This window comes from Schistocerca gregaria, chromosome 4, assembly GCF_023897955.1.
Source record: "Schistocerca gregaria isolate iqSchGreg1 chromosome 4, iqSchGreg1.2, whole genome shotgun sequence".
In the NCBI taxonomy this organism is placed as follows: Eukaryota; Metazoa; Arthropoda; class Insecta; order Orthoptera; family Acrididae; genus Schistocerca; species Schistocerca gregaria.
The window spans coordinates 105,683,413-105,827,591 of NC_064923.1; the positions used below are offsets into that span (position 1 = coordinate 105,683,413).

At 42.3% G+C, this 144,179-nt stretch overlaps 1 protein-coding gene across 1 annotated transcript; it reads left to right on the plus strand.

The window, feature by feature from the left end:
* Nucleotides 1-23,577: 23,577 nt before the first annotated feature.
* LOC126267623 (translation initiation factor IF-2-like) lies at nt 23,578-79,671 on the plus strand. Its single transcript, XM_049972922.1, has 3 exons — nt 23,578-23,901; nt 23,952-24,004; nt 79,254-79,671. Exons 1-3 carry the CDS (start codon nt 23,578-23,580, stop codon nt 79,669-79,671), a joined length of 795 nt encoding a protein of 264 aa, XP_049828879.1.
* The last annotated feature ends 64,508 nt before the right edge of the window (nt 79,672-144,179 follow it).

A 144,179-nucleotide genomic window follows, 5' to 3' on the forward strand; every position in this document is an offset into this window, starting at 1 on the left:
TAATTTGCCATCGAATATTCTTCAGGAACTTTCTCTTTTATACTTTTTTATTTTCCCTTCTTAAGAATCCTTCAATGCATGCATCAGATATACTGCAGACCACTTCCGATATTGCCTCTCAGTTATCTTAATGGAAATCTGTAAAGAAGAAGGGAAAAATACATTATACCCCTTATGAAACGTCGACCTTTACGATTACCGCTGAAATTATATTTATTTGCTTTGAAATATTAGGCACCTTACGCGTATTAAAAATTTAGCCTAAATCCCATTCTTTACTAAAATTCTTAAATCGTTCCAGTAGAGAGTCAAACATTGCATTGGTACTGTTTAGGCAACTTAAGGCAAGTCATCAGTGCTGCAGTTTCAATAACCATGCCATTTTGTGAGTCACATGCCGTAAATTAATGATCATATGACATTTATAGGGATGTCAAATAGCACCTGAATATATCCTAATTTTATGAGCCTGATATTAGTGTGATTATATTGCCTTCCGCAGTATCAACACCTCACGAAAATTACACAGATAATATATGGAATCCGTTACTTTTCTTGGAAATAAAATACAACGCAAAGCACCGCAGCCACTGAAACCAAATGATTGTTGCACCACGGGAGTGTTCCCTAGTTCACGCCACTCCCGCTAACTGGTGCGTATGTACGAGCGGTTAATTTAAAACGTGGTCGTGTGATATGAGAGCCATTGCGATGTGAGCCACTTCCCCCCCCCCCCCCCCCCCCCACAAGATTAAAGTGCGACTATATGAAGAGCGTTTATTCAAGCGATAGGAGGCAAGAAGGCATGACAGCTGATATCGAAGGATTTCAGAGACCCGCATATTGTAACTGGTTAATGGACATAATGCGAAAGCTGAACGTAGATGATCGAGGAAAGGAGACGTTTTCCTCACAAAAATCCTGTTGAATAAATGCGGAGAATCGGTTCGATGATGAGCTTGAGGTGATTCTGGTAGTAACAACGTATACATCTCATAGGAAATCACGAGAATATGTGTGATTAGACCTCATGCCGAGAAATATGGACTGAGGTTTATTCCTCTTGCAACACATGAATTCAATCGGAGGGTCGGAAGAAAGATTTATTTATCATTTATAACAATAATAATAATAATTTACAACCATAATTTATATTTTTAATTTTTTATTCTCTTTTAATCTTTAATATTGATGGAAGTTCTCTAACCACACACTGTTAGGTATACACATAGACGCAGAGTTAGATGAAGATCTAAGTATGACATTCAGTTTAATCACAATGTTTTACTATAATTTTAAATATAAATGGTGTAACTGAAGAAGTGTAAAGAATGTTGCTTAATTATACGAACAGTGGAAAACGTGAGGAAATATTAATCCCTGTGCGTTCCGTCCTAGAATATTGTTCAAGGCTGTGGGACCCACAGGTATAACAGAGTATACCAGAAATATGTAAAGATGGTTGGCGCGAATGATAAGAGGTTTTTTTGTTTCACGAGAGAGTGGAACGCAACTGTTTAAAATTCTGAATTAGTAAACCGTTGAAGACAGATACAAATTATCCAGCGAATGACTATTTACAAAATGTCACGAGCCGGTGTTAAGTGGAGAATCTGGAGATGTTCCTCGTCCCCCTCACGTATCACTCCTGTAGCGTCCGTGAAAGCGAAACTACATTAATTGAAGCACGAACAGAGATATGTAAGCAAACATTTTCCCGCCCACCATCCGCGACTGAAAAGGAAAAAATCTTAACATGCGATTTCGCACTAAGTACCCTCTTCCACGCACTTCCCAGTGTTTTACGGTATATGTATGTAGGTCTCACGTAACCTATGTGTAAGTCTCACTCACACGTGGCGTAAGGGTAGCGGTTTTTTTTTTTTTTAGTGATCAAAACGTCCTAGATCACGGTTTTATATTTCGCCATTGCTCAGATTTAAAATATGAAAATCAGCCATGGCAGTCGAAGACTTCTTGAATAAGAATTCAACCTCGTTTTGCCAACAGCCTTGACGCAGAGCTTCAGAGCACTCTCTTGTTCTTGGAGTGGGAAACTGCCCCTAAGAGTTGGAAGAATCAGCGATCGCCAACGGCATGAGAATTCAGAAGGCAATGGAAACAGCTGCATTAAAGACATAAAGCGTACATCCACGGTATATGTTACCTGTAACTGAAAAAGTGTCACTATGATTTCTCTATTGGCAAAAGACACCGGACTAGTACCCATTCAGATCCCCAGGAGACACTGCCAGTAGGAGGTGACCATGAGAAGAAATTGAACAACAAACGAAAGCGTAACATTCTACGAATCGGAGCGTGGACTGTCAGACGTTTGAGTGCGTAAGGAAGCTAGAAAATTTGAAAAGGAGAATGCTAAGAACAAGTTATAGGAAGAGATGGGTAATGCACAACATATTCAAGAACCAAGACGAAATAGTAAGACAAGAAGACCAAGAACGAAGTGCTCGGATTTAAAATGGTGTAAGACACAGACGTGGTCTTTCGCTTTACCATTCAACCTGTATATAGAAGAAGCGATGACGAAAATAAATTAGAGTTTCAATAATGGGATTGATGTTCAAAGTGAAAAGATGTCAATGATAAGATTCGCTGACGACATTTCTATCCTCAGTGAGAGTGAAGAAGATTTATTGGAGCTGTTGAATGGAATGAGCCGTCTGATGAGTACAGTATATGGACTGAGAGTAAATTGAAGAATGACGAAAGTTATGAAAAGTGGCAAAAATCAGAACAGCAAGAAACTTAAAATCAGATTTAATTCTGCTACTAGGCAGCAGAACAACCCTTGATGAAGGAAGCAAGAAGGACATAAAACGCAGACTAACACTGGCCAAAATAGTATTCCTGGCCAAGAGAAGTCTACTAGTATCGAGCATATGCCTTATTTTGAGTAAGAAATTTCTGAGAATGTAGGTTTGGAGCAAAACATTTTACGGTAGTGAGAGATGGAGTGTGAGAAAACCGGAACAGAAAAGAATCGAAGCATTTGAGATGTGGTCCTACAGACGAATTTTAAGAACTTGGTGGACTGATAAGGTAAGAAATGAACAGGCTTTCCTCAGAATCGGCGACGAAATTAAATATTAGAAAACATTGACAAGGAAAAGGGACAGGATGGGCGGATACCTGTTAACACATCTGTTAAGAGATCAGGGAATAATTTCAGTGGTACTAGAGAGAGCTGTAGAGTGTAAAACTACAGAGATTTTAACATAAGCAGCTATTAACTGATGACGTAGGTTGCAATTGCTGTTCTGCGATGAAAAGTTCAGAACAGCAGAAGAATCCATGGCGCTCTGCGTCAGACCAGTCAGAATACGGATGACTAAAAAATATTGTTCGCACAGATGTAGAATTCCTGAGAGAAAAATAGCGATAGGAGTGGTACAGTAAATAGCATATCGCAACAAAATTCCAGAGGAGTGGCAATCAAACCAGCTTCCAGAGGTTCTAATTTAGGTTGTCCTGATTACCTTTAAGTAGGACGATTCACAGGATAGTCTCATGGCCCCTTTTGAAATCATATAAGATTTATTTCATTATTCTAGCCGATGATACTAAACGTCTCAAATAGCTTAGTTGTCGGAGCCAGAGAATCCTAAACTTCCTGTCTTGTATGTTGCGTAACATAAAAATAGCATCCTAGATTAATGTGGACGGCGCCAAAATACATTCCGAAAAGAATGCTGTACTGATTGGGTCGGAATGTCAGCTACTGATAACAAGGTGGACGATATATTGGGATACGGAGTTTCTTGGTGTATTTCATTGACGAAAATTTCTCGGATTATCAGTCGAGTCGTTGTGTCGTGTTGTCGCAACGTTTCGACGAATTTCCCTCTCTTCATCTTCAGGCAAGGATTTCACCTGATGATGACGAGTAGAAGAGTTGCGACAACACGACACAACGACTCGAGTTAAACAGAAGTAACTTCATCGATGTGTATGACATATCGACCCTTTGTAATTGTTGTGCCGTCTCATTGACTCTGTAGGGCTCTGCCGTGGGAAGCAGAGGATGTTGGTTGGTGGCCGGTATCCTCTTTCTGTAAGACAAACTGCATGCATATATTAAATGAGTTCTTTATTAATAAGAAGAGAAAATTACTTAAGATAGTCCAGGTGTTGTGATACAAACCATCCTCAACCCTTTCAGACCCTCTGGCTAAAATTGTGTACATTAACTTTTACAGTCTGTTAGCTGCAACAAAAGTATTTCTTCCCTAGGCGAACCTGAGCTACACACTCGTAAATGTTCAACCTTTTCATCACGCGCAAGTGCTTCCAACCGTTGGGCATCACTATAAAATATCAGCAAGTCAATGTAGCAGTGCGCAGCAACTCGTGACCACCAGAATACATGGTTCCCTATATTCCAGTGTATAATTGAATGCTGTTGTTGTTATTTTAAATGGAAATTATTGAATTATCATTATACTATTTATTACAATAGAGAATATTTCATAATTAGTTATATCAGTCCTTAAAGTGAAGCCAAGTGAACAAAGTACGTTTTGGAAAGGGGTGCATATTTTTGTATAATCTTGCTCCTAAAATCATTAAAAAGTCACCTAAGACCACTACCACATGAAGATAAATTTTTCTTCCTCCAGAAAAATTTCGGGTCTGAAAGGGTTAATAGACCACGTTAGCCTCACTGCTGGTGAAGTACAAGTCCGCTATGTAAACTACTCCGGTGGCGTTGGCGACACGTTTCTTGCAATTCTTGCAAGCCTGTCGTTATCCTCTGTCGATCTTCTCGCTATCTCTTTTCCCAATGGTGTGCTGGCACCAGATTATACCAGCGCAGTAATGACAAGATGTCTACTTATACATCTTTCCTTTGGTGCAAATTAAAGTCAAAGTTTCGTTAACTCAGTATTCAATTACCTTCGCACTTACAGTAATGATATTTTTGCTGTGATTCCAATCAGTACCAGTCACAATGAGATGTATAGAATGTTTACAAACACATTTCAATAATCGTGTGATATAACTGCATTAACCTTCCCCATGCCGTATTCTTTGCGTATTTGCTGCTGCCAACAACCTCTAAAAACTAGAAGAAATTGGTATCTGATCATGTTATTCAAATGTCTACGTATTGGCACTTACGTTTATATTTGTTTCTTCAGTTAATTTGTAAGAGCAAAGTCCGCTTTCCTTTTTTTTTCTGAAATCAACAATTTATATGATAAATACTTTCTTTGTTTAAATCCTAATGTTTGTTAAGATGACAAGAAATGATTAATGAAAATTAATAACTATACAAATATTCAACTTACCGTTAGTTAAAATACAAATAATTCAATAATGAAAAAATAGTTCTATTTAAATTTCAGTTAGTGATGTCAGTCCTGTTTCAGTTTCGTTTATTATATTTTCGAGCCACGGAAAGGCGTGTACTTGAGCATGTCACTGACATCTTTTATTTAAACTTTCTTTAGCAATGATTTGATATTATTCAATTTTTTTACTTTAATTTTCCAGTCAATTTTGAACATGCATGATCTTCAGAAGTTAAAGCTGTCTCCTATCATCATGTCTCTTCTCAGCGAAATTTAAAGTTGACGTCTTCCACAACGTTTTGTTGAACCACAGAATAATAGACTGTAGTTTTATCACATGAAGAGTTTGGCTCAGGAAATTCAGAACATTACAGGAAATAAAGGATTTCCAGTTCTCCAGAACGCAAAATCGCTCCATGCCTCAGCTCGATAAAATCATGTTCACCGTTTACCTTGTCTAGAATACATTTCAAAGCAGTAGAAAGGTAATTCCCTGATCTGCCAGGTCTTCTTCGAACAAAGAACAATATAGTTTTACTGTTTGAAAATGAGCTGTTAAATTATATAAACTTAGTTCTCTTTTTAAAATAGCTGTTCTAACTTCTGCTAATGGACATGAGATGACATTCTGCATGTCTGAGAAAAACTTAGGAATGGACATCTTTTTCTGTGCTCATCTCTGAGTTTCTTGTTTGTTTCTTTTCTGTAATAAGTGTGCAGTAACATTTTTCCAAATTTTCAACGAGGCTGTTGTACGTGAGCCGTGTGCGGCTGGCGTTGGTGCCGTTGGTAGGTTGGCATCGTGGCGTCTCGTTTTCTTCTTGTGTTTACTGGCGCCACTACGTTTGCTAGCGTTGTCTGTCCGTGAGTGGCAGCAGCAGAATTTGTCGGTATCTAATACCGTGGTACTATCTTTGGAAGGACGTCAAGTGTTTTCCAGGCTGGGTGTGTCGGTAGTTTGGTTGGGACGGAGCAACAGTGAGGTCCGACAGCGCGCGGACACGGTGGGACCGCTCAAGGAACGCAGGCACTGCCAGGTTGAGGGGCTGTAGTTGCGAGGGCCACAACCTCGTTGTCCACCGGACCCAGGATGTTTGAGTTGAGTGAACGTTAACCCAGTAGTGAAACCTCCACTATTTTGACAACACGCTAATTATTCGCGCACTGCTGCTCACGGGGTCCCCCGAGGTGAAGAGCAACGAGTGGAGTGTTTAGGGTTGGCGAAATTATTTACCCGTCCTGCGCTTCTTATTATTAATCATTGATTCCCTTGTGTTTATTGGTGAAGTTCAAGCAGCGGTAATTTTCTGTCAAGTGGCCGCTAACGCAGGATAGCGTATTTTCGCGGCAGTGTACCTTTCCTCGCGTTGCCGCTGCTGTCTGGTAAGGCGTGTAGTTGGCAGCCTCCTTGATTGTGGCTCGGATATTTTGTTCTTTTGGACTAGCTCGGTCGTAGAGGTTCCTTCTGTTTCTGGATATTATAAACACCGGATTCTGAAGACGCAGAGCTGTCTGCCAGAACCGTCTTGCCTGAGTTATTCTATCGTTGTGTTGGTTATCAGACGTTAGGTAGATTTTGCAAGAGTGTTGGCCTGTGTTTACACTGTCACTAGTTTGAGTTGCCATCCGCTTAAGTGAATGCAGCTTTTGGTCGCCTGTCTCATCGTTTACGAAGTTGAATGACGGTCCCAGGTCGATACTTGGAGCACTGTCTACAGCCCACTTCTCCCTTGATTTCGTCTCATTGCTACCACTGGCAATGAGGCATTCGGCCATGAATGGAATTTGTCTTAAGAATTTTTAATTAGATATGTTCTCTTACTATGATTGTTCTTTTTTATAATATTTTAGTAAGAATTTGCTGTCTAGGCCTTCAGACGTCAAATTGTTTTTTAGTTATTACTGCTGGGGCCTTGATCCGACAAATAATTTGAATTTCATGTCAATAAGGCCTTCAGATGTGAATGGAATTTCTCTTAAGAATTTTTAATTAGATATAGTCTCTTAACGTGATTGTCCTTTATTTATATTTTAGTAAGAATTTGGTATCTGGGCCTTCAGCCATGAAATTGTTTTTGAGCTATTACTATTGGGGCCTTGAACCGAAAAATAATTTGGATTTCTTGTCAATAAGGCCTTCTGACGTGAACGCTATTCGTCGTAAGAATTTTTAATTATATATGTTCTCTTACTATGATTTTGTTTTTCTTATATTATTTTAGTAAGAATTTACTATCTAGGCCCTCAGACGTCAAATTGTTTATCAGTTATTACTGTTGGGGGCTTCAGCCGAGATATAATTTGAATTTATTGTCAATAAGGCCTTCAGCTGTGAATGCTATTTCTCCTAAGAATTTTTTATCAGATATTGCCTCTTAATATGATTGTCCCCTTTTTCATAATATGTTAGTAAGTATTTGCTACCTAGGCCTTCAGCCGTTAAATTGTTTTTTAGTTATTACTATTGGGACCTTAAGCCGACAAATAACTTGAATTGCAGGTCAATAAGGCCTTCAGCCGTGAGTGCAACGTGTTTAAGAATTTTTTTTTACACGTTGTGTCTTAACAGTCAAATTTTATAGTTGTTCCTTATTGTCACCCTCATTGGCATTTGGTTTCAAATAAAGCGTACGTGTTTTAAAAAGAAACTGAGCAATCAACGATACCTGAGTAAGGCCCCGTCCACACTGAAATCTGCCTTTCCGTAAGAACCGCGTCCAGTGGTAGCAGAGCATGGTTACGATTGTAATATTGCGATTATGGTTACCGTTGGTTCCAATTTTAACTCTGTCAGTTTTACACGATATTTGTCTTTGCTGTTTGGTTTTTTTAGGTGACCAGATCTAATAGCGGTCAGGCAGTGCACAGGGATTGGCCTGTGGAGGAAGGACCACCTCATTTATGAGAAGGCACCAGCCTATTGACGATAGTATCCGAGACTTAGCTGCCAGTATGCCTGCTACCGTTCCTGAGCCGGTTGATGTCACACCGGATGTTTTGGGTGTGACAGAAGCAGCCACAGAGTTTCTGAGTTTTTGTTTAAGGCTGTTGGGGGTCTTGAGGACACCATCGGCTTTGTGGAGGGCACTGAACCTATTGGCAGTCAGTTAGACAAGGGGGGCGGGTACAGTTGATACATTTAACCAACCGAATATTTGACTTATGGGCATTAAAGCTACAAGGTTGGATAAGGTCAATCGTTGAATTGGGGTCCCTGGTTAAGGAATTACAGTTTAAGGTCAAATGTCTAGATCTTGATGGGAAGAGGACAGGGGGGCAGGATCTGTTATCTTTCGGGTGGTGAGCTAGCGAGCCCGAGAAGGGTTAGCCGGGGTGTTTGCTAAATTGCTTAATCCTCTGGTCCATCTGTTTCGAGACGCCACAGAATTAGCTATAGACCGACCCGAGCAAACTGAATTGGCGTTACGGGTGCTGGTTCGCTTTGAGCAACACGCTGATGCGTTTGGTGATTCGCATCAGGTGATTTTGTTTATATTACATTCGTCAACCAGAGGCGAATTGTGGACTATGGTGTCCAGGGCCAGTGCAGAAGGGTTGTCCTTGCAGCAATTGAGGGAACTTGTGATTAGCGGAAGACTGACAACGGGAGCTCGTAAACGGCTCAAATGTCGCTATGTTTGGCAGATGTAGCAAGAGAGGGAGGACTTGCATCAACATGTGGAAAGAGTTAAGGCGGCCTGTTAGGAGACTTAGGGAAACGCGAGGTAGTTTCGATTGTCCTGAGGGGAATGCGAGCGGCGGGAAAGTCACATTTTGTTTTTCGTGATCGTCCATCCACTTGGGAAGAACTTCGTACCGCCATTGTAGCAATATCCTCATTGCCGCTTTCGGATGATAGACATCGCGAAGTTAAGGTTCAGCCAGAGGGCGACACCGAGCGGACTCCGGGTTACCAACACCAACTGAATCTGCTTAAGAGGAATCGCGGCGTTGTTTTACGTGTGGTCGAACTGGCCATTTAGCTCGTACTAGCGTATAGCCACGGACACACAGAGTCCATAAATCTGCTAAACGGAAATCGCGGCTTTGTTTCAGCTGCGGTCGAACAGGGCATTTAGTTCGTACTTGGGTTCAGCCGCCGACAACTAGAGTTAATAAATCACTCCCGGCTGGGTAGCGACCCCGGGATCGAGCCTTTAAAACCTGGTGTGTCTGTGTCGCTGCTCCATCATCACCCCCACTGCCCTGTATTTGTTCTCGAGTAGATGGCGAACACATTTGCGCCCTTTTGGATTCTGGTCGCTCCTTTTCATTGTTGAGCTTCGATGGGTTTCTTGATTTTGGTCATCTTCCGAGGTTTAAGCCGGTCCCTTCTTCGGCGCAGAGATGTCAGGTTGCCAACGGGCAGGTGTTGCGTGCCTCTGCATGGTTAGGTCCGAGGGAGTATCTCGTGGTCTAAGGCGCTGCAGTCGTGTGCTGTGCGGCTGGTCCCGGCAAAGGTTCGAGCCCTCCCTCGGGCATGGGTGTGTGTTTGTCCGTAGGATAATTTAGGGTAATTAGTGTGTAAGCTTACGGACTGATGACCTTCGCAGTTACGTCCTATAAGATTCCACAGAAATTTTAACATTAGAACAATCTAGGTTGGGGTTTTCTCCTGGCCCTTGTCTTTGGCCTTGGTTAAGAAGCTGCCGGTTGATTTTAGTTTGGGATGTGATTTTATCAGTAAAACTGGTCTTGTCTTGGATTTTTCCGGGCATACCTTCTTCTTTAAGTTCGCTTATGATCAGAAGTTTGGGTGTTCTAAGCGTAAGGTGCGTCGAAATGTCGGCATGCTGGATGTTGCTAAGTTAATGAGTATGGTCTCACCCGTCTGTATTCACAGTTTTGGATTTGTTGCAGAGGTTCCCCGAGCTTCTTTGTGATAGACTGGGGGTTACTAATGTTCTTGACTACCACATTCGTCTATCTGACGATACTCCAATCAGGCAGTCCCCATTTAGGATCAGGGGTGGAATTTTCTACCTATTGTTGACTACCGGCGCCTGAACACCAAGGTTGTCCACGAATCAGTTCCTTTACCTGATCTTCATAACTCTTTTACTTGGTTTGCCGCCGCTAACCGGTCACTGTGCCCGATCTGAATCAATCCTATTATCGTATTCCCTTAGCCGAAAAATGTAAACCAGTTGCAGCATTTTGTACTGATTGAGATCTGTATAACAGGGCTGTTTTCCCTTTATCTACTGGTGCAGCCGTTCTTACTCGTTTGCTGTAAATTATTTTTGGAAACCTAAAATTAGTCTGTGTTTATAGTTACTTAACGACTTGGTGATTTGTAGCCGTTCGTTTCAGGAGCATCTGGAACATATCCAGCAACTTTTTGCTAGGTTGCAGGGGCCGGTTTGACTTTGAAACCTAGTAAGGTGACATTAGCGAGGCAGCAGGTATCTTTCTTAGGTCACCTTGTTTCAGGCGAGAATATTCGCATTGACCAGGAGCGGACTAAGGCATAGAGAGCTCTCCCGCCGCCTACTGATAAACGTGGGATTGCCAGGTTTACAGGCATGGCGAATTATTTTAGGCCTTTTGTCCCTAATTTTGCTCATTTGGAGGCTCCTTTAAATGAACTGCGTCGAAAAGGGGTGCGCTTTGAGTGGGGACATGTCCAACAGGCCGCGTTTGAACACAGTAAAGCAGCTGTAGCCATCCCTCCGGTTCTCGGAGTGCCTGACTTTAATAAAAAAAATTATTGTACAAACTGACTAATCTAATGCGGGAATTTCGGCCATCCTCCTACAGGAGTTTGAGGGTCAAAGGCAGCCATTAGCGTACGCGTCGGTTAACCAGTGCCGAACCAGTGCCGAACTTAAACGTTACGAATGTCAGGCATTTTGATCGCGCTGGAGAAGTATTGCTTTTATCTCGAGCATAGAGTGTTTCAGCTAGAAACCGACAATCAACCATTAATGTGGGTGGTAGCCAGGCCGCGTAAAACTGGCCGTATCGCCAGGCGGTCAGTACGCATTTCAGCGTTCCTATTTGGGGTTAGACATATTAAGTGGACGGAGAATGTGGTCGCGGACGTCCTCAGCCGTATGTTCACTGACAATCCATCTAGTGAGCGCCCAAGAAACGGAGGAAGGCAGCCTCAGTTGCGTCGTGTTAGGCGGTATTCCTCATTTGTTTAGTGACGTTGCAGAACAGCAGGATGAGGACTCCACTTGGGGATCGGTTAAGGAACGACTATCGGTGGGGGAAGCTTTGGATGAATACGTCATCTTGAAAGGCATTTTGTGTAAAAGGGTGGGGCGTGCCAAGGAGTTGAAGATCTGTGTACCAGCCGCCCTGGTACGCCCCGTTTTCCAATACTTTCACAACCCGTTGATTGGCGGGCATTTAGAAACCTATAAGACATTGTAGAAAATTAAGGAAAATTAGATTTGGCAGTCTATGGACCGAGACGTTAGAGAGATGTTTTCTTGGTGTCGGTTGTGTCGTGTGTCCGTGCCTAAAGAATGCTTTTCAACATGTTTTCTTGAGTTCTGAGCGCGAATCCTGCCCCATGGACAAACTCTATACCGATTATGTCTGGCCCTTACCTCGCACCAAAAGAGGCCATCGGTGCGTATTGGTTATTATTGACGCGTTTTCGAGGTTTACCTGGCTTCTTCCGAGTCGTAACGTGACTGCTGTTACTACCATTGCGCATTTAACTAACGTATTTAGTGGTTTTGGCAAATCGTTAGTCATAATGCGCCGGCCTTTCTTTCGGCTCCTCTCACGGCTTTCTGTTTTCAAAGCGGTGTGTAGCACGTGATTAACTCTCCGTATTACCCGCAGGGCTCTTTCGTGGAGAGGGTCAATCGTAATCTCAAATCAGCACTGATTATCTTCCATCAGGAGACGTCCAGTAAGTGGGATTCTAGCCTCCCTTGGCTTAGTTTTGCCTTCAATACCGCCAGCCATGAAGCTTTGAAAGCTACTCCAGTTTCCTTGATCTCTGCTTATCCTGTTAATCCCCCTTTTGAACTTATGTGGAATTTAATATCTAATCCCTTCGGATATCGTGAAGGAAAACTGGAATCGTGCCAGGCACAATATTCTCAGGGCCCACAAAAAGCAAGCTGACCGTTACAAGTCCTTAGGGGTAAATAAGGAGACCAGGTGTATGTTCGTAATTTTCCAGGGAGGGAGGTGCGTCTTGGGAACCTTGGTAAGTTCACTCCCCGTTTCCTGGGTACCAGTACTATTATGCCTATTTTAAGCCCTCTTCTGGTTAATGATAACCGCACCGGTAAGCAATACCAGATCCATCTTAATCAAATTAAGTTTGGTTAAGTCACTTGTTGGATTACACCCACGTTGATGTTTGAAGGGTGAGGCTGGCCCCGTGCAGCTCGCGTTAGTGCCGTTGGGAGGTTGGCATCGTGTAATAGGGATAGTGGCGTCTCGTTTTCTTCTTGTGTTTACTGGCACCACTACGTTTGCTAGCGTTGTCTGTCGTGAGTGGCAGCAGCAGCTTTTATCGGTATCTCGTACCGTGGTACTGTCTTTGGAAGGACGTCAAGTGTTTTCCGGTTCGGGTGTGTCGGTAGTTTGGTTGGGACGGAGCAGCAGTGAGGTCCGACAGCGCAAGCACATGCCGGAACCGCTGGCAGCACACAGTCGCTGCCGGATCGAGGGGCTGTGGTTGCGAGGGCCATAACCTCGTTGTCCACCGGACCCAGGACGTTAGAGTTGAGTAACATTAACCCAGTACTGAAACATCCACTATTTTAAGATCACGCCGTTTATTCGCGCGTTGGTGCCCGCACGGTCGCTGAGACGAAGAGCAACGAGTGGAGTGTTTGGAGTTAGCGAAATTAATTAGCCGTCCTCCGCTTCTTATTATTAATCATTGAATCCCTTGTGTTTATTGATGAAGTTCAACCAGCGGTACTTTTCTGCCTAGCGGCCGCTAACGCAGATTAGCGTATTTTCGCGGCAGTGTACCTTTCCTCGCCTTGCCGCTACTGTCCGTTAAGCCTTCTTGATATTGGCTCGAATATTTTGTTCTTTTCGACTATTTTGAAGACCCAGAGCTGTCTGCCAGTTCTGTCATACCTTGGTTATTCCAGCGTTGTGTTGGTTATCCAATGTTAGGTAGATTTAGCAAGAGTGTTGGTCTGCGTTGACACTGTCACTACTTTGAATTGCCATCCGAAAAGGGCCTGTTTGATCGTGTACAAAGTTGAGTGACTTTCCCTGGTCGATCCTTGGAGCACTGCCTGAGGCCCACTTCTCTCTTGATTTGGTCAGATTGTGATAATTGTCAATAAGGCCTTCAGCCATGAACGCAATTTATCTTAAGAATTTTTAATTAGTTATGGTCTCTTAATATGATTGTCCTGTTTTTATAATATTTTAGTAAGAATTTGCGATCTGGGCCTTCAACCGTCAAATTGTTTTTAGGTTATTACTGCTGGCCGCTGTGGCAGCGCTGTTCTAGGCGCTTCAGTCCGGAACTTAGCTGATGCTGCTGTCACAGTTTCGAATCCTGCAGCGGGCATGGATGTGTGTGATGTCCTTAGGTTAGTTAGGTTTAAGTACCTCTAAGTCTAGGGGACTGATGACCTCAGATGTTAATTCCTACAGCACTTAGAACCATTTGTACCATTGTGAGTTTTTGCTATTGGGGCCTTGAGCCGACAAATAATTTCGATTTCTTGTCAAAAAGGCCTTCATCCGTGAATGCAATTTGTCTTAAGAACTTTTTTAATGAGATATTTTCACTTAATATGATTGTCCCTTTTTTCAAAATATTTTAGTAAGTGTTTGGTATCTAGGCCGTCAGCCGTTAAATTGTTTTTTGAGTTATTATTATTGGGGCCTTCAGCCGACAATTAACTTGAATTTCTAGTCCATAAGGCCTTCAGCCTTGAGTCCAACCTGTTTAAGTATTTTTTATTACACATTGTGTCTTAACAGTCAAATTTACTAATTGTTGCTTATTGTCTACTTCATTTGCAATAGGTTTCAAATAAAGTGTACGTGGTTTAAAACAAACTGAGCACCCACCTTTAACTGAGTATGGCCCCATCCACACCCAAATCTGCTTTTCCCTAAGTACCACGTCTCAGTAAGTTTTTGACACTTTATATTCTTCGTAGAAGCCGCGCCGATCAGAGTTTCTCTAGTTGAATCCGAAATTGAGTTCTGTGACAAAGTATGCCTGTCAGTGTTAACAGCTGACATGTGTTTTCTTTTGGACACTTGCCTTGATTACTCACTAGAGCACATTCACCTATAACAAGGATAAAACTAAGTACTTGGGACTCGGTCATTCATAACTGAAATTCATTTACAGAAACACACAGTCCCATCTGTCAAATAAAATCTTGTCGTCCCAACGAATCAAAGATAGTGATATCAGTTGTAACTAGGGCCTTCCAGTGACTCGGTCATTTCTCCATAGGGTGTAACAAGAGTAGCAGAAGACATAGAAATTTGTTACACTAACAGCTCTTTTTCACAATGTAGGAAAAGACAGATTAGTGCTTACCATAAATAAGACACGTCAGATTGCTGACAGTCACAAGTAAAAGACACTCATACATAGTTTTTAGACACAGCCATCGTCAGTAAATGACGCACACACACACACATACACACACACACACACACACACACACACACACACACACACACACACACACAGACAAAAGCAAGCACACCGCACACTCGTCCAAACAGCTTTTGCCTTTCCACCCGCTCGTACACTATTATCCCTTCCCCTTTCCACCCCCTCCACACTGCTGGTTGCATCCTACATGATGTTGCATTGTGGCTCGAGATGCTGGAGTAGACGATCGACTGTGCGTGAGGTGAGGTGTACTTGCTTATCTCTCTCTCTCTCTCTCTGTGTGTGTGTGTGTGTGTGTGTCGTTTACTGACGTTCGCTGTGGCCGAAAGCTATATGTTAGCGCCTTTTAATTGTGCTTGTCTGCAACTTGGCGTGTCATCTTCGTGGTAAGTGCAATCTACCTTTTCCTATATGGTGTAAGACATTGCTTACAAATTCCACCCTCACAATCATATTCCGCTCATCAAGACGCTTCATTCGAGCCGAAACTCGATAAGATAAAGTCAATGTTGTATGAATTCATGTAAAAGATATGCAAATAATACGTAAACATACCAGGGTTGAAATACTCGAGGCTCGCGTACACACATACATTGCAGACGCGACGGTCACAGGAATTTTTAGTTCAGGAGATAAACCGCACAACGGGACTCCAATCCCTTCAGAGGACGACCGAGCCTATCAATGTCGGCCGGTGAGCACCCGTGGAGCGGACAGCATGTCCCCGAGGGAAAGGAGGAACGACCCCATGTTCGGCTTAAAAGCAAATTCCGTACCATTGTGTGGGAGCGGCCAGCCTATGCATTCTTTACACATAGCACGCAGTTTCATAAATTTTCACAAGGAGACAGGAAACGCCAAACGCCAATGCTACGGATTTCGGGATTGGTCGCCTTAAACGAAACGTCATTCTCCCGTCTTAGAAGACAATGCTGATTGGCAGACGATATTTCTGACACATTGAACTGAAGGAGTAATGGAAGAGACTGAAAGAAATAACCCTTCATGTCTTGCGTGGAGAGGGGCCGTTCCATTGTCGCTCTTGGAGTGAGAACACGTAACGAGAGCGTGCACACTAGTACGTGTACTCAAAGAGCGAGGAACAAGTCTCTCCTCAGTACTTCACTGGGGGAGCACCTCTGTCGAGAGCGAATCGAAGTGCGACTCTATATTGAGTCCTTTTCGATTAGGCATTGTTCACTATGTTAGCCGACACACTTATAGTGCAGTGTGAACGGACAGATTTATAGTTAAACGCCTGCTAGCGAAGTTTTGAGTGGCATCACGGTGGACTGGTAATCTGACCGGTGTACCACGCCAATAGTTAGACTAGGGGCGAATAGGAGTCCTTGACGTCATCAAGGCGTGGGGAGAATTTGATTGGCGAAGGTCAATCCAGATAGAACGACAGTTATCTTATTTGTCAGCAGCGAGCGGCGCAGACAGGAGTCATCGCAACTTATGGTATTGTGCGCTACAGCTATTGCGAGCCCCATATTTCCCCCACAACAGTTCCCTTCACTGCATTTCATACACGACAGCCTCGACCATACCTAGCAAGATTCTAACAGATAAATATTCAAGTTGCGTAGGTGCGGCTCTCAGCCATTCTGCCAAGTCAATAACAATCTTAAACTTTGTATAGAAATTCATAACTAAAAGTGCCATTGTCATTTCTCAGAATTTTTGCAAAATAAATGATAGTTTTCGTAGGTTTCATGTTTTTCTTACACTAACAAGCACTACTCCAGTACCCAAGTATCCCACTAGTTACGTAAGAACTTTTGTGAACTTTTGTGTCGTTTACTTGCAGCAGACGACTCCAGAAGATATTTATTGCTGAAAGTTTTTTCCGGCATTTCTCTTTAGAACGTTAGGAGCGTCTGTCTGACTTCTGTAGTAGTGTGGGGGTGGGAATTGCATCTTGCAGGAGCCACAGGGTAAAGGGAAAATCTCAGATGAATCCCACACGCTCACAGAAAATGGGAACCCTGCCAGGATAGGTAAAACTGGTAAGCTACCAGGATAAGAAAGTGAGGTATGGCAGGTTACAGCAGTAGCACTTTTAAGACCTTTCTTTTATGTATTAAATAGCTATTTGCAAAGATTGGGACCAGAATAGATACAGTTAGTAAAGAAAGTGGAATTGTAGGGAAAAGGGCGTGCGTTGAAAAATTTTGCATTTTTTTACGATTTTTGTGTAGCTGTTAGGGCATAGGGTTTTTAGGTGATAGGCACAGACGCAGAGTGACGCAGAGACGCAGTGTGACGCAGCACCATATAAGTTAGAACTAAGAAATAACATTTTTCTCCCTTTGCAAGCGCACAGGTGGAGAGTGGAGACTGTAGCAGAGCAGACAGAACATTAGCCGAGAAGTCACGACGTTGTTGTTGTTTTTGGTTCAACCAACTGGTATGTAGTCGTACAGTTTTATAGATAGGGTTGTGGTGTGTTGAAAGAATTTTCATGTTAACGAGAGCACAAGCCAAAGGTTACGTGAGATACAGCAAGTAGACAAGATGGGGGAGAATCAAACAGATAGACTGCAAGTAAACTAGCTTATTGAGAATAGGACACAAGATGAATCTGAGAATAGGACAGACGGTGAATCAGGGAACAGGACAGTCGGGAAGCTGCAGAATCAGCAGACTCAGACTGTGATGAAATAGAGACACATCAGACAGATGAGAGTCGAGGGGACGAGAACATTGAATTGCCATAATATGAAATTCCAGATAGGGCACATTCTGAGCCAGAAATAGACAGCCCACGTAGTAAATGGCAAAGATTTGAAGCGAAACGAGCACAGGAAACGAGTTTGTTTGCCGCACATTCAGGGACAGAATACGCGTCAATACAGTAAATGAACCGGCAGTTAGCTAAAGTTCAAAGAGAAGTAGAGAGCGAGGAAGAGGGGTAACATTTAGAATACGTCGAACCTATCGTACACATTCTACATATGCCCCAACAGCAGACACAGAATTTTGCGGAGTTACGAGCGCCACGAATAGGTTCCGTAACAGACGCAACTGTACCTGCAAACACAAGACATACACAACAGAGAGGGCAGAATGCGGAGTTGTTTGCGCCACGTAATGGTTCAATGACAAACGCAACTATCCTTCAACACAGACCTCACGGGTTATTGCAGTTATCAAACATAGAAACGTCATAGCATAGCCCAGTAAACGACGTAACTGACCTGTTACAGGACAGGACGCCATCATGGAGATGTTACAAAAAATGAACGCTAGTATGACGAAACAGAATACTCAGATAACAATACAGTATCAGGAATTGAAACAGGATAATCAGGAATTCAAACAGGACAATCAGGCTATTAAGACACAGATCCAATTGGTTAAAATCCAGATGGAAGAAGGGATCGCCAGAATTGATAGTCAGATCACTCAGATAAACAAAGACGCGAAAGAATCTAGAGAAAGAATTCAGATACTAACACAAGGTCAGCAGCAATTACACTCTGACTTGGACAAGATCCAGTTGGACATCAGAAACGTTGACAAAAAGGTGGAACGTTTTACAAAAAAAGCCACTCGAACGGGAATACAAATTTCGGAAGAACAAGCAATTCGAAGCAAGGTCGCAACAGTTGGACTGAAAAAATATGATCAGCGGATCAATAAAATAGAACTTAAAAACAAAGATCAGTTTGAGAAGCTTCGAAATGGGTTGATACAAACTATCGAAGAAAAGATCGAGACCGATTACACATGTAGCGAAACAACTGACACGTCAAGTATTAATTCTGCACACGAACACTCGCCGTCTAAGAAAGTTCAAGTAGGACCAAGGCTAGACGTAACACTCGCGCAGAAATCGAAACAGGAAACCCCAAGCCGGCCAGGGTGGTCGAGCGGTTCTAGGTGCTACAGTCTGGAACCGTGCGACCTCTACCGTCGCAGATTAGAAACCTGCCTCGGGCATGGCTGTGTGTGATGTCCTTAGGTTAGTTTGGTTTAAGTAGTTCTAAGTTCTAGGGGACTGATGACCTCAGAAGGTAAGTCCCATAGTGCTCAGAGCCATTTGAACCATTTGAAAGAAAAACCCGAGTAAAGTAATGCATAACATGCCACAGGACCAGGAACAGTATCTAGAAAAACGGAACACATACATTCAGACAATACCAATCGAATGACAGGCAACTGAACCAGTAAATCCAGTGACACAACATAATGGCAGCACACGTACTATACCGCGACGAGAGTAGAAACACACTAACAACACTTTTGTTCACCAATGATACGACATGGATATGAGTGAGGAAATTGAGAATCGGCAGACAGGCAGTTGATTACCAGAGAATAAACACGACGACACAAGCAGTGGCAGATTATTTGAGTCCATGAATCAGCCAAAAACCGGATTTACGAGTAGATATGATACAGACCACTTCCTTACAGTTAGAAAATTTGAACATTTCAAGGAAGAAGGAGGTAGCTTGCATGCACGCACATTCATCGATCAGTTTCAAGTAGGCTTACCAAACCACTGGAGAGTAGCACACAAACTTCGTTTGTGCACAGATGTCAGGGACAGTAGCAGAGGTGATGCAAAAGATCGCGGCTACCTGTACGTCTTACCTACAGTTCTGTACAGCATTTTTCGAAAGATATTGGTCTAAGGAGGCGCAAAACAAAATTAAATATGAGTTACATCAGATGACACCATATGAAAACTCAGGAGCGTAAAGCGTGGTAAAATTCTTTGACACAATGGACAAAAAGAATCAATGCCTAGACAAATCATACAGTAACGGAGAGCTGATACGTCTGTATAGAATGAAATTACCGGTAATGTATCAACAGGCGACAGTAGGAAAAAATGAAAATACCGAAGAATTCAAAGAGATTTTAAGGGAACTAGAATTAATGTCTAAAGAAGACCAGGTGAAAGAGAAAACAAAGGAAAGGAAACAGCAAAACGAGAGGACTAGCAACGAATATTCCAATAATAATTATTGTAATCCTAACACCAATAATTTCAGGCAATTTAAAAGGACAGTGGCACAGTGGAGACAATTGGCATAGAAACGATAACCATAATAATTGGTACCGAAGTACGAACGGTAATGGACACTCATACAGTGCCGGATATGGGCTTAGGAATCAAAATGCCAACGGTCAAGGGTAATTTTAAAGAGGTCAAGATGTTAGAAACAGCAGCTGGCGAGACCAGGGAGCGGTTAATTACCGATGAAATTATGGTCCACAAAGACAAGAACAACACAACAAAGAGAAACCAGATGTAGAAGTTAGGCCACCGAATACTTCAAAACATAAAGATTGAATTGAAAAATGCGGAAGAGGTTAGGCAAACTAACGTCCACTCTACCTTATATTAATTATTAAATAAAAATAAATAAAAATAACACATTAAATAAAAGAAAAAGATACACAATACACACTAACAATCTCTTGTAGTATCAAGTATCCTACAACATGCACACAAACAATGAATGATACACAACAATTAAAAGAATGAAGAACTGGTGGGACATAATTAGAATAATGAAAAGAAATCATATATATACAATAATTTTTGCCACTATAAGAAAATTTTAGCATTTTATAAAATCAGAGATATTTTGTAAATAACATGTATATGTAAAACAAAATTTGTAAATATTTCGATGCGTCAGAGGGACATCGCCACCAACACCAATCACCAGCTCCCTTAACACCTGCTGCTTCGAGATAGCGACGGAGAGGATACAGACATGTTGAGAAAGCACTTAGGGTAATAACAACAACATGAAGACTGACGCCATACTAGAAATGCTGGTTGCAACCAGGTTGAACTTCAGGAGGACTACACGCAGCACGGACATTTCATACGTCACGACACTGCCACACAACGGAAGAGCGTGGGGAGAATCATAATAGGACAAGACGACAATAAAGGTACAAAAATTACTAAAATATAGAAACTCATCAAGTAGCTCTATGTAATGAAAATTTTTTTTACTTCTAATGAAGGCTGCCTTAGAGCATTTGAAACCAAGGTAAAGTAAAAAAAATTTTACCTGTGCAACCGAAGAGCTGTATTTTCAAGTAATATTACAAATTTCGTCTACGGTTGCTGTATTGTCGGTCATGTTCAAAATTGTCATCAAGTAACATTTGGAAAGGTAGTCAGACACTACAAATCCTATATCACTCCTACACTAAAATTCACATATTCCTAGCCCAAGAAGAACACAAGAATGCAAGAAACAAGAGAAGAACAGAAGATGCAAGATGAAGAAGAGCAGAAGACAGATCCAGTCCTACGAAGCAAATTGCTACAAATGTCTTTCCATGAACTTTGAGGTATGGCAACTATTACAACCAACTCTCCAAAAATAAACCTTGAATCGTCAAACAAATACAAGTGAATGGCAAACGGAATATTAAGTAGTAGCAAACAACGTTATCTAGAAATAGATTCAGCAAAGTTAACGTTAGGAGCGTCCGTCTGACTTCTGTAGTATAGTGGGGGTAGAAATTGCATCTTGCAGGAGCCACGGGTAAAGGGAACATCTCAGATCAATCCCACACGCTCACAATGGTTGATACACTATGTAACAAAAATTATCCCGACACCTGGCTGAAAACAACTTACAAGTTCGTTGCGCCCACCGTCGGTACTGCTGGAATTTAACATGGTGTTGGCCCACCCTTAGCCTTCCAGTCTCGCAGGCATACGTTCAGTCATGTGCTGGAAAGTTTCTTGGGGAATTACAGACCATTCTTCACGGAGTGTTGCACTGAGGAGAGGTACTGACGTCGTTCGGTGAGGCCTGACACAAAGTCGCTGTTCCAAAAAATCCCAAAGGTGTTCTACTGGGCTCAGGTTGGGACTCTGTGCTGGCCAATCCACTACAGGGATGTTGTTGTGTAACCGCTCCGCCACAGGCCGTGCATTATGAGCAAGTGCTCGATTGTGTTGAAAGATGCAGTCGCCATCCTTCAATTGCTCTTTAACAGTGGGAAGCAAGAAGGTGCTTAAAAGACGAACGTAGGCCTGTTCTGTGATAGTGCCACGCAAAACAACATGGGATGCAAGCCCCCTGCATGAAAAACACGACCACACCATAACACCACCACCTCCGAATTTTACTGTTGGTACTACACGCGCTGGCGGATGACATTCACCGGGCATTCACCCATATCCTGTCATCGAATAACCATATTGTGTACCGTGATTCGTCACTCTAAACAACGTTTTCCCATTGTTCAATCGTCCAATGTTTACGCTTACCAAGCGAAGCGTAGTTGTGCATTTACCGGCGTTACGTGTGGCTTATGAGCAGCCGGTCGATCATGAAATGTAAGTTTTCTCAGCTCCCGCCTAATTGTCATAGTACTTGCAGTGGATCCTGATGCAGTTTTGAAATCCTGTGTGATGGCCTGGATAGATGTCTGCCTATTACACATTACGACCCTCTTCAACTGTCGGCGGTCTCTGTCAGTCAACACACGAGGTCGGTATGCACGATTTTGTGCTGTACGTGTCCCTTCACGTTTCCATTTCACTATCACATCGGAAACAGTGAACCTACGGATGTTTAGGAGTGTGAAAATCTCGCGTAGTGACGTATGACACAAGGGCACTGAATCACCTGACAACGTTCGAAGTCTGTGAGTTCCAGCCGGCCTGGTGGCCGAGCGGTTCTAGGCGCTACAGTATGGAAACGCGCGACCTCTACGATCGCAGGTTCGAATCCTGCCTCTGGCATGGATGTGTGTGATGTCTGTAGGTTAGTTAGGTTTAAGTAATTCTAAGTTCTAGGGGACTGATGACCTCAGAAGTTAAGTCCCATAGTGCTCAGAGCCATTTGAACCATTTTTTTTTTTTTTTGTGAGTTCCGTCGTGTACCCCATTCTGCTCTCTCACACTGTCTAATGACTACTGAGGTCACTGATATGGAATATCTGCCAGGAGGTGGCAGCGCCATGCACTTAATACGAAAAACGTATGTTTTGGGGGTCTCCGGACACTTTTTATCACATAATGTACGTCTACCTGGAGTTCTTTGTTTGATTTAACAACTCTTCTTCTTAGAGAATGAAATTTTCACTCCTCAACGGAGCGTGCGCTGATATGAAACTTCCTGGCAGATTAAAGTTTTGTCCCGGTCCGAGAATCGAACTAGGGACCTTTTACCTTTTGAGGGCAAGTGCTCTACCATCTGAACTACCCAAGCGCGACTCGCAATCCGTCCTCACAGCTTTAGTTCAGCCAGTACCTCGACTCCTACCTTCCAAACTTCAAAGAAGCTCTCTTGCAAACATTGCAGAACTAGCGCTCCTTAGACAGGATGCTGCGGAGAAATTGCTTATCCATTGACTAGGTGATGTTTCCTGAATGGAACCGGCGGAATTAAAGCTGTAATGACGGGTTGTGGATCGTGCTCGTGTAGCTCACATGGTAGAGCACTTGCCCGCGAAAGGCTAAGATCCCGGTCTGGCTTTTTCTCCGATTACGACAGATCCAACCTTCCTGCCATAAAGGATCGATATGAGAAACGGCGATAAATTCACATCCAGGAGAGATGCAAGAAATACCAGATTTGGAGTCAACAGCGGCGAAAATCTGGTCGGTGAGCGGGGCCGCGGTACAGGGGAGAAGAAGTCGCTAAGCCGGGCAGATCGCTTACGGCGGCTCGACAGCCGGTGATGTGGGGGCGGTCCGCCGACGCCGCCGTGTTGGTAGGCACGCAGGCGGCAGGCGGATGGCGGGCAAATCCGGCGGCTTTGCAGTTGGAGCTTAGGCTGGCCGGGCAGGCCGCGGAGGACCGGCAGAATTTAACCCGGCCAGATAAGTCGCAAAGCCGATTAAATATCCGAAGGGCGGTGGCAGCAGGAGCGGCGGCGTCGCGACGTGTGGGCGGCCGGCCGGGGGCCGCTCCTCCCGGCGCGCCACCACAGCCCCAGCCGGCGCCACCACCACCGGAACCACGCGAACAGGAACAGATGGCCGGCTCGGATCGCCGCGCTGCGGTCTGTCCTCACGGCTCTGCCCCTCATTAGCCTCGTTTTATTCCCTGCAGAGAGGACCCCACGCGCTGCACGAGCCACAGCTGGGTGCCAACGTTACTTCAAGGTGCATTCTGCACCATCGATCCCAACAGTCCTCTTCCGCCTGCTCGTGTCCGTCTTCTATTGCTTTTATTGCTAGTCGATACTGCCTGGGGATTATTAGTTCATGTAAGACTAAAAATATGGCATTTCAGTCTTTGATCGCTTTTTTTATTTTCAATGGCCGGTTTCGGGCTAGCTGCCCATCTTCAGATCATATATTGTATTTACGGACTAACTTGTCAGTACAGAACAATCGGTTGATCTGTACTGACAAGTTAGTCTGTAAATGCAATGTATGATCTGAAGATTGGCAGCTATCTCGAAACCGCTCATTGAAAATAAAAAATAGCGATCAAAGACTGAAATTCCATAGTTTTATTGAATGAACGATCGCGGAATTCCCACTAATACAATAATGTCTAGTTTTGATGAATTCACGTAAGAATTCAAAACTGAGCTCTTGTGTTTGCGTGTGTGTATGTGTGTAATTAGCTTATGACGCTCAAACTCGAGGTTATGACTGCCCAAACACTCATTAAGGCAAACGAATGTGGCTAAAATCTCGAAAAAATTTTCGCAACCACGCATTCGAAACGAGCACAGTAGTCACTCTGCCTCAAATGCTCTAAAACAAGGTAGAAAGGCTAAAACTAACTATAGATGAGATTAAAACGCAAGTAAAACGACAATGGAGGTAAAAGTGTGGCATAGGCAAATGTCACTGGTTGACTACTCAAAAAAAAAAGTACTGTTGCTGACCCAGTCACCCTGTTAACATATTACTACCATCTCCCATAGCCTTTTCAAAAATGTTGGACATTTCCAAAAAACCTGAAGACTCGACCACATTCGTTTGGACGTTCCTTAAAACAGATGGCAGATCCGTCGGAAAATACGCCTCAGCCCGCTGGTCGGAAAATACAACACAGTATAATAAAATGTGGCGCACAGTGATCTGTAGCCCCCAAGCACCATATATTGGAGGGTCCTCCAGCCGGAGTATGAAGCCAAGCGACATGGGGCTGTGGCCTTTGCGAAGACGAATAAGGAGCCCCTCGTCCCGTCGACGTGGCTGGAAAGAGGTACGCTACGGACGTCGTTATAGCTGGAGGAAGGCATCCTGGATATTGTGGACTACTTTATCTGCTGGGTACAAAAGTTGTAGAGAGTGAAAAGCACTCAGAGAATCGGAACAGACCAGAAATTTAGCACTGGAAGAACGCTTCATTTGCACCAATTCCCGCAATATCGCATATAATTCTGTCAGTGGGACCTTGATGACACGATCCGGAAAAACAATAGAGCGACCAACTGAGGACCCGTGTTTAGACCCCTGTATAAAGACACCGACATTGTTATTGTGCTCAAACAAAATGTCAGAAAACATTGCACGAAAGAATGAAACGGGAGTGCAACCCTCCTCTACTGCACCAAATTTAAAACTACCCTGGGCCTCTGCAGTAATGTGGGGTGGTACTTGTTACACACCGAGTGACTCCAGCACACGCTGTACTCGGATCTCAAATGGCAATGTGGTTCTTGGACGGTTGGACAGTGCTCCCTTCAACAGAAATAAATTAATCACCCTCCTACGGCTGTTAGATGAGACTAGAACAACTTTTACTTTGGCTCACTCTGCAAAAAAATAGCAATATTAATATAATAAGATGTTTGGTTCATTGAGTTTGGGGAGGGGAACCAATCAGCGAGTCACCAGTACCATCTGATTACGGAAGGATGACGGAAGAAGTCGGCCGTGCCCTTTCAAAGGAATTTGCCTGAAGCGATTTAAGGAAATTACGGAAAACCTAAATCATGCTGCTTGGATGCGGGCATGAGCAGTCGTCCTCCCGAATTCGAGTACAGTGTGCTAAAGCCTGTATCATCCAGCTCGGTAATACAATAACACCTTGGTACATATGAGAAAAGGGGTGGATGGAGTAAAGGATGTTAATAAATCACATAAGTGAATCAATTTCAGCTGTAAAGTGATTGTAGTGGTGTTAAATGAAAGGCAAATAGTTCTGAAAAGGGGAATAAGGGACGAACAGGGCGGGTTCCTATTACATTTGCCTGTGGCATCCGGTGGTGGACATAAAACTTGGTTTCCTGATTTTGTGCGAATAGTGCCTTCTGATAAAAATGTTCCTTCTCAGTCCACTCTCTTGGGTTCTAAAATGTATAACGAGGGAGGGCTTGCTCCACAGAAGATCCTTATCTGTGTCCATTGATGATGATTTGGATAACCCATCGTGGCAATAGAGGCTGTCCAGCCCATGGGCTTCTGTGAAACGTCTGGCCTAGTTTTACTCCCCTCGCAGTGTTTCTGCATTGTCCAGAACAAAAAAAATGGCTCTGAGCACTATGGGACTTAACATCTGAGGTCATCAGTCCCCTAGAATTTAGAACTGCTTAAACCTACCTGACCTAAGGACATCACACACATCCATGCCAGAGGCAGGATTCGAATCTGCCACCGTAGCGGTAGCGCGTTTCCAGACTGTAGCGCCCAGAAACGCTCGGCCACTCCAGTCGGCTGTCCAGAACAATTTCAGCATCCTCTCACTTGTATAAGGCAAGCAAAATCGAATCAAAAGTGAACGTAGAGTAAGGTTACATTAGTTAATAGTGTAAGTAGGCTGTTTAGGTTTTCTTATTGGTAACGCCACATAGCGCTCTGTATGAAAAATCACTGGCTGTGCTTTGCGCAGTCTGTGGCTAGTTTGCATTGTTGTCTGCCATTGTAGTGTCGGGCAGCGGCAGCTGGATGCTAACAGCGCGTAGCGTTGCGCAGTTGGAGGTGAGCCACCAGCGGTGGTGGATGTGGGGAGAGAGATGGCGGAGTTTTGAGATTTGTAAGAATTGGTGTCATAAACTGATATATATATATTACGACTATAAAGGTAAATACATTGTTTGTTCTCTATTAAAATCTTTCATTTGCTAACTGTGCCTATCAGTAGTTAGTGAGTTCCATAGTTTGAATCTTTTAGTTAGCTGGCAGTAGTGGCGCTCGCTGTATTGCAGTAGTTCGAGTAACGAAGATTTTTGTAAGGTAAGTGATTTGTGAAACATACAGGTTAATGTTAGTCAGGGCATTCTCTTGTAGGGATTATTGAAAGTCAGATTGCGTTGCGCTAAAGATTATTGTGTGTCAGTTTAAGCACAATCTTGTATAATTGTTCAAAGGGGACATTTCAAGGGAGACAGAATAACGTAAGACGCAACGGTCCAGTGCGCAGTTACGATTCAGGGAGAAATTCTCCACCACGTGACCGACAAGAAAGAAACTATGGAAACTACCGACAAAATGACAGACCTGAATTGCATCAGAACTGGCGGGATTCCTACAGGACATGGCCCTCTCGACAAGGTGAATTTGTAGAAGTTAGGTCTCCTAATCCCTATAACGACGCGCGCCAACAAAGAGACAGACAATGACTCGCACCGCAGGCAGCCGCGTTCGCCGGCTGGCTCAGAGAAAAATAACATAAGCTAACCTTGAGCAAAATTCCAGTATTCTTTACCGACGTTTACCGCATGATAATTGCGTTCAAGTTGAAACTTTGAGCACTGTGAAGAGCAAAAGATTGCACCCCATTTCACATGTAAAACCGTTTATTGAAATATAATCTGCTTTTTAACTTTGTCTTTGCCATAAAGCATTTCACTTCACATTTCTGGTATGCTTTGTCACACTGAGAAACTGTTAACATGCAACAATGTTTTGAAGTTAACTATCCAGTCTAGAACCCAGGGAACACTTTTAAACAGAAATTACGAATGCATTGTTATAGTGAACAGACAACACAGTGTTGTTATTTGTACATTCTTGCTTGTTAGTTGCACGATTACGTAACGACTATAAGGCTTACATACTTAGAATATATACTGTTAATGAGATTTTAATGCTACGTTTTGTTTTAGTTGAAAAGACATTCTTTATTTGAAGTACTTTCTGTGAGATTAAAGATAACTTAGTATTTGGTTTATTTGACAGCTACACGATTTTATCACGACGCTACTAATGAGAGCCAATTTACAATGTTGCTTTTGCGGTGTTTCTGTTTTATATCTGCACAGTTTTTCTGAATTCTTCTGGAAAGGATAACATGTTTTAGTAGTAACTTTTGTGGTATAGTTTCAATGAGACAGCCTTTTCCATAGCACAACAATGCGTTACATTATAGTACTTTCTTGATAACGATAAGGTACGTAATAACTACGATATCTATACGGAAAGAATTTCACTTTTGTTTATCATGAGGTAAGTACATTGACTTCTGTAGAACTTAGCTTTCGGAGGACGATAACTACGACACTTTCACAGAGATTATCTTACAACAAGACGCACAGTTTAGCGCTACAGTACACGTATTTGAGTGATTAATTTTGCACTTAAAACATTTATTTTTAAAGATATTTGAAATACAATGATACAAAGGTTTTCCGTGATACATTTCATTCCATTGCTGTAATCTGTAACATCTGAGGATATAATTACGTTAATCCTCAGGGCGGTACACGCTTACTTTGTGTACCATGTGTGTGGCAACCACAAGGAGCCCTAGCTAATATGGTATTTGTTTATACAACTTTACACGTCGGTACCATATTTCTCTAACACATAAATTACACAGCGATCTGATTATTTAACAGAAAAACACATTTTTTATTTACTACGTCAGTGACACATGTTTACGTAATTACACCATTGGATAACTTGACACTTACGCAATGGTATTTTATCTGTACTTTCTAAACTGTTCATATATTTTTCGGAAACATTGTGATACTATGAGAGCTTTGAATGATTTATTTGGTATGGGATCATGATTTTTAAAGTACGTTTGAGGCAGATGACACTTTTGACATGAGCAGAGGAGTTTTTTTAGGTTTTGAAATTATTGGGGGAAGCTACGACGATTTTGAGAGTTGACTGAGGTGTTACGATGTTATTATTACGATGACTATGTGTATTATGCTGTTGAGGTATGTTTATCATCAATAAGCTGGTGCTATATGAGGAATTTGATTATGCTACGTATTTATTATGATGAAATATTGAAGAAGTGTCTACGAATATGTATATGTGTAATAAAGCAAGGAATAATGAGTAGTGGTTAGGGACTCTGATTTGTGAAAAAGGATGTTGGAAACCGAGAATCGTACTTTAAGAGATGAAATGTATGTAGATGCGTGAATGTATTAGAATGGCGACGGAACTTTTTTGGACACTGTTATATCAATAGGATTTTCTTTCTACAGATGTGTAACGCTAATTATTGACCTGTGAAATTTTTTATATGAGACTACCACTGTAGCGGAAACTGGTGTCGTAAATATTTCGGTAAGACGGTTAAGTGACCACCTGCACGTAATGCGTCGTGGGCACCCAGCTGGGCGACAGCCACCTGGAAACAAGCCATTAGTGTGTGCCTTTCAGAGGCATAGGTGGTGAAAAAGAAAAGAGGCCATTATCCTCGCTATTGACATTCCTTTGTAGAAAGCATCGCAAATACGACACGCTCATTACTTGGAAACATTCTTACATCCGCACACCTGATTATGACAAGTGTCTTTCTACGAGAGTTGAGAGAACTTGTACTGACTTATGAAATGCCACATAGCTACTGAATGATGTTTTTATTCTTTGCTTTGCATAATTGCTTATTTCATTTGATATCTGTTTTCCAGCTGTGTTGCAGCATTGGTTTTCTAAAATAAAATTAAATGCATTTGCTAATGTGAAAACTTTCTGTCAACAGATCTGTTAAATAATAATTTTATGATCCACATTCTTCAAAAAAAGGAGCTCTTGTAAAGGAAAGATCAATAAGAAAGGACTAGTAACAGTAACTGCATATATAATTTTCTTTTCCAGTACTTGGTAATTTTTTTAGAATTAGTTTTTGTAGTGTGTCACTTTAATTACATAGACATTAAGATGTGATTATAACTTTCCCTTATCTGCATTGTTGTCTTTAGTATACTATTTTTTCTGCTTGTGCGTTTGTCATGTTTAGATATAAGTTATTACATATCCTGCTGCTTGCTTTGCCAATTTCCATTGTTTTTTTTTGTTATTGCTGTTTGTATTAATTGTTTTGTGCTGCTGCATTGCCTCCAACCCTTAGTTTAGCATCTGAACTCAGTAGCTTTAAGTTAGCTTAAGATGGGGTAGGTTATAAAAGAGAATGAGTTATGAGGAATTCGAAGAAATGCATTGAGAAGCTATAAGAAAATGATTTGGCCAAAAAAGTAGTGTACAGTGGAGGAAAACTATTTTTGAAAGAGAATGTGAACAAAATACTATAAGCGTGCTTGGATAGGATATTTTTGGTGGAAACAAATGTTGAGATAAGACGAAAGATCTACAGAATGACGTTTTGGATTGGACTGCAGTACCAAATGTTACACTGAAAACAAACCCTGTCCTTTCCCCTTCTGTTATCCCACTATGTGTTTGTGTACCCTTGTGTATTTATGTTCTATCGGTCTTTATATGTTTATCTGATAAGACGTATGTTGCAGAATTTTTCTAACACTAAGCTACATTCACTATGATGAGGAATACTGTTATCCTCAAATATAATTTGCATTAATAACATGTTATTTACTTAGTAAAGATGTTTACACATTATTTATTCTGTTTTGTTCTAATGTTCATGTGTGAAGTTGATGTTTGAAAAGTTATTCTGATCTTTGATGTATGTACTCATGTCATAATTCCTGTAACACTGATGTATTTGTTATTTCGATTGTTTTGTAAAGCCTGTATTACTGCAAATGTTATCTGTACTATTATGTTCTTTAATGATATATTTTGTACCTTTGTTATTGTACTCTCATGTTATAAAACTGTAATTGACAACAGTTCATCAAATTAAGTAACTTGTAAATTACATTTCACTGCACACGTTTCTGTTGGTCATAGTATATGGACAATATGTGAGAAGTAGTGACTGATAGTGTTTGCACGGGTGTTAATAATTCAGTAAGGGACTGGATAACAGCATTGCTGGTTCTAAGGATATTTCAAAAACAATTTTTGTGAGTTCACAAGTGGTGGTTATGGACTTGCTATATTATCTGCAAGACTCTTCAATGGTGATTGTGCGCCTGCACAGTCAAACAGATGGCTGCTGGCCATCTCTACAAGGACTGCAGTGGGTCTACACCTTTGATGACCCATCAATACCATTATTTCTACGAGGACTGCAGTGGGTCTGCACCTCTGGTGGCCCACCAATACCGTAATCTCTACCTGGACTACAATGGGTCTACTCTGTGTTGACCTACCTACCAATCTTCTTCAAATCTTCGACTGACTCTGCTCTGGGTTTCCTCTGTTGTGGCCTATTACCTGTCAGCATGTCAAGAGTCAGCACTGTCTTCCTGTTGGAAGGACAACACTACTTCTTCAAGACTGCTTAGAAATCCACTACTTCCAAGTGCAATTTCTTTTATTGCTCAGACTTTGAAAAAAACACTGCAATTTTACTGTGATAAACGATCAGGACTGTCTTTATGGACTGAGAGAAAATTTTAGCTTCTGACCAACATTGTATCAATAAGTGTGTGCATTTGATATCTTTGTTTTAGTAATTATGAAAAATTTTATCAAATCATTATTGGCCACTGCCCAAAACAATTTGTAGAAATTTTTTGTGGGCATCATGGGGGCTATGTAAGTAGGCTGTTTAGGTTTTCTTATTGGTAACGCCACATAGCGCTCTGTATGAAAAATCACTGACTGTGCTTTGCGCAGTCTGTGGCTAGTTTGCATTGTTGTCTGCCATTGTAGTGTCGGGCAGCGGCAGCTGGATGCTAACAGCGCGTAGCGTTGCGCAGTTGGAGGTGAGCCACCAGCGGTGGTGGATGTGGGGAGAGAGATGGCGGAGTTTTGAGATTTGTAAGAATTGGTGTCATAAACTGATATATATATATTACGACTATAAAGGTAAATACATTGTTTGTTCTCTATTAAAATCTTTCATTTGCTAACTGTGCCTATCAGTAGTTAGTGAGTTCCATAGTTTGAATCTTTTAGTTAGCTGGCAGTAGTGGCGCTCGCTGTATTGCAGTAGTTCGAGTAACGAAGATTTTTGTAAGGTAAGTGATTTGTGAAACATATAGGTTAATGTTAGTCAGGGCCATTCTCTTGTAGGGATTATTGAAAGTCAGATTGCGTTGCGCTAAAGATTATTGTGTGTCAGTTTAAGCATAATCTTGTATAATTGTTCCAAGGGGACATTTCAATAGCCGACAATCACTTGTAATATCGTTTATCATGTTCCTTGGTGGCGATTAAATATTCCAATCGAACTGGTATTTGATTATGAATACACAGGTTACTTCAGTGCTCCCACGAAAGTGGTCGCGTAATACTACACATATATAAATTAATGTTCCCTTCGTAGTTTCTGTCCGAAAGTTCGATTTAATTTCAGGAAGTACTCTAGGGATCTTGATAACATTATCGCTAACAGACATACTCACGAGGAACGTTTGTGAATGCAATCAGTAAGTATTTCAAGGAAACTGACTGTACTACGATGAACGTCACTCCCACTACTAGTCTTGCCATTGCCAATTAGCGGTGCATGGCAGGAGGCTTGTGTAAGCTACTGCCAACTTCCTGAAATAAGCTGTGAGAAAGGACATGTCGGAGGTGATAAACACAAATGTTTTGGAATACAGTTTACTGTCGCAATGCCAAGTGGGATGGGGGCTATTTTATGCCCATATTTCGAAAATGTAACAGTGCAATCCTTTCTGTTTACAAGCTGCATCATGTACACTCCTGGAAATTGAAATAAGACCACCGTGAATTCATTGTCCCAGGAAGGGGAAACTTTATTGACACATTCCTGGGGTCAGATACATCACATGATCACACTGACAGAACCACAGGCACATAGACACAGGCAACAGAGCATGCACAATGTCGGCACTAGTACAGTGTATATCCACCTTTCGCAGCAATGCACGCTGCTATTCTCCCATGGAGACGATCGTAGAGATGCTGGATGTAGTCCTGTGGAACGGCTTGCCATGCCATTTCCACCTGGCGCCTCAGTTGGACCAGCGTTCGTGCTGGACGTGCAGACCGCGTGAGACGACGCTTCATCCAGTCCCAAACATGCTCAATGGGGGACAGATCCGGAGATCTTGCTGGCCAGCGTAGTTGACTTACACCTTTTAGAGCACATTGGGTGGCACGGAATACATGCGGACGTGCATTGTCCTGTTGGAACAGCAAGTTCCCTTGCCGGTCTAGGAATGGTAGAACGATGGGTTCGATGACGGTTTGGATGTACCGTGCATTATTCAGTGTCCCCTCGACGATCACCAGAGGTGTACGGCCAGTGTAGGAGATCGCTCCCCACACCATGATGCCGGGTGTTGGCCCTGTGTGCCTCGGTCGTATGCGGTCCTGATTGTGGCGCTCACCTGCACTGAGCCAAACACGCATACGACCATCATTGGCACCAAGGCAGAAGTGACTCTCATCGCTGAAGACGACACGTCTCCATTCGTCCCTCCATTCACGCCTGTCGCGACACCACTGGAGGCGGGCTGCACGATGTTGGGGCGTGAGCGGAAGACGGCCTAACGGTGTGCGGGACCGTAGCCCAGCTTCATGGAGACGGTTGCGAATGGTCCTCACCGATACCCCAGGAGCAACAGTGTCCCTAATTTGCTGGGAAGTGGCGGTGCAGTCCCCTACGGCACTGCGTAGGATCCTACGGTCTTGGCGTGCATCCGTGCGTCGCTGCGGTCCGGTCCCAGGTCGACGGACACGTGCACCTTCCGCCGACTACTGGCGACAACATCGATGTACTGTGGAGACCTCACGCCCCACGTATTGAGCAATTCGGCGGTACGTCCACCCGGCCTCCCACATGCCCACTATACGCCCTCGCTCAAAGTCCGTCAACTGCACATACGGTTCACTTCCACGCTGTCGCGGCATGCTACCAGTGTTAAAGACTGCGATGGAGCTCCGTATGCCACGGCAAACTAGCTGACACTGACGGCGGCGGTGCACAAATGCTGCGCAGCTAGCGCCATTCGACAGCCAACACCGCGGTTCCTGGTGTGTCCGCTGTGCCGTGCGTGTGATCATTGCTTGTACAGCCCTCTCGCAGTGTCCGGAGCAAGTATGGTGGGTCTGACACACCGGTGTCAATGTGTTCTTTTTTCCATTTCCAGGAGTGTAAAATAAAAGACTCCAGCTCGTGATGTTAGTCTCTACTGTCATCATCAGGAATTAAAATCGCTCACTGCCTGGGTTTGCACAGCGTTGTGCTTATATAGAAGCAATTACAGCCTCTGGAACCTTCTAGAGAGGGGAAGAGTGACGCATGCAAGGAAGACAAGCTGGGCAACTTGCAATACTACACCGATCTTGTCGTTTGATTTGCAAGACCACAGGTGACTTTTAGTTTATGCCGTGAAAGTAACTTGTAAGCCATCCACTCGTCTACCTGTCCAAGCGTCTGCTAAATTACATCTGCCCTCTGACAGTAGCCACTACCGCTAGCCTCCATTGGAGGTTATCGCTCTTATCAGAGTCTTAAATAAAAATTGACTGAAGAACAAAATTAATACCAAGGTGGCCCTGTCATTATTCTACTCAGTTTGTGAAGGGGGATTAGCGTACCAACAAGGGTTTAAGATTTTATAAAAATAGCAAGAGTTCATTTACTCATAAAACAGGACAAACAAGTTATGCGAGATGACAAATAAATCATGAACTGTTGCCAGCACAAATAGAAGCAGCAAATAATTAGCACTCTACTGTATGGTGTTTAGTTGGCAAAGGCTAAGGTTTATCTGTGTCATCTATGTATACTGGTTCAAAACACGGGTAGCTCAAACTGAAATTATCTAGCGCTCAATGGACTTTGCTGGATTTATTCCACACAGAAGCTACACTACTTTGGTGCAGCTGATAACAAGTGCCAAGACTGTGACTCTCTCCTAACAACGCAGACCAGCAGTACTACTGCGTACCCCTTTTTCGATGCATGGGGCTGTCTCAGGTTACGGCCGCCGCGCAAACATCCGCAAAGAAGCGATTTGCAGCGCCTGCAATTCGTTAGATGTATTCACGAAATGTGCAAACTTACATGCTGGTGATCAGCCTGCCGGAGTGGCCGAGCGGTTCTAGGCGCTACAGTCTGGAACCGCGCAACCGCTACGGTCACAGGTTTGAGTCCTGCCTCGGGCATGGATGTGCGTGATGTCCTTAGGTTAGTTAGCTTAAAGTAGTTCGAAGTTCTAGGGGACTGATAACCTCAGACGTTGAGTCCCATAGTGCTCAGAGCCATTTGAACCATTTGCACGATGCTGGTGATCGCAGCCCTCTACTTCTGCTTGCTGGTCAGTCCAGTGACCAGTTTGACTCACTTCTACAACAATGGACACAAGAAGACCAAATGTCAAGGCGGCAGACCTGACACCAATAAGACTGTCATCGTCACAATGAATTGTCCAAGACGATTAAGGTACAAACTGTCAGTACAGAATAGCATGGCCTCCGGAGGAAAAAAAAAGAGTATAAGTTAAATCATTGATACACAACAACGGAAGCGCTATATGCGCTTTCAGAACAGTAATGTGTAGTATCTTTGTCATTCGGTACAAGAGGGATTAACGTTGCTTGTTTGATTGTCTTCTTGTTTCTGATATTCTAGCTGACGGACGCTTTTAGTTCACGGTCTGTATCTAATACAGTTATCTGTAGTAATATTAGTAATATTTTGAATATATATAAAATAATCAGTCAAAACTTTGTTTTTTTATGTATGTGAAATGAATATATTATTAAGATAAGAAAATTAATGCTTGTATATTTAATTTGTTTCATGTGTACGAGGATTATTATTTTCGATGTTAAAAGGAACTGAAGACCTTGAACGCATTACTGATTTGAATAAGAACAGAGTCGTCAATAAAAACGAAGGTATGTATTTATTATTATTATTATTGTGGTAATTACCGTATGAAAATAATTGTGAAAGAATAATGCCACTTTCAGAATCCATGGATTACGTAGTAAGACTAGGAGAGAGCTGATATGGAAGCAGATGCACGAGAGGATAGTGATAACGAATTAGAGGAAATCACCATGGGATCTACATCCAATAGAAAGATGCAAGAAAATGTTAGGGGTCATGTAGTAGAGACTGCACATCAGCGCGCAAAGATAGAGCGTGGCGTTAATAACAGTGTGTTGCCAACTGTTGCGGGTGAAACAGCTGCGTCCGCAACTAAGCAAATAGTTACGTGCATCGCGCAACGCTACCACGCCGTAGCTGCAATTCTAATGAAGCTAGACCAGTTCCAGAAACAGCAGTAGGAGCGAGAAAGAGAGAGAGAGAGAAAAGGGAAAAATAGAGAGAAAACAGAATATACGAACAGCTTAAAAGTTTTCAACTCATGAAAGCAGACATAGCCAGTATGAAACAAGTGTAGCAAGAATTGCCAAATTTGGTAGCTAGTTTAAGAACAGTCGTACAAAACCTGCAGATAGAGCAGAGTAGCATGAAGGAAGATATTTAGAATATAACTGAGAGGGTAGAAAATGTAGAGATAGGAAATGAGGAAATAATACAGAATTTCCTACCGGAACATACTAAAAAGGTCATAGGAAAAGTAGAAACATGGATGGATAACAAAGAGAAACAGATAGACGATAAAATACAGACAGAAGTGACACGCGCACTTTGTGCAGTTCATTCGGTTGGTCAGATTAATGAGGCAGAACAGGAAAGAATAAATAACATGAGAATGGAGGATGATTAAATACCTGCTTCTCATGTTTCAAACGAAAATCCGCCGTTCCTGCCACCTATAATACAATTTGTGGGGTACAGGCTAGAACGTGTAGTACTAATAGTTAAAAGTTGAGTAGTGAGGTTGCTGTGCCTACTGTGTCTTCAATAATGATGGAGGAGTGTTTAATTAAAAACCCCCAGTTTCAAACCATCTCCACCGACAAGAAAAATATACACCCGGTAGTATTCATAAGAGTTTACGAATCATATTGCCCAGAGACTGGACTGAGAAAAAAAAGATACAGTTTATTGTTTTGTACATAGTAGGAGATGCTGTTCTATGCGCGCCAGATACAGCTGAAACTAGCTACACACGTGAAGAAATTGAGAAAGCATTTTTAAATAAGTACTGGTCATCTTATACTCGGGAAAGACTTAGAAAAGAAGAATACAGTCCACAGACATATAGTCCTAAACAAGGGCGCCTAAGAAAGTATTTCGAAAAATATATTAACAAAACGCGATATTGGGACGCACCGATCTCAGATCGTGCTATTAAAAGCCAGACTTCGCCCAGTATTAGAGAGAAACTAATCCATGTACCAGACAATGATTTGGATACTTTTTTGACTGTCTGGGATTCAATAGACTTAATTCAGGAAGACTTGAAGTTCAAATCAGCAATGGGAATGGTTACAAGTATAGAGAAAAGAACAAAAATAGACAAAATGGTGGGAATAATTGTGGGAATTGTTCTAATCGACGAAACGACAATGGTTAACCTATGAACGGAAATCAGTCATTTAACAGTCATCCGAATGATGACAAAGATAATAATAACAGACAGGCTTGAGGAAACAGTTCACCCCAATACAGATGGAAACGATGATAGATTTGGCCCAGGAGGTGGCAATCAACAGCAGATGCGAGGCGTTGGGCCACAGGGGAACAACAGGTTTGCAGTACTCTGGTATCCGAGACAGAACAATCAGAATAACCCCGGAAGATACTCGAACAATAGTAATAGTAGGAAGGAACACCGTCAAGCCGGTACTTCAAGGCTTGCCAGAACCAGAATCAAAGTGTGAGAATAGTTGATCGTCCTACATCAACCGATTCGACAAACTAAAGACGACCGCAGCTATCACTCCGTTGTTGGCCTTGGGACGGCGGGAGAGCTCACAAGAGACTAAAGAGAAACAGGATGTAGTCAATATGTTAAGATATAACAGCGGTGTTGGAATGAAGGAGGGACTTTCATCTGAGAATAAGAAATGTATCCAAGTAGATAGGCAGTTGATATAGGCTGTGGTTTAGGCTACAGTTCTTAGTATACCGGTCAATATCATAATAGATACAGGAGCTACAATTATTGCGATGAGTTATTATTTCTATAGGAAATTGAGCCAATTGGATAAAGCGGAAGTGTTGTCAGTTCAGAATTGCAAAGTGCCGGGTGCCATTGGTGCCCAAGCACATTTAGTGAATAGCCAGGTACAGGTGGACGTATTTATAGGAAATGGAGCATTCCATCGCACGTTCCTAGTTGTAAAGGGATTGAGAGTCGCCTGTATTTTGAGTTAGGAGTTTTTGAGAAGAAGGAATTCCTATACGGACCTCTCTCAAGGTATCTGCAGTTTAGAAAATGGAGAAGTAAGAGTGAAACTGGAACTGCTGCGCACAAAAGCTATACATGACAAATATTGTCAGAAAGTCACATCTAATTTGCCAAAAATACTGCATACGCAGCAGTGTTTTGGTGGGAGAGATTATATCTATCACAGTTGAGAGAAAGTTAGTATCACAGAGTCCTGTCAATCAATAAAAGAGAAAGTAGAGGAATCCACATATCTGGCGCCAGAGCAGCAATTACAATTATCTCAGCTATTAAAGGAACATATAGAAGTATTCTCTTAGAGACCAGGGGTCATCAGAGTTTATACGTATAATATTGATGTGATACCACACAAGACTTTTGTAATACTACTTACTCCTTTCCATGGTCAAAAAAGGAGGCAGGGAAACTAGAGATACGTGAGATGCTAGAATGGGGAATAATTGAGCCGTTACTAGTAGTTACAATCATATAAGGACTTGAAATTTTTTTTATAAATAATATGTGAGTAAGTAGTAGATGTAAGTTTAGGCTTGATAAGTATTTTCGTTAATGAATTTTCTTTTTATTGGAAGTCAAGATGAAAGATTTTTTTGTAGTATGCAGTAAAAGTTTCATGTACGTTATCTCATAATAGAGTTTATTTGAAATATCTAATGACAAATTAAATGATAAATCTAGAACTTTGAAAGGGACTAAATAATTTATTGACTGGTCATGAGCGTAGTACACCTAATGGTACAAGCCATGAACGTTTTGACCGAACCGGACTGTCGAGCACAGTGATTCAAAGAAATATCGCTGAAGCAGATACATATTCAGGAGTCCTGTACATATATGTAACAAACTGAGTTATTGTATAAACTAGACCAGTGTCGAAAAGTCCAAAAAATGAGCTAATTGGCCAAGTGTAAGTAACAGGAAGAGACTCATGATACCAATACATAACGTACATTTTATTTAGTTATAATGTGCAATCGAACACGATGTGTGTGTATTTCTTCACGTAAATAAAATGTTACAGTTTTCATCTACAATTTAATGTACCGCAAGAGATTGTAAATAACAGTGACTGTGTGTGCATAGACCCAAATGAACGTTGTGTCAATAAACCGAATTCAGTGTGACCAAAAGGAACGTCATACACGGGAACTGTAGTGTAATGTACAGTGTTCATGAAACAATATAAGCGGTACAACGCCAGAGATATTGGTGTATAAACGTTAAATGTAATGAACAGCTTAAGACCGTGGCGAACTAAGAAGTGTGTTTCGGACAAGGTTATTTAACGTAGTCGGAGAACAGCTGATCTAAACGGACGTCAGCAAATCAGTATCTCACGGATGATCAAGGTGGAGTAAGTCAAAAATGGGAATCCGCCAGCGCAAGCGAACAGAACAGCTGATCTGTGCAAGTGTGTCAGGACATACCTGTTTGTTACGTTATATACAGTGTGGTGTGTGGCAGAAGTAGAGAGACTGTGTAAACATCCTACTGTGGGGCACAACAACTGTGTGAAGCTAAAGTTAACTTATGACAAACGGGGCATTTGAACAGCGTCATACAGCAGTACAGTGGACTTCGTATGTATTAACAAGTGAAAGATTAATTCATATGCAAATCCACATAAACTGGTGCTGGATGAAACAATAAAACAGGACGAATAATTATGTGTTTTCCCCATCCGCAGGAATGAACATCTGTTTACCTATAATGAACTGATGCTGCTGTTGTTCTTGCATTTCATGAAATTTTGCTGTAGAGCGGTGGCGGAGAAAACCTGCAAGGAGGGGAGAAGACGGCGCACCTCCGGTTCGCGGGCTGTGTGCGGGTCGCAGCTGTCACTTGTCAGCTGATCGCTCGCCTCGGTGACGTCACAAACTGCAGTACGCGCTGTCGGCGGCGCAATCCGGCGCCCACTCCCTCATCACTGCACCAGCTTACCGCAGAAGAAGATTAACAATGAACATTCTAAATTTTGTAATAAATACTGACGATGAACTGTATTGAACTCATTTATACCAGTATTTATGCCTTTAAATGTTGAATGAGAGTACAATCTTATAGCTCTGCTCGTTTTCCATCGGTTTCCCAGTGGCTTTTACCCAAATGGGTGAGCATAAACGAAATTATTACGAGGAACGATAGTAAAAAGACTGCACTCAACTTCAGAATAAAATCATCCACGTGCAGGAACTGCAAGGGAGTGCCTGTATTATCACAACGATTGAAATCACATGTGTCTGTAGTCACCTGTTTGGGCGTAGGCATACTTCAGACTTATTAATACAATGATCAATCTGTCGTCACCTGTTTGGTCGTAGGCAAACTTAAAATATATTAATACCGTACGTCTACCGTCACCTGTTTGGACGTAGGCATTATAAACGGAAATATGCTGTCGTGGAACGCCAATTACAAGACTCTATGCAAATGGCATTCCAGGGGCTTTTATAGCATAGCGTCCAGAGAAAAAAAGAGTATAAATTAAATTATCGGTACACAACAATGGAAGCTCTATATGCGCTCTCTGAATAGTAATGTGAAGTATCTTTGTCATTTGGCACAAAAGGGATGATCATTTTTTGTTTCATTGTCTTCTTGGTTCTGATGTTGTAGTTGACGGACGCTTATTGTTCATGGTCTGTAACTAATACAATTAGCTCTAGTAATACTAGTAATATTTTGAATATATATAAAAATAATGATTCGAAATTGTGTTTTTGTGAGTAGCAAGTACCTTTCCTACCCATGATTGAGTTACGTAATAATTAAATGTTGCCCTGTACAATTTCTATAGGCTCATTCTTGTAGCGGCGATATGTTCTATTTTAATAGTCATTTAATGCTAAAAGCGTTAAAAAATAATTTCAATAAATACGAAACGGCGTCTTGTAATATTGTCCAATTCATTTTTGGCTAGAGGTACAGTTTTATTAAGAGTAATTTCTATAAATATGTACGCTACCATTGCACATAGGCAGATATGCTGGAACATCAAGCCTCACAGAAAATCTAATTAAACATTGTCTTTAATTGTCTTATCGCATAATATTAAATAAAAACTTTTTTTAATCCATCGTGAGTGAGACGAACGTCTTCACGTTGGAATACATATGATATTTCTGGTGATAGCGCCCTGAGAAAATTTAGCCATCGCTTTTAACGAACATAAAAGAGGATTTTAAAGAAAACATTTCATCCAATGATCAGAATATTCTCTTTCATTCAAAAAAAGGAAAAAGTTACGCGGGAACAGCCAAGACTTCACCACAGGCTCCTCAGTTAAGACCAGTGCCAGTGTGAAGTCACGCTCAGGACGAATGTCCCTAGTGCAACACACTCATAACAACAGTGAAGTACAGAATTTCTTCTCCAGACCGGAGTCTGAATCATAAGACCATTTCTCCTGTCGTCACCTTTCCATCGTAGCTCTGTGAACTCCTAAAGCGCAACGGAACCGACCCCACACGGTTTCGTGCAAATCAGAAGACTGCACAAGCACCAGTCTCCCTCTAGCTCGTCTGCTCAACCTCGAGAGCACTTCTAACCAAAGTTAATAACATTCTTTTCCCCGCTGCAGAATCATCCAATATCCGAGTCGTCGGCTGCTACGGTCGCAGTTTCGAATCCTGCCTCGGACATGGATGTGTGTGATGTCCTTAGGTTAGTGAGGTTTAAGTAGTTCTAAGTGTAGGGGACTGATGACTTCAGATGTTAAGTCCCATAGTGCTTAGAGCCATTTGAACCATTTGAACCCGAGTCGTAAATTTTCGCACAGGGAGGAAAAGACGTTACATTCCCGAGTTGTGTTTCCGGTAGCCACTTTTGGCAGTGTGGTCTGACAGGACTAAAGTGGACAACAAATTTATCACAGAGATCATTATCTTGATAGCCGAATGTTATAGGGGCCTCAACTAAACTAAGTGCTTTTATGGTAGAACATAGACAGTGTCAGAGTAGCCATAAATTTCGTCAACCTCCCTAAAATACTTCAGAAGACCCGAGGCTTCCCAAAACAATCCGCAGGCAAAGTCACCAAACCAGCTGCGGGCTCTACGTATAGCTCCAGGTCCAAGATGGACATGGAAACTTGCGGAATTTCACGGATGCCAGCTCTGAACACAATGGGTGCTTACGAGACTGCCCAAAACACCTTGGCCAGGTGACCTGTTTTCTCTCCTGCGCCCCTGTCGTTACTGTGGCTAGAGATGCCTAACAGGTAGACCCAGGGAGGCTGTATTTCGCCTCAGCGGCCGAAAGCATTGTCTGCACATTGGTGCGAGAAATTCTAGGGAACAGCATTGTTTCTCTGGTAACTGCTTTGAGATGATCATTTCGCTAGCACCTGCACGTGGCGTGCAAGCCTCAAGTGTCCAGTGCAAGACATACTGATAAACAATCAAACCGCCTACTTGTACTCTACTCCATAAAATACTGTTCAAAGGAGAACTGCCATAAAATATCCCACATGCATTAACAAGTACATGGTCGATAAATTCCTGTCGTCTTATAGAAAATAATGTCTGGCTGTAATAACAACATTATCATTTAATATGAAAACAAGTAATACCACTCATATATAAATTAAAGTCTCCATTCTGGTTCCTGTCTGTATTTTAAGGTTAATCTCAGAAACTGCTCTACGGGTGTTTATAAGAGTTTTGCTAATAGATGTTTACGAGGAACACTAGTCTATGTAATTTATAAATATTTCATGCAAACTGACTGAATTATGGTCAATTTGATACCGCCCATCTATATGAAAACGATGTCATTGGCTTCTAGCATGCATTGCAGAACTCCTTGGAATCAAACGAGATAGGCATTAGGCCCACCTGACAGCAGCGCCAGGGTGTTGCGAACTACCCCTACCTGGAAGCCGATGGGACCTACTGCCAACTTCCAAAAATAACCTGTAATACAAGACTCTTGTTCACACAATGAGTCGTAGACGAGGTGAGCTGTACGAACAGAAGCTTTGTCATTATAGAGCACAACGTCTCCATTTGGGGAGGAGGGGGGGCAAAATAATGTTCAAATGTGTGTGAAATCTTATGGGACTTAACTGCTAAGGTCATCAGTTCCTAAGTTTACACACTACGTAACCTAAATTATCCTAAGGACAAACACACACACCCATGCCCGAGGGAGGACTCGAACCTCCGCCGGGACCAGCCGCACAGTGCATGACTGCAGCGCCCCAGACCGTTCGGCTAATCATGAGCGGCAGGGGCGGGGGGAGGGGTGGGGGGCAAAAGTTGCACCAAGGATAGGCCGATCAGCCTATATTGTCACATAATCCTTCGCTTCAACACATGGGTCACGTAGAATACCACGATATGGCTGCAAAAATCACCGCGTACCGCTTCTATGTTTCACTCTTGGGACGTAAACTTGGCCAGAAGTTAGGAACCGTATGAAACAATATTCATGCTACCAAATAACTTCCCCCATTGCTCCACAGTCGAGGCTTTATGGCTCGGCACCTCGTCTTCCTGTTTGGGCATTTGCATTGATGATACGTGTGCTTTTGGAAACACAGCCCATCCTGAAATTTCCATTTTATGGAACACGCTTACGGTTGTTTCTATGCTGGCGGGGCTCGCGACTGCGACATTCAGTTCAGCAGTTACTTTTCCAGCTGCCATGCTGTTACTTTTCGTTACAATCCTCTTAGTAATCGTCTGTCACTATCACTTAAAACACACTTTCGTTTGCGTTGTAACTTTTCGGATGATGTTTCAGAAATTTCTCTGTGTGTGCCATGTTTTATAAGGTGCCTCCTGAAACACCAAATGTTTCGGCTACTTTGGTTACGGGAACACCCGTAATACGAGCACTAACAATTTACCCACGTTCTAAGTAACTCAGCTCCCTCGTAATTCATTCACAACAGAACACTTTTCTAACCAGGACTGACTCTTGCATCTTGTTGATGGCTTTGCACCCGTTCTCAAATACACCAGCGGAACCTGCAGAATTCGCCAGCCTATGGATTTGCGTCCGAGCATGCATTTCTCCTGAAATTTGCATATTCTTCTCCATCTATTCTATGATTGTTGGAAACCACACAGCCTCGCGTAGTTTACTGAAAAAACGAGTAAACGCTTCGCGTTAGGAAATCGTCTACCGTAATCTGTGCAACCACCAGGAACGTTTTAATTACAAAGACGGTACTCGAGTACAGTATCGGCAAGCTAACAGAAGTGGTCAGCAAATCACAAATGAACAATACAAAATTCAGTGTAAACCCAAGCACAACATCACGACCAGAATTTGGAAATGAATATTGCAGTCGATAAATAAACCCATAGCAAGTGTGGTACGAAAGTGCTAAATGCAAACTCATTTTTGTAACAAACTATACCTCTGCATCCCATAAATACAGCAAACCAGCTAAATGGACGGCTTGATTCGTATTAGGCTAACTACCGTCTATTAAAATATTAACTGTTCCTTTAGAAATATGTGGTACATTCGAGAGTCATTTCTCATAAACGGCATCAACATCACATTTGTTTCTTGAAAAGGTCATCAACAGATGATTGTTTTTATAGAATGCAAAAAGGAATAGTAAAATATTAGCAAATTTGTGTACACACTGACATTCACTTGAATATAATCAGTTGCATACAAAAATTGACTGTCTATATCGCGCTTTATTTCTTCAAATATGTAACGCGTTTCGGCAACCTGCTACCATCAGATCGAAAGCCTGAAGAATTAGTACACCGTTTTGCAGCAAATAACACTGTCTTGAAAATCTCTTCGAGTTTTCTCTCACATCCAAAAATTTATTCAATATTTCTGCGATACAACTGTTTTCCATCTTCAGGAGAACGCTGCTTCCGCTGCTGAGTCCCGCTGAGAACTGATGCCAAGGCTGCAAATCGACGTCTTATATAGGCCCGCGTACGGTACACGGCGTATGCTCCGCCCACCACAGTTGCTGCCGTTCAACTCTTAACATGCAGATAGCAATCAGTCTGCATCCCAGCTTGCAGGACGCTTCCATTCCTGGACGTCACGGTTTACAAAATACCAGATGGTATTCTTGGACACAGTGCTCACCGAAAGCCGACGCAGACTCCATGCTGAGTCTCCATGCTGAGAGTTGTCATCCACCGTACCAGTGCAGAGGTGTCCTTAGGACTCTGGTACGCAGAGCATATGCCATTTCCGACGAGGACAGTTCAACCCAACGACTTGCACATTTGATGGCTGTTTGTAAGCAAAATGGATACTCTGAGAGGCAGTTTCGTCGGGCTATGGACTTCGGACCATACCCTGAGGTGCATGAAGAGGGGAATGGATAGGTGGCCTTTATTCATTGTGCTGGTGGCATATCGTTTAAGATTGGAAGCATTTTAAGGAGTCTAACATTAAGTGTGTGATCCGTTCACACTCCAAGATTAGGACACTCCTCGGCTCTGTGAAAGATGATTTGTGGCTTAGGAAGTCTGGAATATACGACATTCCGTATCAACGTGGGAAGGTTTACATCGGTCGTTCGATTCGCACAGTTCCTGACAGGTGCGTCGAACATCGCCGTCATACGAGGCTACAACAGCCGGAAAATTCGGCGGTTGCAGAACATTGCTTGAACGAGGGACACGGGATGATATCTGACGAAACTATGACAGCTGTCAACACTCCCGGATTTTGGAACAGTGTTTATGAAGAGGCAATTGAAAGTAGGTTGGCGGATAATTCGACTAATATAGACAATGGGTTTCCTATTAGCAGGAGGTGGAACCCTGTACAACCCCGCATCAAAACAGAACGTTCGTCGGTTCAGCCAGTCCGAATGTTCGAAAATAACCTCTGAGTGCGATACATCGTTGCCACCCGTGTTCTACTAAGGGCAGCGCCATCTACCCAGTCTTGGAGGGCAGCAACTGTGGTGGGTGGCTTAAGCGCCGTGTACGGTATTGAATCCTATATGGGACGTCGATTTGAAGCCTTGGTATCAGTTCTCAGTGGGGCTCAGCAGCAGCGTTCTGCTGAAGGTGGCGAACAGTTGGATCGCCGAAATGTTGAATCGATTTTACGATCAGGCAGCAAACTGTAAGAGACCCCTACAATGTCAGTACACGATTGTGCCTAGTATCTCGGTAGGGTACTTTTTTGTTTGACGTGTTACGTGATCCTTTAAGGTTTCCATCTGATCATGGTAGTCTGCCGATATGCATTATACACTAAATAAATAAAGTACGATCTGTATGGACAATTTCTGTATACAGGGGGTGTTAAAAAGGATGGCACAAACTTACATGGCTGAAAGTACAATAAAAGCACAAACGTCTAGTAAACAGGGGTTCGAAAATGTATACCTTAAGAGCATGAAATATTCTTGATTTTCAATGTTTTTGAAAAAAATCTCTTCTGCTGCAAGCTCTTGCTTTCCATGTTTTGGTAAGTGGTAGTGTGAACAAAAACAAGAAAAATGTCCAGTAAAGTTGTGCTCTAAAACGCATACCTTAACAGCTATGAGCACCTGTTCATCTTCGGTACTTCGGTACACAACTCTTCTAGTGAACAAGTGCTAATAACTTTTAAGGTATGCATTTTGGAACATACGTTTATTGAACTTTTTTTCTTGGTTTGGTCCATACTACCACTTAAAAATATGAAAATCAACGAGCTTGCAGTAGAAGAGATTTCTTTCACAATATTGAAAATGAAGAATTTTTCATAGATCTTCAGATATGCGTTTAAGAGTCCATGATTACTTGAGATTTGTGGTTCTATAATCGTGTACTTCCAGCCGTATAAGTTTGCGCCATTCTTTTTGATACACCCTGTGTATGTGTCATAGTCGCAGACCCTGTACGAACTTCTTGTCTTCCATTACTTTCTTCCGTCTTTTCAGTTTCGTTATCAGGGACTCTGTCGAATAAGTTTGAAGTTCCATATACATCGACGTTAGTTGAATTACCTTAAAATGTACTAGCGCACTGGACGTACGGTTTGCTTGGACGATAAGTGATGCTACTGTGATAATAACAAATGTCACATGTATGCAGTCGAGGATCCTATTTCTCTCGGTCTAACACTACGCTCAGAGGTTATTCACTGTTGTGCCATTGCTCCACTCACATTAGCCATTCGCCACACTGAATCAAGAACAATTCAAAAACATCTCTACTTTAGAAATATAGCTACCTACCAAGCTCCTCCTAACCCCCCACCCCCCCACCCCTCCCGCACCACTCCAGCTCCGGGAGAAACGTTTCTCCAGCTACAACTCTATGTTAAGCGACTTCTTTTTGCAACCGGAAATCATTTTTCGGTTGGAAACAAAGACAGAAAGGTGACAGAGACACCCATACTTAACACCACCTTGACAGGCTTTCTGTGAGGTCAGCAGCGAAGAACATTACGGAGTTTTGGTGCTGGCAAACGCCCCTGTTAGGTTAAAAAAAAATCTTATTTCTGATTGTTGGATGGCGCTAATGATGCGTGACTGTTTTAGACTATATGATATGATAACCTGAAGATACAAAAGTAAATAAAATAAAGGTTCTGAATAAAATACGAATTAACGACTTTTCTAATTTTTTCAGAATAAATGTTGCGTCCACGATTTATGTGACAGCAATAAAGACTGCCATAAAAATGGATTGTGTAGCAACTGGAATTATTTTCAAGGTTCTTTTGCGGACGTTCTAAAATGTCTTAATCAAACAATTCCTGTCTAATTACTTTTAGTCAGAAGATTTCTTGTCCGACGTGATCGAAGCTAATCATCATTCATATACGAGGTGTGTTCTACTTTTGTTTTCTTCTTCAAGACTGGGAGTAGACAGGAACGTGGGTTTGGCGTAAAATTACCTGGGTATCCGTGCGCTTGTGTGGCATAGATAGGAACATTCTACACTCCTGGAAATGGAAAAAAGAACACATTGACACCGGTGTGTCAGACCCACCATACTTGCTCCGGACACTGCGAGAGGGCTGTACAAGCAATGATCACACGCACGGAACAGTGGACACACCAGGAACCGCGGTGTTGGCCGTCGAATGGCGCTAGCTGCGCAGCATTTGTGTACCGCCGCCGTCAGTGTCAGCCAGTTTGCCGTGGCATACGGAGCTCCATCGCAGTCTTTAACACTGGTAGCATGCCGCGACAGCGTGGACGTGAACCGTATGTGCAGTTGACGGACTTTGAGCGACGGCGTATAGTGGGCATGCGGGAGGCCGGGTGGACGTACCGCCGAATTGCTCAACACGTGGGGCGTGAGGTCTCCACAGTACATCGATGTTGTCGCCAGTGGTCGGCGGAAAGTGCACGTGCCCGTCGACCTGGGACCGGACCGCAGCGACGCACGGATGCACGCCAAGACCGTAGGATCCTACGCAGTGCCATAGGGGACCGCACCGCCACTTCCCAGCAAATTAGGGACACTGTTGCTCCTGGGGTATCGGCGAGGACCATTCGCAACCGTCTCCATGAAGCTGGGCTACGGTCCCGCACACCGTTAGGCCGTCTTCCGCTCACGCCCCAACATCGTGCAGCCCGCCTCCAGTGGTGTCGCGACAGGCGTGAATGGAGGGACGAATGGAGACGTGTCGTCTTCATCGATGAGAGTCGCTTCTGCCTTGGTGCCAATGATGGTCGTATGCGTGTTTGGCGCCGTGCAGGTGAGCGCCACAATCAGGACTGCATACGACCGAGGCACACAGGACCAACATCCGGCATCATGGTGTGGGGAGCGATCTCCTACACTGGCCGTACACCTCTGGTGATCGTCGAGGGGACACTGAATAGTGCACGGTACATCGAAACCGTCATCGAACCCATCGTTCTACCATTCCTAGACCAGTTCCAACAGGACAATGCACGTCTGCATGTATCCCGTGCCAACCAACGTGCTCTAGAAGGTGTAAGTCAACTACCCTGGCCAGCAAGATCTCCGGATCTGTCCCCCATTGAGCATGTTTGAGACTGGATGAAGCGTCGTCTCACGCGGTCTGCACGTCTAGCACGAACGCTAGTCCAACTGAGGCGCCAGGTGGAAATGGCATGGCAAGCCGTTCCACAGGACTACATCCAGCATCTCTACGATCGTCTCCATGGGAGAATAGCAGCCTGCATTGCTGCGAAAGGTGGATATACACTGTACTAGTGCCGACATTGTGTATGCTCTGTTGCCTGTGTCTATGTGCCTGTGGTTCAGTCAGTGTGATCATGTGATGTATTTGACCCCAGGAATATGTCAATAAAGTTTCCCCTTCCTGGGACAATGAATTCACGGTGTTCTTATTGCAATTTCCAGGAGTGTACGTTACAGGAAAACCAAAGATCGGTTCCACCTTTCTGGCAGAACACATACACTAATGGCCATTAGAAATGCTGCACCAAGATGAAGTGCAGTTGATAAACGGCTATTCATTGCACAAATATATTATACTAGAACTGACATGTGATTACATTTTCACACAATCTGGGTGCATAGATCCTGAGAAATCAGTACCCAGAGCATCCACCTGTGGTCGTAATAACGGGCTTGATACGCCTGGGCATTGAGTCAAACAGAGCTTGGATGGCGTGTACAGGTACAGCTGCCCATGCAGCTTCAACACGATACCACAGTTCATCAAGAGTAGTGACCGGCGTCTTGTGACCTGCCGGTTGCTCGGCCACCATTCACCAGATTTTTTCAATTGGTGAGAGACGTAGATAATGTGCTGGCCAGGGCTTCAGTTGAACATTATCTGTATCCGGAAAGACCCGTACAGGAACTGCATTATCCTGCTGAAATGTAGGGTTTCTCAGGGATCGAATGAAGGGTAGAGTCCCGGGTCGTAACGTCCACTGTTCTAAGTGCCATCAATGCGAACAAGAGGTGACCGAGACGTGTAAACAATGGCACGCCGTACTATCACGCCGGGTGATACGCCATTATGGCGATAACGAATACACTCTTCCAATGTGCGTTCACCGCGATGTCGCCAAACACAGATGCGACTATCATGATGCTGTAAACAGAACCTGGATTCATCCGAAAACATGACGTTTTGCCATTCGTGCACCCAGGTTCGTCGTTGAGTACACTATCCCAGGCGCTTCTCTCTGTGATGCAGCGTCAACGGTAACCGCAGCCATGGTCTCAGAGCTGATAGTCCATGCTGCTGCAAACGTCGTCGAACTGTTCGTGCAGATGGTTGTTGTCTTGCAAACGTCCCCATCTGTTGACTCAGGGATCGAGAATTGGCTGCACGATCCGTTACAGCCATGCGAATAAGATGCCTGTCATCTCGAATGCTAGTGATGCAAAGCCGTTGGGATCCAGCACGGCGTTCCGTATTACCCTCCTGAACCCACCGATTCCATATTCTGCTAACAGTCATTGGATCTCGACCAACGCGAGCAGCAATGTCGCGATACGATAAACCGCAATCGCGATAGGCTACAATGCGACCTTTATGAAAGTCGGAAACGTGATGGAACGCATTTATCCTCCTTACACGAGGCAACACAACAACGCTTCACCAGCCAACTCCGGTCAACTGCTGTTTGTGTATGAGAAATCGGTCTGCAACTTTCCTCATGTCAGCAATTTGTAGGTGTCGCCACCGGCGCCAACCTTTGTGAATGCTCTGAAAAGCTAATGATTTTCATATCACAGCATCTTCTTCCCGTCGGTTAAATTTCGCGTCTGTAGCACGTCATCTTCGTGGAGTATCAGTCTCAATGGGCAGTACTGTAGTAAATGCAGCGTATTTGCTAATGACACTGTCTACACTACGCTTGTCAGATTTCTTCTGAAGTACGCTCCGCGGTGTGGATCCTTGCCAGGTATTATTGACGGTTCATATCGGGAAAATGAGGACACTAGTTATATGTTACTGTGAAATAGGGTACACACTCTCGGCGTATAGCAAGTGAGTTGCGGTACTGAGCAATAAAGAAAAGTTCTGTTCGTTGTCGACCTATATTTTTAAGAAATTTCAGTCGCCAACCTGGCCTCTGCATGCCAAATCTGCCTCCATAGAACGAAATGATCTTTGCAGTAAAATAAAAGAAATAACAGCTCGCACATAAAGATTTATGTGTTCATTTTTTGCACGTGTCATTCCACAGCTAACGATTTAGAAATATTCTGAAAGTGGATTTATGAACCCTCTGTCAAACACAATGATGTAGATGTACGCAGCCATAAACTGCGGCGAGAGTGATGACAGATTTAGATACTAGAAACGACCACTTTTCAATACAGGACCAGAGATAATTATTCGTTTAGCTACACATTTTTGGTGTGACAGCTGACGAAATTCATCGGTAGATGAATGTCACGATTGCTATCGGACTGTTCCATGGCTGCAAGCGTGCCATGTTCCCAGGAAATGTTTACAGCTGACGACGGTATAAATGACACTATCTTTTGAAATTATGCGCTAATAGAAGAGCCATGTATGGCGACACTGACTCCAGAAACAAAGCTCGATGCGAACGCAATTAATCCCAATCAATAAGCAAATTTATGCTAAGAGAGTTGAGAAAAATTATAGTGGACGTATTTATGATAGCGATAGCATAATGGTTATTTATTGCAATAAAAAGGGCTCAGCAGTGGGTACAAACTACTAAAGTGTTTTGAAGAACGTCACCCTGCATCCAGCGTTACGATTAGACGTACGGAAAGACTGTACTTGTTATCTTCCACCAAGACTGTACACAAGCACAGCGAGAGAAAGCGATGCAAGAGTTCCTTTCTTGAGAACGACAACTCCACTGAAGAAATACATACTCCGTTGTCACACATTCCCCGATAGTGACACGACGCTAATACAACGGTGATTTTCTAGTGGTGAAAACAGCCACCAAAAAGCGTTCGCAGCGACCATGAAATCATGGCGTCGAAGTTGCGGTAAGTGCACATGGCCGCGGGGAGATTACGTTAAGAAATGACCAGGTTTACATATTTTTTGGTGACTTTTTCCTCAATAGGGAATTGGAGACCTTATAACATGTAAAGCAACTAGGACTGTAAAAATAAATTTTTCGTTGTTCGTTCATTTGCATATGGATTTATCACGAAATGTTTGCAATTACACTTGATAATATTGAATATACCTGTGGTAAGCAGTACAGTTCCATTAAAACGTAATAAGAAAATTAAGTGAATTTATTACATAAAATGTCAGTCGATAAGTAGTAACCATACACGAAGAGAAAGGTATGAATGCCTACGAAAAGAGACAAATGAAGAGACGAAATTATTCATGGAAAACAAAGAAAAAATCGGGATAAATTATCAGAGAACAATTAGATAAATAAGCACGGAGAAGAAAAGAAAAAGAGATAGGAATCGTGTTGAGGAAGTCTAGAAGTGTAGTCAATATGTTATGGAGGTACCCATTCGTTCTGATTCGTTGTTGGGACCACCAACAAAGAAGCTGCTGCCTGGAGTCTGCTCTTGAACCATAAACAGGTAACTGGGCAGTTCGTTCCTCAGATGACTTGGAGATATATTTAGAGATGAGTGTACAATATATTATATGCATCAGATTTTGTGTTGCAGGTGTACAAGAATGATAGGTGATTGAGGAGCAAAGTGTGTTGAGTATTCACGTGTCTAATAAATTAATGAACAACACAGAGTGTGTGAAAATTGGACAATTATCTGTTCGTATCGACTCTCTCTAAGAAGGTAAAAAACAACGTGCAAATATCCGATACAATCGCTAGTGGCAAATTTTAAGCGAACCGCAAAGTTCATGTTCAAGTATCATACAGGCTGGCATTTTTTGTGCGCTTTTTATCTAGTGTAGGCAAACCAATCTGATAAAGTTTCTCCTTTTTAAATATTTATAGTTATTTTCATTTTTATATCAACCCAAACTACTACAGTCAAACAAAAGAAAGCACATCACTAATCCACAAAAGAAATGACACTAAACAATAATATGCCACCCTTTCAAGGTCATATAATATAAAAATTTACTTATATTTAATAGCACTTTGTACTTGAAAAAATGTACGATGATGTTGTAATAATATGACTCGCTTTTGTATATAACGTAAAATACTAGTCAACTAGTTGAACGGATTTCAATTTACAGTTGTAACAAACAAATTGTCTTCTGTCACAATTCGCTTCCTTGTGTATATAGTATGTAGAGAGCACAGTGGTACGACCTTGTTAATGTGGGGTAACTTTGTTTTCCAGTCATCAGTACGTATCTAACATCTGTACCTACTCTTTGTTGCAACGCGAGGTACAGCAATGTTTACAGATCCTTCTAACCTCTCCCGGTCTCAATAAGGGTATTGGTTGTTTCAGGTAACAAGTAAATACTACTAATTTCGAAACCATTTTGATACTTAGCTGCAGCGAATTCATTGATTTTGTATTGCTCTCTCACTCTAGAGATCATACTTAACAGCAATATTTCTACGAACCGTCTACGAGGCTAGTCACGTTACTTTGTACTCTAAAACCACTTACTTTTGTAACCGTCAGCTTCTTTAGCATCACTGAATATATAATTCGAAATATTCTAGACGTATAGAAGATTACGGGCCTAGAATTACATGAAACTTCAAATATTTGCTCTTTCGATATACAATCCGCGTAATTTGTTTCCAGCAAAGGTTATAACTACCTCTGCACAGTTGAATGACATAATTTCTGATATATAACATCCAATTTCCAAATTAAATGCAATGTCTCCTTGAAATCAAGCACTCACTTCATTGAACCTTTTGAAATGTTGTGAATAACGAATATTTCATTATCAGTTATCGTCTTGCTTGGTCTCCTATCACAAAACAGATAAACAAAGTGTTAGTGCTCACTTGCGTAAGTTTTAATCAACAAAAGGTAACTTTCACTTTTCCGTTAGTGTCAATATGAATCTCGTCTTTAATTATGTATCTTCTTAAAATGGCGTCACTCTTTCCAGTATCATTTCTTCAGATACTCTCTTCTCAACATTATCGAGGTAAATAAAAACACATATGTCTTCAAATTAATTTAACAGTTCACGAAAGTTTTTTTGCAACACTACGTACGTCTTTCCACATGATACGTTATAGCATTCAATGGATTGCGGCTGTTACATAAATTATACTTCAACTCTTGATATTGCAGGATCCAAAGACTGACTGAAAGCTCTACTCTACAAGTTGGATATTTTTTCTTAATTCATTTTAACGAACACCAGACGCTCTTGGCATCTCCCTCATCCCTCTGAGATCACACGTGATGGTGAATATGTCCGACGGTGTTAACTGCTCTGTCGGATGAGAAGACTGCCGTCGCCACCAATTGCTTGCTGAGCTGCTCATGGAACAGAAGAGAACAACACATTTTGTAGTTACTTGCAAACAGTACAAATTACGTTATCATGAAATCATGAGTCATACTTACAGTAAACATCAATTCGAGTTACTACATATCTTTTCTGCCGAAAAAAATCAGTAATGATACGGCTGAATACTTCGTTTCAGCACAAGAAGTATTCGATGAACTTTCAATTTCGATTCAAAATTACACTCTATATAGTTCTGTTCTCTCATACCTTTTAACTAGACAGAGGATTAAGAAGATACATCTGTAAAATGCTGAGTCACATGATATGGCCTGGTTTGATTACTAAAATGTAGAACTACGTTCGTGGAATGCAAAGTTCTTCCATAAAACATTCAGACATACCATTTAATCAGGTGGATTCTGATTATCAGTTTCCAAGATAACACCATAGATGAATAAAAATAAAAGTTCTGACTGCCCAGAGCAAGGAATTAAAAGAGCAACATTGTCACGGCAAAACCATTGTCAAATTCGAATGCGAAGGCAGGGCCGTCAGCGTAGCACGACGCTTGGAACTGAAAGCAAGAGTATTATGGACACTATTTTACAGACAGAGCAGAGCTGAGCTGTTTGACCGTGAGTGCAGCTGTTTACACAAACAGCGAGAATTCCAGAATGCTGGTATTTACATAAATATCGAATAATAGCTAGTACCTGGCGCTGCTCAGGTATGTATTTATCCAAATCTACTATTACTTCACCTGTTCTTTCAGTTCTCTCGGTCCATCACCTGCTTCCCCCCTCTGCTCCCATCTACTCCACCCCCATTCTCCGTCCGTCTCCTCCTACCCCTATCTCAGTTCATCTCCTCCCACCACTCTCTGTGTACACCTGCTCCTTTCCCCTCTCCCTGCACGTCATTTCCTCACACCTCTGAAATCTACTCTAGCCCCCTCACTATCCATTTGCTCATCAATTTGCTCCTTCCCTCTCTCTTCATCTGTTACTCCCACCTCGGCACATCTGCTCCATCTCCTAATTCCTCCACCAGTCCACCTTCTCCTTCCCAACCCTCCTTACCCATTTCCTCTTACCTACCTGGTCTGTCTATCACCTCCTCATTACGTTCTCTTTCCAGCACCTTGTCTCCCCTCTCTCTGTCGATACCCTCCTTTTGCCTTCCTTTATCCATTTGTTCCTCCTCCCCTGACTGCGCCCACCTCCTCCTTCGAACTCCTCATTTCTGTTTGACATAACATCCCAACGTTAATAGTAGGCTGGTGGTTCTCACCTCCATATTATTTCCTTCTATATCGCAACTAATATCTATACTAAAATTTGATGGAAATTGTTCCAAGGGTATACGACGTGCTTTTTGTACGTATCTTTCCACACGGGGCCGTATTTAAAATAAAATTCACTTATATTTAACACATTTTACACGTGTCTGTACACGTATATCATCCTTACGTCTAGCTAATTTTTCCCTGAAGTGTCACTCTGCTCAAAATTTATGATGTAGTATTTCTTGAACTATGTATGGCACAATGACATAATGTTACAGGTACAGCCAGCGGTATATACCTCTACTGTCTAAGAAATAGGGACATTAGAAAAGAAAAAGTAAATTAAAACGTCATGCATGATGCAGTTTTTCACACATCTCAGTGTTATTTCATATCGCCTGAACTACGCTGCGAACGTGATATATTGTTGTAGGTTCATTCAGCAGCATATTTGGATAAAATATGATGCAAATAGAATTAGTAGTAAAGCAGTAACAAATTTAAACGCGATGCAAGATGCGGCAGCTTATGAAGCATCTCAGTGTTGATCACGTCATGTCTCCTGATCTGTGAGCCGTACGATGATGTAAATTTTCTGGTACATTTATGGGTGGAGGTGTATTCTGTCTGTAAAATGTGGCGTGAGTACAGTTAGTAGAAGACAAGTAATAAATTAAAAAGTCATGTTTCATCCGGCACTGTTATAGCATGAAAGGCTCAACATTTTTTGTTTGTATTGATTTTGTAGGACTTGCCACTGAGGAAAAGTTTGATAAATGTTTGAAACTATGTGTAATATTTGTTAAAAGTCGCGAAATGCTCCCATTTTCAAATACTAGGTGAGTAAAGTATCCGTAATCGCGCATCGTGACCTATACTGCTTTCTCGCAGCCACTACCACATTTTTTGATGGTTAAATGGCTCTTCTCTTACTCCGAATGCGCTATTGGTAGCTAATTAGTCACTGCAACGGAATCTCGTACCTAACGGCCCGGGTTCGATTCCCGGCTGGGCCTGAAATTTTCTTCGATCAGGGACTGGGTGTTGTGCTGTCCTTATCATCATAATTTCATCCTCATCGACACCAAAGTCGTCGAAGTGGCCCCAACTCGAAAGACTTGCACCAGGCGAACGGTCTACCCGATAGGAAGCCCTACCCACAGATTTCGATTTTCCCCCAGAGATTCTCTCACAGACAGTAAGTAACATGTGTAGCAAGTCTAGTAGAAATCGGTCAAGTGGTTTAGGAGGAGACGTGAAACATATACACTATGTGATCAAAAGCATTCGGACACCTGGCTGAAACTGACTTAGAAGTCCGTGGCTCCCTCCATCGGTAATGTCATAATTTAGTATGGTGTTGGCGCACCCTTAGTCTTGACGACAGCTTCCTGTCTCGCAGGCATACGTTCAAACAGGTGCTGGAAGGTTTTTTGGGGAATGGCAGCCAGTTCTTCACAGAGTGCTGCGCTGAGGACAGGTATCGATGTCCATCGGTGAGGCCTAACACGAAGTCAGCGTTCCAAAACATTGCGGAGGTGTTCTATGGAATTCAGGTCAGGACTCTACAGGCCAGTTATTGTCGTGTAACAACTCCGCCACAGGCCGTGCATTATGAACACATGCTCGATCGTGATGAATGATGCAATCGCCAGCCCGAATTGCTCTTCAACAGTGGGAAGCAAGAAGATACTCAAAACATCAATGTAGGGCTGTGCTGTGATAGTGCCACTCGAAACAACAAGGGATGCAAGTCCCCTCCATGAAAAACACGACCACACCACCGCCTCCGAATCTTACTGTTGGCACTACACGTTAGTAGATCACGTTCACCGGGCATTCGCCACACCCATACCCTGCCGGCGGATCGCCACATTGTGTACCGTGATTGTGACTCCACGCAACGTTATCCCACTGTTCAGTCGTCCAATATTTAAGCTCCTTACACCACGCGAGGCGTCGTTTGGCATTTACCGGCGTGATGTGTGATTTATGAGCAGCCGCTCGACCATGAAATCCAAGTTTTCTCACTTCCCGCCTAACTGTCATAGTACTTGCAGAGGATGCTGATGCAGTTACGAATTCCTGTGTGCTGGTCTGGAAAGATGTCTGCTTATTACACTGTAAGTATCATTGATAAGATTGTTCTAAATTAATTATTCAGCAAACCTGCATCTTACTGCGTCCGTGAACTTGTTTCTTGCATGCCTCCATTTTGCCAGAAATGCAACATGTATTTGATTCAGCAATTACGTTTAAGAGAATAATGCCGTTTATGCAATGGAATTAAGATGGTACTGGAAAATTAACTTTCGGCCCTGATGTTTACTTGGTTCTTTCATTGGTGGGTAACTTTATTACTAATTTTCGTATTCAGTACAAGCAAAGGATGTAGACTATGATTCAGGGTGTTAGATTAAAACACAATGTTGATCTCAATATATATATATATATATATATATATATATATATATATATATATATATAAAATTTTAAGTCATGCATAGAACCTACCATTTCAAACATTTTTGTAGTACGAATCACTCTTTCAAAAAATTTTACAAAACGCTAACTGCGTCGAACCTTGGACATACAGATCCTAACTTTGAACATTGTCTAACAGATACCAATTTGAAATGATTATATATCTTCTCTCATTTGGTCAGGGGCAGCGACCTACCTTAACGCTGTCACTACACGTCTGCTTCCTCCGGGCACCTAGCTGCGACTTCCCCCTTAAAGCTGTCTGCACACGTCTGCTTCCTCCGGGCACCTTCCTGCGGCCTCCCCCCCCCCCCCCCCCCCCCCAGTTTTCTTACTGCGCACTCCCAGATCTCTTAACCATCAAAGATCCTCCTACTCAAAGATGTTATACTCGTTCCACCTTGCGGTTGGCACCTACCGATTATTTTCTGGAGCTACCCTGATCAGACCTTAGCATTACGACCCTTTTCAACTGTCGGCGGTCTCTGTTAGTCAACAGACGAGGTTGGCCTGTACGCTTTTGTGCTGTACGTGGCCCTTCACGTTTCCACTTCACTACAGATGTTTCATACGTCACCCAGTCACCTGACCACGTTCAAAGTCCACGAGTTGTGCGGAGCGCCCCATTCTACTCTCTCATGATGTATAATAACTACTGAGGTAGCTGATATGGAGTACCTGGCAGTAGGTGGCAGCACAATGCACCTAATATGAAGAACGTATGTTTTCGGGGTGTCCGGATATTTTTGATCACAGGCCGGTCGTAGTGGCCGAGCGGTTGTAGGCGCTACAGTCTGTAACCGCGTGACCGCTACGGTCGCAGGTTCGAATCCTGCCTTGGGCATGGATCTGTGTTATATACTTAGGTTAGTTAGGTTTAAGTAGTTCTAAGTTCTATGGGACTGATAATGGCATATGTTAAGTCCCATAGTGCTCAGAGCCATTTGAAACATTTTTTGATCACATAATCTACATACAAACATTTTTATAACATCCATGGATTTCCGAACCTACAAGAATTTTAAAGATAAACCATTTCAAGATCCTCGTGGTTTTTCAGAAATGGTAAACATTAAACTGCTGCAATGGCGAGACGTAGCACGTCAGTCAGAAACTTTAGCCACTACACCACACAGCAAGAACGAGTGTTATGGGCAGTACAGTACAGAAAGGGAGTGAGAGACTAGGAGATACTGTGACTGTTGCAAGCATCATCATAGACGTTGAGATGTGTCGACTGCAATTAACGTTAAAAACGCACACACCTGACCTGTTGTTACTTACATTATGAAAGGCTGGCGCCGTCCACCCCAAACAAGCGCCCTCTTTGTTTCGGCGAGCGGCGCCGTTATTGAGTGGGCGGTGCGAGATGCGGCCTCCCGCGCCTGGCTCTCGACGCTGGCGGTTATTATACATCGGTTAATCATTAGCCGTGATCGGCGCCGCATGTTGTAAATCAATGCGGGCGGGCCAAGTTAATCTCGAGCGAGTAATCACATTTAGCGGCGGGAGATTGATGACGCCGTCCTAATTGTTATTAACATGTGCCGGACGGCGGCGGCGCGCTGCGCTGGAGGGCCCTACGCACGCGGGAAGCCGCCCGGCCATCGGCAGCCGCCGCCGCCGAAGCCGCCCCCGCCGCCCCCGCCGCCGCCAACTGCTGCAGTTAGCGAACACCACCTCCCGCCACCCGCTTCCAGCACACCGCTTCTAGTCTGGCGTCTCGCGAGCTATTAGCTGAAACTTACACATCAGCGTGCCACACCATCCGTGTGCTGAATAATATTTGAGATTTACGATTCTTGTTTCTCGTCATTGTCATGATTTCCAGAGAACGCTACACGGTCCGGTGTCCCTCATAGTAGTACAGTAGACAAATGTCAGTTAAAATGTACATCTGCATCTACATGTAAATGTCTACTTTGAAGTACACAGTTAACTGTCTGCCAGAGGATTCTACGAACAACCCTCAGATTCTTTCTCTAGCATTCCACTCTGTAACAGCGCGCAGGAAGAGGAACACTGCAATGTTTCTGTACGAGCTATGATTTCTCTTATTTTATTATGATGATCGTTTCTCCCTATGTATGCAGTATTTGGTGTAATACAATATTTTCACAAGTACTGAAGAAAGTTGTTCAAATTGTTCAAATGGCTCTGAGCATTATGGGACTTAACTTGTGAGGTCATAAGTCCACTAGAACTTTTTTTTTTTTTTAGTGGAGACAGCTTTATTCGATCATTATAGTTATACAAGCTAACCTACTACCGAAATATATTAGTAGGTCATATTTCTAATTATTAACAACTGACAAATCTGCAGTTTTTTAGTTTCTATCACTACAGGTTAATACTACAGTGCCTTCACCACTGTGGGGACTAATTTACTGTTATTTATTATGCATGTTGTTACGATGATTGAATTATATCTTCCTCTACAAGTGTTAGACTTGGGTACTACTTTTTGTATGTTACTATGATTACTCTGCTGCAGCGTTACATGTGTGCCAGTAGAAACAAACCTAATTTTGCTGGCCTGTCCCACTGACCTAATCCCAGTGAGAGTGCCCCCGGCACTGATCTGGCCGATGACTTTTTCGCTGCAGTTCTATACTAATCGTCCCCTAGAACTTTGAACTGCTTAAACCTAACTTAGAATTACTTAAACCTAACTAACCTACGGACATCACACACACCCATGCCCGAGACAGGATTCGAACCTGCGACCGTAGCGGTCTCGTGGTTCCAGACTGTAGCGCCTAGAACCGAGCGACCACCATGGCCGGCAAGAAAGTTGTGACTCAAATTTCGTGAAAAGCTCTCGTTGCCACGAAATAATCCATTGTTTAAATGATTCCCATTGAGACTCGCTTATCATATGTGTGACTTTCTATCCCCTACTTCAGGATAGTAAAAAACTGGTGCCCTTCTTTGAATATTTTCCATGTCCTCTGTCAACCCTATCTGGTAAGGACGTGTCACACAGCTCAGCACTATTATAGCAGAGCACGAACACGCGTAATGTTGGCACTCTCTTTGGTAGACCTATTGGATCTTCTAATTTGTCTACCAAAAGAACGTAGTCTATGGTTTGTCTGCCCTCTACATCATCTATGTCATATCTCTAATTTAACATGATCTTAGTTGTAATTCCTAGGTATTTAGTCGAATTGGCAGTCTTTAAATTTGTGTGATTGACGGTGTAACCAAATCAACGGATTTCTTTTTGTAATCATGTTGGTAACGGTACACTTTTTCTTGATAAGAGACAATTGCCACTTTTCGCACCATACAGAAATCGATACGATGCTGCAATGCCTGCGTTACTCTGAACTGCGATACAATGTATACATGTCTGAAGGAACAGGGTCTGCGGCGACTACAGCCGTTATGAAATGTATTAAATTTGTTCGCAAGTTGCAAATATGGACAACCATGAGCTGTAGAACAGAATGAAAACTGTGAAACTTTGTACCTGTCTGGAGCTCGTAACCGGATTTCCCGGTAATCGCGAGCGATCGCCTTACCATTTAGCTATCCCTGTATGACTCAAGGCCAGATTCAAGCCTCCATATGTCGTCAGCCATGTGTCTACAAGCTGTACTCGTACATCCATTACGTATTTTCCAGTGCAGGTGAGACTTTTACTTGGACGTAGTTTGCCCGTTATCGGTGGATAAACAAGATACTGCAGTGCCTGTGTCATTCTGAATTACGATGCAAAGTTCCCTGGGACATGCATGCATGTCCAAATGAACATTGCATCGTCATTCGGGATAACATAGGCACTGTAACATCGTATTTATACACTCCTGGAAATTCAAATAAGAACACCGTGAATTCATTGTCCCACGAAGGGGAAACTTTATTGACACATTCCTGGGGTCAGATACATCACATGATCACACTGACTGAACCACAGGCACATAGACACAGGCAACAGAGCATACACAATGTCGGCACTAGTACAGTGTATATCCACCTTTCGCAGCAATGCGGGGTGCTGTTCTCCCATGGAGACGATCATAGAGATGCTGGATGTAGTCCTGTGGAACGGCTTGCCATGCCTTTTCCACCTGGCGCCTCAGTTGGACCAGCGTTCGTGCTGGACGTGCAGACCACGTGAGACGACGCTTCATCCAGTCCCAAACATGCTCAATGGGGGACAGATCCGGAGATCTTGCTGGCCAGGGTAGTTGACTTACACCTTCTAGAGCACGTTGGGTGGCACGGGATACATGCGGACGTGCATTGTCCTGTTGGAACAGCAAGTTCCCTTGCCTGTGTAGGAATGGTAGAACGATGGGTTCGATGACGGTTTCGATGTACCGTGCACTATTCAGTGTCCCCTCGACGATCACCAGAGGTGTACGGCCAGTGTAGGAGATCGCTCCCCACACCATGATGCCGGGTGTTGGCCCTGTGTGCCTCGGTCGTATGCAGTCCTGATTGTGGCGCTCACCTGCACGGCGCCAAACACGCATACGACCATCATTGGCACCAAGGCAGAAGCGACTCTCATCGATGAAGACGACACGTCTCCATTCGTCCCTCCATTCACGCCTGTCGTGACACCATTGGAGGCGGGCTGCACGGTGTTGGGGCGTGAGCGGAAGACGGCCTAACGGTGGCGGGACGGAGCCCAGCTTCATGGAGACGGTTGCGAATGGTCCTCGCCGATACCCCAGGAGCAACAGTGTCCCTAATTTGCTGGGAAGTGGCGGTGCGGTCCCCTACGGCACTGCGTAGGATCCTACGGTCTTGGCGTGCATCCGTGCGTCGCTGCGGTCCGGTCCCAGGTCGACGGGCACGTGCACCTTCCGCCGACCACTGGCGACAACATCGATGTACTGTGGAGACCTCACTCCCCACGTGTTGAGCAGTTCGGCGGTACGTCCACCCGGCCTCCCGCATGCCCACTATACACCCTCGCTCCAAGTCCGTCAACTGCACATACGGTTCACGTCCACGCTGTTGCGGCATGCAACCAGTGTTAAAGACTGCGATGGAGCTCCGTATGCCACGGCAAACTGGCTGACACTGACGGCGGCGGTGCACAAATGCTGCGCAGCTAGCGCCATTCGACAGCCAAAACCGCGGTTCCTGGTGTGTCCGCTATGCCGTGCGTGCGATCATTGCTTGTACAGCCCTCTCGCAGTGTCCGGAGCAAGTATGGTGGGTCTGACACACCGGTGTCAGTGTGTTCTTTTTTCCATTTCCAGGAGTGTATAACATGGAAGCTAACGACGTCTGTAAAGATCACAACTAACTGCATTTCAACTCGTGCCTGTATGTAAATAATTACTGATGAGTTAATTAACAGTTTACATGGAAATGTGCAAATACTTCTAAAACTCAACAGTTTCGAGTAATATCATGGCAATATGAGTTCTGCAGATCTGTACTAATTAATATTCCAAGTGTGAGTGCCCATAATTTAGCATTTTATGTGCACGTGTATTTTTACATTAGTTTTGTCACGTTGAAAAACAGGATGTTGTTATTTTAGTAAGATATCGTAAAATGACCGTAATAATGTCCTCTGTATTTTACAGTATTATCTTTCAGGTTCGTCAAATTACCTTTACATCTGAATAATTGTCATAATTAAGTATCGATCGGCACTAGTTGGAACGTCATAGAAAGTACTTAATGGTGAGTAGGACGGCTTGTGTGGTAGTTACAGTTTCTCTAGCGTCTTTGTGCATTGCTCGCTCGTTGCTCGTGAGTCCACTGAGTGGCTGTATGGTCGAGCAGGTGTGTGTTTACATACTTAAACTATATGCTGGACTTGTGAGTGAGAGTTACAGACTTTAACTTTTCACTTGGCCTAGATTATTTGATTGTGTTTTTCTGCGATTGACTTTACACGACTATACCAAATATATCAACTATTACTTTGTTCGTGTGATTTGAAGCAACGCTAAACAGCAGTTATTTGTGCAGTTCATATTTCTATTTGTGCATTTGAAATCTCATGGCTCTTTTTTGCAGTGGTTATTCAGGATAACTAGTTTACCTCGCAGTTGACAGTTAAAAATTTTACTTTAGGTCTTCGAAAGTTTTCCCGTGTTTTTCATGAATTAATGTGCAATTAAATGAACTCGCACATGTCTCTGTATCCCAGGATCTACTCACACTACGTACCGCAGTTATTCTTATTCATTATTCGATTTCAGTTAGCAGTTAATGTGAGATCACTAATCAAATATATTTGAATATTATGTAATTAACATTCGTTTAGTTTAAAATTTAATCGGTGTGCTATGTATTATTAATTTGTCCAGCCATTTTTTTATGTGTAGACTTATTATTGGTGATCTGCATAGTTATTAAGTAGGTTTTGAGGATTAATTCAATATTAAATATACGAACTTAAAAGTGATGGCCGACGACCGGACTCTCTGATTAGAATGAGTCATTCCAAAAAGTTAGGTCTAGCATTGGCTACCCCAATAGTGGGAAACGAAAGTGTAAGATGCTCAAGACTATACATGTTGTCTTCCTTGCTTTTCAGCATCTTTTTTTGGCAATTGCAGATATACCAGTTGCATGGTTTACTTACCGTCTTTTGCAACGGCAATGAAAGTCTTATTAAGACCAGACGCGTTTATATTTATTCTAAAGCGTCTTCAGTGGTCACTGTAACACTATGGTTTTTTTTTCCTATTGCAATATTGTTTGATACGATCATGGACACTTCGCATTCTTTACTTGCTTCTACAAACAGTTTTAATTCTTATCCTTACTCACAGCTTTTTGTTGTTTACTTCATGTTTGTTGTTCTTCCATTTGTATTCAGCACACAGCGCTTTCACTACGCTACATGTCTAAAAACGGATGATCACAGTGACATGTCATTTATAACTCCAGTTTAACAGCCGTGATGCTCTACAGTTAGGAAAGACAGGCAGAACTTATGAAATACGGTATGAGAAACAGAAAAGAGCATGGAAATGTATCACCAGCCAATTAACATTTCTCTCAGTAGCACAAGGTCGCACACTGATCACAAATACTTGCATTAATATCTATTGAATCCCCATTGTATTTTCTAATCTTTCTCGCCCAACATAGAAATGTATTGAAATATATAATGTATGATTTTACATCGCCCTAGGCTAATTTGGCATAACTTTTCCATTATCGTTCACATGGTCAGAATCTTGCGTTGTTGCAACTTACTCAGTACTGCGTATTGTACATAATGCCGTGTCACTATATCACTCTTCGAGATACAGGGAATATGCCCAGACGCGTATAACTAAAAGCAAGTATGCTACTGTCAACAGTGGCATAACGTGGTCACCTGTGCCTCTTGTGCAGCATATAAATTTACATCTACTTGGATACTTTGCAAATAACACTTAAGTGTTTGGCTTCCTGCCGAATGATAAAGCAATACTGAGTAATTCATAGGTTTGTAAACGGAAGGTGTTCGTAATTATAAACAAAATGAGTGGACATGTATCGTCATTGTCCGTCTGTAGCGTTCCTTGGAGGGCTGTATTATTACCTCAACAATTATTAAGGTTATTGCGAACTTTTGTGGCATGGTATTTTAATTTGTAAAAGCAGTAAAGCAATGAAAAACGTCAGTGTGAAAGTGGCCTTATTTTAACAGCTAATATGAGCACCGTTGTGTAGTATGCGATGAACCCAATGAACGAGGCAGAGAGCTTGAATTGTTATCGCCTCAAAGCAACCGTTTCACTGAAGCTCAAGTAAGAAAAAAACACACGTTTTCGTTTTCGGCAACGAAACCCATTGTCTCAGTTAACCATGCCTCACCCATTTCCGATTGCCGCAAAGGAAATACTTTCTATTAAAAATCACCAAAGTAGAGTGACAGGGAATTTGCAAAACACGGAAGTCGTCTTATTTTCAGGGCGCATTTCACTGTTGTCAAGTTCACGTCTTAGTAAAGGCAAGGTGGCTACTTAATCGCATGTGCCTGTTTATTCCTGCGGAACCTTTTTGTCAGTTGTTTGCTAATATGGGCATTCAGTTGTCTCTTCTGAGACGCTTATGATGTATTCGAACCCTCGTCAACCAACTTGAATGCGAGGCGGCATTTCCTGCATGTTTTAGGTTAGACTGCTTGCAGCACACAGGCAGATAGTCCGTCCCTTTGTTCTTCCCGTTGCCGGTTCTTCGATCATTGAGAGTGGCATGCGCGCTGCCCTGGAGCATGACATATTCAAGCGGTTATTCGGACCTTTTTTCAAGTGCACAAGGTGGAAACTGTCGTGATACCCACTGATGTAGACGATATGTGTAGTCATTAAACAGAACTGAATGTCTCCTGTTGATCGACATTTCCAGAGTCTACACAATCGCTTTGCGTTGTCTATCGTCATTCTTGGAAATAATGAAGTAAGGCCCCACACAATTCATAGTTCTCGTTTATTCCTTAGTAGGGCATCACTATTAAATGAAACATGAAAAGTGAAAAGTTTCTAAGTGCTATATCACCCATTTGACTGGAGAATCATAAAACAATGTACCTTATTTTGTATCCGAAAAAAATTTTGATGTTATTCTAATGGTTCAAATGGCTCTGAGCACTATGGGACTCAACTGCTGTTGTCATCAGTCCCCTAGAACTTAGAACTACTTAAACCTAACTAACCTAAGGACATCACACACATCCATGTGTGAGGCAGGATTCGAACCTGCGACAGTAGCAGTGTTATTCTAATATCATTTCATTACGCTGCCTACCTTATCACTCCCAAAAATAATGATGAAAATTGGAAAACAAATAATCTACGCGTATTAAAACATTGCCAGTTCTATGTCAAGGAAACTGACGGGTTCTAAATGAGAGTTCGAAAGCTTTTGATTTTATTTGTGGTAATACAAGTATTGAAAGAAACTAGTTATGTTTTAATTAGTAGAAATGCAGATAACAAAAATCTTCTTATATCTTTTAGATTACTTTACAAGAAAGTAACCAAATTCATTTCAAGGAACAAATCACGCAGTATTGACTTCTATTTCGTACTCGACTCAGTTCTTTGAATCAGATGTACCGGTTTCCTGTAGAACTCCACGTGCACCTGAGAAAAATGCCAACATTGTAGGCAGGTATTCCTGTTTTGCAACTGGTGGACATGGCAGGTCCTTCAGGTGAAGTGGGGCGACACACACATTAACCATTATCTTTCCTCTTCTGAATACATTAGCATTTTACCGTTCTTTTGCTTCACGATAGTAATTTATTAGTTGTTTCAGAAGAATGAGTCAGACACTTTTACTATCCCGCATTTAGAAATTTTATCATGGCTGCATTGACATTAGTGCTCTAGCAGCATCTTTAAAAGCAAAGAAGCCAGTTACACATATTAGAATTGCATGAAATCCCCACGTAACTTCAGCCGACTCAGGAATCGTGTGTAAACCTGGCGGAACCGAGACTATGACGCATGGCATTTGGAACGCCAGAGGGAGTTGGGACATAGACAATGCGCTGTCTACTAACGCATGTTTAGCCCGCCTAGCTAGCTGTGCGGTCTAACGCGCTGCTTCCCGAGTGGGAAGGCGTGCTGGTTCCCGGCACGAATCCGCCCGGCAGATTGGCGTCGAGGTGCAGTGTGCCTGCCAGCCTGCGGATGGTATTTAGGCGGTTTTCCATCTGCCTCGGCGAATTCTGGCTGGTTCCCCTTATTCCGCCTCAGTTACACTATGTCGGCGATTGCTGCGCATAATTACTCTACCACGGAAACATTGGGGCTACACTCGTCTGGTGTGAGACTGGGGTGGCGGTGTGGTTGGTGGACTGCTGTGGCCTGTTCTGGGGTTGTGTACCACTGATGGCAACGGAGGGACGAAGCCTCTCCGTCGTTTCTAGGTCCCCAGTTCAATACACAATACAATGCATGTTTGGAACACATGATTTGGCACATGGATCATGCTACGGGAGTATAGAGATTACAATAGCACTGAAATCGCGTTTTGGAAAAAACTGAGCCCATTTCCACTCTTCAACTTTTTGTTCCGCTTTTGTGTAAGCTTTCCGTCCTGTCGCTACTGTAATCAAATCACGTTATCCTTTAATATTGTTTCATATGGTCGGGTACTTATTTTTTACGGCATAAATAATTATCCTATATGAACCATGGATTTATTTTCAAAAAAAATATTCTTAAGAATTTACTTTATTTACTAGCGATTCATCAAGAAGTTTAACACATTTATTAACACTATGTGAGCGTGGAAGTAGTTGCCAGAGAGTAACTGATGAAATCATAATCAAATAGCTTTTAACAAATGGGTATTTTATTCCAAAAAGCGTTATTCTTAAAAAGAAACATATTTAAAATTACATTCAGAGAGCACCCTCTAAATATAAAGTTACAGTTTATTAAGAGGCAGAAAAAAAACAAAGTTTTGAGTGTATGAGCTTTCGGGCTAGAACCTTGCCGCTCCCTTTTGACACGGTCGTAGTGTCGACTGCTCACAACAACCTCTGAAAGACTATACTGGTGCAAATCTGCAACACACCAGATTCCCTTAAAGGAAAAATTTTAACAATTCACACAAGCACACAAACTATGAGCCGCGTAGGTGGGATGGAAATAGTACAAAACACTAAAATTAAAAGATTAACTTGCCACCGAAGGTGGAACTTGATTTCAACCTCTAAGAAAAGTCTTACGGTGGAAGGGTGGCACCTTTTTATACTAAAATGACAATTTAAACAAAAGTCCATGGACTGCAATCATACATAAAACTATACAAGGTTGGCCAAACATGCTCTACAGTACACATATACCGCCTGTCAAGATGATAGACAAGATCAAAACATATTTCAGGAATTAGGCCGTCACACTACAAGCAATAAATTCGTTAACACATCAAATCCGACAAACATGACAGAGGCAGCTCCGAACGACAGACAGACACTAACTGCCTAACAAATGCGGACGAGAGACAGACGAGCAAGCTAGGGACGAGACGCTGACCAAGAAGACAAGTGGAATTTAACAAGAGTAAATCACACAACATATCACCAATCACTTAACTTTTGATAAAGTGCGATTTCTGGAGAAGACCTAGCGCAGCACCCCTAAAACGTTCTCCCGAACCGTCCGCTGCCAGCCGCTTCAACGGACGCAGGAAGGCGCGCCGATCTCCCGTCTTTCCTGGTCCGCACCAACCGACCGAATGCCCGCTGCTCCGTCCGCGACTGCTGCTCCGTCGTGACTGCACTGCTGGTGCGTCTCCCACTCACTTCCAGACACACGCCGGTGGAAATAATGGCTCGGACCCATCAATGCAGAGGAAACACGGCCACTGTTGCTCTCGTGTCGGTCTTGAAGCCACTACCCCTTGCTATACGGCGCGGCCCACTGGACTCACGTGGCGATCTCTCACGCGCCGACGCTCAAGGCGGAAAAGTCATCTTGTGTCTCAGTGCGCGACCGACCAACCGATCGATCCAACCGCCAATGACCATTGCCTGAGCAACTCGAGCAGACTGGCGGCCTAACGCGCAGACTCAGATGCAGGAACTAAGTCCCGACCGGGCGACCACTCTCTGAGTTCTCTTACTGCTTTAAAGACTAATCCGAACGAGAGACATACTAACACTCCGGACAACAGACAGACACAAACTGCGTCACAAATTCGGACGAGAGAGAGACTAGCAAGCTTGGGAGGAGAGATAGACCCCACACTAACTCCAGACTCACCCAGACTGACCCACTGGTGAGCTCAGAGCGCCCCTTAAATGCAACCTTTCCCTTTTCCCACCAGAGGGAGACACCAAAGCTGAGGCTGCCACAGCGGCCCCACGTCCAAAAACGGAGGGCGACTGCTTCCCACTACGCGCTGCTAAGCGCTCTTCAAAGCAGCAGTTTTTACCACGGCTCACTATAGTTGTATGAATTCGAAATTTCTAGTTCACAAGATAATGGAGAAGTTAAAAGACTTTTTCAAGCGGTAAGCTCAGTATACATTGAACTAACGTTTGTTTCAAGTCAGATCTGAGTCTAATATACAGGAGTTTCTAAGAGTTCACCACGTAAGATCTAGCAACAACACGGTGCCGACTGTGAATGCTAGTTTAATCAACATCTAAACACATTTTCCGCACATTGCGTGTCGGAGAGTACCTTGTACATCTACCAGTCATTTCCCCTCGCAAATAGAGAGAGGCAAAAAGGATGGCCGGTATGCCTCCATGCAAGCGTTAATTTCTCTTATCTTGATGTTCCTTACGTGAAATGTACATTACCGACAGGAGAGTCGTTCTGCAGTCAGCACGCCAGCTTCACTGCTTCACTCCACGGATTCCTATTTCAGTTTCTGAAGATTTTCCGTATTTTTTCAATGTTGTTAGAATGTAGTGGCAACAAATCTAGCAGCCCGCTTCTGATTTTATTGATGTATTCCTTTAATAAAAAGTTGTGGTGATACCAAATACTGAAGCATTACTCCAAAATGGGTAGCACTAGCTTGCTATAGATTGTCTCCCTTACGGATAAACCAATAAACCGTAATCTACAACTCGGCTTCCCTACTGTAGTCCTTACATAGTCATTTCATTTTATATTCCTTTGCAACATTACGCATAGATACTTTATCGACTTAACTACATCAAGCAGTGTACTACTAACGCGGTATTCGAAAATTATGGATATGTTTTGCTACTCATCTACATTAACCTACATTAGTCTACATTTAGAGCTGGCCGCCGTTCATTATACCAACTAGAAATTTTGTCTAAGTTTCCTGCACTCCCCTACAGTCACTCAACGACGAGACCTTCCCGTACACCGAAGCATCATCAGGCAAACACCCGCCGGCCGCGGTTGTCTCGCGGTTCTAGGCGCACAGTCCGGAAACGTGCGACTGCTACGATCGCAGGTTCGAATCCTGCCTCGGGCATGGATGTGTGTGATGTCCTTAGGTTAGTTAGGTTTAAGTAGTTCTAAGTTCTAGGGGACAGATGACCACAGCAGTTGAGTCCCATAGTGCTCAGAGCCATTTTGAGCAAACAGCCGCAGATTGCAGCTCAACGAGGCCGCCACACCGTTTATGTACACTGACGGAAAAAATCACAATTCCATAATGGAGTTTCGTGAATATATTTTTGGAACATTATGTGGAATTTCGGGGGTAATTTGTTTAGGTGACATTTAAGTGATTAACATAGCGAGATCACAGGTTAATGTAAGAGTGAGGTAACCTATTGCAAATGTGTAAGTGTGGTACATTAACAACCGGTGTAGCCGCCAGAACGTTGAACTCTAGCATGCAGACGTGCATGGATTTTGTTGTACAGAGGCCGCATGTCAGTTTGTGGAACGGAGTTCTATTCCTGTTGCACATGTTCAGTCAATACAAAGACGGTTAATGCTGTTTGTGGATGACGCTGAAGTTGTCGTCAGATTATGTCCCGTATGTGCTAGTTTGAAGACAGACCTGGTGATCTAGGAGGCCAAGGCAACATGTCGACACTGTATAGCACGTCAGGTGACAACAGTGATATGTGAGCGAGAGTTATAATGTTGGAAAACACCTCATGGCCTGCTGTACATGAAAGGCAGCACAGCAGGTCCAATGAGTAGACAGAAGTACAAATTTGTAGTCTGAATGCGTGTAATAATCAGACGAATACTCCTGCTGCCATACGAAATTCCACCCGGACCATAACTCCAGGTATTAGCCCTGGGTGTCCATGCTGCAGACAGGTTGGTTGCAGGCTCTCCATTGCCTCCTTCTAACCAACATGCGGCCACCACTGGCACCGGGACAGAAGCATCTCTCATCAGAAAACACCACAGACTTCCATTCCGCACTCCAATGAGCTCTAGCTTGACATCACTGTAGTCGCAATTAGCGGTAGTTTGGGGGCAGTGGAGTGCGCGATACAACACCTCTGGCCCGGTACTGCTTTGTAACAGTACGTTTTCCCGCTGTGGTCCCATCTACCGCTCCAATTACTGCTGCAGATGCATTACAACGTGCCAGAGTCACACGCCGAACGCTTGGTCGTCCCTCTCAGTAGCCGCCACTGGCTTCCCTGAACCCAGTCTTCTTGCGACAATACATTGTCATCACCATTACCAGCAGTCATGTACAGTGGCTACGTTCCTGTCAAATCACTCTGCACTATTGCAGAAGGAAAATCCACGTTCTCGTGCCCCTATTACATGACCTCTTTCGAACTCAGGTTTTGGGATCGACCTTAAAGGCATTCTTGACTTACATCAACTCGCCGCATCCAAACTCAAAGGAACCTAACACTCACGTCCACTACAGTGTGTATTTAAAGCCAACCTGATTTGCTTTCTCCTAGTGGCACAACTAGCCCCACCCTTAAGCGACTGGCGAGATTTGAATAGACATCATCTTGTAGATAATATTAGGAAAGGTATAGTTGCTAGAACCCAATATAGCGGAGATGTTGTGTCGCAGATAGGCACAACAAAAAAACAATGGTTTCTCCCAAACAGCCCCCCATAAGAATAAACAACATACACACACTCACGCACTCAAACGTAACACACACATACATTTTTCAGATGCAGGCACATGGCTGTCAAGTTTCGTTTACGTCGCCCTCTCCTTCTTTGTGTTGCGATTGCTTTTCCATCAATGTTTTTTTTTAAGATAGTATTTACTTGCTGCCCATCTGACCCTTGTTGTGGTGACCACTCTCTGTCGAGGACAACATAATGGATTCTGTTACTCAAGAAGTATTTCAGCTACTCACATATCTCAGAACCTATTCCGTAGGTTCGTACCTTCGTTAACTAGCTGCAGTAAGCTACCACTTCAAATACACTGATGTCCAAAATTAAAGCAACTAACTGAAGTTTTACGAGGTTGCGTTTATTTTTCCACAAAGACATGTAAACAGTTGATAGTAAAGTAGAAACAGTATAAAGAGTACAGATCGTATTCAACTGTTATGTGCATAACGGCACCAAAAATGTTCTTCTGTTTTTTTTTTTTTTCAACTTAACAGATTTGCACACATTTCCTGACAACTGGTTAACATGCTCAGTATGGGGCGTGACCACCTCTGGTAATAACGATGTGGCATACTGTGAATGGTGTCATCACTCTCATGTTGATGTAATAGCGCACATTCTTCCTGCTCACAAGTCTTGAAGAGTTTTTATTTATTTATTTATTTATGTATTGTTCCGTGAGACCAAATTAAGGAGAGGTCTCGCTGGTCATGGAACGAGTCAATACATGAAATTATAACAAGATATTAGAAACAGATAAAATGAAATATAAAAAACATATTCAGGTGACAAGTAAGTTTAAATAAAGAAAATCAACAATGTAGCACTGGAATTTGCTTAATTTTTTAGCTCATCCATGAGCTCCTCGACAGAATAGAAGGAGTGAGTCATGAGGAAACTCTTCAGTTTAGACTTAAATGAGTTTGGGGTGCTGCTAAGATTTTTGAGTTCTTGTGGTAGCTTATTGAAAACGGATGCAGCAGAATACCGCACTCCTTTCTGCACAAGAGTCAAGGAAGTACATTCCACATGCAGATTGGATTTCTGCCTAGCATTAACTCAGTGAAAGCTGCTAACTCTTGGGATTAGGCTAATATTGCTAACAACAAACGACATTAAAGACAATATATAGTGTGAGGGCAGTGTCAGAATTCCCAGACTATTGAATAGGGGTCGGCAGGAGGTTCTCGAACTTACACCACATGTAGCTCGAACAGCCCATTTTTGAGCCCAAAATACTCTTTTTGTATCAGAAGAATTACCCCAAAAAATAATACCATATGACATAAGTGTATGAAAATATGTGAAGTAGACTACTTTTCGTGTTGAAGTGTTACTTATTTCACATACTGTTTGGATTTCTGCCTAGCATTAACTGAGTGAAAGCTGCTAACTCTTGGGATTAGGCTAATATTGCTAACAACAAACGACATTAAAAAAATATATACTGTGAGGGCAGTGTCAGATTTCCCAGACTATTGAATAGGGGTCGACAGGAGGTTCTCGAACTTACACCACATGTAGCTCGAACAGCCCATTTTTGAGCCAAAAATACACTTTTTGTATCAGAAGAATTACCCCAAAAAATAATACCATACGACATAAGCGTATGAAAATATGTGAAGTAGACTACTTGAAGTGTCACTTATTTCACATACTGTTCTAATTGTAAATAAAGCAGCATTTAGTTTCTGAACAAGATCCTGGACATGGGCCTTCCATGACAGCTTACTATCCGTCCAAACGCCTAGGAACTTGAACTGTTCCGTCTCGCTTATAACATGCCCATTCTGTCTGATTAAAATATCGGTTCTTGTTGAATTGTGAGTTAGAAACTGTAGAAACTGTAAAAACTGAGTCTTACTGTGATTTAATATCAAATTATTTTCCAAAAGCCACAAACTTATTTCATGAACTACATTATTAGATACTGTTTCAATATTACACACAAGATCCTTCACTACCAAGCTGGTGTCATCAGCAAACAGACATATTTTTGAATCACCTGTAATACTAGAAGGCATATCATTTATATAAATAAGAAACAGCAGTGGCCCCAGCACCGACCCTTGGGGAACGCCCCACTTAACAGTGCCCCATTGGGACTGAACATCACTACCACTCTCAGTATCGCGGAGAATTACCTTCTGCTTTCTGTTCTTAAAGTAAGAGGCGAACCAATTGTAAGCTAGTCCCCTTACTCCATAATGGCCCAACTTCTGCAGTAATATTTTGTGGTCAACACAGTCAAAAGCCTTCGTTAAATCAAAGAAAACACCTAGCGTTCACAACCTTTTATTTAATCCCTCCAAAACCTCACAGAGAAACGAGAATATAGCATTTTCATTTGTTAAACTATTTCTAAAATCAAACTGAACATTTGACAGCAAATTATGTGAATTTAAATGCTCCAGTAACCTTGTGTATACAACCTTCTCGACAACTTTAGCAACTTAACTTAGTGATTGGTGGATCCTGACGTGATGCAAACCGTCTCCTTAGTGCATCCAAGACATGCTCTGTTGTATTCTAATCAAGAGAACGAGCAGGCCGCTACATGAATGCAGTATCTTCCGTTTCCAAAAAAACATCAACCACACGTGCTCTACGAAGTCGACTAATATCGTCTATCAGTACGAAGTCAGGACCCGTAGCATCTCGCAAAACCACGCATGAAATCCCAAGATATACTCACCTTACCTGACAGCAGTTACATCTTTCTAATTCACCCAAATAGTTGCATGAGGAGGTGGTCGAGTGGTCAGCAGAATCCCTGCCTATATCATTAGGACCCTGCGCGATACCATTCTCTTTCTACAGTGTTTACGTCCCAAAATCGTGATCCACGTTCATTCCAGATGCGAATCCGTTGAGAATAACTTTCCAGACGAAATCGGGACGAATCTGTGAAAAGAACATTGACCGTCGAGGTGGCACGCTGAGGATGCCATTCTACTCTTCTGTGAACACACGACAGCGGTAAACAGACAGCAGGTCTCCAGTATTAAGGGGCACACTGCTGAAGCCTTCTGTACACCGTTTGCCTCGATACAACACGCCCGGGGGATGCTGCAAGAACAGATTCCAGTTTCAGTGCAGTGCTGAGACTGTACAGTCGTACTCTTGCAGCCAAATAACGGTACACTCTTTCTGATGCAAAGCGTGGTCGACTCTGTCATGGTCTCCGGGATACAGTTTCGGTCTATATATGCTGTCGTCTCATCCGCGAAACAACAGAATAACTTACGTTAAGCCATCGGCTTACAACAACTTGTGAGTCTCCTGCTTTCATTCTTCCTATGCTCTCCACAACAGGGTCTGCAGGCGTCTTCTCTGTGCCCTACTGCACCGACTGTGACTGTGCACACAGCGATTGTGGATATGGTACTATCCTGCAAACGTTACCCCGCTTCAATGGTGGCCTAACGCCATTGCTGGCTTGGTTGTCTGTTGACCGGAAGGTCACCCTCCGTGTAGAACACGACTGTAACGACGTAAGTTGACATTTTGTATGATTATATCATGAATTAGACACAGGACGGGGAAACAACAATTTCTTGTTTTAATTTTGGACACCACTTTGCTTTTCAGGCGTCTTCTCTGTGTCCTACTGCACCATCTGTGGCTGTGTTCACAGCGATTTTGGATATGGTACTATCCTGCAAACATTACCCCGCTTCAATAGCACCCTAACGCCATTGCTTGCTTGGTTGTCTGTTGATCGGAAGGCCATCCTCCGTGCAGAACACGACTTTAACGACGTCAGTTAATAGTTTGTATGATTAAATCATGAATTAGACATAGGACTGGGAAACAGCAGTTCCTTGTTTTAATTTTGGACACCAGTGTGCTTTCCGGAAATCTAGGAATATGAAATCTTCATGTTGCTCTTCATCTACAGTTCGCAGGTTACCGTGCGAGATAAAGGCAAGCAGAATTTCACAAAACCTGTTCTCTAAACAGTGCTGATTCACGGCCTTATCTTTTCCTTCCGACGGAACTTTGTTACATCCGAACTGAGAATATGTGCAAGAATTGTGCAGGAAAACAATGTTGAAGATGTTGTTCTCAAATTTCGTGGGTCCGTTAATTTACTCTACTAACACATAGGGGATTACCTGCGCTTTTTTCGACTCACTTGTGACTTTGCGCTGGGCGAGAGATTCGCGATAAGTGCTATCTAAATGGCGGGCCAATACCACAGGGTATTCTGTGTAAAACCGAACTGGGATTCCATTCAGACCAGTAGACTTATTTCTTTCCGACTCCTTCAGGTGCTTCTCTATGTCAGAGTTGGATGTTACTGTGTCACCCACACGCTAGTATATGCGACGTTGAACGATGTCGTGTTTGAAACATTCTCCTGTGTTGCAGAGTTCTGGAACGCAAAACTTAAGACTTCAGCTTTCCTTTTGCTGACTACTACTGCCACACCAGACTTGTCAACTACTAGCTGGTTAGAAGTTTTAGATCCCCTTAGCTATATTACGTAGCACCAGAATTTACTCGGGGTCTCGGCAGAATCTTTTGATGACATGTGGAGAGGATAGCTGTTGTAAGCTTCGTCCATCATCCCTTCAGAGATGTACTAATCTCTACTGCCTCGTGGGATTAGCCGAGCGGTCTAGGGCGCTGCAGTCACGGACTGTGCAGCTGATCCTGGCGGAGGTTCGAGTCCTCCATCGGGCATGGGTGTGTGTGTTATTCCTTAGGATAATTTAGGTTAAGTAGTGTGTAAGATTAGGGACTGATGAGCAGTTAAGTCCCATACGATTTCACACACACTAATCTGTACTAACTTTTGCCTGTCGTCATTTGCGCGTTCTATTTTGAACCGAGAGTGCAATAGGCTGTACTTCCCCAGCATTTTCCGTATTCCTTTGTTAAACCACGGTGGCTCCTTCCCACCCTTAACCCATCTACTCTGCACATATTTGTCCAGAACAAAATTTACAATTGGTTCAAGCTTTGTCCATAATTCCTCCACTGGAACTAAACGATGCCAATGCTAACAACTGCCTGTCTGCTCTTTCTGGCAAAACACTCTCTTATTCTCGATAGATTACATCACGGCCACTAAAACCTGTTATTATACTCAAGCGGTCGAAAAGGTCAGTTCTGTTTGTAGCGACAAGGTCAAAAATATTTCCACTGCGTATAGCCTGTAGTACTAGCTGCTCATGACAGTTTTCAAAGTACGTGTTTAAAAATGCTCCGCAAGGCTGTCTGTCTTTAACCCCTGAAACACACAAATAGTCGTCCCAGTCTATACTCGATACATTAAAATCTCTTCCATCAAATATTCCATAATGTGTGTATTTCCGCGCAACTGACGGTAAACTTTCTTTTAACTTCTGTATCTGCTGTAACAACGGAATTAGGTGGCCGGCAAAAAAAAAAAAAAAAAAAAAAAAAAAAATGGTTCAAATGGCTCTGAGCACTATGGGACTTAACTTCTTTGGTCATCAGTCCCCTAGAACTTAGAACTACTTAAACCTAACTAACATAAGGACATCACACACATCCATGCCCGAGGCAGGATTCGAACCTGTGACCGTAGCGGCTCCGTAGTTCCAAACTGTAGCTCCTAGAACCGCACGGCCACTTCGGCTGGCTGGCCGGCAAAAATATGCAACATTGAACTTGGTTCCACATAGACCTGTACAGGCTACCAGATAATTTTACTTTCAAGCAGCTTACGAGTTCGGTAAACCGTATTCGAACAAATAACTGCCATTAACTTACGTAGCTGCCAGGTGACCTTCAATACAGATTTTTGATCAAATGTATTCATATTCATTCAATGTGTAAATCTAAATGAAAAAAACGCTCCACTAAGGACTTATCCGAATGGGACGGAAATCGGTAATTGTGACATATACGTACTGGAATACAAATTATTACAATTTCTGAAAAATTGGATGATTTATTCAAGAGCTTCACAAATTAAACAAATCAATAATGCATCGGTTCACCTCTCGTCATTAAGCATGTAGTTATTCGTCTCTGCACTGATTTGTAGGGTTGTTGGATGTCCTGAGGGATTTTGTACCTAATTCTATCCAGTTGGCTCTTTAGATCGTCAAAATGTTGAGCTGGTTGGAGAGCACTGCCCATAAAGCTCGAAACGTCTCTTTAAATGAGTCAAAAACTTTCGAATCGGATGGCTGGTAAAAACATTCAACAGTAACCTAATTTCACTTAGACCTTCAACATCTCATGTCAAGTCGACGTTAAGGCAGAATTTGATATTATTGGAGTCGAGTAACAGAAGGGTGTAGAGGGTGAGGAATACTACTGGAGCTAGTATAGAGCCGTGAGGTAACATGTTGCTTTGCTGTGAGCAGGCGCCTATCGTTGTGCCCGCGCGCCGCCCTGCCGCAGAAGAGAGAGCTGTCGCCCCCCTCCGCCCCCCACCCTGCCCCCCGGCCCCCCTATAAACTGAGCTCTCGCCAGATCCCGTGCTGTGTGCTGCCTGCTGGCCGTGACGCGGCCATCGATCCCGCGAGCCGGTTCAGCCAGAAGGCGAGAACTCGGGCAGCCTCCGCGCTGTGCCGACTTCCACAAGAGGCGTCGCTCCAGTCGCTGCCGCTGGCACTGACGTCGAGGAGGTTGCGTGCACTACATCCATTCTCCAGCATTCCGCCTCTGCTCGTCGTAATTAAACAGCGACAGGCTAGTGGAACATCTGTGGAGTCAGCCTGGAACGGCTGGAGCAGTACTCATGAGAAACAGAACTGGCAGACGAAATGGTCGAACACATAATGTACATTATACATTTTTTTAGTACTATAGCTAAGAAGAGAAAAACATGTTACGGCAACACTAGCGTGTCATACGCCTAAACATCACACAGAAGTGTACGTGCAAAAGCGGAAAAACTGTTCGTATTGCCTGTAGAAATAGGAACCCATTATATACCACCCATCATTGCACTACTAAAACGAAACCTGATTTACAGTCTCGAAACACAGCTATGTACTGGGGTATGTATAGATCCTTAATTTACACATACGACTACAGCCACTGAAATATTTTTAACCCACAGACACAGATGCTGATGCTTTTCCTGAACAGGGCCACGTAGTTTCAGGAAACAGTATTGGTTAAAAACAGTCTTTGTTGCAATTTTAGTTTTTATATTTTTCAACTTTGCGTTTCGCCTTATTTAGGCATCTTCAGGTTGATCTTAATCTGATATTTCTTAGAACGATCTTTTAGACAGTGTAGGCAAAGGGCATCGTCGAATAAATCAGGCCAACATCGCCTTCGCTAAATTCAGTAAAAACTTTTCCAGATGCACTCGAATTACTCCAAGACCTGCCTAACGCGTTCCCGTTCACAGGAGCAAATCATAGAGGTGGTTCTGTATTTGCCGTCAGTACTAGTACACCTGAGCCCTATCTTATTGTATTATTTGCGCCTGTGAACGGGAACGCTTTATGCAGGCCTAGGAGTCACTCGCGTCCATCTAGAAAAGTTTTTAGTGAGTTTAACGAAGGCGATGTTGGCCTGATGTATTCGACGATACCCTTTGGCTGCACTGTCTAAAGGATCGTTCTAAGAAATACCAAATTAAGATCAACCTGAATATGCCTAAATAAGGCGAAACGCCTAGTTGAAAACTAAAAAAACTGAAATTGCGGCCAAGACTGTTTTTAACCAATACTTTTAAGTACTGGTTTGCTGTATGCCACATATTGATTGGGACATCTTCAGGAAACATTAATACTTGTGCGGTAAAACATCATGAGAAGTTATAACCTCTTCAAAGCTATAGACGTATTTCGTGACTGCGCATTTAATTTTCGTTTTCGTAATTCGTGGCAAAGGTAAGGTTACTTTCACTACAAACGTCAAAACAATGACAAATTCACAGCCACGAAACCTCGCTGCGCCCTTGAATGATGCATAGTTCTTAGAGATACGTTGCGTGTAAGTATGAAGCTCTGTGTATGCGGTAATCAGTACTGCATTCGCTGTCGCATGTGTTAAGTCCTGATTCTACGTGCACATGAGTTTCGTCAGTACAGAACGTGTATTTCGTTATGTATTAATTTTTTGTTCAGATTCATGTCTCTCGACTAGTGTCAAACTAGTCGAGAGAGAAGACTTGACACAAAAAACTGAATACATTACGAAATACACATTCTACATGGAGTTATCTATCACGTAGATTCTCTCTCTCTCTGACAATCTTTTTTTATGTTCTCGCTTTCCTCTTTCTCATTCTTGCAAGCTGATACATAGAAAGTCAAAAGATACATTAGTAGGTATGAATCAGTTCTAGCTTATCTACAGAGTGATCGCAACATTCCATTACCACTTACGTATTACACAGACATTAGCTAATTTTTACTTCTTATTGTTGCAGGTGCCGATGAACACCTAATAATTATTGATGAGACCTCTTAAAATGTGGATCAATGCATCGACATGCTCACGTAGGATCACGAACGGCTCCATACGGAAAATAAGTGATAGATATTCAACATGATTTCCCAGCCAAAATCAACAGTTTACGATGGGACAAAAAGCTCTTTATAACTGGCTGCTAATAGATAACCCCGCTCAGAACAATCATCAACATGACTGGAAAAGGGCGTGGAAACTGCAGCATTTGAAATTTCGTTTGTAAAAGAACTGGATGATAAAGACACGCAAAAAACGTCCTCGGAATAGTGGTTTAGTGCTCAACGTCTTCACAACTCTTCCTTCATGGGGAAATGTGTATTTCTCGGACCAATGTGCAATGCACAGCAGTGTAAAAGAGAGAAACATTCATTTCTGTGGTAAAAGTAATCAACATTTTTGTGAAGAAGTTGAACACAACCCTCCATATGTCATGATCTGGACTGTAATGTCTGCAACCCACTTGTAAGGTCCGTACTTCTTTGACTGTACTGTGAATCACATTGCGTATCTCAGCACCTAACGTGATTTTCTCATCCACATTTGCAAAATAGCGAAGTGCTTGGTTTTGTATGGTTCGAGCAGGATGGACCATCTGCCCATTATGCTTTTGCCGTTAGAGAATACCTCAATGAGATATTTCTTGATAAATGGACTGGACGTGGTTCTGTCCATATGCCTGCACCTTTGGAGTTACCACCGACTATCTCAGTAAGGTATTTCCTTGTGTGCACTTTTGGAATAGCCAGCCCGAAGTACTGATTTGTCAGACTGCGATAGGGATTCATTAACAGAGGTTTCTGCTACACGGTACGAGACCGCAGACGAAATTAAGGATGCTGTTAGACTTGCATTTGCTGTCATTACAATAGCAAAGTTGAGGAGAATTCCACATGAAACACGGTGGAGAACCGTACTGTTTTATGAAGACTACGGTATACAAACGGACACTCTGGAATAAGCAATAAATAGCAGTCACTATGCGTCAAAGTTGTCCATTGCCATGTTCCCTCATTAATACAAAGCGTCCGTCTACTAATATGTGAACACGAGATAGGGGGTAATAGGACTTCGTGACCACTCTCTACACTGATGTTAAAGCGGTAACAATTTTCACTGACAGGAGACCTGTGACGGGGAAAACTGCAGAGCTACGTAGTGTAATGATACTTGAATTACGTAACCATTACGACACTTCACGTGAACCTCTCGATACCGGCAATATTCTACTGTGTTTCTGTAAAGTAGTTGACATATTTCTGAGACAACATTCAGATTTGATTTCATTAATGTAGAGGTACTTTGATACATCGATGTCTTTATCTTGCAATGATATTACTCTTATGTGTATTCTTTCTTTCATCACAATGATCTTTGACGTACTTGTGACTCTGATTTTTGGGCTCTTAAGCAGTTAGTTGTTAGGGAGTCGGGACTTGAGAAGGTCACGTCTTGGGCGTCATGTTGGAAAGTCGCATATTGTAGTCAGCTTATAAAATGTGAACTTTAACAGTGAGGAAGATGTTTTCAAGTTTAGTCTTCAAGAATGGTTTCTGAAACACATCATTTGAATATAGCAGAATAAAACCTAGGCCTCCTTGCACCCGAGCTTGGAATCAACACCACCTAGATTTTCGACGATTGAGCCATGATTTTACAACGAGACCAGCGTGGGAAACACGAAACAATGAGTGCCTAATTTATTCATTATTAGATGAAATGACTTTATAAACTTTTCTCTAATGACACCTGCCATATAATAACTTTGTGAGCAACACCACAATCATTATTAAATTTTGACCTTTGTTGTGGTAAGGTTGTTAGAGTAGGACACTTTTGGCTTCCAGCGACCCAGAAAATGTAAAAGTCAAACTGAACTACAAAATCCTTTTCCTGTACCTGCGTCTCCATTTTCCCTTCCTTTATAACTTGAAAGTTACTTCTAATAAATACTTCGTCAGTTTAGCCAACCATTTTGTTAGTGTATTTCCTCTTGCCCTAAGTGTTGTTTCCCACACTCTTTCCACAGTTTGATCCATATTTATCGTGAATTAGCGTCAAGCAAATCTTTTCCCTATTCAGTCTGATTTCAACTCATATTTTCCTCTTGCTCAGATACAATTACTCCTTACGCCTTCACAGCCAAATTCCACAACCTACGATACAGTATTTGTCTCCAAATTTTCTCTCATGTTTCAGTAGCTTTTCAGTATCATTTCTTTGCCGTCCTGTATCGTTTCACCTTCGCAGCCATATAGAGAACTACATTCCTCACTGCTGCCTTGTAGCATCTGGGCCTTGCATGTTTAGAAATATTCTTTATATTGTAGACATCAAGAACACTGATCCTATCTCCTCTGTCTTGTCTTTTATGTTCTCACCGCTTCTATGTCTTCTTGTTATGTACGAGAATGCTGAAATGTAATGCCTCAGAATTTATGTGAAAACTCTTAAAGCTTTCTAAAGAAAACAAACGTTTTTAACTTCCTACATCTTTATTCTACATGTCTGCATATTTATTTCACAAACGTAGTCACACTGGTGACGAAAATATTTTCCCCGAGAAAAGACCAGTTCGTTGATACCGTCGCTGTAGAATGTTTGGACTTTGTTGATGGAGCTACGACTTCACCTCAACTTGTACCACTATATCAATATCAAAGAGATGTCCTTGAAGGGGCTCTTTGGAACAAACAAAATTTGGATGGGGCGCAGTCGAGACTTTATGGTGGATGACTGATGACAGTGAAGCGAAGAGATGGTTCAAATGATTCTGAGCACTACGGGACTTAACATCTGAGATCATCAGTCACCTAGAACCTAGAACTAATTAAACTTAACTAACCTAAGGACATCACACACATCCATGCCCGAGTCAGTATTCGAACCTGCGACCGTAGCAGTCGCGCGGTTCCGGACTACAGCGCCTAGAACCGCATGACCACCGCTGCCGGCAGTGAAGCGAAGACGTCGGATTTATGCAGATGTCGTGGCGCTCGTGTCTGATCTGTGTCTGGTCGTCTCCTATTCGAAACTCGAGTGCAGCCCGCTGTTTGTCACGCAACGACATAGTTACATTACACACTACCATCTCACACGCTACAATTTGGACCCCTCTAGCAGTAGAGGGCTATAAATATGTAGACATGAAGAGCAAAAGTGTAGGATGTCAGCAAAGTTTGTTTTATTTAGAATACTTTCAGAGTTTTCACATGAAAAATGCGGAGGCATTATCTTTCAGCATGCCATTGTATTTCCCCAGCTACAGTTGGTCCAGCTTTGGCAGGATGTCTTTAATGTTTCTCAGTCCCCACTAAAATTATGTGTCTTTTTCTTTTTTCTAGGTGAACCCAAATACCACCGTTTTTGGCTATCTTCTTTAGGATGCTCGCAAGTTTTCTTTGGCTCTTCTTCCGTCTTACATCCTATTGTTATGTCGTCTGCCAAGTTATAGACCCCAGTCTCCACTCCCTACAACACCGAGCGTCTATGGTATTCCTATTTGATACGTTAGTACTCCTCATCCTCTGATCACTTAGTGCAGCGCTGCTCTGTGCTAAATTGGTGAGAATCTATTCAATAAACTATTCGAAATTTTCTTTTGAGTCAAAGGAATTCTCACTCCCGAACAGCCAGAATTTGAACGCCCCCCACTGCTATGTTTGGACGTAGTCGAAAGAGCTACCAATAAGACAAGACACCCTAACGTCGCATCTGTATCCTCCGCTATCGAAGTAACATCCTAGACTATGACTATTTGGATGCAATCCTCTCTTCTACCAATGTCTTTACCTCAGAGTAGCAGCAAAGCCCTATGTCGTAAGTCATTTGTTTGATATATTACAGTCTGTCTTCAGCCCTAAAAACTTTATCCTTACAGCTCCCGCTAGTATCTCGGAAGTTATTCCCTGTCGTATTAACACATGTCGAACCATCCCATGTCCTCTTCTCGTCATTGTTTTCCATATTATCCTTTCTGCGGTGATTCTGCGGAGCAGCATTTCATTCCATGTTTTACCAGTGCCCCTGATTTCCGCAGTTAACGAATGTAATAAGACTTAGGTGCTCTACGTCATGCATATCAAACGAACACACGCATTAAAACTGCTACAAAATGACTAGTCGGTAAGGATATTCCGAGCACCAAGTCATTGCGCAAAGTGTGCGAACAAAGCAACCATCGGGATTCTCACTACTTCATCATTGGCGCGGGATGTAGCGTTAAAGCTGAACGCATCAAAACCCTAGCGGTATTGGTTGGTCATTCCGGGCTCATTAGTCCGAAATACCGGAATCTATATCCTCTTTAATCCTAAATGGGACAAATATCAATTTTTTCCCTCAGAAAAGCGTGTAAGGGTAATGATAGATGGAAATCTAAAGGGGACTGAATGCGTAACTGCAATGTGTAAGAAGGTGTCAGCAAATCTCCATTTCCTACACAGACATAGGAAGTTTTCTCTCTTGGTCTGAGAAAGAAACTAGGAGTACAATATTTCGAATTATTTATTAGAGCGATGCTTTCAAAATTTCAAGGCTCCTGGAATTGTATATGAATGCTTGTATTCTTTATGTTAGCGATTTTCCACTCTTTTATCATATTTCACCGTCATATGGACAGTTACTCTGGCTGCGTATAGAAAAGTATAGAGATTTCCATACACTCTGTCTTAGTTACTGTCTTTTCAAGGTAGATAGTCTCTTTTAATTTATCTCTTCGACCTTAACGCTCTTGTCTGCTGAACAACATAGCAGAAACATCAATTCTCATAAGAGCAAGATCATTTCTGTTCTTCTGTTGTTCAGAGAGTTTCTCGAAATCCATCTCGGTAGCAGGAACCCGACTCTGGAGTAACCTCCCACATTACATTACAGAACTGAACAACATTTCCAGCTTCAGAAATCGGTTAATAATCTAAGGCAGAAGTATTAATTACGCCCTACTTACCCTTATACAACCTTCTTTCCAACCAGCTCTCCTTCATTTCCCATTATCCTTTTCTGATACCCTCTCATTCAACTGCCTTTCCCCGGAACTTTGCTATATCAGAAACTATTTATATTTTATACACCTATAAATTCTTTTTTACAGGGTGCGGTTCTTAAATCCGGCCAAATGAAAAATTTTTTAAAGCAAACTTATTAAACCAAAATACAAATGAAAATAAAAGTCCTTTTACTATAAGTTGTGTTACCTCTCAACAGTAACATTACTCAACGTTCACTGTTCACCCGCAATGACCGCCTACAATTTTGTTCCGAAGCAATCGCACTCACTCTTTAAAACGGCGCTGTCCACATTCGCTAAAGTTGCTTCGATAGCGGAGCATACAGAGAGTACGTTAGAGTGTCACGTCTTATTGGTAATTGTTTCGACTAATTCCAAACATAGTAGAGGAGGCCGTTCAAATCCCGGCTGTTCGGGGGCAAGAACTGCATTGACCGGAACATGTCAACGTTATCCGCGAGCCAGTTTTGGGCTAAATGGCTCGTGTGAGCCGTTGCACCGTCCTGTTGAAAGAGGCCACAGTTACCACCCACGTTTTCACGACATTCGTCAAAGCAGGCAGATAAACTTCTTTTGTGACAGTTTTTCCCTTTTCAAAGAAGTGTGGCGGCATTATATCACCCTCCCGGGACACAGCACCTAGGACATGAAGCCCAGACTGCTCTGAGGCATTGTGCTTGGTGACAATAACGTAAACAGATGATCTCGGTATCCAACGATCGAACTATTTCAGCTGGCGAACGCCAAGAGCGAAGACTTTCAATAAGCGTGGTTCTTCGGTTGTACTCTGCACTTGTCGGTAACATCTCGGCCATTTTGAGGTTCTGGCTGCTTACTAGATGACCGTGTCTTTCAAGAACGCCAATCGAGACCTCGGTAGGAACTAAGATATCACGGGAAATTCAAACTGAAATTTGTCTGGATTTAAGCGCCGCAAACTGTATCTGCTACAATCATTATTGTTATTATTTTCATTCTTGTTGCAATTATTATTGTTATTTTTCATATTATCATTATTAGTGGTAGCAGTAGTAGTAGAAGTACTGCCATTATTACCTTTATTCGGTCATAGTCAGTATTACTTCTTCACGTTGTCACTGTTATCCCTCATGTCACTTTAATACTATTTCTCAAAGTAAAATTGTTATTTATTAGGTAACTGTGCTGTAAAAGAGGTACTGTATGTGTGAAACCCTGGTTCGATGTAAGAGAGGGCATGATAGTCCTAATTTCATCACATTAAATGAATAAATAAACACGAAAAAAAAGTACTCAAATATTCTAGCTTTCTGCAGCCGTCTGCATGGACTTGTACATCATCGATTACGTACATCTGAGTATTATTGATTACCACTTCCTTCGGAACATGGTATTGTAGCAACGAAGGCTACCAGCCGGCGTTGTGGAAACCTTCCGTTAAAAGGAAAGCAGCGGGGTTGATGTGCGTTCGTCGACTTCCCGGCCGTTTGGTACACCCAGTAAGGGAAGCAGTGTGGCCCTCACGCGTGTGCTAATTGCTCTTTAGAGTCACAGGATCCCTTTGGCTGGGCGGCGGCGTGTAGAAGTCCTGCCCCTGCGGGTGCGCGGGTAGGCAGCCCCGCGGCACGCGCGCTCATTACCGCATCCCGCAGAAGATTCTCGTTAGCCGCAATCTCCCAACAGATAAATGTCAGCGCTCTTTTGCGTGCGTTAAGCGCGAGGTTCGATGCAAAAGGATGTAATTAACATCACTAGTCGTCAACTTTTCGCTCACTCGTAATTTGCTCGCTTTGTGCACTAATTGCGGACTGAATTTGTGTACTTAAACGTCGCCATTAGGAGTGACACTTTTGCGACACTTTGAGGTGAGGATTCGTACTGCATTGAGGTGCCGCTTTCGTGACGATCTTTCCCCGGAACATACCTCGTTGTAACCCGAGGAAAATATTTCCATCTGAAAGACGGGAGATGCGTCGCTAGTTCTCAATGAAGGGACATACCTTCCTCTTGCCATAAGTGCAGTGAAGACTCCAAATATCTTCACACCATAACACGAGATTAATGAACATCAGGAATAGATGTATACACTGATTTTAGTTGTGATACGATTATCATCCTGTGAACGACAATGCTATGAATCTAATCGTTGAACGAATAAAGTTAAATTACAGATTATAGCGTGGTTTATGGTGTGGGTTCCTGTAGTCATGTCCTAGTTCATGAACCACGGGCAACGTATGAGTGGCCAAGTAAGTGGTCCCGACAGTCGGGATACCAGTTACTTTGGAATAAGGCTGGGCATCTCGGACATATTCTGAGTCGTGGTCACCTTTGTGCTCATACGGCAAAGACTACCAAATCCACCGGTAAGTCCCTCAGCCGTTAGGGGTAAAACTCAATGGGACTCGGGGCAAGTAAGGCTAGCAACCTGCTTCCCCGATACTTTAAATATGATGCTGGCAACAATCAGAGCAAAATGCCTCGGACCTTTGGAGGTGACAGAGTTCCACCTCTAACTGACAAACCAGGGACTCCTAAGATACGACTTGGCAAACAAATGGTAATGAGATGGGGAGCTATTAATATCAATGGGGGCTACCCTGGGAAGAAGGTAGAGCTGGCAGAGGCTGCAAGTAAGATGGGGCTGGACGTTTTAGTTGTTAGTGACATTTTGGTAATGGGTGAGAAAGAAGAGGAAGTGGCAGAATACAAGGTCTACCTGTCAGGAGTCAAAGCAGGAATAGCACAATGGGGTGTAGGGATTTACATCAGGAAAGAAATTGAACCCAGCGTAGTTGCAGTAAGGTATGTAAACGAACGACTGATGTGGATAGATTTGACAGTGTCTAGCAAGAAAATTAGGATTGTGTCAGTATATTCGCATTGTGAAGGGACAGATCAAGATAAGATGGATAGTTTTTACGAGGCACTCACTGATGTAGTTGTTAGAGTAAAGGACAAGGACAGTGTTCTGCTCATGGGTGATTTTAATGCCAGGATTGGAAATCGAACAGAAGGGTATGAAAAGGTTATTGGTAAATTTGGAGAGGATATGGAGGCCAACAGGAACGGGAAGCAACTCTTGGATTTCTGTGCCAATATGGGCTTAGTAATCACAAATTCCTTTTTTAAACATAAGAACATTCACCAGTATACTTGGGAAGGCAGGGGAACCAGATCTGTCATTGACTATATAATAACAGATCAGGAATTCAGGAAGGCTGTGAGGGACACACGTGTATTCAGGGGATTCTTTGATGACACTGATCATCATTTAATATGCAGTGAAATTGGGATTGTGAGGCCGAAAGTGCAGGAGGTCAGGTCCATATGTAGGAGGATAAGAGTGGAGAAACTTCAGGATAAGGAAATCAGGCTTACGTACATAACAGCGATGTCAGAAAGGTACCAGTTAGTTGAATTTAGTCAATTACAGTCACTGGAAAAGGAATGGATAAGGTACAGCGACACAGTACTAGAAGTGGCTAAAGAATGTCTTGGAACAGTAGGGTGTAAAAGTAGGATGAAGCGAACAGCCTGGTGGAATGACAAAGTCAAGGCAGCCTGTAAAAGGGAAAAGAAGGCGTATCAAAAATCGCTACATACTAGAACTCAGGTAGACAGAGCAAGTTATGTTGAAGAAAGAAACAAAGCCAAACAGATAATTGCAGCATCCAATAAGAAATCTTGGGAAGACTTTGGAAACAGGTTGGAGACTATGGGTCAAGCTACTAGAAAACCATTCTGGAGTGTAATTAGCAGTCTTCGAAAGGGAGGAAAGAAGGAAATGACAAGTATTTTGGACAGGTCAGGAAAACTGCTGGTGAATCCTGTGGATGCCTTGGGCAGATGGGAGGAATATTTTGAAGAGTTGCTCAATGTAGGTGAAAATACGATCAGCAATGTTTCAGATTTCGAAGTAGAATGGGATAGGAATGAGGATGAAAATAACATCACATTTGAGGAAGTGGAGAAAATGGTCAATAGATTGCAGTGCAATAAAGCAGCTGGGGTGGATGAAATTAAGTCGGAACTCATCAAATACACTGGAATGTCGGGTCTTAAATGGCTACACAGGATAATTGAAATGGCCTGGGAGTCGGGACAGGTTCCATTAGACTGGACAAAAGCAGTAATCACACCAATCTTTAAACATGGAAACAGAAAAGATTGTAACAACTACAGAGGTATCTCTTTAATCAGCGTTGTGGGTAAAATATTCTCAGGTATTGTTGAAAGGAAAGTGCGAGTATTAGTTGAGGACCAATTGGATGAAAATCAGTGTGGGTTTAGGCCTCTTAGAGGTTGTCAGGACCAGATCTTTAGCTTACGACAAATAATGGAGAAGTGTTATGAGTGGAACAGGGAATTGTATCTATGCTTTATAGATCTAGAAAAAGCATATGACCGGGTTCCTAGGAGGAAGTTATTGTCTGTTCTACGAGATTATGGAATAGGAGGCAAACTTTTGCAAGCAATTAAAGGTCTTTATATGGATAGTCATGCAGCAGATAGAGTTGATGGTAAATTGAGTTCATGGTTCAGAGTAGTTTCAGGGGTAAGACAAGGCTGCAACCTGTCTCCACTGTTGTTCATATTATTTATGGATCATATGTTGAAAACAATAGACTGGCTGGGTGAGATCAAGATATGTGAACACAAAATAAGCAGTCTTGCATATGCGAATGACTTAGTTGTGATGGCAGATTCGATTGAAAGTTTGCAAAGTAATATTTCAGTGCTAGATCAGAAATGTAAGGACTATGGTATGAAGATTAGCATCTCCCAAAACGAAAGTAATGTCAGTGGGAAAGAAATATAAACGGATTGATTGCCAAATAGGAGGAACAAAGTTAGAACAGGTGGACAGTTTCAAGTACTTAGGATGCATCTTCTCACAGGATGGCAACATAGTGAAAGAACTGGAAGCGAGGTGTAGCAAATCTAATGCAGTGAGCGCTCAGCTACGATCTACTCTCTTCTGCAAGAAGGAAGTCAGTACCAAGACTAAGTTATCTGTGCACCGTTCAATCTTTCGACCAACTTTGTTATATGGGAGCGAAAGCTGGGTGGTTTCAGGTTACCTTATCAACAAGGTTGAGGTTACGGATATGAAAGTAACTGGGATGATTGCAGGTACTAGCAGATGGGAACAATGGCAGGAGGGTGTCCGCAATGAGGAAATCAAAGAAAAACTGGGAATGAACTCTATAGATGTAGCAGTCAGGGCGAACAGGCTTAGATGGTGGGGTCATGTTACACGCATGGGAGAAGCAAGGTTACCCAAGAGACTCATGGGTTCAGCAGTAGAGGGTAGGAGTAGTCGGGGCAGACCAAGGAGAAGGTACCTGGATTCGGTTAAGAATGATTCTGAAGTAATAGGTTTAACATCAGAACAGGCACCAATGTTAGCACTGAATAGGGGATCATGGAGGAATTTTATAAGGGGGCTATGCTCCAGACTGAACTCTGAAAGGCATAATCAGTCTTAAATGATGATGATGATGATACAGATTATAGCAAACACTTCAGCCGTTTTCTGTTTTAAGTTCTTAATGATTGTTACATCTGAGATTTACACAGAACCTGAAAGGAAGTTAAAAGTTTTCGATATTTGCGCAAACGCAGTGAATCAGATGCAGGAGTATGCATCGGCAATGCTGGAAGCCGTTGTGGAAGAAATATTTGCAACACATATCATTTTTAGTGAAGTGGCAGCCTCCCACATAAATTGTGAGGTTAATCGAAACAAAATCCAAATATGAGTTACAGTAAAGTCTTGGTATGTAACTGTATATCAGTATCTAATGCTGAAAGTGTGTTCGGTGCAATGTCAGTCCAAAAGTTGTAATGCCCATTTTTCTTCGTTGAGATCTGTGTTCCGACAACCATTTTCCTGGACCCGCTTAAGTAATGGCTGACTGCACAGTTTGATACGGATTCAGCGGAAGATGGGGCATAGTCACAGTCGAATATGGAGTTTCTTTTATTTTTAAGTCGACGTCTTCCAAGACGTTGGATCTGTCGCAGTGGATGTGACAACTTTCTGTTCCCCTCTTGGCCACCTAATTTTATTGTCTGACGGCGATAGATTTCTTTTTAGTGGATTGTGTAAGAGACCTTATCCATGAGTCTTGTTTGCGCAAAGCACTTCATGATGCTGATTTCTGATGTGCTCCTTTTGTGATTCCACATTTGCTTTAAAATGTATGGCGTAATACGGATTATTATTCAGAGGACGTCCCTGTGATCAACAGGATAAAAAATACATATACTGGACGCAATAATGTTTAACTTTCATTTTACATTTACTGCAATTTTTTTCGATGCATAAATATTATAGCCGTTTCTAATAGCAATATTCATTTTCGATTGCTTTATTCATATAACATGAATTCAAGAGGTAACTTCTACACACCAACGGCTTAGACTACACCTCGGCTGCTTCACTGATATGCAGTACACCAATTCCCGCAGTGTGTGTGTGATAACGAAGCCATACAGTGTTTAAATCGACTGCAGTTAGTGAAAAACAGCAAATATAACTGTTTGGAGATTCGATGAAGACATGATTATTGTAATTACAGCCCGCCAAGAGGCATTTAAGAAGATGTTTTATTCCGCTCTCCATCCGCGAATGCAACGGCAAGACACCCAAACATAAAGTACAATGGGAAATACCCTAAATCATTCAGTTAAGACCTGTTTGCACATGCAAATGTAGATGGAAACGTTACGATTTTTCTGATCAAATTTTCTATGAATGAAAATAATATTCGAATGAGAGCAAAGATATTACACGCATTTGGGTAATATGTAAAACCATTTGGGGCTTAATAAAGTAAAATTTAGTCTTTTACAGATACTACGTACAATGAAGGTTTTATAAGGTTTACACATTTTACCAGCACTTAGAAAGTCTTTCTAATTCTTTTCTCTGTCCGTCTGCATTCCTCAGTAACTATTCTTGCGTGTGTGTAAAGTACACACAAGATTAATGTTTGGGATAGAATGCCGAAGGTGCAAGAAATAATCGGTTATTACATGTAAACTAATGAAACAATTACGGATGTGATTTCACTATTCGAAAAGATTTCTTATCATATTAATCAAGGTTGCGCATTCGGGCTAGTTTTGTCCAATAACAGTTGTTTCCTTAAAAGCAAAGTGAACAGTAACAATTTACCACTCAAAGAAGTAACTGTGGGTTTATTCTTTAACTTAATCTTCTTCCCAAAAAACGTCATCACGAAAGGAGAGACACACTCAACCAGGGCTCGCTGCCACGTAAAACAGAGCACGTTATTGACACCGTCACGGAAAAAATTATTCATACACCGCTGTTCACGTATAATAACTTATCGGAAATAAAGCTCACAACCACTAATATTATTTGGTAAAGTAACAGTATGGGGCCGGGAGAGCGGTGTGCTGGCCACATGCCCCTCCATATCCGCATCCAGTGACGCCTGTGGGCTGAGGATGACACGGCGGCCGGTCGGTACCGTTGGGCCATCATGGGCTGTACGGGAGGAGTTTCGTTTAGTTTAACAGTATGGGTTTTTACAAGGTACACGAATGTAGTGACACTGTTAATACTTTTTAGGCATTCCTGTTCTAATTATCTCCTTCGTTTACCTGTTAACATGGAAGGAATCAGTTTTTTGGTATTCTTTGAGATAATATTTTGGCATACTTGTTGTACGCATTGTTTCAGAGCATTATGTTTTCGTATTTTATGTTTCCTGACTATTCTTCCAAGCGTACCCTAAAGATCTTCTCTTGGATTAAGGTCTACGCTCTGCGCTGAAAATTTGACAACACGTAGAGTACGATGTAAGAACGACACACGAACAGTTTGTGCTGTATACTTAGATGCTGTCTTGATGAAAGTAGCACTCTGAGCCTAAAGGACACCCATCAATACTTTTTTGCAGATTTTTAAGTAGTTATTAAATACTAAAATTTGCATTTATACTTGCTCCACTATCTTATTTTACTGTGTGTTGAATTGTGTTCGGGGTCTAGCTCAGTATTTGTCGTTTCCACACAAAAATTCTACTATTACTTACAGATATGTTTACTTTCATAGGTGAGCAGGAATTCATATTTTAGTTTAAACCTCTTAAGCAAATTCAAGTCACAATTTCATGTTCTTGAATGTTTGCTACTACGTAACCTAGCTTCATAGCCTGCACTAACTAAAATATAACGAACAGCTCTTAGTTTTATTTCCTTCCCAAACCGATCATTAACATGCGCATACAACGCAAAAGCTGTCAATTTAGAAGTTTTTACCATGCTTATGAACATATTTCGTTCTCTTTACGTTAGTTTCTGTGGTTTTTCTTTCTCTAAACCGCGATATTATGGACTGCCAGCTGCCCTGATTTCTCCAATAATTCATCTGTTTCTGTAAATGACTTTGTCTACACGTATTGGGAGTGAAGTATTTGCCTTTTCTCTACATGTGATTTCTTCCCTTCACAATCCATTTTTTGTTGCACAGCATTCACTGTATATGACAAACGACACATACGAGGTGCAGCTTACCACTGAATGCACTTGTTGCTACAGGCGGATCTTTAGTTGTTCCCATGTTTACTTTTCTAGTAGCGCATGGATACTTTTCCCGCACATTGTGAAGCTAGCTGGTACAGAATTTTTATTTACTTTTTACGTAAGACTAATTTCGCTAACCCTTCCACGTGTAAACATGAGGAAGGTAGCACCATATTGTAAGTTTAGCAAATAACATGTCTGGTTGTGATCTTTAGTTCTATAAAATAAAGTTATTCTATTAGAACAACGGTGTATGAATGTAGAGAAAGGATCACAACACAGTTCTTAACACAAAGACTATGGGATTCATTACTCAAGAATGAATAACGCTTGTCACATATTCTTTCTCTAAGATTATGTCTTGTACTCAGATTAACAGTTGCGCAAAATTAGCATATATAGCGAGTAAACGAATAAACGTTAGTAGACAGTTCCTGTACCAAATCGTAAACACTTAAAGTGATGCAGTGTTAAGTAACTATACACAAATTGCACAAGGAGTTTCATACCGCAGAAAGGCCCACGTATATATTCCTTCTAGACAACTCTACGTTTTCGATGACTTTCTGTTTTACTTTTTATTTTTTTAATTTATTTATTTCTTCCTTGAGGTGACGAAAAAGGATACTATGTTCGGATAAGGAGGTGAAAGTTAGTGGTTCTTTTATTAATGTATTTCAAAATCATTCACGCATAACTGTTATATCATTTATTCAATTCTGAAGCGATACCGTCAAAGCCTTCATAGAAAAATTTTTGCGGTTACCTGAGGAATAATGTTTTTACGCAGGTGTGCACCTCCTCTTCCGACGTGAATCGGCACTCACAAATGTCTTTTCTAAGAACTCGCCGACGTGTTTATGAGAATGTTTCGAGTATGCTGCAGAAGTTTCGCAGAGAACTCTTTACACGCTTTCCATACAGTTGATATCTCTCCCCATGCGATTTCCATCTTTTTGAAACCCTGGAATAGACATTTGTGGCCGTCGATTTTCTTCGGACGATCATGGGCAGTACAATTGTGGATCCGTAGGTTATCGCAATCATTTTTCCACTAAGCCACAAACTGTCTTGTGTCAGAATGGAATTAATGTTTTACAGAGACGCAGTAATTTGGAAATAGCAAGTTTTTTACTTATTTGCATCTGTTCAATTGGTTATATATTGATTGTATAACATATGCGGGGTGCAGCAAAACCATCTCCTGCTGCCTTGGAGATTGTTTATTGGACAGGAAAAGGCTGAAAGGAAAGAACTGCAAGCCAAAATTATCTTTCCTCTAACCAGAGTGAAGAAACGCAGCTCTAAAAACGGCCATAAGATTAGAAAGTTACTCAAGAAAACGTACGCAAGTGGAGTAATTTTTCTATACTTTTATTCTGTAAATGATTGTCAAGTGCCACGTCGAAGTAGAACTACAAATGACGAACTGCAGTCCCAGCTTCGAATGCAGCAGTTATTAACATGAACCAGAACGCAGGAAGTCATTTCGTATTAACACATTGACTGACACGTCAGTTAAATATAACTCACAGGAAGTGTTGTCTTTGGGTCAGGTGAAATAATTACAACTCACGGACTTTTTTCCATTTAAAACTCCATGGTGCAATTTTAACTCACAGGAGCGTGCTGTGACTCGGTAGGTTATGGCCACAGTAACAAATCATGTTCGTGACCTACGGTTTTCAAGAGCTCAAGAATAGTTATTGAAATTCGAATTCGTATGTTATATATAACTCACATGGCTCAGTTCTATTGGGCTTTTCTTCTTTTCATTATTTATTTATTACTTGGTTTGACATATTACTTACACAGTAGATAGCAAATCACATACAATTTTATTTACGTTCTTCAACCATAGTTGCAACAACAATGAAACTGAAAAATTTGGGTCATTACACTTTGTTTCTCTAACACCTGTATGCACTGTGGTTTATGAAAAAACACTCTACGCAGGAATATGAGTCACAATTCTTACATTTCCATGCAGTTCTTTTGCATTGCTTGACAGCTTGCTCTCGTCCAATTTCAGTCTCCGTTAGCACACTGTACCCCTAAGTCTGGCTGTTCCTATGTTCACAGATGCACAATCTGCAGGTAACGCGGTGGCTTTCGTGAGAGATGTCTCGGGCTCATTGGCATCTTCTGTATGAGGTAGTCTCAAAGTCACTTCCTTTATGAATTCTGTGATTGAGATCTTCTTCTTGTTGATGTATCGGTAAATCAGATGAGGATTTACCAGTGCTGACCCTGCCAACAATTCAATTGCAGTCTTACTGTACCATTTCACACCCCGCCTTAGACAATACGAGTACGACTTCATTTGATCAGAAAGATCTGTAAAAGACTTTGACTGATTATAGTCAATTATCATTGCTGTTTTTTTTCTTTGTGCCCTTGCTGGTTTTAACTTCTGCTTCCTCTTCTCGATGAACAGTACTCAGCATCAGAACATCACTCTTATCTTTCCATTTCAGTACTACTAAGCCTGTCGTACTTTCCTTTGCTTGTTTCCCCCCTTCTTCAGTTTTGCCTGTACAACATCTTGAGGATTCAGTTTTCTGTTTGATCTTAGAGTGGCAACTGAATCTGTTGATTGCTCAAGAAGTTGGTGTGCTAGATGAACACTTGTGTAAAAATTGTCTGTATATAAGATTCTGCCCTCATTTAGTAATCCACTCATAAGGCTCTTAGCAACAGAAGTGGCAAGGGGAACACCAGGATTCAAATTCTTCACACAGTAAACTTTCATATTCCAGGAGTAGGCACACTTCAGACAAAATTCGAACAATCTAATTCCGAATTTATGGCGCTAATTCTTTATATACGGAATGAAACTTAGTCTTCTTCTAAATGGCACAAGTTTTTCGTCAATGCAAGGTTCTTTCTCCGGCACAGCTGCACTTTGAACTCTCTGCAGTAATTTATCAGTAAGAAGTTGAATACGCGGTTTCCAGGTGGGCACTGGTTGATATCAGAAGAATGCCACATACGTAAAAGCAGCTCAAAACGAGTGCGTGACGTAACATTTTTTACAGTTGTGATAGAGCATATTTCTTGACCAATAATTTGGAATCCTCGGTTTTACATTTAGTGACATCCATTAAAAAAATCCTAAACATTGTTCAATTTCAGTTTCGCTGACATCATTCCACTTTTTCAGTCTTGAATTAACGATTATTGAATGACTTTCTAAGACTTTTTTTGCTTACAAATTAGATTGTTGAGTCAAATATTCTAAAATTTCATCGGTTACAAAACATTTGAGAAATCGCATGGTGTCTTGCCTTTGAGAGTTAGTGCAACAGAGGCATTTACACCAGAAGTGTACCTGTAACTAGCCCCCAGACAGTCTCATTAGAATTTGTTGTAAGTGTGTTATCTTCATTTTCAGAACTTTTTTGACATTACACTTACGAGTACTTCAATTGATCCTGAATCGACCGCAGTAGTTATGCCACTAACACCGTTAGAGGTGCTTTGTTGCCTGGTTTTTACAGCTGTGAAGTCTGGTTCTTTGACTGAATGTGGACATAAAACTCTTTTTCCTACCTTCACTGGTGTGATTCCACCATCAGAACTCCCGGTCCTGTTTCCCGTCTCCTCAGGTAAAAATTCGTCTCAGCTATCACCAAATAAAGACACAGAATCTTCATCTAAAATCTGCTGTACATGCCTTTGTTCACCTTCGTAACTTCTACGAGACATTTCATTCTGCCACAACATCGCTTTGTTACGGAGCAAACAACACTGAATATAGACTGTACCAACTATGCAGGAAAACAATAATGGACTGTACAGAAATAATGCTGTGGAATGAAAAACTGACAGGAGTACAAACCTAAAATTATTAGTTACATAGCAAATGACACAACTGGTACCTTTACTCTGGGGCCATGTGAATCATATGTAACTCCCACAATTATTTTTTTAAAAAGGTACTAAAATGCCATATTATCACTTTATTTGCACTTAACAAGTTTATTTGGAGCAAACTAAAGCACGATATAGAAAAAAGCACACTACTGGCCATTAAAATTGCTACACCAAGAAGAAATGCAGATGATAAACGGGTATTCAGTTGACAAATATATTATACTAGAACTGACATGTGATTACATTTTCACGCAGTTTGGGTGCATAGATCCTGAGAAATCATTCCCCGAACAACAACCTCTGGCCGTAATAACGGCCTTGATACGGATGGGCATTGAGTCAAACAGAGCTTGGATGGCGTGTACAGGTACAGCTGCGCAAGCACCTTCAACACGATACCGCAGTTCATCAAGAGTAGTGACTGGAGTACTGTGACGAGCCAGTTGCTCGGCCACCATTGACCAGACGTTTTCAATTGCGTTTTCAGTTCGTGGGAGATCTGGAGAATGTGCTGGCCAGAGCAGCATTCGAACATTCTCTGAATCCAGAAAAGGCCGTACAGGTTCTGCAACATGCGGTCGTGCATTATCCTGCTGAAATGTAGAGTTTCCCAGGTATAGAATGAAGGGTAGAGCCACCGGTCGTAACACATCTGAAATGTAACATCCACTGTTCAAAGTGACGTCAATGTGAACAAGAGGTAAGCGAGACGTGTAACGAATGGCACCCCATACCATCCGGCCAGGTGATACGCCAGTATGACGATGACCAATACACGCTTCCAATGTGCGTTTACCGCGATGTCGCCAAACACGGATGCGGCCATTATGATACTGTACACAGAACCTGGACTCATCCGTAATATTGAGGTTTTGCCATTGGTGCACCCAGGTTCGTCGTTGAGTACACCATCGCAGGCGCTCCTGTTTGTGATGCAGCGTCAAGGGTAACCGCAGCCATGGTCTCCGAGCTGATAGTCCATGCTGCTGCAATCATCATCGAACTGTTTGTGCAGATGCTAGTTGTGTTGCAAACAACCCCATCTGTTGACTGAGGGATCGAGACGTGGCTGCACGATCAGTTACAGCCATGCGGGTAAGATGCCTGTCATCTATGGCGTTCCATATTACCCTCCTGAACCCACCGATTCCATATTCCGGTAACAGTCATTCAATCTCGACCAACGCGAGCAGCAATGTCGCGATACGATAAACCGCAATCGCGATAGGTACAATCCGACCTTTGTTTAAGTCGGAATGGTACGCATTTCTCCTCCTTACACGAGGCATCACAGCAACGTTTCACCAGGCGACGCCGGTCAACTGCTGTTTGTGTATGAGAAATCGGTTGGAAACTTTCCTCATGTCAGCACGTTGTATGAATGCTCTGAAAAGCTAATCATTTGCATATCACAGCATCTTCTTCCTGTCGGCTATATTTCCCGTCTGTAGCACATCTTCGTGGTGTAGCAATTTTAATGGCCAGTAGTTGAAATGGCCCAAAGGTGTCGGTGACCCAACTATACCATGGCAGTCAATGTGTTAACGGGTGCGGACCTGTGCCGGCGTGAGCTAGTACAGTAGCACCCTGCGCCGTCCCGCTCCGATCGCGTGGCCGCGTTTTGCGCGGAACGCTCGCCTCATTAGCGGGGCCGTGTCATGCGGCCGGCCCACGCGTCCCCAGCGACCCAATTAACGGGGTCCCGGGTTTGCGGCCTGGCCAGTGCACAGCGCCACAGCCGGCCGGACATAGCGCGAGCTACCATCTGTGACGACTGGACAACGGGATCTGTGCCTCCAGAAGCGCACGGTCCCCACATTGCCTCCATCTCGAAGAACGGCAGCCGATCGCCACGCGGCGTGTTCAGGACAACTGTCACCCACGGTAGACCTGTGACTGACGAGACTGCAGCAGGTGTTCTTGTTCGCGGTGCAAAGTTAGTGCAAAGTGTGAGAAAAATATAGGAGTAAGCTGAAGGGAAAGACTAGATAATCTCTACTAAAATACACAGAGAGGTCGCTGTTACAAAAGAAAAAAATGTCGAAAAGCACACTACCCGGCCATTAAAATTGTTACACCAAGAAGAAATGCAGATGATAAACTGGTATTCATTGGACAAATACATTATACCAGAATTGACATGTGATTACATTTTCATGAAATTTGCGTGAATAGATCATGAGAAATCAGTATCCTGAACAATTACCTCTGGCTGTAATAACGGCCTTGATACGCCTGGGCATTGAGTCAAACAGAGCTTGGATGGCGTGTACAGGTACAGCTACCCAAGCAGCTTCAACACGATACAACAGCTCGTCAAGAGTAGTGACTGGCGTATTGTGACAAGCCAGTTGCTGGGTAACTATTGACCAGACGTTTCCAGTTACTGTGAGATCTGGAAAATGTTCAGGCCAGGGCAGCAGTAGAACATTTTCTGTATCCGGAAAGACTCGTATAGGACCTGCAAAAAGCGTTCATGCTTTATCCTGCTGAGATGTAGGGTTTCGCAGGGATCGAATGAAGCGTAGATCGTAACACATCTTAAATGTAACGTCCACTGTTCAAACTGCCGTCAGTGCGAACAAGAGGTGACCGAGACGTGTAATCAATGGCACCCCATACCATCACACCGGGTGATACGCCTGTATGCCGATGACGAGTACACGCTTCCAACGTGCGTTTAAAGCGGATGCGACCATCATGACGCTGTAAACAGAATCTGGATTCATCCGAAAATATGACGTTTTGTCATTCGTGCACCCAGGTTCGTCGTTGAGTATACCGTCGCAGGCACTCCTGTCTGTGATGTAGCGTCAACGATAACCGCAGCCATGGTCTCCGAGCTGATAGTCCATGCTGCTGCAAACTTTGTCGAGATGTTTGTGCAGATGGTTGTTGTGTTGCAAACGTCCCCATCTGTTTACTCAGGGATCGAGACGTGGATGCACGATCCGCTACAGCAATGCGGAGAAGATGCCTGTCATCTCGACTGCTAGTGATACGAGGCCGTTGGAATACAGCACGGCGTTCCGTATCAACCTCCTGAACTCACGGATTCCATATTCTGCTAACAGTCATTGGATCTCGACCAACGCGAGCAACAATGTCGCGATACGATAAACCGCAATCGTGATAGGCTACAGTTCGACCTTTATCAATGTCGGAAACGTGATGGTACGCATTTCTCCTCCTTACACGAGGCATCACAACAACGTTTCACCAGGTAACGCCGGTCAACTGCTGTTTGTGTATGAGGAATCGGTTGGAAACTTTCCTCATGTCACACGTTCCAGGTGTCGCCATCGGCGTCAACCTTGTGTGAATGCTCTGAAAAGATAGTCACTTGCACATCACAGCATCTTCTTCCTGTCGGTTACATTTCGCGTCTGTAGCACGTCATCTTCGTGGTGTAGCAATTTTAATGGCCAGTAGTGTATTTGGCCGATCTACTTCATATCTTTACACGACACTGTCATAGACATTCAGGCAGCTATTGGCTATATAACTTTTTTCTTAATGACAATGACAAAGTTGTCTGACAAAACCGACTCCCAGAAACAAACTTATGTGCTGTTCTCGACTGTAAAAATGTGTTGCGAAAATGCAGTCGGTTTTAGCATGATAGCCTGACATTTAAAGCATTAGGCAAATTGTTTCTCCCTTACTTATTCCTTCAATTTTATACATAACAATGTCCCATTTTGTTTTCTTCCTCAGTGTCGGTTTTCAAAGACAACAGAAAATTTTTATTTTTGACTTAAGGGTTTATTAATGCAATACTGTTATGGAATTTTATTTGAAATTACGGCAAACAGGGCGCAAGATCATAAAGAAGGGAAGAAGAGATGGACAGAGAGGGGAGAGGAAATGAACAGATATAATCGGAAGGAGGTGATGGACAGAGAGAGAAGGGGCAAGAATTGATGAACAGAGTGAGGTGGTGGAGGAGGAAATAGGCAAAGAGGGAGGTGAGAACGAGATTAAGACGTATATTTAATTCCCACACATTTTTAGCAGTTGCGAAGCATTGCTCGATTCACTAGTATAGAATACGTACGGGATACAAGAGTGAACAATAAAAATGGAAGACCAAGAAAGAAGTGATCTGGTTGCAAAAAAACGAAAACTGTAATGGAAATATGTGATCTTTCGCAATCACTGGTCAGTCTATACATCGAAGAAGCAATTGCGGAAATAAAAGGAACGGTCAACAGACGGATTAAAATTGAAGACCACAGGATTTGAATCATACGATTCGCTGATGAGTTTCCTATTTTCACTGAAAGTGAAGAAGTGGCAGAGGGCATGTTGAATGTAAATCTAACAAGTACAGAATATGTACTGAGAGTAAAGCGATGAAAGACGCACGTAGTGAGGAGTAACAGATATGAGATTGACGATAAACCTAACACCATAAATGGCGACCAGTAGACGATATTAAGGAACTTTACTACGGTGGCATCAAAATAACAGATGACGGACGAAGCGAGGACGACTTGCAGTGACAAAAAGTGCGTTCCTGGTCAAGATGTCTACCATCATCAAGCATAGGCCTTAATCTAAGGAAAACATTTCTTAGACCGTACGGTTTAGCACAGTGTTTTTCCTGGTGAATCCTGGATTTTGGAAAAGAAGATAATAAAACCGTCTGAAACGAGCTGCTATATAAGGAAGTTGAAAATGTGGAGGGCTGATGAGGTGAGATTCTTCGTAGTATCAACGAAGAAACTAATGTATGGAAAACCATGACATGAAGGAGGAACAGGGTGATGGAATGCATCTGAAAACATTTAATTACTTCCGTGGTACTAGAGGAAGCTGTATAAAGTGAAAACTAAGAGATTGGAGTAAGTCCGACAAATAGTAGACGACGTAGGGTGTAAGTGCCACTCTGAGACGAACAAGCAACAGATCGCTCTGAGTATAAAGATGATTCAAACACCTTTAAAAAATAACATTTACAATCCTATTGTTGATCGGTCGAAACCGTTAGTAATTAAGGATATATGAGGAAACGGGACTCGTGGATTACCATTACAGTGCATTGAAAAAATATATCACTCATTCTTATGCATGCTTCAGTCCTCGTTAACAACGAATCAATGACTCCAGCGATAGCACAGGGTTGTTCTCGCAATATGTTCATGTACGGTACACACTTTCCTGTAGTAAGTGCATGTTGTCGGCGAATGAGGAGCACACCTGTAAGCTAGCCGAGTGTTACTGTATCTATCTTTTCTCCCTGTATTTCATCATCATCATCATCATCATCATCATCATCATCATCATCATCTTGCAGGTTCTTCCATTCTGCCGATCATGAGCCTCCCGTTTTAGTTCATTCTATCCAGTGGTCTTCCCCTTGACGTTTTTGGCAAACTCCGTTCCAATCTAGTACTTGTCTTGACCAACTCCCATCTTTACTTTGAGCTTCATGACCAGCCCACCACCACTTCAAGGTATTCAGTCTTTCCATTATGTTACTGACTTTTGTTATCTGTCTAATATCAAATGCTTTTTTCTGTCTTTCTTTGAGTAACCCAACATTGATCCTCTTTCGGCTACTATTAGTTTTCTAACAACGAAATCGGTTAATGTCAATGTCTCACAGCCATTATAAATTGGTCAGTTTCCTTCAGCTCAGCCGAGATCTTGGACTTCAAAACTGAGAAGTATTTTCCATAAGCTTACCAGACTAATTTTATGCATTTGTCTGAATTCACAATGAGTAGACAACTGAATGATCACAAGCGTTTTTACAATTTATTTCGAGGTCAAATGAAAGAACCAGTTGTACTTTTATCACAGAGACGTATTTCGGCCGCCCAAGGCCATTTTCATATGGTTCAAATGGCTCTGATCACTATGGGACTTTAATTCTTAGGTCATCAGTCCCCTAGAACTTAGAACTACTTAAACCTAACTGACCTAATGACAGCACACACACCCATGCCCCAGGCAGGTTTCGAACCTGCGACCGTAGCGGTCGCACGGTTCGAGACTGTAGCGCCTAGAACCGCTCGGCCTTCAAGGCCGGTGCCATTTTCCAGATGTCAACTGAACAGCACCAAAAAACAATGTATAAGAAATAAGTTACACGAGAAAAACAGGCACAAAATCAAAACAAACACAATAAATCATCTCGTATATCAACTCGACCACAGACATAATAAAAACAGCGTAGTAAAATAAATGTCATATGGTAACTCATTCACAGTTCAAGAAAGTAACAGATGTAATACGAAATTACGAGTCTGTAGTCGTGGGAGTTTACTGAGAGACTGGTGAGACATGCGAACAGGCTTGTTTAAATAGGTGAGGGATGGAGAACAGGAAGAGCCTTCAAATACAAGGGATGCGGTCACAGGGAGACAAATAAAAATAGAGACATAAGTACAATGCTTTGAAAGTAAAACAAGATACAGTAATGTATGGTATTTGAAAGATTTACATAGACACGAAACAGGAACTCACGTAGCAAGTGGTAATTCGAGAAAAGGTAAAGACAACACAAGAATTTAAGACAATAGATGTGTGGAGCTTGGAAACGTTAAACAAATGGAATCATAAAAGACATTTCCGTTCACAAACTGGGTGTTTACACGAAATGAAGCCTGAGCGTGGCCTGCTGTTCACAGTAAATGAGCCACACGTACTGTGTAGCGATGAGTGTTGGCTCTAGATTCATTTAATCCCAAAATACATTCGGAAAAGCATCAAGGAAAACAATGGTTAGAATAAAATTCAGTCGTCAGTTACAAACATTTTTTTTCGCTTTACCGGCCTTGATAAATTAATTTGTCGTCTTAAGGAGCATACAGAATAAGTGATGTTATAAATTTTTACACATTGGCTACAAATTTATATGAACTATAAGAACTACATTACAGAAAGTTATTTAGTATTAGTTTAGCAGGCGTCAGTATCTTCTTCACAGAAGCATAATGCCGTGATATGTCCAAAACTGTGGATGTTATTTGCTGTTATTGTAATCACAGACCAACGATTTACAGTAACTGAATCACATCTATGTACTTGGCAAGCTGTTGTGCTAGCAGTACCCTGTGTCAGTCACAAAGTAACACACGGCACGTGCTGAGAGGAACTTTCACTTATCAGCTCCATCCACTGTGTCAACGATGCACTTCCGAACATAAGTCCATAGGACCTTTTTCTTCCATTTCCAATCAGGAATGTTTACCCCATATTTTCAACTTACGACTGAACGTTATTCTGATAAATATATTACAGTTGCTCAGAATTACAGCCACGAATAAAACGATAAAAAAACGATATAATTATTAAATTTATTCCTGTTCTTTGAGAATATTGTTCTTATGCGGTGCACATGTTTACAAAAAACTCTCTCTTCTAGCATGTCAGTACAAGGACCCTTACTTTTTATTACCTTTGTTTAGTTCATTTGTTCACAAATAATGTTTTTGCTCATTATTGATGGATTTTTATAATTTACAATGTCTTTCAAACTTCTATGACGCATTCATTCACCAGTCATTCAGCATATGACGTCCCAAACATTTTGGCGGACGCAATGGCCGTCTGGAACCACACGACCGCTACGGTCGCAGGTTCGAATCCAGCCTCGGTTATGGATGTGTGTGATGTCTTTAGGTTAGTTAGGTTTAAGTAGTTCTAAGGTCTAGGGGACTGATGACCTCAGATGTTAAGTCCCATAGTGCTCAGAAGCGCATGGACTGTGCGGCTGGTCCCGGCGGACTTTCGAGTCCTCCCTCGGGCATGGGTGTTTATGTTTCCTTACGACAATTTAGGCTAAGTAGTGTGTAAGCTTAGGGACTGATGACCTTAGTGGCTGAAAGTCCCATGAGATTTCATACTTTTTTCTTTTTGCTCAGAGCCATTTGAACCATTTGATCCCAACTTTTACACGAAACTTACCCAAAGTACTGTAACGATGCCATGGATAACATGTCGATAATCATAAAATCATCACTCTCCTCTTTTTTGCTCTGCTCTCTTCTTTTTGCCATTGTGCCTGTCTCTCTCGGTTAGCATTATTCATACACACATAAGTCTGTGGATTCGATGAAATGGACACAGGAGACCTTTGTTGGACTGTTACTTAATTATTTGCAACTGTTTTTATAAATCAGAATACTAACTGCGTGCATTTGAATATCTTGCGTTTCAAGCAGAGGACCTTTTGTTTTAAATATTAGGCTGTATGGAATAGTGTAAGATGATTTTTATTTCTTTAAAATATAGTCTTAAAGTTTAACTATATTTCATTCACAAATCTGCCGTTCCTTTAGAGATTCATAATTTTGTGTTTTGTTAAATTCGGAAGCATAACTTTTGGTTATCATAGTTCATGTGCCCCATTTCATGCGGCTCAGACTTTTGTTTGTGAAATACGATAGAACCTGAAATCATTTTAATATTCACGGTGAGTAGCAAATTTAACCGAAAGATTTGCTCTCCAAGCCAGAAGTGTGGGCCGTTGCTACTTCCTGAAGAAATTGCATTAGCTTTCGTGTTTAATGAAAGAGACCCAGTTTCTTTTAACTTTGCCGCCATTGCTTTCATTTTAATATAAAAGTATTTCACGACCTCAAACTATCTTCCATATTTCTTGTAAGTGTAATAATTAAATCCCAGTAAAAAGGCGGTGACATTAAAATCGAATACATGAGACAATTTTATGTGTCTCTGCAAACCAAACAACACGCACATTACGGTCCTCTCTACTGTTAACACTAAAAACCACTGTAAGCAATACACACGCACGGATGATATGTAGACAGGATAACACTGTCGAAAAGTAACGACTTTAAGAAACACTTCAGCTTACACACAATACAGTTAACACCCCGAAGATTGTGGGGGTCGTAGTTGAATCACAATGCATTGGGAAAATTTCGCAAAGTTCTATAATTTGTACTAGCCTGGTTTCTAAGCTCTAAATGGTTTTCTCCACGCAGTGAAAGGCGAGTTGTCGGATCTTCTACAGATGTTACTGACTGAAATGGAGTACTACTGTACGTGACTCTGATCTTTAGGCTCAAGTGGATGTAGTCGAGATTTCAGTGACACTAATTTTATTCGCAAAATTAACGTTACAAAACAGAAATAGTCATTCCAAAGGCTCGTGTCCACGTCAATCGGCGATCGACAAATCTACCCCCATTTTAATCATTACCTATAATTGAAACACTATTATTACGTTCTTCTTCTTCATCTCTCTTCAGTTGTTAGGCATTTGCCTGTTACATCTTCCTTAGAGCACATCTACCCTCCTCTTTGTTGGTCTTCCTACTGAATATTTCCCTATTTATAGACAGTTCGTTACTATTTTCAGCATTATTGTTCCATTCTTGTTCCATTCTTCCGATATGATCCCTCCATTTATTTATTTTCTGCCTCATCAGTTCATTTATGAATTCAAGTCCGAGTTTTTGGATGGTTGTGAAGAACAGATAAAAAACTTTCTTCGCATGTAACTGGTGTAAATTGTTCCCATGCTCGCAGCACGAAATACGTGTCAGCTAATTGCTAGCAATATTTGATGTATACGTGAATAGCCCGATGATTTGCGACTTTTCTGAGTATTCTAGTCTCCCAGAACCAGTCACATAATTCGTAACAGTGCGACAATGTGAAACGTGATTATAAATATTCTTATGTTTTAAATGTTAATTTCAGACTGTTTTCATTAGTAATTCCAAATGGCTACATGGAAGAAAGACACTTTATTCTTTTAGAATTTTCCTATCTGACGTTTTGTATAACAAAAAATAACAAAACAGATTATAAGTATCATTATGCATGCAGCATCGTAGCAGCCAATGTACCGGTAGCGCATCACCTGATTAAAGGCAGCCTTTATACCGTGGCGTCGTGCAATAACAATATTGGTTGCGTAACATTGTCCCATGCACCGTAATATCGTAATCTGCATGCTACGGCATGTAGGATGCTTGATTACTAATGTGGTATCTATGGTAACAAGAGTCAGACATATTACACTACTTTAATTGTTACTTACTTTTTATGCCAGAGGCAGCATACACATTCACGATCCCGACTCCCTGAGATGTGAGAGGAAGTCCTCGCCTTGTCGGGAGATAGGTCATACCGTAGATCAGGATTCCTTGCTTCACGAGAACGATCGTACCGCAGCCGTTGTCCATGCATTCTGTCTGCGAACGCCTTATCTATGAACAGTCGGGAATTGGTCGAGACGCAGTTCCTATAGGAGTGCCACGTCAAGATCAACTTTCCGCAACATGTCGCGAAACATGTGTAGTTTGACCTTCGAACTGGTGTTATTGAAGGTGATGGCGCCAATCCTGTAGGCCAGGCACAGTGGAGTGGTATCAATAGCGCCAGTTGGGAGGGGGTGGGCTGGAGGTGGGATACACACAGAAGATCCCAGTATCGTCAACGGGCACCCTCCAATATACACGGTGACCACAAAGTCTTGTCCTGATTATAACAATTTATTACAGAATAACTATTTGACATAATAATTTACATTCGAAGCCGTTACATAGGTTAGTGATAGCAGTTATTTTTTAAGACCACTTACGCTAGTAAACCTCAACGTGTGCTCCCTTGGTAGCTCGGAGAATGTCAAGGCGGTATCCCAGTTCCCGCCAGGTGTTTTGTAACATGTGTTCTGTCACAGTACCCACAGCAGTTTGTATCCTAGCCTTCATTTCGTCGACGTCAGCAACTGGTGTGGTGAAGACTCTGTCCTGGATATAGCCCCAGAAAAAAAGTCAAGGGGCGTAATGTCTGGAGAGGGGGGTGGCCAGGTTCTTGGACCGTTCCTTCCAATCAATCGATCTCCTCTCCAGACCTTACGCCCCTTGGCTGGGAGAACCAGCCATTACCAAACTCTTCCATATGGTAGGCAATATGTATGAGACAGGCGAAATATCCTCAGACGTCAAGAGGAACATAATAATTCAATTCCAAAGTAACCAGGAGCTGACAGATGCGAATATTACTGATCTATCAGTTTAATAAACCACGTTTGCAAAATACTAAAACGAATTCTTTACAGACGGATGGAAAAACTGGTAGAAGCCAACGTCGGGGAAGATTAGTTTGAATCCGGTAGAAATGTAGGAACACGCGAGGCCATAAGAAGCCTACGACTTACCTTAGAAACTAGGTTAAGGAAAGGCAAATCTACGTTTATGGCATTTACAGAGGGAGCTTTTGATAACGTTGACTGGAATAGTCTCTTTCAAATTCTAGAGGTGGCAGGGGTAAAACACAGGAAGCGAAGGACTATTTACAATTTTTACGGAAACCAGAAGGCAGTTATGAGAGTAGAGAGGCGCGAAAGGGAAGCAGTGGATTAGAAGGGAGTGAAACAGGGTTGTAGCCTATATCTGATGTTATTCAATCTGTACCTTCAACAAGCAGTAATGGCAACCAAACAAAAATTTGGAGTACGAATTAAAATCAATGGAGAAGAAATAAAAAGCTTGAGGTTTGTCAATGACATTGTAATTCTGTCAGAGACAGCAAAAGACTTGGAACAACAGTTGAACAGAATTGTCAGTGCCTTGAAAGGAGGATATATGATAAACATCAACAAAATCAAAACGAGGATAATGGAATGTATTCGAATTAAATCCGGGGATGCTGGGGGAATTAGATTTGGAAGTGAGACAGAGTCATAGATGAGTTTTTTTATTTGGGGGAGAAAAATAACTGATGATGATCGAACTAGAGAGGATATAAAATGTAGATAGGCGATGGCAAGGAAAGCATTTTTGAAGAAGAGGAATTTGTTATCATCGAGTGCAAATTTAAGTGTCAGAAAGTCTTTTCTGAAAGTATTTGTATGGAGTGTAGCCATGTATGGAAGTGAAACATCGACGATAAACAGTTTAGACAAGAAGAGAATAGAAACTTTTGAAATGAGGATGCTGATGGTTAGGTGAGTAGATCATTATGTGAGTAGATCACTTAACTGATGAGGCGGTACTGAATAGATTTGAGGAGAAGAGGAATTTGTGGCACAACTTGACTAGAAGAAGGGATCAGTTGGTAAGACACGTTCTGAGGCATCAAGGGATCATCGGTTTAGTATTGGAGGGAAGCGTGGAGGGTAAAAATGGTAGAGGGAGATCAAGAAATGAGTACACTAATCTTGAAAGTAGGCTGTTTTGGTTTTTATTTTGGTAATGCCACGTAGCGGTCTGTATGAAAATCACTGGCTGTGCTGTGTGCAGTCTATGACTGGTTGGTATTGTTGGAATATTCGCTTGTGTAATGTTTGGCAGTTGAATGTGAACAGCGCGTAGAGTTGGGCATTAGGTTGTGATCCGCCATCAGTGATGGATGTGGGGGAAGAGACGCCAGAGTTTTGAGAGCCATCGATCTGGAGTTGTGTCCGCCATAAAAAGGAAATTTGTAAGACTGGATGTAATGAACTAATATATAAATTATGACTTTTGAACATTATTAAGGTAAATACGTTGTTTGTTCTCAATCAACATCTTTCATTTGCTAACTATGCCTATCAGTAATTAGTGCTTTCAGTAGTTAGAAACTTTTATTTAACTGACAGTGTTGGCACTCGCTGTATTGCAGTAGTTAGAGTAACGAAGATTTTTGTGAGATAATTGATTCATGAAAGGTATAGGTAATTGTTAGTCAGGGCCATTCTTTTGTGGGGGTTTTTGAAAGTCAGACTGCGTTGCGCTAAAATTTTTGTGTCAGTTTATTGATGATCAGAATAAATAAAAAGAGAAATGTCTGAGTATGTTGAGTTTTGCTCAGCTGTTTGAAAATCAAATAACGTAGAACTTTACCAGCTCAGTAGCTCATAATTTTTCTAAGGGGACGTTTCAAGCTAATTCAGAATGATATAGGTTGCAGTAGTTACTAGGAGATGAAGAAGCTTGCAAAGGATGAAGTGCCATGGAGAGCTACATCAAACCAGTCTTTGGACTGAAGACAACAGCGAAATATGTATCTAATACTCGTCTTTCCCAATACCATAACATTTCCAGCAGTTAGCAAATTATTTCATTACAAGCGATCTATAATGGCCGAATCATGAAACGTCGCCAGAAGGAAAGGAAATATCTTCTAAGTATGAAGATTAACAGTAAGCATTGTAACTTAGATGCAGACATACAGTGGAAGACGCTTTCACCAGTTCACTATTCGATCACATCTATCACATCTACTGCGGAACTGTTGATTTCACTCCCGCTGATTGCGAATTTGAGGTACAAGGCTATGCAGTCACTCACCATCTATACGAAAACAGACGCAAATGCCATATAGTTCCCAAGCATCAGGCAGGAAAGAGTTGCAGACAATGAGAGTTTCACATAGAGAAGAGTTCCAACCAAAAGAATCAAATAACTAATAACCAATAGCAGAAAGTATGCAGGTTGAGAACTATAATCAGTTAAGCTTGTATGACATAAAGGTCTTGTAAAGCTTGCCTATATGTGTCTCTAGATATGGTTATTGATTTCCTACGTATATTTGTCTAATTACCTGCATCCGTTTCTCACTTTCTTATAGTGACATGCCCCTAACTAAACCAAAGGCTTCAATTAGAGAAATAGAATCATCCATCATTCGTGGTCTGTAGCTGCATACGTTAGTGTGTATGCCCTATCCTAATAAAGTTATAGAATGACACGACCGTTTGTTCTCGAAATTGATCAGAGGATCTTATAAGCCTCTAATATATTTTACACTTACTGATGTGATAAACCAGTATCTCTACTCCTCTTCACGTTCATTGCAAAAGACATCTGGGTCATTCTCTATTGTCTTCAACCACAGGGCCCTCAAAAATCTCACCTCGACCCCATGGCCTTCTCACTCCTGCACTTAGTCGTTTCCATGGCACAGACAAACGCCTTAAATCCTGCTTCACCTTATAACGGGACATCCTCCTCTAGCATTACGTTTCCTCAACAGTAGTTGTCGATACCGTTATTATTTTTCGAATTTTGGACAAGGCAACATAACATCAGCTCCTTTTCTGAAAAATTCATATAGTCTTATACACAATATATTATATCTCAAGCTAAAATTTGTGAAAAACAATTACTTTTTATTCGGTGTTACAATTGACGAGTTTTAGCTCTGAATTTACTGTAATTTTTTTAAACATTTGAAATTATCAGTTATTTGGGGCACTTAAAATTTCTGTTATTAATTAAGCAATCTATTACTGTTTACTAAGTTTATTTCTAGACCCGCTTACGAAATAATAATTGAAATGAATGTAAATTCAATTGTCAAGGAAAACTGTAAATCTTTGGAATATAGTTATTACTGCAAAGAGATGGAGTAGTTATTACATCTCTTATGTGACTGGACGTTGCGTCAGCAGTGTAATATCAGCTTTGTTTATGTGAAAATTCAGAAGACTGTATGATATACTAAAATGTGACAAAATATTTTAACTTAAAAACAAAAATTCTGCAACAGCAATCTTCAAATTCACTTAGATCAATCATGAAGATCTAAAATGTGATAATTTCAGCGTCAAGAATCAGACCCCTAGGCAAGAACTGGAGCCAGCTCTACATAAAAAACTAAGTAAACTAGAAAGTTTATTGTGATCTTCGCTCCTCTCAAATTTTTGACAAAAGACTTTGCTGTTGTTGACAGTAGCTGGAATTATAAAGAAGGGGGAAGATTACAACTTCTCACGTGAGTATGAGCTCCTAAGAAGGTATGTTTGCGACCCATGTCCGGTTACAACATACCAATCATTCACCAGTCTCCTGTCCCTTAGTTATTTGCCTATGATTTCGAATGTGGGAAAGCAGCGATACAGATTTTCACCCCTTCTTGAATACTAAGATATAATGTTAACTAGTTACAGCAGCTAATAATTTTATCCAAATACGCTTATAATAATTACATTAAACCATTTCTGCAAACATTTATCATCTGGCTTAAAGTGCTGAATGTCAATATTTTCTTTGGTTTCTCCTGTTTCTCATGTATCATTTACTTTCTGTCGTTAGAGTAGTAAGACATCCTATAACGTCCTGTCTCCAACAGTTTCATTGAAGGTAAAACACAAATCACCTAATATCTGTGTCATATGTTTTATTTAAATATTTAATGATGTCCATGTAAATACGGGACTGAACAATTAGTACACTGTGACGGAAGCATACCAAGTCTTGCTTCAGTATTCCCAATGTTTAACGTTAGTGTAAGAATGCCTTAGGGACAGCTGACCTTATAGGATTATAGTATAACCATATGTATTTTCAGAAGGCTTGTTACTTGTGCCAATGCTGTGGTGTAGTGTGATTGTAGAAAATACAGATATGTGTTTGTATCAGGCAGGCAATCTGTAACAATTAATGAAATGTAAACATGCTCGTTTTATGGTGAGTGTGCTTATGTTTAGCATCAGAGGTTCTCTTATCACCAAAGCACTCAGATCTACCCTTTGTTAGCGGATATCAACAGCTGTTCTTTTCATTCTATAATATAGGTGTCTTGGACACAATGACTAGCAGTCTTCGCAAAACACCAGCTGCTGGATAATTTTTAAGGCACATAAGTTTGAGAAAGGCTGCACAGTAATTATATCTCCACGCAGTATATGGTTGCTGATGTGGAGTGATAAAGTTTCGTCCAAAGCACTGGGTATGTTCTATTGTTAGTTGAGAACAGGATGCCGGCAGTATTTTCCACCTTCCGGGCGATCGAAGTTATAGTCTGTCCCACCCCCTGCAATATTTCACAAACGATTTTACTGAAACCGTTCAGGAAAAAATTCATTTTTGCGTTACTTATAGCATTATATGTCCGGTTCATGATGATGTGATCACCATTTCATTAACTGTCATATTTATTGTATTACCTACATTGAAATAAGACAGTGCAAGAGATTCAAAAAAGTTTATGTTTGGTGCATGTTACGTGATATGTTGCTGCATATGAAATTTAGCGAATATATAGAATTTTCCTTTGGACTTTTGTGGAGGTCTCTGTCACCAATATCGAGCAAATTGATCTGATGTAGCACACTCACCTGCGATCGCTCCGCGTCAGCGATATAACCAGAGTGAAATATCTACAACATTCATCATATTTCATAATTGACTGAGATATCGAAAAGAGATTTTGGCAAATGACAGCACAAAAAGGGAGCACTTTGCCAAATGTTTATTACACTAAACTACATTATCTGCCATGTTATTCCACTGACCAAACATTTTTTTAATAAAACAATCTAATTTTTAAGGGCCATTCATAGCTGGTGAAACCCATGCTATGGGTTTGGGATCGGTATAACTGAAGACATTCCCCATTATTTTGTACCAGGGATGTGATTTTTCATAAGCTACTGACACTACATTTCCTCAGTTCCTCACTTAGTAAGCTTAATAAACTATTGTTTGAGAATTCCCTTGCAGTTGCGTCTGTGCAACATCTTAGTGTGGTGACATTTTCTAAACCTAGCTGTGTTTTGGCGAAAGAAGTAAATTTTAAGATGGCAGCATTAGAAATGTGTAGGCTTTACTCAAAATTTGCTACTCATGACAATTTTCTGAACGTTACAAATGATCAACAAGCCAAGCGATAATAAATCGCTGCATTTTCAGCGGAATTCTTTTTAGATACTAACCAAGGCAGTGGTGACAAGTCTTTTTGAATCGTTACCATGCAAGTGTGGATGTGGAGGGGCTCCACTGAATAGTTACAGAAAATGTAGGCTCGAGTATAGAACGGCACTTTCGCTCAGCGCTCAGCATTTCCCCTACAGCTCCTGCCCTTAACCCCCACCATTACCACCATCCCCACGTGTGCCCTGCTGACTGTGCATCTACCAGCCACGGTATGTGGCACAGACTATATATCCCACATCATCTGGTAAGGGACTGAGACTGATGAGCAATTACCGAAACCCAAGGTATTATTGTATAACAAACCAAGAAATACGCAAATGAAAATCCAATTATTCCTAAACTATGTTACGCATTTGTTAAATAATCGTAGTTTAAATCGATCATGGTGGGTAATTGTAGGTACACTTACGACAGCGTATTGCCATTACCTAGCGTGGTGGCGCAGTCCTTAGCAGACTGGACTCACATTCCAGAGGACGACGGTACAAACCCGCATCTGGCCATCCTCATTTAGGCTTTTCGTGGTTTAGTTAAATCGATTCAGGAAAATGCCAGGATGGTTCCTTTCAAAGGCACTGACATCATGCCCATCCTTCCCTAACCTGATGTGACTGATGTCCTCACTGTTTGATCCTTCTCCCCAAATCAACCAACCAACCTTATTGCACTAGCTTAGCGTGGTAGGACTATAACATTTCCACGTATACTGGTGTCTATAACCTTAGAGCAGTAGGACTGGAGCACCAAACACATTGAAAACATCTTAAACCAACCAATCATGTAACGTAATTTTGCCATCAGTATCAGTAAGTGCACTAATTTTAGGAGCGAAGTGATCTCATGATCATGTGATCAACTTGTAGTGCATACATTGTGGTTTATAAGGCTTTAGATATAATTGCTGGTATTTACCCTATTTTTATGCTGTGATACTCTTCTTCAGTCTCTAGTATCCTCAGCTAGTATGGAGGTGAAGACGCTTCCATTACATTGTTTTTATCATAAAAACATTTCCCTGTATTACTATGTGTCTTTTTCTCACATGTGCAACTCTGTCTCCATGTGTCTTGATCTCTGTCCTGTAAACGAATGTTCCTACCATATGATGTGTAAATTTCATACCGTCTGTTGAGAATATTAACATTTTTTGTAGTAAGTGGTTATACATTGCAAATCCTTGACTTTTGACATGTTCGTTTTCCTCTAGGCTACAGATTAACAGATGCTGGTTTTAATTCCCACAGTAGTCGGTAAGAAGCGTATTTGCATTTGTCACTTATCGCAAATTGATTAGTACAGCGCGCGCGCTTGTGTGTGCTTGTATGTGTGCGTGTGTAGCATCAAATACTGCAGCTTAATGCTATATTCTCCCACCATTCGTCTATTCATCGTCCCATACTTGGAATTCCTTTTGCAAAACAGTATAATCATAACACCTACCACCAAGAGATAATTTATTTTTGTGGTGACAAGTACGTACCAGCAAAAACAAACCTCTGGAAAGCTGGACCTTTGCCTGCCATAGCTGCGAATGCAGTATCACAATTTACAAACGTATTTCTTACTTAGTTCTGATTCAATCAGCAACATAGCACGACCACAGCAAGTTGGCTGAAGAATAGATTCCTACATTATTTACCACACTACCAAATCAAATGTACGTTAAAAATTATTACTTCACATGGAAAATGACTCTGCGGCGTATGTAAAGAGTGATTGTTGGTTAACCTACATCTTAAGTCCCGTTGCGAGATATGTAACTAATAATTTCTTAGATCGTTTACCCTAAGACTGCTTTTATATTGTATCCGCTCGCCTCTTCTGAGAGCATCCACAATGCTCTGTCTCTGTTGCGTGGGTGCTCCATGGGTATTTTAAGAGGTGGTATGTGTATTGTCTGGAGAAGACAGAGACGCAAGTGCGATTTTCGTACCTCCCAGAGACCTGTTTCACTGTTAGCGAGAGTTTTATGAGTATTGCTAGATGCATCATATACTCGAGGTGCAGATGTGTTAGACTTCTCAGATAGGAGTAACGACGGCAGGAAATAAATGCTGCATGGTCCGGCAGTGTCACGAGGTCACTCACACTTGCTAAGTGACATTAATTTTATTTATTTGTTACCATGTATTTACATTCGTCTTCTTGAAAAAGTCAGGATAGGTCCTTGAACATTGGATACGATATGCAATTTTTAATGCTAGAAAGCCATATATTAATAATAATAATAGAGGGATAATGTAGACTTGGTACTTAGCAAGTGAATATTTGTTGTTAAATAATATATTATAAAATATATTAAAGATTTAAGTGTCTTATATTAAAATATCTGTTTTGGAATGCTGATAGGGAAGGGGGAGACTTGCTTTGAAGTGCTTACAAAAGACGAAGACCATTTGTATTGAATGCATTGTGTTCTTAAATACAGAGCCGTATTCGCCTTAGTGAATTTCGTTGATTGTTATAAACAAGTAACAAAGTTTGAAACTAGTTCCTTATTGTAAAATAAGTTCACAGTTGAACACAAGTATTTGGAATACATGTCTCGGTTGCGGAAACAACACAATGAAAACTTCTATAGTCAGAGTTCATTCTCCATTAGTATGGCTACCGAACGTCTAAGTACTCGCTCTCCTAGACTGGAGTACATTGGAACAAATTAACACGTATCCAGAATGAAATTTTCTATCTGAAACGGAGAGTGCGCTGATATAAAACTTCCTGGCAGATTAAAACTGTGTGCCGGACCGAGACATGAACTCGGGACCTTTGCCTTTCACGGGCAAGTGCTGTACCACCTGAGCTTTTGTTTCGACATCACACCTGTATTTTTCCTATATGGTTTCAAATAGTATTTCTTCAGTTTATTGCATTATTTCATGAGTTTATAAGATGTAGCAAATAAGTTAGACGAGTATTTTTGCTTAATTGTGTATACAAAAATTAAATTCAATCTGATATCTTACCCAGTTGGATAAAGTTTCACATCATATTGCACAGTTTGGTGACATATACAAAAATTAATTGTTAATTATACTACTACATACATTAAAGAACAGTTCCTGCAATAGTGAAAGTACAGATGCACAGATCAAAGATGCGCTCAGAGTGTCACAGGGCTCGAACCGGATATCCAAAATTGATGTTGTAAGGTTGTTTTCTCTTCTGAAGAACGGTTAGGGAAAGTCCTGGTGCATACTAGTGTAATTATTCCACCTCACGTTTGGGTATCACGCATATGACTGTGTCTATGGTCTGTGTGGCAGGTGGCTCATTAAATGTGCTGTGTTGTGACCACAATTACGGTCAATGAGTGGAGAAATGTTCAGTGACAGAAGCATCCGACAGCACTACAATCGGAGGGTCTCCTTCCTATTTATTTGACATTGGAAACACTCATTTCTAACTATGCCGAGACCTAATACCATGTAAAAGGTAACACTTTATAAGATAGGCAGCGTAAAATCGTAGCCTTTACAAAATCACCAGATGACCAGTTAGTACACTGCACTTTCATAACAGCTTGTTGGTGACAGCCAGAGAAAAACCCTGAATCACTTTTTCAACGTTTTTTACTTTCATGTAATTGAGCACTACATTAAGAGCACCGTTCCTTTGATTGTGTATTTTTTTCCCTGTGGTCTTTTATTTCTGTTTCCATAGGTTCTAGCTGTTGGCGGAAGCACACAATGTCGCATTTACATCAGTGTTTGTTTTCATGGGTAATATTTCGTCTAGTAGTACGAATCATTTCTTCATTAGTTGGTGATAGATTTCTCCGTAAAGTATATTCTACTTCTTCCCCGTAGCTTCGTTTTTGTGCCAAAATATTTCTCATTGTTATGTGTATTACCACGCCTTAAATCGGCAACGGAGGATGGTAGATTTAGAACTGGAACAACACCAGCCTTCAAATTGCGTATCCAAGGAATTATTCAACAGTTCACTTTTCAGATCACTTTCATAATCTGGGTCAGTAAAATGTTTGGAGGAGAAACGAGCATTTTCAACTGAAAACGAATCTGTATATTTACAAGCATTTTTATCCATTTTATCCATTCCCTCAGTAGACCGATAACTATGATGTAACTCTGAAGTGGATCGCCAGATTCTACCTTAAAGAACAGATCTGTGTTTGTCTTAGGTTTCTCACACAAAAACTAAGTTTAATTTTTTTATGTCGTTGAAAATGCCAGAAATTGAGGTCATGTTGTCTGCCGTAGATGTATAAATTCTTTCCTTTCCAATTTGTTCGTCATATGAGTAATGATGTTCTGTGCGAAGTGCAGTTGTCAAATTCTGTACCACATTAGGTAATTAGTAATTATTTTCCAGACTAATGGAAGATTACATACTTCTTTATTTCTTCTACATACTGAACAGCAGATATACACGTATTTGCCCTTGCCATAGACTGAAAAATGTTTGAATACAAAGAACAGTTGACGTACTGTAATTGATGAGATTAGGGAAACTAGTCTGAAGGAATTAAAACGTAGTGAATTATTACAGGAGAAGGTACTTCCGGCAATGCTAAACAAAAAAAAAAAATGAAATTCCACCAGGCTTAGAATTCCTCAAGAGGTTTCTTCTAAGTAAACTGTTCACATAACTTCTGCAGATTAGTATGAAGATACGTTAATAATAGTAAAACATGATCCTACCTATACAAAAAACTAATGATTAACTTGTGCTTTATCCTGTGGAAATTTAACCTTATTGCCGCTGAATTCATGGATGACAGTACAAAGGAATTTTGATATTTTCATTTCCATTTAATCTAATTATTTCATAAATTTTAGTTTAATGTACGTTCAGTGGATGCTTATCACATATACAAACAAAAATATAGAAACGTAATTTTCGTGGTAGCCTCGAGAGAGGTGTAGAGATCGTGACATTTCTGTTGTATAACTCGGGAGGGATCTATTGCTGGGTTTAACATCGTTTATTTGTTTATTTTATTGCAATGCACAAGTGTTAATGGTCACGTGGAGAATCGTTTTTAAGCCTCAGTGCGGAGCGGTCACGTGCAACCGTCTGAAGAAATTGCTAGAACGTGTAATTAATATTGAAAGTGGTACATCTGTTTGTAGCAGAAACGTGTTTGAATAATATATTTACTTCCCTGAAAGGCGCACGGAATTAATCATCAGATGTGAGAATGAAACAGTATTGTGTTTGTGAATCAGTAAACTACGTGGAGAAACGTGGTGGTGGTAGTAGTAGAAGGTAAAGAAATAGGCTTCCATGAATAGTGATTATCTGTTTAATTAGTGTGAAAATGCAACGTAGCAATCGCTAATTCAGTGCGAATGCGAAACACGTTAACACAGGACTGGATGAGCTTATGTAAGTGTGTTATGTGCTTAGGGAGCATTAAAAAAGGTAATCTGACTTGTACTGTTGTACTGCTGACATTTTCCATTTTTCTGCTGGATGTCTTTAATATGTGAGCTGTATAATAGATGTGTATTCGTATAGGCATATCGTCAGGTGCATTTCGTAATGAAGCATGTTCTCTATGCATAACTCTCATGCTCGAGTCCGACAGCTCAATAGCCGCAAAAATTAATCTAAAAGTAAACTGAAAAGACTTCATGGAGTGGCAGCGTTGTTGTTGGTGATAACATGAGGAGAACCAAACTAGAGAAGACGTTCTTCAGATATTTAATAGTTATAGCTGGCGACTTTTTTCTTGTAGATGTTAACAAGACAAAGTGGAAAAAACTTCTATGAAAAGCAGACTGTATTTTTTTCCGTACTTGGGCCTTTGCAAGATGCCAAAGTAATCAATAAATATTAGTTCTATAGGTTTAGTCTCTCTGCTGGACGCTAGGAATTCTTGTTGCGTGTTCGTATTAGGTTCCTTTATTTTGTATATTTCAAATTTTATGACAAACCTTTGTATGTTACAGTCCATTCGTTTCTACCTAAATTATTTCATTATCTTCAACCCCTTTTTGAAAAATTCCATAATGCCCCCCACTATGGATTCTTGATATTTAAAAACAATGGGCACCAACTGTTTGCGAAGGGTAATTTTAACCTTTCCTTCCCTCCGATCAGAATAATGAACTATTCCCTTCTTAATGCAAAATGGCTTCAGCTGCACCCCATCCTCCAATTTCCAGTTAATGGGATAAATACATGGATCCCGATGTAGATAGATACATAAATCTTCAAAACGCACATGTAACATTGTCAATATTGTATATCCACATCCAGTTCACTACTCTCTGGTTCAACGACGTCACCAGAATCATGCCCCTGTTGTGAGAACACATGGCTTAAGCTACCAACAAATAAATTCTCCTATCCCTTACGCCTTTGACATCGAATTGAAATACACATAACCTTATGGACCACCAAGCTATTTGGCCTGTTCCACGAAGTCGACCTAGAACCCTAATAAGAGCATGATTATCAGTCTTCGGACTAACTCCCTTGTGCGTAAATATTTTGTGCTCTTGGTAAAACTTAAATTTTTTCCGCGGCAAATAGGATAGCTAACACTTTTAACTAGCACACGGAATATTTTCTTTCAAGAGGTGATATAGCGCAGGATACTTATGCTATCGGCCAAATTTACTGGCCATTTAATTGCAGTAACACGGCAGATGTATCGAACTCACAAATGAAAGGTTTAGAAAACTCGGGAACAGACACACTAGGCCATTGGCTATCGTTTTATTTAAACCATCACACTACCTGCTGTGATTCAGAACTTTCAAATTTTCAGCCATTCTTTCGTTACTGGTTTACCGGTGTGGCCATTTGCGTAAAACTTGGTGTGTATTTGCGGCAATATTTACTATTCCAGCCCATTTTGCCACCCCTTACTATTTTACAGTAGCTTTGGTGCGATACTGCGTAAAGACAATATTGTGCAAGAAAGAACATTTAGTAGAGATATAATCACACAGTCAGTCCTACCTGTTTTAAATGCAGCAAAACGTCTTTAATATGTTCCATATGATCCTGGAAAATTTAACTGGAAATAATGACATCGCCTAAACACAAAACACAAAAATTCAAGTTTTATTGATCAAAAAATCTTGTGTAACAACCATGAAAACACAGTATATCTTATCGACAACCAAAATAGTACACGACTGAACTTAAAACGACGTTAATCAGCACAGAATACAGTCGCTGCATTGCACCCCTCAGCCAGCGGAATCTGATGATCCGCTTGGTTGAGATCCAAAACGGTAAAATACTGAGCGCCGACAAATCATGAAAAATACGTGCGCAAATCCGGCAAGGTTACTGAGTGCAGAATTACTTTTATATTACTACCTGTAATTGTCTACCGGTTGAAAACCAGCGCTCTTAGACTTCGGGACTAAAAACATACACGAGGAATATGGAGTACAGGACAGTCTGAGTAGCCCCTGCTCCAGTAATTTATTGTTTGGAGCAACATTTTCACTTCGGGTGATGATTGCTATAATGGGCCTGCCTGACTGCTTCTTGATCATTGAGTTGTATTTGATATTCGGTATCCTTGGTTACACCTAATTTAGTTGTCAATACATGCAGAACTTTCGGATGACCTGCTGGAAGTCTTTCACTTGAGATTCCGAAAGGTTTTTGAATGAGATTTCCTCAGGTTCCCCAGCTACTACATCCACAATCGTCCTCCTTTGTGCTGACAAAATGCTTAATTCTGGTTACTGATATACTAACGTTTCCCGCATTTAGTATACATAATGAACACACGTTCTAAATGTGTCTGCCTCTTCTTCGTTCTGTTTGTCCACCTTATCCTCCCATCCCTGTCTGCCCATCTCGTCCTACCCACTTTGTCTCTTAATCTTCTTCTAACCTCTCCCTGTCCACTTCCTCCTCCCCCTCACTCTGTCCATAAGCTCCATACCCGTTTCAACCGGTCCCCAGTCTTGCACCGCAGTATGTGTAACCCCAGCCAAAGAGTTCAATAAAGCACACACAACATACCTGTCATGCAGGGCAACCTACATTTTTCAGCATGGAAAATCGTTTCTTACATTGACTTGGTGCACTGATAGTGTTTTCACATAACATGTGTGTCGTACAGGTAAGTCTACATGCCAGAGGCTAAAAAACCTCATTTTGTTATGTTCCTTTTGGAGCTAGGGGGGTTATTAACCACAAAGTGCTGATACTGATGAAGCTTTTGTTTCTGTGCCGAATTTGAGTGAAATAGATCCAGGGGTTTGGAAGAAGCTCCTGGAGAACCACACATACCACTGCTTTATCTAATAACAGATATGGCTATATTAATTTAACACAAAAGCCTGGCTGTCTCTATCACAAACTGTTTTATGAAATCGGTCTAAGGTGTTACCCTCCACAATTACCTCACAAATTTTCCAAACCAGCTCCCATTTAGCCGAGGTATACAGCACTTGAGCAGCGGTGTTTTCAGTATTAGCCACTGAATTGCATTATTATATTCTTGAGTATCAACTAGAAACCAGAGACTTCTTGTCTGTGGCACAGATACTACAGAGAATTCTCCCACTTGCTGAATGGAAGGTAACACTGTACTGGGTAGTTTAGCGAAGCTATTAAACACCTTCGAGTGATCAGTCCTAAGTTGCAATGGTTCATTAAGGCAACTCACAAAAATATCTATACACTCTCCCCCATATTCTGTGGTTTCTAGTCCAACCCAGGGCTATATGTATTTAATGTTCTTGAAACTTTTTTACTGGCACTAACTGTACTGGTTCGAATTTGATGGTCTTCATTTCGTTAACATCATTACTTTAACGGATATTCGTAGCATGTGCTTCATTGTTTTTAAATTGGCTCTTTTTGTTTGATTCTAAAGAGGCCAAAACTGTATAAACCAGAAATAGGAGTACCATTGCTATTAAGAGCCGCACTCACTTCGTCAAGCTCCACCTGCCCGACGACACTGGATGGCAGAGTGCTCCACACAACCTGTGTATCAGGTCACATGATCTTCCCTCTGTAGACTGCTCATGAACCTCTAGTTCATATTGTACTTGTTCCCTCCTGAAGTCGCTTCCTCCCGAGACTATCTTTAGTCCAATACCGGAAACTGTGACAAATTCCTGATACCGTGATGCTCTTACAATTGCAAATTATAACAATAAATTCCATACATTTCAATTACTGTCCAGCACCCATTACAACGACACTTTCTGCTGCTAGTGATGTGGTAGGGAGCATGGCATGATATGTAGAATGTGCTCGATAGATTCTCGAGAAGTTGCACTGATTCAGTAAACGGTGTAAATGACATACTTTTCTACTTCATGATCAGTGTTTGTCAGGAAATATATGTATTGTTAAACTTCAACTAATCTGATATGAAGAAATTTTTTGTCTCAAAACAACATGAATAATGAAATGAATTTCAAACTGGAATAAGACATTGCGGTTTTCTATTTTGAACAAAATACTTAATAGCTAGCTATACGTGACCACTTCCCATAAATCGTGTAATAGGTAAAGTATTACACTAAAATATATCTAGTAACCGAATAACAAAATAGTAATCCTCAGAACAGGGCAACACCCCTTTTTTGTTAGCAAAGTGGGGAATTAGTGAACATACATTCAACACAAATGTAGTTTGAAAAAATTGGCTAGAAGCAACTAGGAATAGTGCACTGAGGGTTCCATACAAAGCTAATTGTGTATGTAGGCGGTTCATCCATGCTGAGAATCGAGAATCTCGACGGTTATTGCCTGTTATTGACATTGATACTGGTAACATATCAGTCTAGGCACTTCCGAGATTTACGAAAATGTTTTAATTTTAATTTTGGAGTCGCATAACGAATAACAAAAGACACGTATTTTCGTGTGCTATAATTACAAATTAACACATTTGTAATTTTTGCTTTTACATGTACTAGGAAAATTTGCTTCTTGCAAAATTTCAGTTTTATACTCGTAGATCAACGGGAAGTACATTGTTGATTTAATGAATGAGTTTGCGGGTATCAAAGTAACTGACATAATGGCAGTATCTTCCTACTGCAGTAGCTTAAAAACTTCAGTTGTTTACATCGCAATGGTCTTAGAAAGTGATACAAATTTCAGTTTCATACCGGTACCTGTGAAAATTGATTTTTAATAATCGGATAGAGAGACAGTCACAGTCGTAGGACAGAGTGATTGTAAGGGTCCCGGTTTCCGGACTGAGGTACGGAGCCACTGAGATACAACGTGATCTTCTGCTTTAGATCACAACCTTCTGTTACCTGCATTGACAGGTAGCCCAGCTTAGCAACGCCACTAAGAAAATCAACGTTGTGACGACATCAAAATTAATTCAGAACAACGTCGTTCAAATACTGCCTCAGCGCAGTGAAAAGGTGACTTTATCAGCATTTGAAGTCCACAGAGCCGTTCATTCAGAAGAAGATTCTCGTCAGTGTCTGACAGTGCCTATGTCTTCTTAAACCAGTCATCATCCTACTGCCCTCCATTTCGGTGTGCTTGCCTTACATAGCTGCTGCTCAAAGAGGCTTCTTGCCGATCCCACCACTGAGAGATCGTTAGTGTAGACGTCATAGTAACGGCTCAGTAACTGTACAGTATATCTAACCAGGATGAGTCAAATGAAAAAGATAATTGTTGCCTCGTATAGAACATTAAGTAAGTCCGGCATAAATCTCTATCACTTTTCAACTTACTCTACATCATGCCCAACGCTACTATACAAGCGCTTACCAAATATCTAAATACTGGAAGAACTCCCTTCTGGTAATCGAGGAGAAAATGACATCTTACTGCCCAGCTGTTCACTCCAGTTAAGCTCTGACAAGAATTTTGGATGATTCAATTGTGATTTTCTCGTAGATGTGGTGTGACCCGTGTGAAACAGGTGTTATATTCTAACACCAAACAGTAATCTACCAGGCAACATCGTGACATTTTTAATTATCAAATCGAAAAACGCGTATACGTGCTTAATTTTTGTTTCCAGCTACCAGTCAGTCAGTAACACGCAGAAATCCCTGCGCAACACTACCGCAGCATGCCGCTAGATAAGACAGAACTACATGGCGTAGATATTTCTTAAAGAAGAGGGCATCCACGACCCAACAGTCATACAGGGGCCTCGTTTCATTTCATATTCTCATTGCCCATGACCGTAACATCTATTTTCGCATTACGAGTCGAAAATAGTTACAAGCTTACCAGAACAAAAAGTTGATCACCACAGTGCTCTCGCACAGATGAATTTTGAGGTCTTTACAGATGACCCAGCGGCGGAGTCACGTACTCAACCATTCGCACACTATCTTTACGTGAGCATAAAGCAGTAGCGTCTATGGAGAAATTTACGTTTCAAGTGGAAATTGCACGTAAACAAGGGTAAATGTAATAACACGACATACTAGCTTTCTTTCTGTCTTTCACTGGTGCCATGTCGCGCGCTGACGCAGGGTCGGCATTGTTAGGAACGTATTTGGCAAGGTTAGTGAAAAGTGGTCGCCAGATGCCCTTCCTGCCGCCAACCCGTACCCCCCCCCCCCCCCCCCCCCCAGGACGGAATTAGTGTACCCCTTCTGTCTGCGTCGAGTGTAAGTAATGAAATAGTGCGACCGTGTTCAGATGTCTGCGAGTCGGGTAACTGAGGCGTAACATGGGGACCAGCCGGCTATTCACCTCCCGGGATGTGGGAAACCGCCTAAAAACCACATCCAGGCTGGCCGGCACATCGAACGACGACGGTAATCAGCCTGGCGGATTCGATCTGGGGCCGGTGCGCATACCCGAGTCCAGGAAGCAGCGTATTAGCGCTCTCGGCTAACCTGGCGGGAACATGGCACAGTGGCAACGAAGGAAATTATTTTCTGCCGTACTCTTGCCGTAAGTTGGGTAAAGTGGCTGGATACGTTGGCGTTTAGCCTCAACGGCTCTACGGATAGTGGCATAACACACGAGGCTACAAAATACAATGTAAGAATTGTGGTCCAAAGAAGGTCCTAACTGGGAGGGGGGGTGGGGGGGAATCGGAGAGGGGTCTTACGGTTATTGAATCAGAGTCGCTTCCAAACCCGACAGGAACTGCTGCAGACAGTGACTTAAGCTCCATCCCAACCTGGTCGCAAGAGAACATTACGAGGGGAAATGCGTGCAACAGACACTAGGAGCCAGTCACCTCGCAAGAGGCCATTGCTTACACAGGCATGTAAGGACTGTGGTAACACAAATCAACACAACCCTCATTGGTGTGTCGCAGTTTGCATAGGAAAGAAACACACGTTTCCGATAGACGGCGATGGTGGTCGAGTGGAGACCCAGCGGTTCCAATGATGCGCGCACGCTGCGCCACGACTTCAGCGGCTCCAAAAACGAGCACGCTCTGCCACCGAGATAAAAGATGAACAGCGGCAGCTAGAATCCCGGTCTCATTTGCAGTCTTCTACAATCTTCTGTCAGACTTCGACAGTTCGCTCGTGCCTTAGTAGCGGGAGCCTCATCCAGCACGACATTCTTGAGTTTTCTTCTCGTAATACCTGGATTTGAATACTGTTTGTTCTTTTGTAAACTTTGTACGCAATGCTTGGAAAAAGCTAAAAGTAAAGTAAAACTTCTCGTTACTGTAGTTGTTCGCTGATCACTTCTCCCCCCGTCCAGTTTTCCTACGTCGAGAGCTGGTACTCTAGTCTACTGCCCACCTCTGCTTACTTTTGTGTACCACGTAGTAAACAACAAAGACGACAACAGCAAACTTCATTCGGCTGTAAGAATGTATTACTGGTTTTCTCAACCACGCCATTACATACCGCCTGGACTGCAAAATCATTTGACTTGAACACCATACAAAATCTATGCAACATGTCAGGGTTGTAGATAAAATACCGATATCAGCAACCACTCAGTTTGGTTGAGGTGCGCAATAAAATCCTCAGCGAATGGGCTAACTTAGACGCGAGATAGATGCACAACGTTGTGGACTCACTTATTTACCGAATCCAGGCAAAAGTCCAGTCGCCAAATTACCCGATATTAGACGATGCTTGTGTGATGATGTCTCTAGGGATGAGTAATTTTTTGTTTGTGAGCTTAAGACCATGTTGTGATAAAAGATGGTGTCTTTGACCGCATGTACCGGTGCTAATATCTGTTTTGTCACATGGTCGACCCAAAATAAAACAAAACTGTCGTAAATGACTTGGCTATTTATTATTTTTTTTCTATATGTAAAAGCTATTCTGTGGTTACGCTAACCCGTCATATTGTAAACCATGTTGCATAAATCAAATAAAAGTATGGTAAAAGTATTATAAAACACTGCGTCCGAATCTTATTCTCTCTACATCTACCTCTACGTCCATACTCCTCAAGCTACCTGACGGTGTGTGGCGGAGGGTACCTTGAGTACCTCTATCGGTTCTCCCTTCTATTCCAGTCTCGTATTGTTCGTGGAAAGAAGAATTGTCGGTATGCTTCTGTGTGGGCTCTAATCTCTCTGATTTTATCCTCATGGTCTCTTCGCGAGATATACGTAGGAGGGAGCAATATACTGCTTCACTCTTCGGTGAAGGTATGTTCTCGAAACCTTAACAAAACCCCGTACCGAGATACTGAGCGTCTCTCCTGCAGAGTCTTTCACTGGAGTTTATCTATCATCTACGTAACGCTTTAGCAATTACTAAATGATCCTGTAACGAAGCGCGCTGCTCTCGGTTGGATCTTCTCTATCTCTTCTATCAACCCTATCTGGTACGGATCCCACACTGCTGAGCAGTATTCAAGCAGTGGGCGAACAAGCATACTGTAACCTACTTCCTTTGTTTTTGGATTGCATTTCCTTAGGATTGTTCCAATGAATGTCAGTTTGGCATCTGATTTACCGACGATCAACTTTATATGATCATTCCATTTTAAATCACTCCTAATGCGTACTCCCATTTAATTTATGGAATTAACTGCTTCCAGTTGCTGACCTGCTAATTTTTAGCTAAATCATAAGGGATCTGTCTTTCTATGTATTCGCAGCACATTACACTGGTCTACATTGAGATTCAACTGCCATTCCGTGCACCATGCGTCAAATCGCTGCAGATCCTCCTGCATTTCAGTACAATTTTCCATTGTTACAACCTCTAGATACATCACAGCATCATCTGCAAAAAGCCTCAGTGAACTTCCGATGTCATCCACAAGGTCATTTATGTATACTGTGAATAGTAACGTTTCTATGACACTCCCCTGCGGCACACCTGAAATCACTCTCACTTCGGAAGACTTCTCTTCATTTAGAATGAAATGCTGCGTTATGTTATCTAGGAACTCTTCAATCCAATCACACAATTGGTCTGATAGTCCACATGCTCTTACTTTGTTCATTAAACGACTGTGGGGAACTCTATCGAACAATTACTTACGCCTTGTATCGAGGTGTTACCGTATCCCTTTCTCTCACGTCCACATTCAAGAGGTCTAAATAAGTCCAATTTAAATAGGTTACATAGAAGATTAAAAAGAAATGCAAGCGAGGAAGTAGAGTACAGGGAATAATTAACACTGTACCGTTGTTTTCTTATCATCTATGTGATTTCTATTGAGGCCATGGTCTACGTTAGGTCCTTGTGTTTGACTGCATTTGTGCAACGCTTTTTTTGTTGTCCACAGACCTGCATTATCATTTTTTCTATTATAGTTTGTTACCTTGTTATACTAACAAATACATAAACCATGTTGACACATTGATTCAACTTGAAATGTTGATACAATTGCTGTGTATTCTGAAACTGTGTACGTCAATCCCTAGGACAGTACAAAAATTTTACTAAGGAAACAGGGGAGATCAAATATTTTTATTTAACTTTAATTATCACTTTCGATTTTATAACTATGCACGCCAGCAGACGCTAGTGGTTGAAAAACTCCTGTAACTTAGTTTTACATCCGAAAATGAATTAAATCTGTAGAAGCTGATTAAAGCAGTTTAATTTCTTTGATTACAAAAAATCATTTTCACAGGCACCTCCTGCTACACATTGTCGCCTTTCTGGGTGCAAAATTCTATAGTGTTTTCACAGCTTTCAGCAGAAGACAGCGTTCAGTAGCATTCTTTCCTACCCTGTAACTTCATTGCTGGCCTGAGTGCCCGAGCTGTTCTAGGCGCTACAGTCTGGAGCCACGAGACAGCTACGGTCGCAGGTTCGACTCCTTCCTCGGGCATGGATGTGTGTTATGTCCTTAGGTTAGTTAGGTTTACTTAGTTCTAGGGGACTGACGACTTCAGAAGTTATGTCCCATAGTGCTCAGAGCCATTTGAACCATTTTTTGTAACTTCAGTCTTTAGCTTATAAAAAAAGTCTATAGGAAACAATAGCTGAAATACAATCTGCTTTTCAGCGTAGTACAATTTTATCAGGTCAGGGGATTTCATTTATTTATCTATTTATTTATTTATTTGTAGTGGCAACTATTTTTTTATTTGAAATGATTAATGGTGAGTCGTGACACAGCCAAAGAAACCCTGCTTCGCCCAGGGAACAAATAAGTTGTGGTCTTTCTACATTAGTCTTCGTTTTCACCACAGTAATGATTTTCCTGAAAATGTTTATCACTGGATCCATAGGAACTTTCCTTAGAGGTATTTCTTTTACTCATTCTTCAGCCCTGGTTTTGTCTGACGCTCATTTTATCGTAACTTTTTATTCTCACGAAGGTATCTCTGAGGCTTGACCCAATTATAAACATATTGTGAAAAGAGGTTAGTATTACCTTGTATCTTCCATTCAAATATTGCCACTCTTTGTTTCGTTGCAGAGGAACTGCCACTTTTATTATATAGAGGGATTTCAATTTTGTTACTGAATTGTAGTATGCCACCGAAGACTATTATTTCAGTTATTTTCCGTCATTGTTCGTGCGCTCAATTAAATGAGACGACATTTCTGTAATTAAATAGTTATAGCGGTCGGGTATTTAGCCTCGTGCTTTATCAGATCAAAAGCGAGTAGGGTTTCGGCGTGGTTTGAGGGACCAAGGGGGAATGGAGGTGTGAGAGGGGCGGTGGAGTAGCGGAGGCCCCATCCGAGAAAACAATGCCCGAATATTTGGAACAAAGGAACGAAATATAAATTTCGTACAATGGCGGGACAATGGCTGGATCTAGGGACCGACTTGTTTTGTGTCGACACACAATCGAACGAATTACAAATTGAAATAAACGAACAAAGAAAGAAAAATCAATTTAAAACTGTATTAATTACGAGAATCGTGACGTATCGATGAAAAGATGCGAATGCAGGCGCAATGCAGCGCGATAGAGAGAGGAAACAAGGGAAAGAGAGTTATGGATGTTGCCCTACATAGAAGAGAAATAGAGAGATAGACGTGATAATAGTAACGCAATGGGCTGGCTACGTTGGGGAATGAGAAGAAAGCAAAGGTGCGGACAGAAACGAACACCGTACACCCGGCTGAGCAAAGAGATTAAGAGCTGCCCTGTGGCTGTCAAAGGCACTAGCGCTGCAAGTGACGAGTACACTCGTGTTGAGGTTAGCGTTGTTTGACACACGTATGTAATCTCTACCTCACCTGTGTCGAACAGAACGTGGTCTGTTTTGTGTACGTAGCTTTTACCAAGTATTATCCCAGTGGTCACGTGTCACACGCTATCTGTTCTTCTTTCAGAGATAGCTAAGCACATAGTAAATCAGTTGAATAAAGTAGGGAATGCTTTGAAAATACGGTTAAAATCTGAAAATCAACAAAAGCAGCAAGAGGTTAATAGAGTCTTGTCGAATTCAGTCAACTGACGCAGAGGAGATTACATAAGAAGATGAGCCACTGAAAGCTGTAGGCTAGTTTAGCTACTGAAGCAGCAGAATAACTGACAACAGTACCAAAAAAAAAAAAAAGACGATGTAAAATACACAGTGGTAACAGAAAGGAAAGAATTCGGGAAAAGGTAAAATATACTAACCACAAACACAACTTAAGAGCAGGATGCTCTTTTTCCATTAATTTTTTCGCGTATAGTCTGATACGGAATTGAAATGCGGTTGATAAACGGTACAGAAAGTGAGTGAAGAATGCTACAGATGAAGATTAGACGGGTACAACGAGCTTTACAGCATAAACCGACTAACACGTGGGATGCATTGACATGACACATTGCAACACGTCAAGCAGTAGTTTGCTTTATTGTGAAGCGAAGTACGGTTGTGAGGGAGGGGGGGGGGGGGGGGGCAACAAGAAAATATCCAAATAGAGATTAAGGACTGATTACAGTTGAAGGGTTCAGCTGGATAAAAGTTTTAGTAGTTTATGCATATGCAATACAAGCGTGAAGGGCTGGCGATTACAAAAACACGAAAGCACACATTAAATAATTTTTTTACAATAAAAAATGACTCTGAGCACTATGGGAATTAACTTCTGAAGTCATCATTCCCCTAGAACTTAGAATTACTTAAACCTAACTAAACTAAGAGCAACACACACATCCGTGCCAGAAGCAAGATTCAAACCTGCGACCGTAGCGGTCGAGCGGTTCCAGACTGTAGCGCCTAGAACCGCTCCGCCACTTCGGCCAGCAAAATTATTACATTTTCAATTTTCGTATTTCTCTGGCACAACAGGTATGTCGGCGTTTTTTCCGACTCAGTCGTTTCCGGCCTGTGGTTTCTTAATGTAAATTTATGTATTTGCACTTCTACTGTTCCCTTGAACGTTTGTTCAGTCATAATAGAAACAACCATATTACTAGAAACTTTGTAGTCGAGGTTTTTTTTTGTCATCATTCTACTGACTGGTTTGATGCGGTCCGCCACGAATTTTTTTCTTGTGCTAACCTCTTCATCTCAGAGTAGCACTTGCAACCTACGTCCTCAATTATTTGCTTGACGTATTCCAATCACTGTCTTCCTCTACAGTTTTTGCCCTCTACAGCTCCCTCTAGTACCATGGAAGTCATTCCCTCATGTCTTAGCAGATGTCCTATCATCCTGTCCCTTCTCCTTATCAGTGTTTTCCACATATTCCTTTCCTCTCCGATGCTGCGTAGAACCTCCTCATTCCTTACCTTATCAGTCCACCTAATTTTCAACATTCGTCTACAGCACCACATCTCAAATGCTTCGATTCTCTTCTGTTCCGGTTTTCCCACAGTCCATGTTTCAGTACCATACAATGCTGTACTCCAGACGTACATACTCAGAAATTTCTTCCTCAAATTAAGGCCGGTATTTGATATTAGTAGACTTCTATTGGCCAGAAATGCCTTTTTTGCCACAGCGAGTCTGCTTTTGATGTCTTCCTTGCTCCGTCCGTCATTGGTTATTTTATTGCCTAGGTAGCAGAATTCCTTAACTTCATTGACTTCGTGACCATCAATCCTGATGTTAAGTTTCTCGCTGTTCTCATTTCTACTACTTCTCATTATCTTCGTCTTTCTCCGATTTACTCTCAGACCATACTGTGTACTCATTAGACTGTTCATTCCGTTCAGCAGATCATTTAATACTTTTTCACTTTCACTCAGGATAGCAATGTCATCAGCGAATCGTATCATTGATATCCTACAGGGTGTTTAAAAAATGACCGGTATATTTGAAACGGCAATAAAAACTAAACGAGCAGCGATAGAAATTCACCGTTTGTTGCAATATGCTTGGGACAACAGTACATTTTCAGGCGGACAAACTTTCGAAATTTCAGTAGTTACAATTTTCAACAACAGATGGCGCTGCAAGTGATGTGAAAGATATAGAAGACAACGCAGTCTGTGGGTGCGCCATTCTGTACGTCTTCTTTCTCCTGTAAGCGTTTGCTGTTCACAACGTACAAGTGTGCTGTGGACAACATGGTTTATTCCTTAGAACAGAGGATTTTTCTGGTGTTGGAATTCCACCGCCTAGAACACAGTTTTCAACGGAGGTTTAATGTAACCAAAAGATCGAAAAGCGATACAATAAAGGATCTGTTCGAAAAATTTCAACGGATTGGGAACGTGACGGATGAACGTGCTGGAAAGGTAGGGCGACCGTGTACGGCAACAACAGAGGGCAACGCGCAGCTAGTGCAGCAGGTGATCCAACAGTGGCCTCGGGTTTCCGTTCGCCGTGTTGCAGCTGCGGTCCAAATGACGCCAACGTCCACGTATCGTCTCATGCGCCAGAGTTTACACCTCTATCCATACAAAATTCAAACTCGGCAACCCCTCAACGCCGTTACCATTGCTGCGCGAGAGACATTCGCTAACGATATAGTGCACAGGATTGATGACGGCGATATGCATGTGGGCAGCATTTGGTTTACTGACGAAGCTTATTTTTACCTGGACGGCTTCGTCAATAAACAGAACTGGCGCATATGGGGAACCGAAAAGCCCCATGTTGCAGTCCCATCGTCCCTGCATCCTCAAAAAGTACTGGTCTGGGACGCCATTTCTTCCAAAGGAATCATTGGCCCATTTTTCAGATCCGAAACGATTACTGCATCACGCTATCTGGACATTCTTCGTGAATTTGTGGCGGTACAAACTGCCTTAGACGACACTGCGAACACCTCGTGGTTTATGCAAGATGGTGCCCGGACACATCGCACGGCCGACGTCTTTAATTTCCTGAATGAATATTTCGATGATTGTGTAATTGCTTTGGGCTATACGAAACATACAGAAGGCGGCATGGATTGGCCTCCCTAATCGTCAGACATGAAGCCCTGTGACTTCTTTCTGTGGGGACACTTGAAAGACCAGGTGTACCGCCAGAATCCAGAAACAATTCAACAGCTGAAGCAGTACATCTCATCTGCATGTGAAGCCATTCCGCCAGACAAGTTGTCAAAGGTTTCGGGTAATTTCATTCATAGACTACGCCATATTATTGCTACGCATGGTGGATATGTGGAAAATATCGTACTATAGAGTTTCCCAGACCGCAGCGTCATCTGTTGTTGACATTTGTAACTACTGTAATTTCGAAAGTTTGTCTGCCTGAAAATGTACAGTTGTCCCAAGCATATTTGCAACAAACGGTGTATTTCTATCGCTGCTCGTTTCGTGTGTATTGCCGTTTCAAATATACCGGTCATTTTTGAAACACCCTGTATCACCTTGTATTTTAATTACACTCCTGAACCTTTCTTTTATTTCCATCATTGCTTCCTCGATGTACAGATTGAAGAGTAAGGGCGAAAGGCTACAGCCTTGTCTTACTTCCTTCTTAATACGAGCACTTCGTTCTTGATCGTCCAATCTTATTATTCCCTCTTGGTTGTTGTACATACTGTATATGACCCGTCTCTCCCTATAGCTTACCCCTACTTTTTTCAGAGTCTTGAACAGCTTGCACCATTTTATATTGTCGAACGCTTTTTCCAGGTCGACAAATCCTATGAACGTGTCTTGATTTTTCTTTAGCCTTGCTTCCATTATTAGCCGTAACGTCAGAATTGCCTCTCTGGTGCCTTTACTTTTCCTAAAGCCAAACTGATCGTCACCTAGCGCATTATCAATTTTCTGTTCCATTCTTCTGTATATTATTATTGTAAGCAGCTTCGATGCATGAGCTGTTAAGCTGATTGTGCTATAATTCTCGCACTTGTCAACTCTTGCCGTCTTCGTAATTGTGTGGATGATGCTTTTCCGAAAGTCAGATGGTATGTCGCCAGACTCATATATCCTACACAACAACGTGAATAGTCGTTTTGTTGCCACTTCCCCTAATGATTTTAGAAATTCTGATGGAATGTTATCTATCCCTTCTGCCTTATTTGACCGTAAGCCCTCCAAAGCTCTTTTAAATTCCGATTCTAATACTGGATCCCCTATCTCTTCTAAATCGTCTCCTGTTTCTTCTTCTATCACATCAGACAAATCTTCGCCCTCATTGAGGCTTTCAATGTATTCTTTCCACCTATATGCTCTCTCCTCTGCATTTAACAGTGGAATTCCCGTTGCACTCTTAATGTTATCACCGTTGCTTTTAATGTCACCATTGGCTGTTATGACATTCCTGTATGCTGAGTCTGTCCTTCCGACAATCATATCTTTTTCGATGTCTTCACATTTTTCCTGCAGTCATTTCGTCTTAGCTTCCCTGCACTTCCTATTTATTTCATTCCTCAGCGACTTGTATTTCTGTATTCCTGATTTACCCGGAACGTGTTTGTACTTCCTCCTTTCACCAACCAACTGAAGTATTTCTTCTGTTACCCATGGTTTCTTCGCAGCTACCTTCTTTGTATGTATGTTTTCCTTCCCAACTTCTGTGATGGCCCTTTTTAGAGACGTCCATTCCTCTTCAACTGTGTTGCCTACTGCGGTATTCCTTATTACTGTATCCATAGCGTTAGAGAACTTCAAAAGTACCTCGTCATTCCTTAGAACTTCCGTATCCCACTTCTTAGCGTATTGATTCTTCCTGACTAATGTCTTGAACTTCAGCCTACTCTTCATCACTACTATATTGTGATCTGAGTCTATATCTGCTCCTGGGTACGCCTTACAATCCAGTATCTGATTTCGGAATCACTATTCAAAAAATTGTTCAAATGGCTCTGAGCACTATGGGACTCAACTGCTGTGGTCATTAGTCCCCTATAACTTAGAACTACTTAAACCTAACTAACCTAAGGACATCACACACATCCATGCCCGAGGCAGTATTCGAACCTGCGACGGTAGCAGTTGCACGGCTCCGGAATGCGCGCCTAGAACCGCGAGACCACCGCGGCCGGCTCGGAATCTCTGTCTGACCATGATGTAATCTAATTGAAATCTTCCCGTATCTCTCGGCCTTTTCCAAGTATACCTCCTCCTCTTGTGATTCTTGAACAGTGTATACGCTATTACCAGCTGAAACTTGTTACAGAACTCAATTAGTCTTTCTCCTCTTTCATTCCTTGTCCCAAGCCCATATTCTCCTGTAATGTTTTCTTCTACTCCTTCCCCTACAACTGCATTCCAGTCGCCCATGACTATTAGATTTTCGTCCCCCTTTACATACTGCATTACTCTTTCAATATCCTCATACACTTTCTCTATCTGTTCATCTTCAGCTTGCGACGTCGGAATGTATACCTGAACTATTGTTGTCGGTGTTGGTCTGCTGTCGATTCTGATTAGAACAACCCGCTCACTGAACTGTTCACAGTAACACACCCTACCTTCCTATTCATAACGAATCCTACACCTGATATACCATTTTCTGCTGCTGTTGGTATTACCCGATACTCATGTGACCAGAAATCCTTGTCTTCCTTCTACTTCCCTTCACTGACCCCTACTATATCTAGATTGAGCCTTTGCATTTCCATTTTCAGATTTTCTAGTTTCCCTACCACGTTCAAGCTTCTGACATTCCACGCCCCGACTCGTAGAACCTTATCCTTTCGTTGATTATTCAATCTTTTGTGTCATGGTAACCTCCCCCTCGGCAGTCCACTCCCGGAGATCCGAATGGGGGACTATTCCGTAATCTTTTGCCAATGGAGAGATCATCTTGGTACTTCTTCAACTACAGGCCACATGTCCTTTGGATACACGTTACGTGTCTTTAATGCAGTGGTTTTTCATTGCCTTCTGCATCCTCATGTCGTTGATCATTGCTGAGTCTTCCTCCTTTAGGGGCAATTTCCCACCCCAAGACAAGAGAGTGCCCTGAACCTCTATCCGCTCCTCCGCCCTCTTTGACAAGGCCGTTGGCAGAATGAGGCTGACTTCTTATGCCGGAAGTCTTCGGCCGCGAATGCTGATAATTTATCAGAATTTAGACAGTGGCGGGGATCGATCGCGGGACCTAAGTCGTTTTGATTATGAATCGAAAGCGCTACCATTTTTTTTAATAAACAAAATATTAATTACAGAACAAAGTTCGAACTCAGAATCTATCGCACAGCAGTTAAACACTTTTTTTTTATTTTTATTTTTTTCCCCTTTTTTTGTCAAAGACGCTACCCCCCCTTTTTTTATTACAAAATGCGTACGTAACACAAATAGGCATTTTTTTAATAGCCAGCTATCCTAGCCGCTTTTTTAACAAAAAGGGAAAAAAAGGATTTTGGAAGGTTTGTTTTTCTGCTTTCTTTACTTTTATTTCCTTTTATTTTTATACAAATGTATAAAAGGACGGCCGTTCCTCTTCGGCTACATAAACAGAATAATAGGAAGTCGTCCCGTTACGACAAAGGATGCTCCATACTATAGCCCGCTGCGAATTTTTCGATGACTGTCTTCTCGTTGCTGTGTTGTTTCCGCTGTTTGTTCAAATCTCATAAAAAAATGGAACTGGGAAGAGGTGCTGTGGTTATCATCTCATGTCATCGATAATCCAGCTGCGAGGCGGATTATGGAATGCGCTCCAAAGGAAATTAGAAAAATATTGCCTATATTTAGGGTTCTTGACGATCACACAATGTCGTTCGTTGAGGTAATACCAAAAATCGGGTACTGTCTTTTCGCCATTACCGAAGAGGTAGTGAACAGCGTGGCCGCTGATCCACGTCACAGAGTTCGTTTTTGCTCTTGGGAAATAAATCTTATCGGGGAAAAGAAGTGATCGGGTAGTTATCCTGTCAGGAGTCGTGCGTGTGAGGAAAGCCAATATCTGACGCACCAAATACCATACGTCCTTTGCCGACCCGCATTCGAAACGATGTTCATCTGTGTCAATCACTTGGCATGTGGCACACAAGGGGGAATCAGCGAGGTGGATGTGATGTAGGCGGGACTGGCACAACTGTTTCCCATTAACAGTTACGTACCATGCAGATTGCACCTCAGTATCAAGGGTGGTGGCATTCACTGCCTGCCACACAGCGCGCCACTTTGTATTGGGGTGTTTGCTTTCAATCACATTCGGCGTCATGTTCATTTGCATGGCAGCATATATCGCCCTCGTAATCATCAAGCGTGTGGGGAAGAACTGGCTAATGTAGAAGAAAGGTGCTGGGATGTCCGATATCATCACAGGGGGTGCGACTGAGATTGGTCGTAAGGCCTCCAGTAAGAGACTTGTGAGGCACGTCGGACTTCGTCGCCACAGTTGCAGGTGACAGCTGACGAACAGGGCCTTTGCTCTGTTCTGGACATGACAAAGGCCTAAACCCCCTCTGCTCCTCGGGAGGGTTAGGGACTCGTAACGAATCTTAAATAACATGCCCGTATTAACAAAGGATCCCAAAACCGCCAACATGCGGTGAGCCAGGGTAGGTGGTATGGGGAGTATCTGTGCAAAATGGGGGATACGTGACGCCAAATAGACGTTAGCATATCGTGTCCGTTGCAGGAGGTCTAGATGCCTCAAACGGTGGTCACTTATTCCTGCTCTCATCTGATTCAATAAACGCCTGTAGTTAAGGGCTGTTGAACGTTTCATGTCAGATGTGAAATCAATGCCAAGACAGCGGATTGTGTCACTGATTCGTAGCGGTGCGACGTTCTCGCCGGGTAGGCCTCTGCCTATAGTCAGAACGTGTGATTTGTGGAGATTGAGATGGCTCCCAGGTGCCGCGCCGTAGGTCGCCACCCACGCCAGTGCTGCACGAACATCGTCATTATTGCGTAGAAGGAGTACCAGATCATCTGCATAGGCAGTGCAGCAGAAAGTGTGTCCACCAAGGGACATCCGGGTCAGGCGTTGTCGGAGGCCGCAGAGGAGTGGTTCCAAGACGAGGGCGTACAATATCGCCGAAAGAGGGCAGCCTTGTCGCACCGATCGCTGGATCTGTATCGGCGGCGTAAGACGGCCATTATATAACACCTTGGACGTCGCGCCGCGTAGGAGACGCATCAGTACATTAACTATGACGTCCGGATACCCCATGTGTCGCAATACCTCCATCAAAAATGTGTGGTCGACTCTGTCAAAGGCCTGGCTAAAGTCGAGTGAGGCCAAAACTCCTGGCAGTTGGTGAGCTTTGGCTAGCGCGATCATATCTCTATATCGCACAATGCAGTGCGAATATTATGGTCACCACCTAACGATGCCTGGTCCTGCGACACAACACATCGTATTGATCGCTTTAGGCGTGCCGCCAGAAGCCGGGTGAAAATCTTCAAGTCACTGTTGAGTAAGGTCAAGGGCCGATAGTCACTGATCCTGGATCCGCCTCGTGGTTTGTGTATGGGCACTATCAGTCCTTCTAGGAAAGCCCCAGGTATCTGCGTCGTGGGAGACATAAGATCGCGGCAAATATCTGTCCACGCTGGTGCCAGCAATTTTTGGTACGTCCGGTAAAATTCCAGAGGAAGGCCATCAGGTCCCGGGGACTTATGAGCAGCCCCAGCCTGTATTGCTTCAATGACTTCCTCTTCCGTTACATCAGCAGTCAAATCCGCCGCCGCTGCCGGAGAGATCGAGCCATAAGTGAGATGAGAGACTTCGGCGATCACCTCTGGGGGATGTCGATGTTCCGAGTACAGCATAGTGTAGTGAGCATGAAGGGCGTTTCCTATGTCGCGCTGGGTATCAAGGCGTCGTCCGTCTTCCGTCGTGATAGCTTGGATCATTGTCCTGCGTCGGCGCCGTCGTTCTGCAATGACGTGGTACATAGACGGTTCCTTCTGTGCCACTCTGTCTTGAGTGCGCGCTCTGACGATCGCACCCTCAAGGTGGCAACGTGTTAATCTGATGATCAGTGCCTTGGCACGGTTCACCGTCACCTGCCGTGCAGGTGAGTACGGCAGTGTTGTACATTCCCTTAAGATGCTGTAGTAAAAGTCCATGGTATGTCTCTTCCATGCTGCAACATCTCGGCCGTAGCCTATCAAGGTCTTCCGGAGGGCTGGTTTGGCGCAGAGTAACCACCACGACAGTGTAGACCGGTAGGTGCCACGCCGGCGGCTACAAGAGTCCCACGTGTTCTCTATAAGGCGGCGGCATTCCTGAGAAGCTAGGTGAGCGACGTTCAACTTCCAAGGACCACGGCTGTGCCATATCTTCTGGCGGCCGAGGGTAATAGCGCAGATGTAGGCGTCGTGGTCAGAAAAAGCTGTGGGCCAAACTTCGGCAGCTCTTGTCCCCACAGCTATGGAGCGCGAGATGTAAATCCGGTCGATGCGGCTGGAGGAATGGCTGGTGTAGTGAGTAAATCCGGGCCGATCGCCACAAACATGTTACCACGAGTCCACCAATTGAAGATTATTTATAATTGTCGTAAGTTCTGCGCATGGAGAATGATGTGGTAACTGATCCTTAGGTGCTTGGCTACAGTTGAAGTCCCCTCCCATTATCAAGGTGTCCTGACGGCCCATAAAGAGGGGCGTGATTGTATGAGCGAAGAAGGTGGATCGTTCGCGACGCCGACCAGATCCTGACGGTGCATAGATGTTAATAAGTTTGACTCCTTGGATAGTAAGAGCCATGCATCTGGCGTCAGGGAGATACTCGACGTCTTCTGCGGATATACCGTCTCGGAGGAGGATCGCCACACCACTGCCATTGGCAGACGCATGTGAGACCCAAGTCTGGTAGCCATAGGGTCCCTTGAAGTCGGCGACATACACCTCTTGAAGGAGCGCAATGTCGATGTCTGCTGCGTTGAGTAGATCCTGTAGCAGCGCTAGTTTATGTCGGGCACGTGTGTTGTTGATGTTAATCGTCGCTAGACGGTATGTTTGGTCAGCCAGGTCGGCAACTGGGTTGTGTAGGAGGCCAGGTGTGGGCGGCAGGGGCGGCCCCACAGAGGCTGACGATACAGCCGTAGTCACTGTTGTTGGCTGGTGCTGGGTGCAGCCGAGGGAGCATCTCTGCCTTCGGCATCCTCCTGGTGCTGTGGCTCATCCTCGATATCATCCGCCCAAGAATCAGATGCAGCAATTGGTAACTGTTGATTAGTGCTGTCAGTAGAGCGCTTGCGCGTATGTTCAGTAGCAGAAGTGATGTTGTCAGACCGAGGCTCAGAAATTGTATCCGCCGTAGCATCGTGATGGGAAGGTTGAGTTGCGGTGGTAGAGTCCTGAGCGTCGTCCGACGCCGGATATTCGTCTGGGTCGCACATCCGAAGCAGGCAATCATCGGACGGCGTATGGCGCCGTTTCTTGCGTTTTCGAGGGGACCGTTGTTTCCGGACATGTTGTTCTGTGTCAGAGTGCGGGCGACAATCATCTGATGCGGTCTCCATTGGTAGGAAGGCAGAGGTCGGGACAATTTTAGTTTCTACTCTCATGTTCTCTTTAGGCTCGTCTTGGTGGCACAATTGATCACCGTCTTGAGGCAAGTCTGCCGAAGTCGTCGTAGAGGGGGATATGCTGTCCGCCACACTGTCATCGACAACTGACTGCAATATGGTGTTACGATCCTGGGCAGGAACAGCTGTTGCGGTTGCAGCCGCTGCACACGTGATGGGGAGTGAAGTAGGCGTCGCCGGGGATGGAACTTCACCAACCGGTGTCTGAGTCAGTCGGCGTTGAATGCAGGCCGATCGGACATGTCCTTCCTGGCCACAGCCGGCGCAAGTACGGGGTTGTCCGTCGTACATGACAATGGCTCTGCAGCCGCCAATTACAAGATAGGATGGCACATGCTTCGTCAGTTCAATCTTAATTTGTCTCACTCCGTTTAAGACGGGGTACGTCTCAAACGTTTGCCATTTTTCAGCCAAGTGGCTTAGCACGTTGCCGTACGGTTTGAAAGCTGTCATCACAACATCTGGCGGGACTTCGAATGGCAGCTCGAAGACCCTCAGAGTGCGAAGGCCTAATCCAGCGTGGTCGATCGTGACAGTTCCTATATGACCATCAGAATGCTTAAATTTAAGTCCATGAGCGTGTCGGCACACAACATCAGTGCACGCCTTTTCATTGATCATTTTTATGTAGACGACACTTTGTGTTATAGAAAAGTGGATCCCAATGATGTCTTGAGGTGCAATATGCAGTTCTTCTCGGATGAAACGTTCAACGTCAAGTGCTCGAGGTCTTGCGTAATCCGCTTGAAATGTGATCTTAATTGTGGACTTGCGATACGAGTGCGCCATGGCACTACCGAGACACGGACGCGTGACACTCGCCGCAGCGGGAGGTAAACAGTAAACACTGGCGCGCGCGGTGCGCCAACAGGGGGACGCGGGCACGACGACCTCGCGCCACCGCTGCTAACAGCGGACTGACCCCTAGACCACGCGTAACAACGTCAACGTATTTGAGGACTGGCTTCTAAATGGGAAAGTGCCGTCAAATTTAGCCTTCACTTTAAGGACCTATATTAAGTACAGGCTGGTCAGGCAATGGTTTGCTTGTAGTGGTGCTGTTCCGTTGCCTTTCTGGTTGCTGAGTATGGTACAGACGAAACGTTACTTCTGGAAATAAGTCAAGAGCCCTATACAGTCAGTTCCACAAGAAAGTGAGCACTGTTATCTGTATGAAATAAATATATAGTGACATGAAAATACGTGTTGCTACTATTTGTACAATTATCTAATCGTTAATCCAATTTCCGAATTTATCGATTATAGCTTGGCACCTTTGTGACAGCCGGCCAGAGTGGCCGTGCGATTCTAGGCGCTACAGTCTGGAGCCGCGCGACCGCTACAGTCGCAGATTCGAATCCTGCCTCCGGCATGGATGTGTGTGATGTCTTTAGGTTAATTAGGTACAATTAGTTCTAAGTTCGAGGCGAGTGATGACCTCAGAAGTTAAGTCGCATATTGCTCCGAGCCATTTTGAACTTTTGTGACATGCTTTTCACAAGGTTTTCGGCATATTCTCTCGGTGACGACGTCCATATAGTCCTGATTTGATTTGAAAGCTGCTTCAAAGTATGTATTGGCTTTCCCCTAAGATTCATCTTAATATACGACCAAACACTTCCGACCGGTTTTGCATCCGCAAACATTGCAGTCCGATGCATCGTGGACACCCC

Coding starts and splice junctions, on each gene's coding strand:
- LOC126267623 (XM_049972922.1), top strand. CDS start 23,578: ATGTGGGGGCGGTCCGCCGACGCCGCCGTGTTGGTAGGCACGCAGGCG. Junction 23,902..23,951: donor GCTCGGATCGCCGCGCTGCG/GTCTGTCCTCAC, acceptor TATTCCCTGCAG/AGAGGACCCCACGCGCTGCA. Junction 24,005..79,253: donor GGTGCCAACGTTACTTCAAG/GTGCATTCTGCA, acceptor TGCTGTGAGCAG/GCGCCTATCGTTGTGCCCGC.